At 42.4% G+C, this 114,602-nt stretch overlaps 2 protein-coding genes and 1 non-coding gene across 6 annotated transcripts; 2 read left to right on the top strand and 1 right to left on the bottom strand.

The window, feature by feature from the left end:
* Window positions 1–51,803: 51,803 nt before the first annotated feature.
* Window positions 51,804–79,694, top strand: Khdrbs1 (KH RNA binding domain containing, signal transduction associated 1). The gene is made up of 9 exons (XM_020163100.2): window positions 51,804–52,340; window positions 66,112–66,236; window positions 67,641–67,757; window positions 69,064–69,210; window positions 73,381–73,514; window positions 73,974–74,175; window positions 74,625–74,692; window positions 76,029–76,087; window positions 78,347–79,694. The coding sequence occupies exons 1-9, from the start codon at window positions 51,959–51,961 to the stop codon at window positions 78,442–78,444; spliced, it is 1,332 nt and encodes a 443-aa protein (XP_020018689.1). The 5' UTR covers window positions 51,804–51,958; the 3' UTR covers window positions 78,445–79,694.
* A 15,441-nt stretch (window positions 79,695–95,135) lies between these two features.
* Tmem39b (transmembrane protein 39B) lies at window positions 95,136–114,325 on the top strand. Of its 4 annotated transcripts, XM_020163104.2 has the most exons (9): window positions 95,136–95,521; window positions 97,754–97,880; window positions 98,379–98,598; window positions 99,198–99,281; window positions 99,602–99,756; window positions 107,326–107,662; window positions 108,649–108,836; window positions 112,163–112,283; window positions 113,860–114,325. In XM_020163104.2, exons 1-9 carry the CDS (start codon window positions 95,518–95,520, stop codon window positions 114,100–114,102), a joined length of 1,479 nt encoding a protein of 492 aa, XP_020018693.2. In that variant the 5' UTR covers window positions 95,136–95,517; the 3' UTR covers window positions 114,103–114,325. The 4 variants fall into 4 exon arrangements, with proteins under 4 accessions (XP_020018693.2, XP_073936795.1, XP_073936797.1 ...); XM_074080694.1 differs by lacking the exons at window positions 95,136–95,521; window positions 97,754–97,880 and adding an exon at window positions 98,996–99,078 and having other exon boundaries at window positions 98,582–98,598; XM_074080696.1 differs by lacking the exons at window positions 95,136–95,521; window positions 97,754–97,880; window positions 98,379–98,598 and adding an exon at window positions 98,638–99,040.
* On the bottom strand, window positions 100,636–100,739 carry LOC141425213 (U6 spliceosomal RNA). Its single transcript, XR_012450301.1, has one exon. It is a non-coding gene; the product is annotated as a U6 spliceosomal RNA (small nuclear RNA).
* Window positions 114,326–114,602: the final 277 nt, after the last annotated feature.

Genomic DNA, 114,602 nt, shown 5'->3' with positions numbered 1-114,602 from the left:
GCAAAGAAACTCGGGTGTTGGGGTTGGGCCAGAGTTCCCAGTCTACAGTTTCATCTGGCATCCTTGCACTATCATGTACTTGCTGTGTAACCTTGGCAAGTGACTTCATCTGAGTATCAACTTCCCCTCTATAAAATGGAAAAGGTAACACTACTCACAACATTGTTTGAACCTTGAGGAGTTAATGTACATAACTCATGAAGCACTCTACTAGACACACAGTAAATGTTCAATTAATGTTAACTAATATAATTATTAGAATGATACTTAGTAGTATGGAATAAATGAATGGAATGAGCCCTGATACTATTGGCTTTGTAGAGTTTATTTTAAAATTGGAGGCTATACCCAGGTATAGTAGAGCCTGTAGTCCCAGCTAATTAGAAGGCTGAGGCAGGAAGATTACTTGAGCCCAGGAGATCGGGGCCTACCAGGACAACATAACAACACCCTATCTCTAGACAAAATTAAATAAAGCCAGATGTGATGGCACACACTTATAATCCCAGCACTCAAGCACTCAAGGGGCTGAGGCAGGAGGATATCAAATTCAATATACCTGGCATATCTAATGAGCTCCTGTCTCAATATTTTTTTAAATAAAATTACAGTTTTTTGTTTTTTTTTTTGCAGTATTGGGGTTTGAACTCAGGGCCTCATGCTTGCTAGGCAGGTGCTCTACCATTTGAGCCACTCTGCAAACCTTGCTTTGTGTTGGGTATTTTCAAGATAGGGTCTCTCAAACTAATTCTTTGGGCTGGCTTTGAACCTGGATCTTTCTGATCTCTGCCTCCTGAGTACCTAGGATTACAGGTTCTGCTACTCACTATAAGCTTTGTGACCTTGGACAGATGTCTTTGTGAGTGAACCTCTGTCCTCATCTACCACATGGAAAGATAGCTCTGAAATGAAGCATTTGAAAGTGCTGTAAACTGTCAAGCACTGTGAAGACATTAGCTGTGGTTTCAGAAAGAGCATAGGCTTAGTAATACATTTGTACTGAAATATCAGCTCTGTAAGTTAAAATTCCTGACCTCTAGTTTCCTCTTCTGTAATATGGGAATGGTGATCAGACCTATTGCATGGTAGGGTTGCAAAAACCAAATGATTAAAGATAATAGGTTTAAAGTTGCTGGCACAGTGGCCCATAAATGTTACTTCCCTACCTTCTTACAAACAAGTCTTGACATTGAGCCTAAAGTAAAGGAAGTGGCAGGGTGTGGTGGGAAATTTATGCAACCAACAGAGCTCAGGTTATTCCTGGGTCTGCCACTGTGTAACCTTGGGAAAGTTACGTGTCTTTAAGCTTTCATATTCCTTAACCTGTAACACTACGGTTTTTAGGAAGAGGAACCGACACTACCTCTCAGTGGGGTCTGCTCAATAAATCAGAGCTGCTAACAAACGCACAGGCAGGCCTAGGAAGAACTCATGGACGGGACCCAGTTGGAAGCAACTAAGATTCCCCTGCCTTGAAAGCAAATGGGGTCAGGAGCTGCAAAAGAAGCGACCCGGACTCCACAAGAGTTCCGATGAGCATGGGAGTTTCCCGCCTAGCATTGCGTGGTCGTCTGGACCCTGCCAGTGGACCCGTCAGAAGGAGGCCATGAGAGGGCCCAACCCTCTCCGAAGAGTGATAACCGAGGAGGAGGAGGCAGGGGGAGGAAGGAATGTACTGATTCACCGCCCCACCCATCCCCTGCCTCTAATCTCTCTTCCGGAATTTGACAGCCCTCTTTTACTGGGGGGGACGGAGCAGGCAGGGCGCGGGTTCCTGCCGGCTGCAGAGCCCTCCTCGCCCCCACCCGCGCCTCGGAGAGCTAGCAAGCGCAGGAAGCCTGGGGAAGGCCCCGCAGCGTGCTCCCAGCGGCGGTGTGCGTGTGGGGGAGCCCAGCGGGGAGGAAGAGGAGCTGTGGATTGCGGGACAGGCCGTGGGTCCGTGTGGTCCCCCCTTACCCCCGCGAAGAGTTGGCGCTCCTGGTGTCAGTGGGAGCTGGAAGGCTTCGGTAGAAGCTGGTCTTGGGCCTGATAGGACTGGAAGGTTCTGGCCTCCTTCGGGATCCTTCCCAATCAGGAGAAGAAAACGACTTCGGGAACTGGCAAGGCGGGGAGAGGGAGAGTTGAGAAACAAGGCTCCAGCCTCTTTGTTTTAACTTACAGAAGGAGAGAACGGAGAGCTGGCCAAGACAGAACTGAGAATCAATAGTGGCCTCGAATCCCGTACTTGAACCTGCCTCGGGTTCAGTTCACAGCATTCCTTTTATTTTATTTTGTTTTCCAGTACTGGGACTTGAACTCAGGGCCTACACCTTGAGCCACTCCACCAGCCCTTTTTTTGTGATGGGTTTTTTCAAGATAGGATCTTGCCAACTATTTGCCCTGGCTGGCTTGGAACCATGATCCTCCTGATCTCTGCCTCCTCAGTACCTAGGATTACAGGCATGAGCCACATGCGCCTAGCTCACAGAATCCCTTGATACCTTGTGACTCAGTTTCCAAATTTGGTGGTAGGAAAATATCAAACAATCTATTAAAAACTGAAATTAGAACTGTTGGAAGTGAAACAGCAAATCTCCCTACATGAGGGGATTAGGAAGTAATCACAGTGCTCACAACTAATACTTACTAAGCACTTACTATGTGCCAGAGACTGTTCTATACACTTTATATGTGTTAACTGATTTTCACAACCCTAGGAGGTGGGTCATATTTTACATTGGTATCCATATTCTCACTTCTTTATCCTCACCTTAAGAACTGAGATGAATTAACAACAAAGCCACTTTATCAAGGTCACCCAGCTAGTATATGATAGACACAAGAGGATTTGAATTCAAGAAGTTGTTTTTGGTGTGTTTTTTTTCAGGAGGATTTAAACCAGTGAGTATTTTTCCATGACCCCACTCCTTAACCACTACATGGTTACAATCTACCTACATTCGAGGCACAGGTTTAACTGTGTAAATGCTCTTTATTATAGCAACTTTTTTCAGAGTGACTATAGATTATCTGTGCCTGTATAAATGTTTAATATATGCTCTCTGACCAGATAATGTTTCTACACACTGAGACCTCAAAGCACCAGGTTAAATGGGGCATTCAAGGTTACATTGTGAAATTGAGACCACTCCTTCCACCAACGATGCAGAGCTTTTTGAATTCTTTCAGATGCTAGGGCCAGAATCTTGACCTTTCCCGAAACAGTGGGTCCCATTTTACACTATTAGTGGTAATCTGCCACATCAGTAGTCCTAACTTGACCTACTGATGTGTTTTCAAGGATGCTGAAAAGGTTGGACTGTTTCCCTCCATCCTCAACATAACCCTACCTTGTCCTCAGTTTATATGCATGGAAACTGCACAATTGAAGGTCTCCTTGGTTGAAAGGCAAGCTGGCAATTTGCCTTTTCTTGAAGTGAAAACTTCACAAAAGAGAAAAATAAACTGGGCCCTACTGGCCATTTTCATATTATAAGAATTAGACTGCCAGATCTTTCCTCCCTAAACACAGGTTTTGGTAGGTGAGAAACCAAAACTACCAACTCTTGGGAAATCAGGTCTGAAAAAAACCTGAGAGGTCATCTACTGCAAGCCCCCCTTTTAAAGGACCAGGTAAAGAAAAGGAGGTCTCCAGGTCACTCAGAGATATTGAGGGCCTGAGAGGGGACTAGGAGGGAAGAGCAGGCAAAGGGACCAGAGATTAGGTTAGCCTCAAATGTCAAAGCTTTTCTAAGCCAAGAATGGTGGTGCACACCTGCAATCGCATCACCCAGGAGGCTGATGCAAGCCTGGGCTATGCAGAGACCCTGCTCCAAAACTTAAAGGAAGGACCTTTTCTTCTATTTATATTTTTCTGGTGTTTTGTTCTTGTTTATTTTGGCACTGGGGTTTTAACTCACGGCCTCATGTTTGCTAGGCAGGTGCTCTACCACTTGAGCCACTCCACCAGACTTTTTTTATTTGTGACGGGATTTTCGAGATAGGGTCTCAAGAACTTTTTGCCCGGGGCTGGCTTTGAACCACAATCTCTGCCTCCTGAATAGCTAGGATTACAGGCATGCACCACTGGTGCCAGGCTTGTTTTGTTTTTTGGGAGGGTCTGCCTATGTTGCCCAGGCTGGCCTTGAGTTTAAACTTGTGATCCTCCTGCCTCAGCCTCCCAGGTAGCTGAGGCTACCACACTTTGACAAGCCATCCTTCTTAAACTTTTTAAAGTTTTTTTGTTTTGGTGCTACTGTTTTTTTTGTTTGTTTTTTTCGATACTGGGGTTTGAGCTCAGGATCTACCCCTTGAGCCACTCTACTAGCCCATTTTTGTGATGGACTTTTTCGAAATAGGGTCTTAAGAACTATTTGCCTGGGGTGGCTTCGAACTTTGATCCTCCTGATCTTTGCCTCCTGAGAAGCTAGGATTACAGATGTGAGCCACCAGCACTTGGCTGACACTGGAGTTTGAACTCAAGGCCTTGCACTTGTTAGGCAGCTACTCTACCACTTGAGACACTCCACCAACCCAACTGTTTTTGTTTTTTTTTAAGTTACAAAGATGGATGCTTTATAAAATAAAGTCTCTTGCAAATCTACCCCAAGAAAGAACCATTATTAACAGTTTTTTCCTCTACGTTCATTTTTTTCCTCTGTGTGTGTGTGTGTGTGTGTGTGTGTGTGTGTGTGTGTGTGTGACAGAAATAGGATTGTTTTCTTTAACGAGTGTCTTGGACAGTGCTCTATGTCAGTATATTTAGATGTAACTTGTTCTTTTTAAAGGCTGTCTAATGGTATGGGGCTGAACAATAATTTATTTAACAGGCTCCCTATTGATAAGTTTTTGGGTAATTTCCAATTTTTTGCTGTTAAAAGCAAGCAGTTCTGCAGTAGACATTTCTGCACATATATCCTGGAGTACTTTTAAGGGAACTCTGTAGGATAAATCCCCAAAGAAACTTTCTTAAAACAGCATGCTTTGCCAAAGGCTCGGCTTAAGTGGTGCAGCACCTGCCTAGTATGTGTGAAGCCCTGAGTTCAAACCCCAGTACTATCAAAAAAAATGACATGATTCCTATGACTAAAATAGCATGCTTGGAGGGGGGGTGCGAGGGGAGGTGGCACAAACAATGTATACACATGTAAGTAAATGTAAAAACAATAAAGGAGAAAAGAAAAAAAAAATGGCATGCTTCAGAATGGCAGGAATGGCTCAAGTGGTAGAGCACCTGTTTTGCAAGCCCGAAGCCATGAATTCAAATCCTAGTCCCACCAAAAATAAAGGAAAAAAAAGATCAATTTTTTATTAAAAAAAAAAAAACCAGCATGCTTTAAGAAAATAAAATAAATATAGGCTAGATGATAGCTCAGTGGTAGAGAGCTTACCTACCACTGAGGGATGCATGAGGCCCTGGTTTCCATCCCCAGCACCAAGAAATGAAAAAGAAAACAACATGCTTCATAAATTATAATTTTCATTTTATTCCAAAGGCCCTGATATAAAAAGCCTGTTCCAGATCAAAATCCCATAAAATGCTTACATGTTTCATGTAAGTACATTTGTTTCATTGTTTCATGATATCATTTGGATAAAAACTTCATTCCTTTGGTCAACAACAGTTATGAGCTCGATCATGTGGTAGGCCTCAGAATCCAATAGTAAACAGACAGTAGACCCTGCCCTCTTTTTTTGGGGGGGTGCTGGGATTGAACCCAGGGCCTCACCCATGCTAGGCAAGCACTACCACTGTGCTACATCCCAGCCCTTGACCCTGCCCTCAAGGAGTTGGCATTGATGTTGTGTCAGCAGGCAGTTACAACACCCTGAGATGAATACACAAAAGTGGGAACTCCAGGAGAGAGAAGAAAGTACATCCAACCTGCCTGAAGAAGGGCAGGCAAAGAAAAGGCTAAGAGTAATAACAGTTTGAATCATCCAAAGAGGAAAGGTGGTAAGCACCCCAGCTTGCAGACATATATAAGCAGAAGCTAAGACATAATCGCCAAGAAAGACTGGGAAGATCATTAACCAGATCAGTAGTTCTCTGCTAGTGGAGTGACTCAGGCAGTAGAGTGCCTGCCTAGCAAGCATGAGGCCTTGAGTTCAAACCCCAGTTCTACAAAAAAAGTAAATAAATACATAAAAAAATTTTTTAAACCTCTGTTAAGCAGATCAGTAGCTCTCAAATGTCTACCCTCAGACTAGTCCTAGTGCATGGAGATAGGGGAAAAATAAGGATAAAATGATGAATTTTTATGTGCTAAGCTTATTTGGTTTAAAAGACAGTCTTTTTATTCAGAGAGTATATCCCTAGTTTTTTGGAATTAAAATGTGAAGCAGTCTCAGGTTCATAAGACAGTTGCGTTTCTTTAATGTTTTCAGTTGTCCAAACCAAAAGCTAGCAACTGTATTTCCGTCTCCCTCCTTATTTTTGAAACTTTTAACTATTGATATTATCTCAGAGTTGGAAGACCTCTGAGCCAAATGACTTGTAAGGTTCTTTCCATTTTTGTGATTATAAGATTCTGTGCTCAACAGTGATTAAGGCCTGAAGCTAAATTGAGTTTAGAATCTGTGAGCCAAATCCTTTCAACAGACCCATGGTGAATTTAAATCTGTAAGTGCATGAGTTAAGGAAGAGAAACAAGAATTCCATACCCTCTAAAACCCTCTTCATTTTTTGGTTCTCAAACCACAGAGTACCTCAGGTTTCCATATAGACTTGCTCCCCTGCTCCAAGGAACACAGCAATGAAGAAGAGAGACCACAGAAATAACAGATAAAAGTGATACTGGAAAAATCAATTTGGTGCCGTTTTCACAAACCTTTAAAATAGAGCAATTTAAGTGATGATGGGGTTTCATGACCAGCGGCGACAGCTTCTGAAGGGAATGCTTGTGTGTTCTGGCATTTCTCTGAGTGAACGGGAAGGGAAGGAAAATTATTTTTTCCCTCTCTGCCCACTTATAAGAAAATGTAGGCAATGAAAAGGAAAAGTCTTCCATAATGTCCCATTAAGGAGAACAAATGAAATGCCACTCCCTGAAGCCAGAAAGCACAAGCCCTCAGCACTGGGTAGCCTCCCCCGGGATGCTACAGAAACTAAGTGCTCACCAACACACCTGGCACTGCTGTTACCATGGTGACTCCTCACCTTTTGCATTCCTGAACTTGGGGGTTGAGGCTGGTGCAGGGCACAGTTGAGTTTTCGTATTTCTCCTTGGCTTCTGGAAAAGGGGAGGACAGAGGAAGGACTCTAAAGCAGTTTGCCTGCTGTCTTGGCTTTTTGTTTTTCAACTGTGTTCTAGGCATCACTAGGCAAGGGGTCCTATAACAGTGGGAGGGTGTGGAAATGGCTCTGATGGAGCCCAATAGTTCAAATCTCAGCTTGTCAAGGAATCCATTTTTTCATTCAAAGACACACAAAGCTGAGAGAGTAGGAAGAGTAGGCCCATAGAGAGCTGGCAGTCTAGAGGGAGCAGATGAGCGAAAAGCACTTTGGCAGGTGCTGGTTCTATTACCTCATGAGGAAAGGGAACCATGTGAAACCCAAACCCAACTGAGACAGACTCTTGGGAAGAGTCCAGCCCTTAGGGACACTTGGGTCCACAAGAATTCAGCCTGAGGGCATCAATAAAATTAAGGGTGTAAAGTGGGGCCAGGCATGGTGGCACATGCATTTAATCCCAGACCTCAGGAGGCTAAGGCAGGAGGATCACGAGTTTGAGACCAACCTGAGCCATATACTGAAACCCTGTCTCAAAAAAAAAAAAAAAAAAAGTGTGTGTGGGAGGGGTAAGACTTACACTCTAATTTCTGGCAGGTCAATTTACTTTCCTGAGCCTCAGTTTCTTCAGCTATAAGCCAAGACTAATAATAGCTACTTTACTGTTGAGAAAATTACATTAATTAATACATAAGAATGAAGCAAAGAACAGGTAGACCCAAACCTGGACTCTCCAATCCTCAACTGTGTGACCTTGGATAATTCTGAACTGTAACCCCTCAGTTTCCTCACTCAGAAAAGGCTATCATAATCACACTAGCTTGTGAGGGTGTTGCTGGAATGCAGTAAGATAAGGCACGTGACCCACATGGGGTCAGCATACAATGAAAAGTAGCTGCTTCTAGCTTCAGAAGCAGAACTCCTGATCAAGAACTGGATGGGTCATAAATCAGATATCATGGTCATTATTATTGTTACATGAGTAGAGAGCCTGGCACCCGGCTGACCCTCCGAAAACATTACAAATCCCAATCTTTTTGGACTCTTTCCTTAGGCTACTCCACCTTTGCCCTCTCTCCAGCTTTTAAGTGTATCAACTAGTTACCTTCCTGGTCAAGCAGGGTATAACTGGAAACTGCATCCCCTCCCCAACATCCTTCTCCTCACCCCAGCCTTAGCCTCTCCACTAGCCTGGCCCATGGCCTGGCTGCACAGGGTTTCTCCAGAGGGAGCCTAAGGTGGGGGAAAAGGCTGGGAGTGTGTCAACCCTCCCTTGGCCCACTTCCTCCTCTTTGAGTGTTTACTGGAGCCTGCCTGAATTCCACAGGAACCTTTGGAAGTGTGCACTGACAACAAGGGCAGGAAGAAAATGATACTGTGCCTGCCTGGGCCTCATGTGCCCTGGGCTCTGGGACACAGGAAAGAAATAGCAGGTAGTAGGTTGAATCCAGAGGAAGGAGCAAGGAAGGCAGGCTGGGAAAGGGAAGCCATGGCTGGGGACAAGCTTCTGGCTAATGCCTGGCTTAGTTTCCAGAATCAACTCAGGAGGCCAATGAATGGGCCCTTTATCTCTAAGCTGGGTGGAGGGGGCCACAAAAGGGGGTTTCAGGTGATGAAAGCCTCAGAACCAGCTGAGAGATTCTCATCCCTTCCTTTACAGCGAAACCCTAGCAACTTGAGAGAAGTCCTTGGAAGGCTCTTGTTTTCTAGCCATTTGCCCAGGACCCTCATCTGGGAGGCCCTTCCTCAACCACAGGAGACCTCCTGAGAAGAGCAAAATCCACCATAGTTAAGGACATGGGCTTTTGGCAGCCAATTCTCAGCTGTCCAGTTACTGGCTGGATGCCCCGAGTCATTTTACCTTACTCTCAACTTCCTCCTTGCAAAATAGAATCGTAAGAGTCTCACCTCACAGATAAGGGCTCAAGGCCTGCAGAACATTGCCTGGTAATGGTTAAAGCCCTCAATAACTGTTAGATGTTAAAGACTTGAGCCAATGGCTCACGCCTGTAATCCTAGCAATTTAGGAAGCAGAGCCCAGGAAAATAGTTCATAAGACCCTATCTCAAAAACACCCATTACAAAAAAAAAGGTCTGGTGGAGTGGCTCAAGGTGTAGGCCCTGAGTTCAAGCCCCAGTACTGCAAAAAAAAAAAAAAAGGCTTGAAGAGCCTTTTTCTGAAGCTAGGCTCCAACTGTCCTCCTTCTGTGAATAAATAATGACTATTTCCCAGTTATCAGGAAAGGATCAGACTTCCCCTCCCCCACAGCTGTGAAACCCAGTAGCAAAGCTTGCTCAAGCTCCTGAGTCATTCAGCAAAACCAGCCCAAGATAATCAGGGGATCAAGGAAACTAGATGCAGAATGGGGAAAACCCCAGCCACACAGCTGGGGCCTTCTCTCTGGGCACCCCTGATGAGCTTTTACTGTAGGTGCCACCAACAAGATAGCACCTGGCACCTGAATGGCCCTCCTTTCCCCAGAATAAGATGTCAGCCTCAGCTGACAGGCCTTGCCCTGGAATCTTGTTGGACACAAACTCTTTGTCTTTGGACAAACGCTTTCTACCCTCCACACCCGGTGCTGGGGGACCTGACAACTGTCTCTCATCCTTACTGCCCCCTCATTTCTGCTCAGCCACTCCACTGACTTTCATCACACTCATCCTGATCTCTTCATTGCCAAATCCAAAAGACTGCCTGAAGGCATTTCCTTCTCTCTGTTGTGTTGTAGTTTTTTGAGACAGGGTCTTCCTTAAACTCACAATCCTTCTGACTTAGCCTCCTGGGTCCTGGGATTATAGGCCTGCACCATCATACACAGCTTTCCTTCGGGCTTTCTCTGAACACTTTGGTACTGCTGATCACTCTTCCTTTAAACTATCCCTTCTGGGCTTCTCAAAGGGCTGGCAGAGTGGTAGAGTACCTGCCTGGCAAGTGTGAGGTCCTGAGTTCAAAACCCCAGTACCACAAAAGAAAAAAAAAAAAAACCATGATGTTTTGTGCTGGGAAAGGAAAAATCCTTCTGGCTTAGGTATCAGGGTAAATAGTAATGTCGATTCACCAAGATTGGGAACACAAGCCGGGCACTGGTGGATCACAATTATAATATCCTAGCTACTCAGCTGACAGAGATCAAGAGGATCAAAGTTCAAAGCCAGCCTGGGCAAATAGTTTTCGAGATCCTATCTCAAAAAAACCATCACAGAAAAGGGTTGGCAGAGTGGCCCAAGGTGTAGACCCTGAGTTCAAACCCCCATAATGCAAAAAAAAAAAAAGATTGAGAACACAGGAGAGGAGTAGGCTTGTGGGAAGACAGAGGTGGCTTTCCAGGGACATAACTGTTGAAGACACAGGCTAAATCTGGGAGGGAGCAGGAGGAGTAGGAAGGGAAGAGGGTTATAGCAGAACCATGAGGAGCGAAGATTAAGCCAGGAAAGCAGCCAGAACGACTGGTTGACTTTTTTTTTTTCTTGACCATACCAGGGCCTCACACTTGCTAGGCAGACACTCTTATCACCTGAGCCACTCCACGAGCCCTTTTTCATGCTGGGTCTTTTTTAGATAGGGTCTCAATTTGCCTGGTGCTGTCTTCAAACCAAGATTCTCCTGATCTCTGCCTCCTGAGTAGCTAGGATTACAGGCATGAGCCACCAGTGTCCAGTCAAGCAGCCATGTTCTTAACACTGTATTATAAATCTTCCCCTCTCCCCTCCATACCCACTGTTTTCACTTCAGTAGAGGCCTCACTGTGACCTGAAGCCTGGATTATTAAGTCTTGTGTAATAGTAAGTGGGCTCTAGGCCTTAATTTCCTCGACTTTGTACTAAACTCCTCTTGGAGTGTGTGCCCAACTCCAGTCCTGTTTCTGAGAACCCACTGTGGCCCACAGGCCTTGCCCGAGAGGTGCCCTTGGACCCCTCATTGACCTCACTGAAGCATGCATGGCTGTGGCCACAGAGCTCAAAACCAAAGTTGCACATTTGACCTAAGCTGGGCAGAATTCTGTCTCCAGGGGCCCTGAAACTGGGACATAGTGACTCTAGTTCAAATGCTCTCAAGGGTTACAACAGTAATGAAAACAAGTGAAGCAGACCAACGAGGGACAATGGGGACAGACAGCAGTTGTGGCCATGGAAAGTGTGTGCCTCAGCTACAAGCAGCAGCTGCTACTCCACTCTAGCAGATGGTTGCCATGGAAATACAGACCCAGAGCTGTCAGATATCCTGATTTTCTAGTCTCTTATGTGAAGTTTCCCAATTTTTGAATTTTGGGCACCAATTCATTCTTCTAAATACCACAGGCTAAACATTTTTTTTTTTCATCACATTTGGCTTATAGGGCTGACAATTGACAACTGGTGCCAGGGAGTTGGGGTTAGGCACTGGACTCCAAGCTTGAGACAGCCTCTTCCTGTTGTATGTATAGAGAAGCAGAGAAAGCCCTCTGCATGAAAGAAAGATCTTGAGGCTATTGGTAGCTGACTTCTTGCTCCCCAGATATGCCACATTGCCTGGCCCTACTCCTCTTGTCCTTCCCAGAGCTCAGGACTATGTAACAGCTAAACATCATGGGCTCTGAAGTTAGACAGACTTGTGTTCGTGCTGACTCTGACTCCCTGGCTGTGTGTTCTCAAGCAAGTCATGTCACCTCTCTGAGCCTTAATACCTTCCTCTAGAAAATGAGCTACTTTCCTCATAGGGTTGTTATTAGGATTAAAGAAAGTATTGCTCACAAAACTCTGTGCTTGGCACCCAATGAGCACCCAGGGTGGTTAATAGCCCCTATTACTATTATTTGACAGCCCTTGCTCCCAGAGCACTTGCCTGTTTGTATAATTCGCTGAACAATTACCATTTGCTCTTATTACTTATCACTATTTTATCTGCCTTGGTATGTTACAAATTTTCTTTTCTTCTTTTTTTTGTTTTGCATTGCTGGAGTCAAACCCAGGGCCTCACTGTGCATGCTGGGCAAGCACTCTACCACTGAGCTGCATCTCCAGCCCTTATTGTAAACTTTTATCTCTCTTCATATGGGGTAGGGGCAGAGAAAGGATTGGAACAGTGTTTTGTACACAGTAGTTGTTCCACAGACATGTTGGTCCACTACTTGGAATTTAAGCTTCCTGGGAGAGGGACCTCCTGTATCTGATTCCCTTTTGTATTCTTGGAGCACATTGCTGAACACATACAGAACGATCAATAAATGTATAGAAACAAAAACATGAAAGGCTTCTCCTCAGCCTCACCAGCTTTCTTTAATGTACCCTAGGAAGTTCTTGGTGCAAGTCTCAATGCACTGTTTCTAAATAACCTCAGGAATCTCTGTTAATAACACCCTACTTTTTGGGGAAATTCCTTCCCCTGCACAATGTGACAGACCTACCTTTGCTCTGGAACAGCATGTGACCCTGGGCTAGTGTATCACAGACAGCTGCCACAGGAATTGCTGCAGAATGGGCTTCATCAAAGACAATCAGAACTGAAACTATAAGAAAGGGGAAATTTGCATTCCTCCCTGAGGAAGCTAAGTCATGAGAACATGAGATTGAGCCACTAGTGACCCGATCACCACCACAGGAACGTTCCAATGAAGAACACACAGAGAAAGGTCTGAGAAATGGAAATACATAGATTCCTGGCAGTGTCCTTGAGCAAGTGGCTCCAGCTGTGCCTGAGACCAAGTCCTTGACTTTTCTGTTAGAGATCACAAATTCCTTATGTTTGCTTGTAGCTTGAGTTGGGTTTCTGTCACTTATATTCAAAAGAATCCTGATTAATATTCTGATTTTCCAGACTGGAAGTCATAGTAAATATATACCTACACCTTTATAGGACTCTGCCAGCCACAATGATATCCCTTCTGTAAGAACTGCCCCCTACTCACAGACTAGACTAACCAGCTGCGTGTGCTACCCAGCCATGCCTCCCCAAGTCACAACTGGTTGGACCAGAAGTAGTCACATATCTCGGGTAATCAGATCAGATTCTCTGTCCTGGAGATCTGAGTTTAGGATGAGAGGTCCTAGTCCAGTCTGGCTGCAGGCTTCAACTAAGGGATGTAAAATTGGAAGCAGAGAGGTCACATTCATGGTGCAGCAGAGAAACAGTTTGCTGAATGAGAAGAATGATGCAGACGCATTTAGACAAACAAGCTGGAGGCCATGATTTCCCAGGGAGAAAGAAACAGAAAGTGAGCTAGAGAGCGCTACTTCCTCATCACTCATGAGATTAACTACTTCTCTTGGGCTCCATGAGACCTTCCTGTGCTCCCCCAATTCCCTCCCTCCATCATTACCCCTCTTTTTTTTTTTTTAACTTAAAATAGCTATAGTATTGTTTTGACTTGTAACTGAAAAATTTTTAGGCAACTTTCCTAGGAACAAGTGTCTAGTAAAACTGTCCTGTTCACTAAGCTGACAAGGACCCTGGCTGGCTCAATTGAGACACCCAACACTGGGTAACCCTGGCCAGAACATCTGGATTCACAAGACTGGCTTTCTCCTCTGTAAAATGAAAATAATAATGCCTACCTTACTCGGTTGTTGGGAAGATTGAATGAAATAAGGTAGAAATAAGAGCTGAGCACAGGGCTGGGCACAGAAACTGTGCAACCACTGTGTGTGAATGCAGAAAAAGGGTTAGGACCAAACCTAGAGCCACCCTTCCCTGGTAGGTCTCACAGCCAGGACTAGGAAAAAAAAAAAGAAGTCTAAAGAGAGCTCTTCTCACTATCAGCACCTTTTCCTCTCATCTGCAAAAATTTTTCAAGAGTGTCAAGGGGCAAGGGGAGCCAGGTGCTGGTGGCTCATGTCTAAAATCCTAGCTACTCAGGAGGCAGAGATCAGGAGGATACAGTTCAAGGACAGCCACAGGCAAATAGTTCGAGAGACCCCCCCCATCTCAAAAAAGAAAAAAAATCACACACACACACACACAAAAGGGCTGGCAAAGTGGCTCAAGGTGTAGGCCCTGAGTTCAAACCTCAGTACCACAAAAAACAAAACAAACAAACAAAAAGGAGCGTATAATTTTTAAAGTGCTATAATTTTTATATTTTTTACCTGTAATTTTTAAAGTGCCCATTCTGGAACTCTATTCTAATGGTATAATCAGACAAGAGAAATCACACAGACATAAGAGCACTCGCTACAATAGTGTTCATATTAGAGGAAAACTGGATATGGCTTTAGTGTCCAACACCGTGCCTTGCTTATTAGATGCACACAGTCGAATGTTATGAAGATGTGGAGAGAAAAACAACATTTTAAACAAAAACAAACATGGAGTAGAGTGCAAAATGCTATGTGGTATAACATAAAACTTGTCTGGATTTTTAAGGTAAAAAGCCCAATGCAACAAAGAAATTTCTCCTGTTCTCTTACATTCCAGCCCCACACAGTCTCACACACCACCTGCCTGGTAAGCCTTCAAATTCTCTGCCTTTGGGGCTAGTTGGATAGAAAAATTTATGAAGAATTTATGTAAGTTCAAGTCCTGAGGTCTCCAACCTTAACAGTATGACAAGGATTCATGGCATTCTCTGTGAAGGTTTCAAAAATGTGAATACTGACTATCTCAGGCCATGGGATTTCAGGTGATCTTTTTCTGTCCTTTGTACTTTTCAATATATTATTAGAAGCCTTTATAATGGGCATATATGAAAAAATACAAAAAAGCTATTTTCAAGGAAGGTGGTCTGCCTTGATTTTACTTTCTCATACATTGTCCTCGAATCGTGTTCAACTAGAGACTCTATTGACTCTACCTGGCTGCCCAGTCCTCTGGGAAACTGCTCTAGTCAGGAGCATAATGTACAGAGATGAGGGCCTTCCATGAACCTGGCACAGATGCTAGACAGCTCACCACTGTCCTCGTGTGGTTAGAACATGTCAGCACCTGCTGCAGTTAAACGGCTTGCTCAGTGCATCACGACAGCCAAGGTCATCCCTAGAGGCTGACTTCTGGCTACCCCTGCAGTCAGGGTGCTGTACCCAGCATCAGTAGCTCAGCACCCCACTCCCAAACATGCCATGACCTTGGCTTAAACAGACTGAACTCAAGGACTGCAAATCCATCTGGGCAATACTATCTACTCCAACTGCTAGAACAGGTGGAGAGCTTTCCTGTCCACTAGAAAGCAGTGATGGTCAGGACTAGGCTTGGAGATGGTAGAAAGGAATGTTGCCAGAAGACAACTGAACTCTTACCCTTGTATGCTTCCCTTTGCTTCTCAAAGTATTTCCCAAGGCAGCTGACATGAACAGTAAATTTATATAAAGATGTTTGCTGCAGAATTGTTGGTAACAGAAAAGAGTATCCCTTAGTGGAAGAGCATTTTGCTAAAGTGGAAGAGTATGCAGCTGTTAAAGAAGAATGAGTTAAGCGAGGCGCTGGTGGCTTACCCCTGCAATCCTAACTATTCAGGAGTCAGAAATCAGGAGGATTGCGGGTTCAAGGCCAGACCTGGCAAATAGTTCATGAGACCCTATCTCAAAAAAACCCAATACAAAAAAAGGGCTGGCAGAAAGGCTCAAGTGGTAGAGTGCCTGCCTAGCAAGTATGAGGCCCCAGTACTACCAAAAAAAAAAAAAAGTGGGGTGTATTTTTTTTAGCATATATTAGTTGTATAGAGGGGGTTTCATTGTGACCTCTACATATGTGTACAATCTATGTTAATGAGATTCACCCCCTCCATCATTCTTCCTCATCTCTTCCCACCTTCTTAGAACAATTTCAGCAAGTTTCATTGCTGTATTGTCATAAATATGTACAAAGTACAACAACTATATTTTCCCTCCTTCACCCTCTCCATTTATCTTGTCCCCTCCCATGGTACCCACCTGCTTTGAGTATGTTTTTTTCTTCTTCTTCTTCTTCAAACTCCAAGACTGGAGTTTGAACACTTGATAGGCAGGCACTGTACCACTTGAGCCGCTCTACCAGCCCTTTTTCAGTTGAGTATTTTTTGAGACAGGGGCTCTTGAACCATTTGCCTGGGCTGGCTTTAAAATGCGATCTTCTTGATCTCTGCCTCCTAAGTAGTTAAGATTATAGGCACTGGCACCCAGTTTTGAATGTATGTTTTAAATAAGGATGTTTGTAACTATAGATATATTTAGACACTAGAAAGTTTTAATTGGCTGGGCACTGGTGGCTCATGCCTGTAATCCTAGCTACTCAGGAGGCAGAGATAAGGAGGATCGAAGTTCGAAGCCAGCCTGGGTAAATAGTTTGGGAGACCTTATCTCGAAAATACCTAACACTAAAAAAGGGCTGGTAGCATGGCTCAAGGGGTAGGCCCTGAGTTCAAGCCCCGGTACTGAATAATGTCTCTTGGTGTGGAGCATAGCAGGAAGAAGAACTAGTTTCACAGTATAATCTCTCATACTGATAAATTTATTTATTTATTTATTTTGCAGGGCTGGGCCTTGAACCTAGGGCATGCTAGGCAACTGAGCTACATCTCCACTCTTGCTCCTGTTAAATTATTTATCATGCTTAAATAATATTTTTAAAAGATGGTTAGATATAGCTGGGCACCAATGGCTCATGCCTGTACTAGTTACTCAGGAGGCAGAAATCAGTAGGATCATGGTTCAAAGCCAGCCCCAGACAACTAGTTCTTGAGACCCTATCTCGAAAAAAACCCATCACAAAAAAGGGCTGGTGGAGTGGTTCAAGATGTAGGCCCTGAGTTCAAACCCCAGTACCAAACACACACACAAAAAGATAGATATAGATAAATATAGATGGATGGATGGATAGATGGTCTATATTTGGGTTCAAATATAGATTCTGAGACTCACCAATTATATGACCTTAAGTAAATCACTAATTTACTTTAAGCTCAAATTTTCTCATCCCCAAAATAGAATTATTAATGTCAATCTCATATTTGTAAGGGTTAAAGATAAGCCTTGTTTAAAGTTCAAGACGACCTCATTTCACACCTGCAGGGGGCGCTATTCACATTGTCTTCTGTAGGACTGGCACCCTCTGAAGTTGAGCCTTACCATGACCCTGTTGCTTCAGAGTCTAGCACATAATAGATACAGAGAAGAAAGATTCTATTTCTCATGTCTATTATCTCATTTTAATTTCTCATTTCTTCAGACAATTTTGTACCTGAAGAAACAGGAAGGAATCAGGGCCAAACTTGACTTGGAGCATAAGTCTCAGAAAATTGAAAGCAGAACAATAGGAAGAAGGCTGGTGGAGGGGCTCAAGTGGTAGAATGCCTACCTAGCAAGCATGAGGCCCTGAGTTAAACCCCACCACTGCCAAAAAAAGAACACTAGGAAGATTAGTCTAGAGGATATATGTGAGAACCTGAAAGACAGGATAAGAATTGGGGATCACAGTATCCAGAGGAAAGGAAGAAGTAAAACTATCTCTATTTGTAGATGACATGATCTTGAATATAGAAAACTCTAAATAATCCACCAAAAAAGCTATTAGAACTAATGAGTTCAGTAAGGTTAGAGGACACAAACTTGATACACAAAAATCAGTTGAACTTCTAAACACTAGAAATGAACTATGTGAACTGAAATTGAGAAAATGATTTTATTTATAATAGCACCAAGATGAATAGACTTGAAAGTAATTTTTTTTTCAGTGCTCGGGTTTGAACTCAGGGCCTACACCCTGACCACTCCATCAGCCCTTTTTTGTAATGGATTTTTTTCGAAATAGGGTCTCGCAAATTATTTGCTCAGGCTGACTTCGAACTGAGATCCTCCTGATCTCTGCCTCCTGAGTAGCTAGGATTACAGGCATGAGCCACCGGTGCCTGGCTGAACTTGGAAGTAAACTTAACAAAAGAAGTACAAGACACTGAAAACTACAAAACATTGTTGAAAGATATAAAACAAGACTTAAATAAATGCCAAGACATCCCATGAACAAATGGCATTCTGGGGAGTCAGGTAGCAATACTCCCCAAACTAAGCTACAGTTTCAATGCAATTGACGTCTGTAGCTCAGTGGTTGAGTGCTTGCCTAGCATGCATGAGGCCCTACGTCACATCCTAGGACCAAAAACTTTTTTTTCATGTGTCTTTTTTTTTTTTTTTTTTTTTGGTGGAGGGCAGTAAGTAATTGTAATTTTAGGTGATCCTAAAATTCATATGAAAATGCAAGGTACAGTTGGGCATGGTGATAAATGCCTGTAATCTCAGCACCTAGGAGGCTGAGGCAGAAGGATCATGAGTTCGAGGTCAGCCAGAGCTACATAGTGAGACCCTGTCTTTAAAAAAAAAGAAAAAAACAAGAAACATAGAACAGTCAAAACCATCTTGAAAAAAGAAAGAACAGATTCAGGACTTACTTCTCCATGTCAGAACTTATTATGTAAAGTAATAAAGACAATGTGCTATTGGCATACAAGTAAACATATGAATTAATGGAATAGAAATCACAGTCGAAAAATAAACCCTAGCTAGGCGTGGTGATCCACACCTGTAACCCCAGCCCTAGGGAGACTAAGGCAGAAGAATCATAAGTTCAAAGCCAGCCTGGGCTACATAGCAAATTTGAGACTAGCCTGTACTGTATGGCAATATCCTGCCTCAAAAAAAGAAGAAGGAAGGAAAGAAAGAGAGAGGGAGAGGGAGGGAGCAAGGAAGGAAGGATAGAGGAAAGGAGGGAGAGAGGGAAGAAGGAAGGAGAAAGAAAAAAGGTAAAGAAACAAATCCTTACATATATATATATATATATATATATAGTCAATTTTTTACAAGAATGTGACCACAACTGGACACTTACAAGCAAAAGAATGCAACTGGACCCCTATTCACACCACACAAACAATTTAATTCAAAATGTATCATAGATCTAAATGTAAGAACTAAACAACCATAAAACTCTTAGAAAACATGGGAGTAAATCTTCATGACATTACATTAGGCAATAATTTCTCATATATGACACCAAAAGCATAAGCAACAAGAGAATATAGATAAAATTGACTTTGTAAACGTTAAAGCTTCTGTGTTTCAAAGAACACCATGAAAAGACAACCCAGAGAATAGGAGAAAATGTTTGCAAATCATATACTGTGTCAGAAAAGGGGCTTGTATCTAAGAATATACAACCCCAAAATAAAAAGATAAATTATTCAGTTGAAAAATTAGCAGTTGAAAAATGGGTATAGCTCATGGTAAAGCAAGTGCTTATGGCATGTGCACAGCCCCAGGTTCAATTTCCAGCATTATGCACGCACACAAAAAAAATGAGCAAAGAATTTAAAAAGACATTTGCCCAAAGAATACATACAAATGGCCATTAAACACCTGAGTGCTATTTCTGGACTACTCCCCAAGAACCCCAGTGGCTGTAGGACCTGGCAAGAGTATCACCCAAAAAGCTACAGGTGTAATTACAGAAAAATTAAGCTTGGGCAAGTAGCATAGAGCAATTGGCTGAGACAGTAGGCCTCATTACTCTTTCTAAATGCATCTATTTATTCAACAAATGTTTATCAAGCACCAAATAGGTGCCAGACATTATTAAAGGAGCTGGAGACTCAGAGATGAACAAAATTGATCAAAATCCTGTCATAATGGTGTATACACTTTGGTGAGAAGACTGATAATAATCCAGGATATATAGCATCTTAGATGATATTAAATCCTAGGGAAGGAAAACAGAAAATGTCTGTGGAGGATGTGAAATTTTGGCTAGGGTATCCAGGAAAAGCTCACCAAGATGGCATCACAATAAAGACCTGAAAGATGCTCAACCAAGTCACGGGTATCATGGAATTATTAGAGATCTCCAGGCAGAGTAAATAGAGTATACAAAGATTCCAAATATGAGTGGAACAGAGTGAGGGAGAGTGGGAGACTGGAAAATCAAACAGGAAAGGTTTCTGGAATCAGCACTGAGAAGGCTGAGGCAGGAGGATTGTGAGTTCAGGCCAGCCTAGCGCTTCATAGTAAGATCTTATCTTTAAAAAAAAAAAATTTAAAGGGGCTGGCAGAATGGCTAAGTGGTAGAGTACTTGCTTAGCAAGCATGAGGCACTGAGTTCAAACTCCAGTACCGCAGAAAAAAATTAAAAAAAAAAAGGACCTGGAAGCATGGTTCAAGTGGTAAAGAGTCTGCTAGCCACTCAAGGCCCTGAGTTAAAGCCCCAGTATCACCACAGAGAGAAGAGAGAGAGAACACCTTATAGCTCAGAGTAAGAATTGTGGCTCTTACTAATCAATTTACCCATTGAAGTGTTTCAGGCAGAGAAGTAACATGTCTGATTTTCTTTAAAACAAATTAAAGAACTAAATGGAAAATCTTGGACACCAGTGATGAGGTTACTACAACCACTGAGCTTGGACCAGAATTGAACAGTGGATAGAGTAAGGAGTCAGTTCTGGAAGCATTTTGAAGTAGACCTGATCAAGTGTGTTCATGGATTGAAACTAAGGTGAATTTAGAAGGAGAGATGCTAAGGGTTCAAGGGTTTTGGCCTAAGTAACTGAAAGATGGATTTGCAGTTAATGAATAGGTTAGAGGGGAGTTGATACCAGGAACTCAATCTTTGAGATATCCATTGGACATTCAAGTGGATATGCCAAATAGGCAGTTGGACATGCACTGGTGCCTCATACCTGTAATCATAGCTACTAAGGAGGCACAGATCAGGAAGACTGCAGTTTGAAGCCAGCCCAGGCAACCCCATCTCGAAAAAACCCTTCACCCAAAAGGGTTGGTGGAGTGGCTCAATGTGTAGGCCCTGAGTTCAAGCCCCAGTACTGCAAAAATAAATAAATAAATAGTAACGAGAGATCCAAACGGCTTACTAGCTTTCTATTGAGCCATTTCCTAGCCTTGTGACCTTACACAAGTCATACTTTCTTCTTCTGATAAATAGAGAAAAACAGTTAGCTAGTCCCCCAAGGTTGTTGGGAGGATTAAACTTGATTAATAAACTAACTGGTTCATGGGAGGCTCTGCATAAATTATTGCTACTATTAAGTTCATCTAAACATGCATATAGTTACTGGAAATATAAAATTGAAACACAGACCCTACCTTCAATCTCAATGAAAAAAACTTAGTCAAAGCTTTCAACAATCATTTGTGAAAAATCAGCAAGTCCTGGCACCTGATTGGGCAAAGAGAATAGTCAAAAACAATGGAAGCAATCTAGGGGATTGCAGGGCAAACCAGAATGCATGCCTGCTCCTCACACCAGCTTACTGTAGCCTTGGACTCATAAACCCTCCACCACTCATTTTACCAGGAGGGTAAACTCTAGTTCCCTGGAGATATAAAGGTGTCCAAAGTTGCTCAGGGGAAAACCACTAGATGTTGTGATGTTAATCACATCACTTGCCCATGCCTGTTTTCCCACCTGCTCTCTTCTTGATTGAGCTCTTTAGGACTTTGCCAGTCCCAAGGGCCCTGAGTCTAATTCAGCTTATAGACAGCAGGAGAAATAGCTCAGAGACCTTGTATGACACTGAAGAATGGCAAACATGACTGGGGAGATGTAGCTCAGTGGTAGAGTCTAGCATGGGCAAGTCTAGCTTGTCTACCATGGGCAAGGACCTATGTTTGATCCCTAGCACCAAAGTTGGTGGCGGGGTGGACACTAGGGAAATCCCTAAACCATCACGAAGAAAAAGTCAGGGAGCATAAAAGAAGAGCAGCTACCATCAATTCTTTACTGGACCAGGGGCTGTGAGAGATGTTTTTAAGAATGAGAGTGTTGCAACAATGGGATTGGACATTGAGCACATGATAAAAACGAGAGCACACAAGGGAGGGGTGAGGATAGGTAAGACACCTAAAAAATTAGCTATCATTTGTTGCCCTCAATGCAGAGAAACTAAAGCAGATACCTTAAAGCAACTGAGGCCAATAGGAAAAGGGGACCAGGAACTAGAGAAAAGGTTACATCAAAAAGAATTAACCTAGAAGGTAACACACACGCACAGGAAATTAATGTGAGTCAATGCCCTGTATAGCTATCCTTATCTCAACCAGCAAAAACCCTTGTTCCTTCCTATTATTGCTTATACTCTCTCTACAACAAAATTAGAAATAAGGGCAAAATAGTTTCTGCTGGTTATGGAGGGGGTGGGGGGGAGAGGGAGGGGGTGGAGTGGGTGGTAAGGGAGGGGGTGGGGGCAGGGGGGAGAAATGAACCAAGCCTTGTATGCACATATGAATAATAAAAGAAAAATAAAAAAGAACGAGTGTTGTGAGGATTAACTATGCAGCCGCACAGCACATCTGCCTCAGGATCTGAATTCACAAGTGCACAAAGAATACAATAAATGTTGACTGTCATTTGTGTGACATCTCTTTTAATACAGCTGCAAGATGGGCTCCAACTGAGGCAGCCTGGTTCAGTAGTATGTGCTCTTATGTCACACAAATCTGAGTTCAAATGCTAACTCTGCCACATCTGGGCTTTTTTGACCCTAGGAGAGGCTCTTTACTCTCTGTTTGTTCATCTGTAAAGTGGGGAAAATAATGGTACCAACCAAGCAAAGATTCATCTAAAACCCTTAGTGTAGGGTCTGGGACAAAGCAGTTGCTCAATAATCATTGGTCTAGTACTATGATACTGATAAGAATGGGACAGAGAAGTTCCAATGGTTGGATCACAGATCCCAGCTCCACAGTCAAGTAGAATAGACTCATATTTTGGGCCTACTCAGCATCCTTCTTCTGGCTGAAATACCTTAATTTTCTTTTGGGAATCACCATCCCTTATTCTCTGGCCATTTAATTTAGGTGGAGTTAATAGCTCTCTTCCAAGCTCTGGAAGCAAGTATGTGACACAGGTTCAGCCAAATGTTTACTCTGTTCCTCTGGTCACCTTGATTGAGAGTAGACTTGTAACTCCTGATGAGTCAATTGAAGAATGCTGAAAGTTTTGATGAGCCCATTGGGAAAGAGAAGAACCCTTCTTTGACACCGGGAGATAAAGTTTGGAGCTGCTAGGGACTGCTAGGGAGAGAGAGTGCCTGAGTGTGAAGCAAATCCAGAGGAACTAGAACTCAAGGATGCACAGAGACTACAGCTTGCAAGCTGAGCTCTTGCCTCAACTTCTGAACAGACTTGTCTAAAGCCTATGCCTCAAGTTTCAAGTACGTAGGCAATAGTGAGGTAATAAAATACATCCTCTCTCTCCTCTCTTCCCTTCCCCTTCCTTCCCCTCCGCTACCCCCACCCCCCTTTCCTTAAGACAACCAAGAGAATCCTCATTTGGTGAATGTATCAGTCAGGGTCCCAACTGAAAACAGATGGCACACTGAAATTAGTATAATTTGAAGAGGGTTTATTTACAGCAATGTGGGAGGGTGTAGAGGAACCACAAGGGACAGTGTGGCAACCTGGGCTAGAAACGACTGAAGAACTGTCAGCACCATAAGGCCTAAAGGGATGGAGGAGATAGTTACCTGAACCCAAAGGAAAGGAGTTTTGGAAAAGAAGCCTGCTTAAGAAAAGCAGTGGCTGTCAATCAAGGCACCTGCCAACCTGTGGCAGGAACAAGGGAATAAACCCCAGCCCTCTCTCTTCTCCTGCTTCAGCCACCTCCCCACACCCCCACAGGCTGAGCCCAGCAAGAAGCCAGAAGGTAAAGGAGCCTGCTCATGTGTCCAGACCAGTCAGATCCAGAATTGGGCCAAGAAGGGTGAAGTGTAGATCTGCAGGGCAGACAGCAGGTGACTAACCCATCTAAAAAGTGACAGCCTGGTTTAGCGATTTCTCACAGTCCCACAACGACCATTTGAAGGCACCTCACAAAAATTCTTTTACTTTTAATTTATGTACTATTTTGCAGAGCTGGAGGGTTGGTAGAACAATAACGCTGCCATTTTATAAATCAGCGGCCAGTTTATCCTCAGGTCCCACCTCTTGGAAGATGAAGCCATTCCCAATAAACAGCCCCGCCCTTTAACAAGATTTCCCTCGCTGGCAGACAAGGTCCACCCAAACTCCACCCCCATCAGGACCCACCCCTGCGCATGTGCCAACCAAGCTCCATCTCCATCAGGGACCCGTGCACATGTGCCAATCTCTTACCCTCCGTCTTCCGTAAAAGGCCATGCCTGGCCCGTACTCACTCACTCTCTTTCCCTGCGCCATTAAACCCTGCTCTTGGACGTGAGTTCTTCTCCTGAGCTTCCTTGGTGAGCGGCGTCAGCGTTTTTCCTAACAGGGTTGAATCCAGGGCCTCGTACATTTTAAGCACACACTTTATCATTGAGCCACATCCCCAGCCCCATTCCAGAATTTTGAAACTGGTGTCGTTCCCTTTGGTCTTTCCTCCCTAGAGAAGAGCACATTGGATGGCATATGGGAGGCTAGGAATCTGAGTATCTAGGAAGAAGTCACTGCTCCAGCCCTGCTGGATTTGCAGGGAGAAAGAAGCCTATAGCCTAGTTTCCGTCATGGCCAGAGAGACTTGGGCTTCCCTCAGGCCCTTGCCCTGCCAGCTCCTTTCCCTCCCTCCACAGAAATCTGCCTGCTGGCCAATGTGGCACCACTCACTAAGCATTACCAGACAGTAGCTCAGTGACTTCCCTTTCTCTCTGCAGGAGATGTCTGCTTCCTTCTGCAGCCAAGCCAGAGAAGCTTCTGGGATTCCCCACTACTGGCAGGTGCCCAACAATGTCCTGAGGAAGGAATGAGCTGCATCCAAGTATCTCATTTTGGCCACACTGACACTTGTTCCCTCTTCTTTCTTCCTGAAACCGTCATCCTCATCTTTGCCAAGATGGACTCCTTCTCACTTCTCAAATCCAGCTTAGACCTTAGTGTCTCCTCAGGTCTTCCTCCAAACTCTCCTACCTCTACCCTTTCCTGCTACCCCTACTGAGTGCTTTCTAGCTGCCCATTACTGTGCTGGTTGCCTTCTGGAAACCAACTCAGTGAATCCTCATAGCAGTTTTTAACGTATGTGCTATCACACATACATTAAATCTTTTGGGATTGGAACCTCCTGCACTGTGCCGTGAGGCAACCTTGGGGGTGATTACTTTATTCACTTCAACAAATGAGACAACTGAGGCTCAGAAAGAATACATTACTTGCTTAAGTCACACAAGCAAGCAAAAGGCAGAGACAACCCCCAAAGCCAGGACTTACCAACCCAGAAGAAAATGTGTTTGGAAGGTCATTGTTTTGCTGTGTCCCAGGTATGCACAGAGTTACGGAGTAACTGGAGTTCTGAGTAACACAGTCAGTCAGTGAACCTGATTCATTACATAAATGAAGTGAATACTCTGTATAGCAATGCTATGATGAAGTTTCTGCAGCAAACACCACCATTGTCCTTTTGCAGTTAAATTCATGTGGCTACCACTCTGGCTCTTGAACCACAGTGAGATGCCAAATACTTAAGAATTCCATGGGTGATATCAGTGTGAGATTAAGAATTTAAGACAAGCCAGGCGCTGGTGGCTTACACCTGTAATCCTAGCTACTCAAGAGGCAGAGATCAGGAAGATCTTCGTTTGAAGCTAGCATGGGGCAAATAGTTCACAAGACCCTATTTCCAAAAAAAAAATCCATCACAAAAAAGGGCTGGTGGAGTGGCTCAAGGTGTAGGCCCTGAGTTCAAGCCCCAGTACCACAAAAAAAAAAAAAAAAAAGAAGAAGAACAGGACAGATGAAATAGAGAAAACAAAGAAAGTCACTGAAAGTTTCTGGTAAGATGCTCAGGCTATTGTCCTGCTGCAATCTCTGCTGCCAACAAAACTATCTTTAGCCACTTAGAAACATGGCCCTGCTGTCACTTCCTCTGTGAAATGTCTCATGTGATATTTTTCCCCAGTATAAACAAGTCTTTTTTTTTTTTCTCCATCTTAAACTGTATGTAAATCCCTCAAAAAATGAATGCTTTTGGCCAGGCATCAGTGTCTCACACCTGTAATCCTAGCTACTTAGAAGGCTGAGATGGGAAGGAAAGAGGTTTGAGGCCAGCCCAGGCAAATACTGATCTCCATAAGTAACCAGAGAAAAATGGACTAGAAGTGTGGCTCACGAGATGCAGCTCCTGCCTAGCAAGTACAAAGCCCTGAGTTCAAACCCAGCACCACCAAAAAAAAAAGAATGCTTCCTTCCCATTTGTTCCAGCAAAATCCTAAAATTGACTCTGATTAACTGCCTTGGTTCCATGCTTAACACTGACCCAGTTATGGGGCTAAAAGATGGAGTATGCTGACCAGCCAGGCTGGGGCGATAAGACCCTGCTACACCAAAACCACACAGAGTGAGAAGAAAGGGATGGTTCTAAGGGAAAACTGGAGGACTGAAAAGAGGAGAATGAACGCTGAGTAGGTAAAATGACAGATGTCTGGTGCAGGGATTCAAGCAATGATACTGGTAATTATAACTCAGTCTGATAAATGACAATTTGGAAGGAACTGGCACTAGACGAATGCACAGGAGAAACCTAACCCAGAAGAAGTAGCAGGTAAGCTGAGATCTCAGGAGGAAGTACCCAAGGCAAGGAGGGTTTGTGCAGGGGAAGTTCTTGAAATATGTGAGCTATTGGCCTGAACATTCACAGGAGCAGTGAGAAAGAAGGCGATGGAGCAGATTGGGTGCCTTGAAGTGCACATAGCAGAAAGGAAGGAAGATGGATTTGGAGTAGAAGAGATGAAGATTTCAGTTTGGGATATTGATCTTGAGAGGCATGAAGTCCATCCTATCATAGATATCAAAGAGTTGGCTATGTGGGTATGGAGTTTAGAAACCAGAGGTCTGGATGTGATCAAGGCAAGAGTGGCCTTTGACCATCAGTGAGTGGTCACTAAAAAGTTATTGAGCATAGGAGAGAGAGACCTGGCTGAGAAGGCTAAGAGCACAGGCTCTTTAAAAAGGACATTCAGGGCTGGAGGTGTAGCTCAGTGCTAGAGTGCTTGCCTAGCATGCATGAGGCCAAGGGTTAGATCCCAGCCTTGGGGATTGGGTTGGAGGCAGACATCCAAATGGCCAATAAACACATTAGAAAGCACATGAGTAGATCATTACTTACCATTGTGTGGGTAGACACACTGAAACTATGAGATAAGCCAGACATGATGGCATATGCTTACAATCCCAACACTTGGTAGGCTGAGGCAAGAGGATCATGAGTTGGAGGCCAGCCTGGCCTACCCTATCTCAAAACAACAACCACCACAAAAAAGAAAGGAGAAGAAGAAAAACTGAAAAGAAAGACACAGAGAGGGAGTGAGATAGCACTACACATCAACCAGAGTGGCTGAAATTTGAAATTAAAAGGACTGATAATATCAAGGATTGGCAAAGATATGTAACACCTGGAACTTCCATAGCCATATGTAAGACAGTAAACTGGGACAATCACCTTGGAAAACTGGCAGTATTTACTAGAGCTAAACATAAGTATCCCTCTTGAGTTAGCAATTCCCCTCAAATATACAACCAAGAGAAGTTAAGTGTTAAGTCTACCAAAAAGATGTGAAAGAGAATGTCCAGAACTGTATTGCTCAGCATAGCCAAAAGCTGGAGACAGACCATATGTCCACTGTTACTCATGTGTTTGCTTGGTTTCAGAAAACGATACTCCAAAATGTGCCTGCCATTTGGACTTCACTCTGAGAACCCCTGGGGAGCAGTGCATGCTGGGAAGGCTTTCTCTGGAGTTTCCCTGTCTACAGGGAAAATTCCTTCAGGCAGGATCCTCTAGGAGACTTTGCATTGTTGTGAATCCCTTCCTCAGATACTCAGCAATGCAAAGAAGACTAGCATGGATGTCACACTCAGAGCCCAACAAACTCTGTTCCTGGCAATTGTCTGTTCTTGAGCCTCACTTACCTCCCCTAAAAATCATTTGCTTTTCCTCTAAAATTGTTTATCTCTTCCATGTCCCTCTCCCTATGAAGAGGGTATATAAAATTCTAAATCACATATAATTATTGGGCACTCACTTTCCTGTGATGCCCCTGTGCATATAATAAACTCATAAGCCTGTTCTGTTAATGTCTAGTGTCCATCTATTTTAGCAGACTGTTACTGAAACTTCAGAAAGCATGTCTCCCTACATGTTTATTCAATAGAACACTACCCACTCACCCATCCCCAACACACAAAAAAACTAAGTACTGACATGGATGAATCTTACAGGCATAATGTTTAGTGAAAGAAGCCTGATCAAAAATCATACACGCCGCGTAAAAAGCTCAAAAACAGGTAGATAGTTGATGAAAATGAAGATCAGAAATAGTTTCCATGCTGTGAACAAAAGGAACTTTTTGGAGTGCAGAAAATGTTCTGATTCTTGATCTGGGTGGTGGTTAGAGAGGTGCAGACACATATTAAAATTTATCAAGTTGTCCATTTAAAATTGTGTACAAGCTGGGCATGGTGGTATGCATCTATAATCTCAGCACTTGGGAAGCTAAGGCAGGAAGATCACAAGTTTGAGACCAGCCTGGGCTACGTAGAAAGGCCCTGTCTCAAAAAACAAAAACAGGGCTGGTGGAGTGGCTCATGTGGTAGAGTGCCTCCCCAGCAAGCATGAAGCCCTGAGTTCAAACCCCAGTTTGGCAAAAAAAAAAAAAAAAAAAATCTGTATATGGGTCAATATATATATATATATATATATATTATATATATATATATATTATATATATATATATATATATATAATGTATATATACAGTGCTTGTCTAGCATTTAGGAGGCTCTGGGTTTGTATACCACCAGAAAAAAAAAAGTGCACATTACTGTGCGTATTTTATAACTATGGGAGTTTATCCCATTTCTCCAAAGATAGCACTGATCTAGGAACTACGGGTATTTTATTTATTTATTTATTTTGGTACTGGGGTTTGAGCTTAGGCTCTACACCTTGAGCTGCTCCACCAGCCTTTTTTTGTGATGGGGTTTTTCTTTGAGATGGAGTCTCTATTTTGCCTAGGCTGGATTTGAACTGTGATCCTCCTGAGTAACTAGGATTACAAGTGTGAGACACTGGTGCCCTGCCCTTCTTTTGATTTCATCTCTACTCCACCAAGCCTCACCTCTGTGCCAAGTTCCTGTGCTAAGAGCTGGGAATACAAATAAGACATTACCACTGCACATTAAAAGGTACCTAGCAATTGCCAGGCACTGGTGGCTTAGGCCTGTAATCCTCACTACTCAGGAGGCAGAGATCAGGAGGATCTCAGTTTGAGACCAACCTGGGCAAATAGTTTGTGAGACCCTATCTCAAAAAGACCCATCATAGAAAAGGGCTGGTGGAGTGGCTCAAGGTGTAGTCCCTGAGTTCAAACCCCAGTACAGCAAAATAAAATTAAAAAGCTGCCTAGCAAGAGATTGGTGCCACCGGGGCTGAGCTCAATGGTAGAGCATGTAAAATGTGCCATTCCTTGGGTTCAATCCCCAACACCAAAAACACCCTTTTCTTTTCCTCTTTGTTTTGTTTTTGTAGTGATGGGTATTGACTCCCGGACCCTGAGTATACAAGGCAGGAACTTTAGAGATACATTCCCTGTCCTTGGTTTTTGAGACACTATCTCTGTAGGTATCTCAGGCTGATCTTGAATTCTCCATCCTCCTGCCTCTGCCTCTGATTACCATGTCAAGCAGGTGTCCTTTTTGAGGTTCCCCAAGGATGGCAGAAAGGTCATTGCAGCAGCCAACTCATCCATCAACACATGTAAAATAATAATAGTCACAAGCAACCACCCTTTATGAATTGCCAGGTGCTTTATGTATGTAACATTTAAAAAAAATACCTATTTAAAACCACAACTGCCTGGAGCTACTTTTGTCTGTTCAGGGAGTGGCATAATTTTTCTCTGGGTAGATGGCTCTTTGTTTAGGAAAAACTTAATAATTTGCTTTGGCATGAAGAATGAAGCTCCCCAGGGTTAGGGCAAGACAAAGAGAGCTGCTTTGCTTTGCAAATTACAGCAGGAAAAATATGGCTGCAGTGAGAGGGAGAGGGGCTGAATACAGGAGGGGAGATTAGGAGGCACGGTGCATTTAGGGAGATCTCGGATGTTTTTGTTTTCCCAGTCTCCTTGGGCTAGAGAATTACCCCTTTGCCTTGCTAATCCCCCTCATTCTTGAGATTTCACCTTTAAAAAATCACTTCCTCTTATCATACAGCCTTCTGAAAGAATGAGGAAAAGCTGTCTATTGACATGGAAGAAGGCACTGAATATATCGTGAAGCCGGCGGGGGTGGGGGGGTGCTGCGGAGAGCCAGCAACTGGAAGTCTAGGTGCATTATACAATCCCATATGTGACCACAACTTGAATACACTATAGAAAATTCCTAGAAAAGTTCCTAACACTACATCAACAGCTGTTACCCTGTGTGTGTGTTTGGAGGGGGCGGGGAGGGAGGATAATTAGGAGCTTCTATTTTCAATTTACACTTTTTACTTTTAAACATTTATCATGAGATTTTATCCTTTCTAAAAGACTTTTCTTCCAGTTAGCCTTCCTTGACTTCTGTGGTAGATCAGGTCCTGGTGGCATCCTGTGCTCTTCCTTTGTGACATTCAACATCTTTGTAATGACCTGTTCACTGATGTCCCTGCCCCTCCACCTCTGCACTCATTCTGCTCCCCTCAGTTCCAAGATCACAGAGACCAGGAGTTCCTAACAAAGTGCTTGCCATATTGACCAAATGAATGATTTCTTTCACCTTTCAAGTTTTCTCTTGCTTGTCCTTGAATATTCCAGAGAAAGGAGAAAGCAGCTCAGTCCCACCTGTATATGTGTGCTGCTCAGACCTAGCTCACAGTGTTTCTGCCAATTCCCTACCCAGGCCTGGGTGAGATGCCCTCTTTCTCATTCTGGAAAGAAGCAAAAAAGCAGCTGCTCCTGCCCTCTTCACTGCCTCAGCCCTGAGGGACACCAACAACCTGGGAGATGTGTGAGCAGGTGGCGAGCCAATTACTAGAACAGGCTGGGGCACCCTGGCTGACCTTGGCAGAAGCAGGGACTGCTTCCTTTCCATCTTTCTTTTCTTTTAGCAGCCAGGGGAGGAAAGAATGAAGGCCTAATTGCTTTCACCTTGAGAAAAATCTGCTGCTGACCATGTGCAGAGAGAATCACTCAGTTATACAGCAGGGGGCTCGAAATTTTATCAGATTGAGATGGCAGATATTTTCCCTGAGGCTCTCTGACTAACAACCCAAGAGAAGAGAAGAACTTGGCCTCACACCCCTCCTTGCTCTGCCCTACCAATCACACAGTGTCAGCTGAGCTAACTCTCTTTTTCTGTCCAGAACCCCACAGGGAACTCTGCACGCATGCCTCCTCCCCACCCAGGCCGCTGTCACTAAGATCATGCCTTCACTAGGTCTTGCCCAGTCCACAACTAAGGCTGCTGGGAGAGAACTAGAGTTGCCACACAGGCCTCCAACTGCCAGGGTGGACGCCTCTACAGCCTCAACCAGCCTCTCCCTGCAGAGTTCAGACAGGAAAAGTGATGTGAGTCAGGAAGGGACACTAACCAGCCATGTGTGCCTGATTCTGCCTGGACACTTCTGACAATTAAGGCAGAGGATGAACTCTCTTGCTTTCTCCATCCCTGATGAAAAGCAAGTTCAAAAGCCACACTGTCCCCATTCCCTGGAGTGAAGCCAGGACTGTGACAAAGAGGAAGAACTGTAACTCAATAGAGAGGTCTTGAGTGATACTGATGCTGTACAGAAAGTCTGCCACCAGAAGCTCAGTACTAGAGCCACTGAGAACCACCCAGGGAGCATGAGGCACTGGCTTTAAATGATTAATGATTATAAAGCTTCAGGGCACTCTCTGGTCAACTGACTGGATCCCAAATAGAAATTTCCTTTAAGAAATCCTCAGTGGGGAGAGGGGAGATGACCCAAACAATGTATATACATGTGAGTAAATGTAAACAAATATAAATAAATAAACTGGTAGAATTGAGAAAAACCAAAAAAAAAGAAAGAAATCCTGGGGTGGTGGTCTGGTGGAGTGGCTCAAGTGGTAGAATACCTGTGTCAAAAGTTCAAGGCCCTGAGTTCAAGCACCAGTACTGCAAAAAGAAAGGAAGGAAGGAAGGAAAAAAGGAAGGAAGGAAGGAAGGAAGGAAGAAAGAAGGCCCTATGGAGGCAATAGAAGTCCACAGCTTCATATATAGACCACTTCAACCATTTTCTAGCTATGTGATTTTAGTCATGTCAGTTAACCTCTCTGAGCTTCAATTTCCCCATCTGTAAAATGAAATTAATCATAATACCAATTTCAAAGGATTGGCATAAGAATGATATTAATATATATGAAGTATTTAGTACAACACAATGCTAGGAAGTGCTCACTAAGCAGTAGCTATTTGCATTGTTATTATGGAGCTGTCAGTACACACTCCACCACAGACACCAAGGAGAGATGGAATGTGCTGGGGCCTTTAAGACCCACCTGGTTTGAAATCCTGATTCTTTCCCTTCCCATTTATGTGGCCTTGGGAGAATTAAATTCTTTGAGCTTCAGACTCCCTCTGTAAGAAGACATCAATAACACATACCTTGTCAACAAGATAGAGTCCAGTTGTCACCCAGACCAAACATGGAGAAGGTGCTCAAGAAATATTAGCTGCCATCAGCACAGAATCATCACCCTCTTTCTAACATCCTTCACCTTTCTTGTTTGGTAGTTTTTACTGAGAGATGAGGGTCTGCTCAAAGTAACTGACTTTGGCAAACATACTGATTTTCACAAAGCCAGTTGTTTCTTGCCTGTCCTGATCCTTTATGCTGTCTCTGCTATTTGATCCTGGTAGCCACCTCTGACTTTTTGGAGCCCTCCTCTCCTTTTGTTTTCTTGACTCTTTGATTCTCTGATATTTGTCCCTCTCCTTTCTCGCTTCTTCCTAGGCTCTTCATTTTCCCTGATTTATTCTGCTGTCCTCAGACACCTACATTCTGCCTGCTCTTCCCCAAAGAAAGGCCTCATGATCACCAAAAACAAGCTCAAACTGTCCTTAATCCTTATTTCTTTCAAAAGCATTCAGCTTCTTGTTTTTCTTTGCTCTCTTTCCAAATCCAGTCAATTGCCAAACATCTCTGAATTTTCCTTCAAAACATTTCTCACATCTACCTTCTTTTCCATTTTTCTTCTTGTCACGTGAGACCAATATCAGCTCAGGTCTGATCTAGTTTCAAGTGCTGATTCCAATCCATATTAAATATTGCAGGCTTCCTAAAGAGATCACATTAAGCATGCAGATATTCTTCCTCCATCCTTTCATCTCCACTCTAAATCTTTTTAAGCCCTTTCCTTCCTACAGTAGACTTGGGCATTCAAGACCTTCCATATCTGATTACCTAGATTTGACTTTCCATCAAGGCCCCATCCAGATTCTCCATTCTATATATGCCTTCTCCATGTCCAATTTCTCTCCTTTGCATTTGTAGGCTCTTCAGCTTGGGGTACCCCTTTCCATTTCTTCTCCTATTCACTTTCAACCCATCCTTGACCTAGCTCAAAACTCAACTCCCTCCTGAAGCCTTCTCTGACTACTCCAATTGACAACAATCACTTCCTCTGAGTTCCCTTTGATGATGTTGGGAGGGTGGGGAGGGAGGGATGAAGAACTGTCTGTCTGAGGAATTGGCCAATATCTGCTGGCATACCTGCCTGGGCCTTCTACTTATACAGGAGGGCAAAGATGCTACTTTCCACACCCTCTTGCATGGTAGAGCATTATGTTTTAAAGAGGAACAAACTTGTGTTCAAATTCTAGACTGTTACTTTCCCCCAGGTTGTAAGCCTTAGCAAATGACCCAACTTTTCTAAATTTCTTATTTCTCATCTGGAAAATAGGAGTCATAAGGCTTCATAGACTGGTGAAGATTAAATGATAACATATGCAACTACATTCAATAAAAGGTAAAGATTATTATAGTTCCTGGCACCCTGCGGTCTAAACATTACTCATGCAGTCCTACTCATCTGTATAGCCAAACAGTAATGTACACAGACTGTGATATTTCACTATAGGTATATCTGCTTCCAAAACAGCTCTCTTTTTCCAACTCTCCATTTTTATAAATGGCACCACTGTTCCAAGGCTCCCAGGCTCAAACCTTGGCAATGTACTCAGTTTTTTCTGTTGTTTCATGGGCCAAAACCCATTGGCGCTTAACCATGGTCTGTCTCTAACTGTTCTGAGAATGTCTTAACTCCCCATTGGGATTGTAAATGCATTGAGAAGAGGAACTTAACACAGATTTTGTGTCTATTACACTGGCATAAAGCAGGGACTTAGTACATATTTGTTTTCTGAAAAGATTACATCAGCAAATTAATTTGCAGGGCAAGTGTGAAGGAGATATGACAATCTGAAAAAAGGATAAGATATTCTGTGATTATGTTGTATCCCTTCTGTTTCATGAATTCATGAATTCCTCCTACTCATTTGTTAATCTTCTTCTCTGAAGTGTACTATAAGCATTGTTCCTTTTTTTCTTTCATTTATGCTACATATCTAATTACATAGGGATTTTACCAAAATTTTTCAGTTTTTTTTGTTTTTGGTGGTGCTGTCACCAAAAGATTTCAAGCTTGCTAGGCAGGTACCCTACCCTTGAGTCACATCACCAGCCCCAAAAGAAGCAAGACCCCACTGGGCTTTTTCAATTTTTAATTGAAAATAATACAAAAATGAATAAATGGATGATAAAACTTTCCCCTTTACTCCCACTTCTCAAAGATAACAACTAGGAACATTTTGCTGGGTTTCCCTCCGGCACTTTTTCTGTTACACTGGGAATTAATATCATATACTAAAACAGAATATGAAAATAATCTTTTAAAAATAATTGTTTCTCTTAGATTTTATGTGCCCCAAAATGGCCACTGGAGGAAGGGACTAAAATAAATCCAAGATGTGAAATAAGTGAGTAAACTTCAAATCTGTTCCTCAGCACTTTGATACAGCACTACTAAAGAGTACTTACCACACTGTGCAGTATGTATATGTGTCTCCCAGCTACCTTAGACACTAGGCAGCAATTGCGATTAATTTTTATATTCCAAGTACCTAATTTGCACATAAACAAGTATATTGAGTAAAGAATGACTTAACTTGGACTGAAGGTGTGGCTTAAACTGTAGAGCACCTGCCTAGCAACTGTGAAGCCCTGAGTTCAAACCCCAGTACTGCCAAAACAATTTTAAAATTTTGTCTATTCGTCAGTGTCTCAGCAGGAGACTTAACTAAACTGAGATAATTCTAGAAACTTTAATCAAAGGACTATTCAAGAGGTATCAGGGCTGGCAGAGAGTCCCAAGTGGTAGAGTACCTACCTAGCAAATATGAGGCCCTGAGTTCAAATCCCTGTACCACCAATATAAAAAGAGGCCAGAGGCTAGCAATAGTAAGAAGGCATTACCATGCCTGATTGAAAAGGCAAGGGTAGTAAATGTTGTTTCCTGAGCCATGGAAAGGGGCCACCAACAGAAGCTGTTGTCTTGGAAAGAAGTAGCCACTGCAAGAAAATTTAAATATAGCCCAGAACAGGGAAAACCCCTAAACTCTCTCTTCTCCTGGATACCAATCTCCTAGTGCCTCCCATTGACTAAACTCAAGTGACAGAGAGGCCAGAGAATATGATCTTTGGAGTTTAGCCTCCCGGGACATAAGGCATACAAGGTCAGAGAGTGAATGGGAGGTGGTAACACATGGAAGTCCCAGTTACTAACTTCATCAAAGCCAAGTGATTTCAGTACAGTTTTTTTCCATCTGGAATCTAAGTAGTAAAAATAGCCACCACTCATGTTCTTCATGTCAGATATGAATGGAAGTTGGAGAGGAAGAGAAATAATCAACAAAGGTAAGATATCCCCAGAGCTGTAGACCCTGCCTCAGTAGGTAGCCATCAGGCTAAGCTGGTTCTTATAGCTGCCTTCTTCCATTATTTTAGTCCATGTTCCCAGACCCTTTGCCAGCACTTTGGCTAGAGGTGATTCTTTGCTTGGTAGGATGACCCAACCATTCATTTCCACAGGACTCACGCTGTTCATGGCCCTGTCTTTATTGCCTTGCTACAGCTTTACACCAGCAGTTATTAGGTATGGGAGCGCTAACAGGAATGTTGTTGAATCCATTGGAAATAGACATAGATCTCCTTGCCACTGTTGGTAGTAGCAACCTGATTTCCACTTGATGATCTGGATCAATCCCCTAGCCAATATTATAAACCCCTTTTCTGCCATTGACTCAATAGCATGAATATCCCAAAATGACCAGGGGGAAGATTAACTTCCAAATAGAAGCAATTTAATGTCTGTTGTTCCTGGAGAAAGCATTCCTCCCTTGGGAAATAGGACTTCCAAACCCAATGAACCTAAAATTGTAGGGATAAAAAAGCAAAATTTCTATAAATGAAAAATTAAGTATAAATGTGAAAAGGATCACTCCAATTTCCACCCTAGGACCTCGTATTCTGGCTGTGGAAAAGAGGGCACTCTATACCAGTGACTGGTTTAAGACATGTACCATATACCAAAGGCATTTACCTTTGACATCACTCCAACCTTGCTGTCTATTAGATACATCTCCAGGAAGCAGGGGTCTGTGATTTACTAAGTCATTCCTATGTCACCCGGAATTTGCCCTAAAAGTGTGATATCTAAATTAAAAAAATTCCTGGTGACCTTACCACCTCTCTGTGAAAGTGTTCAAAAGACATTTTGGTTATTTGAAAAAATACCTTGCATTTTCATCATCCAAAACAAACAAAACCATGAATATCCTAAATTCTGTCATTCTGTAATTTTCTTTGTAGATTATGTGGGCAGTTTCCATCCAGGGTACTTGGTTTTTGAGAACTTTTTTTTTTTTTTTTTTGGTGGTGCTGGGGTTTGAACTCAGGACCTCACACTTGCTAGGCAGGTACTCTACCACTTGAGCCACTCCACGAGCCCAAGAGTACTGGGTTTTTACCACACTATTTGGTGACTAGTCATCATTAATATCTCTCTTCTCACCCAATACAGTACAGAATGTTTCTACTACATTCATTTCAGTAGTTTTACAGATGTGCCTTAAATCTGCTAGTAAGAACAATTGCTAATTATGACCTGGTTGTTGTTTTGTGGCATTCATAAAATGTGCTATGCTCTGTAATGCATCAACAAAGCATCAAGTGGGTCCGGTGTTGAAAGTTAAGAAACAGGGCATGGTGGAATACGCCTAAAATTCCAGCCCTTGGGAGGCAAAGGCAGGAACATTGTAAATCTGAGTCCAGACTAGGCTACATAGGAGTTCTTCAAGATGAAAAGATAGTGGCCCAGGTGCCAATAACTCTCACCTGTAATCCTGGCTACTCGGGAGACAGGTATCCGGAGGATCAGGCTGTAGCTGAGCCCTGACAAAAGTTCCTGAGACCCCATCTCAATAGAAAAAAGCTGTGAGTAGGTAGCACGAGCCTGACATTCCAACTAGGAAGGAAGCCTAAAATAGGAGAATCATAGTCCAGGCTGGCCTGGGCAAAAAGTGAGACCCTATCTCAAAAATAACCAGAGCAAAAAGGGCTGGAGACATGGCTCAAATGGTAAGAACAAAGTCCTGAGTTCAAACCCCAGTACTGCCAAAAAACCTAGTATCTCAAGCAGAGCAACAGAGCTGAGTTTGTTACAAAACTTATGTGACCCAATAGAGACCTATTAAGAAATCCTGCCTCAATCAAGAACTGAAGCCTTTGGAGAGTAGTAGCATGGACTCCAGAATAAACGTGAACTATGGAGTGCCAAATTTACTCTGGCCAAGATCCATGATGTTGTGCCCAGGAGTTGCTGGCCCATGAAGGCAAACAGATGCTTCGGTGACTTGTCCTCATCACAGTGCTGGAGGAAGGCAAGGTGAAGCAGGATTACATCCTGAGCCTGAAGATGGAGGATTTCTAGGCCACAAAAAGAGGAAACACAAAGAAGGGCCAGGGTCCCCAGAAGGAGAGGTTTAAGCCCAGCCCTCCCCTCCTTGGCTGGTAGATTAACTAGTTTTTCAACCCGATAATAAAATAGAATCAACACTTTGGAGACAAACAGAAGTATCTCAGAATGACAAGTGCCCTAGTGAGCTCATCTCATCGCATAGACAGTGAGTCACTAACCCAAGAACTGTAGATCAATTTTGCTGGTAAGTGATTCCTTTTATGCACATCTTCCCTGAAGGTTAGCGATAAACCCAGTGAGTCACTTTACTGGGGCACAGACTGATGCCATCTTTTGATAAATTGGATTTTCTGAAAGTCCACTTAAAAAGTTTAGCCAGGGGCTGGTTTAAGTGGTAGAGTGCCTGCTTAGCAATCGTGAGGACCTGAGTTCAAAATCCAGTACTGCCCACCCCCCCAAAAAAGACTAAAGCTAAAAAGTTTAAGCAGGCCCCCCTTCTGTTTCCCACACCTTACCCTGGAGTTGTGGCCTCAGAACAAGCAGCTCTTGAAAGTCTCAGGCAGGTCTGGGCAGGCCTTTTCCACTACTCAGAGAACAGTAACATTTTGATTTTTCCCTCCCGTGTTCCTGTTCTTCACGTTAGGAGAGAACAGAGGTGTTCAAACAGTGTGTTTTGCTCTTTTCCACATGGAAGCTCAAAGTTTCAGCTGATGGATGATTATTAAGACTGACTGAGAAGATTAGGGAGAGGCACCTGAGACTTGTGCAGGCCCTGATCCATGTTATTCTACTGCTGAAAAACTTTCAATGACTTTCCTATGCAACTCAAGAGGTTTATACAAGTAAAGTTAAACTCATTTTTTTTTATTTAAGCAGGCTAGATGCCTCTATGATCCAGACACACCATACTACTTGTGGGTCCTCAGATTCACCAGATTCTGTTTTTATTTCTTCTTGTTTTTGAGACAGGGTCTATGAAGCCCAGGTAGGCCTTGAACTTGTGATCTTTCTGCCTCAGCCTCTGGAGTGCTGGGATTACAGTTGTAATCTGGGAGCCTGCTCTTGATGACTTCATGCTCTTCTCCAATCCTTCACTGTAACTCCCAAGGGTCTTCACATTCAGCTCGGACACAATTCCTCCAGGAAGCATTCTTAACCCCGAAGACCGTGTTAGGTGACACTCCTCTGTACTACGATGATACTTAGGCTAGCATTTACCACAGACTTATCTGTCTTCCCCACTGACATCAGCAGCCTGAGCATATTCACCATTATATCTGTAGCATTTTAGCATCATAGATGATCAAAAATGTTTTGAGTACTTATCGAAATAGCCTCCTTCTTGGTCTTCAAGCTTCTATTCTTCTCCTATTTTCTATACAACAGCCAAAGAAAATTCCTTAGCACAGCCTACATAGCCATGAAGGATTCTGACTCTGCCTGCCTCACCCCATTCACTTCTATCACTACTCCCCCTGTCCTGCTCACTGTATTATCCAGCCATATGTTCTTTCATTCCTGTTATTCATTCAACCAGTTCCTGCCTCAGGGCCTCTGCACATGCTGTTCCTTATATGCCCTTGCTATGGCTGGCTTCCTCTCCATCTGAACCCTTCAAAAAGGTATCCAACCCCACCTGTTCTCAATCATTCTATCACAGTATCTTGTTCTATTGTTTTTCTAAAACTTATTTTTACTTTGTTTGCTTGGTATTTTTCTGTCTCCCCTACACAGAAAATTGCAAAAACACCAGTGATCCTGTCTATTTTGTTCACTGCTTACTGTAACACCCAGAACAATGACTGGCATCTGTTGGGGAAGTATTTAATAAATATTTGTTGAATGAATGCATGCATGCTACATGAAGAAAACAAGTGCCATCTTGAAATAGTTGCCTTGGGTGGGTGTGGCCCTTCATGTTCTGACAACACCATCGTTGCTCAAAAGTATTTTGGAATCTCATCTTTTATGATTGACTTTCAGGTCTCTTTAAAAGTTACATAAGAAAAATCAGACTCACTACTCTGCAGTCACACCAAATTTTTTACTCAACATCTTTCTCCCAAGCTTGATTTCTACCTTACTCACTCACTTTGGCTTTGAATGATCTGTTTTCCAAAATCCAATTTATACTCAAGAATAAAAATGTGTCATCTGTGGTAACAGACTAAAGAATGGACACTGGGCTCTGATGGGAATTTGAAAAGAGGAATTCAAAAACACACGAATACTTACACATCTCATTCTGATGTGTAAGTTTGGGAATGTTGTATTGGTTTAAAAAAATTACCTTATTTTACAGTGAAACCTTAGATGCTGGGATGACCGTGTTTTCACTCTTGTATTAGTTTCTCACTTTAGTTATTTTTTAAGTATTTCCACTTTAGAGAACTCAATTTCTAGAAAAGAAAAATCCAATAGGTTAATAGGCAACTCAAGATCTAAACGACTTACTTCCTTCTCTTCTATAAAAATCACTCAGATACAAAATTCATGCAAGTATATCACTCAGTCTCACCAGTTTGTTCCCCTCTTCTAGTACTTTCCTCTGACAGTATGGACCTTCTAACTCTTTTTTTTTTTTTTTTCTCTTTTGTGATACTGAGCTTTGAACTTAGTGCTTCAGGCATGCTTGCTAGGGAAGCAATCTAGCACTTGAGCCATGCCTCCAGCCCAACCTATCTTTTAACACATCCCCTAGAAAAATTTTATTCTTCCTTCTAGGCACAACAGGTCAACCATTAGTCTTTCAGAGCTCTCACCCTAGATAAACCTCCTTCAGAATTAATTCCAATCTCCTTGATCGCCTAACACATAGGTGTCAGCTTGACTTTTGAAGCCAGTCTCAGTGAGGGTAAGGTGCTGCATTCTTCAGTCTTTTTCATGGCTGTATCCCCAGTATTTAGTGAGTATCTGGTACATGGTAGTGACCAAAACGTATATGTGTTGAAGAAGAATGAATGAATGTTTTTCTGTTCTCTTATCTTGCTTATACTACCGAGTTATTTAAATGTCTTCCTCCCCCTTCTAGGTGTGGTGTGTCAGCACTTGGGAGTCTGAGGCAGGAAGATCATGAGTTAGAAGACCATATACTAAGACCCTGTCTCAAAAAAGCCAATAAATAAATAAATGACCCCCCCTTCCCACCGTCCATTTCCTATATAAAGAGGACCTTGGCCTCATTCATTTTTTCCTTTTTTTAATATTTTTCTGAGGCATGATGAGGAGTCAGGGGGCTTTAGGTCCAGAAGGTAGCATTTATTTCATTATTAAAATTCCAAAGTTTGCTCTCAGATTAGCCAGCATTAGTGGAGTTCCTGTTTTGCTTTTCTTCTCTCAGAGCCCAAACAAAACTGATGTTAGAAAATGGGTCCTAGGTTCTGAGGATTGTCCCCTTCCTTGACCTGAAATCTGCTAACTATGCCCCGACTGACTGTGTCCATATGTCATGTCCCTTAAGTCTAGAATGTGAGTTCCTTTCTTTCCCTACACGCCTCTGGCTGCCATTGCTTTCCACCATCCTGCTTTAGTCTCTTCTCTGATAATGATCCCTCTAGAACAGGGTCACTACCTCAGATGCTTAAAGAGCCAGGCTGATAGCATGAATGCATGGGGAGTTGGAGGCAGTGCCATCTAAAGGCAGAAGCTAATCATTGCTTGGAGGAGTCCAAGCTCAGGGTTCCACATGTGAAATTTCAAGAAAAATTAGAGGAGACTAGGGATGTAGCTCAGTGGCACATTTGCCTAACATGTGCAAAGTTCTGGGTTCGAGTGTCTAGCATATTGAATTTTAGGCTAAGGAACCAGCCTATGTGTGGTCAGGAATCTGGTTTATTTGAGGAACTGAAAAAAATTAAAAAGTCAGGACTGCTGAGCACAGAATCTTCAGAGACTGGCATAAGATGAGGTAAGAAAATCAGGCAGGACCAACCATGCAGGCAGAGCCAGGTGAGACATGTCAAAGAAAATTCTGGTCTTTATCCCTAGGGTGATAGAAATCCACTGAAAATGTTAAACAAGGGTGTGTGTGTGTGTGTGTAAGAGAAAACAAAGGAGACAGATGAGCATGGTCAAATTTGAATTTTGAAAATAGTATGCTGAGAATAGTAAAGGGGTGCAGGAGTGGAAGGAAGGGACCAGTTCAGATTCAGGTGAGGCATGATGTCACCATGTCACCTCAGATGGAGGCAGAGGCAGTGGAGACAGAGAAATGTAGATGAGATTTGTGATACTTATGGGGTAAACAACAGGATTTAAGAATATTGCAGGGTCGGGGAGACTGGAGGTCTGGCTTAAGCTGTAGACCACCTGCTTTGCAAGCGTGAAGCCCTGAGTTCAAATCCCAGACCCACAAAAAAGAAAGAAAATTAAAAAACAATATAGCAGGGATAGAAGCAGTGGAGAGAAGTTAGGACAACTCAGATTTCCGCCTTGTACAGTGAATTGGAGGAGCCGTTCTCCCAAGATAGGAGACTCTGAGGGGGAGCAGGTCAGTAGTGAAGGCAAGGGCAGAATGGCAGTTTAATTACTTTGCAGGTATTTATTCTATCAACAGGCATTTATGGAGTATCTGCTTTGTCCCAGCCTCTGTTTATAAAAAAAAAAAATGGTTCCTGCCCACAAGCAGCTCATGTTTGGTTAGCAGGACGGGTGCAAAAATGATAGTAATTCAGATATCACACGGGCCTCAGGATTTATATGTTCAAACAAAGCCGTATGAGCATTAATCACCCTAATTCCTGTTCATACCTCTACAAAGTCCCCTTCAAGTATTTCTGGGATGCTTCTAGGAACTTTTCACATGTGGTTGTCAGACTAGATAGTAGGACCACAGCCACTTGCCAAACTGCCCCTTACCAAAGGTGCCTACCTTGGAAATGTTAAGGGCAGTATGGGCACTAGAGTGAGACAGGCAAGGAGCAGGACCTTGACGTTTAGTTGGCCTTATGGTCCTTGGGTGAGGCACTGGAACAGGCCTGGAAACAGGAGAGGCTCCATGAAAAAGGAGCTACTTTAAAGTTTCTGGGCCTTGGAGTAGCACAGCTAGTATCTGTGGTTTGAGTTTTACTGGGGACATACTAAGTTTGCAGGGCCTCTGAGAGGAAGGTGCATGGAATTGTCTGTCTAGATTTGGAACACAGAAGTTTGACCTAGAGATCTAAATTCCAGAGTTGTGAATTCTAGGACATACTGAGTTGAGCCCATCCTCTGCTGGAGTCCCAGCATGGAAGCACCCTGACCCCACTCCACCTGGCAATTTTCCAAACACTCCACACTTTGCCAACTCATGGTTGGAGGTTGGGGATTGGTCAGTCACTCCTTTCTGTGCATTTCCACAGCTTTTATTTTCTTTCAAGACTGGGGTTCGAACTTAGGGCTTCATGCTTGTGAGGCAAGCACTCTAGAACTTAAGTCACACCTCTAGCCTTTTTTGCTCTCATGGCATTTTTGTGTGTATGTGGTACTGAAATTTGAACTCAGGGCTAGACAGCATTCTACCACTTGAGCCACTCTGTCAGCCCCCTTTTTGCTCTCATTATTTTGAAGATAGGGTCTCACTTTTTTTTTTCCCTCCAGGTGGACCTGACCTTGATCCTGCTACTTTAGGATATTTTATGCACTTCAGGTGACAATGGGAAGATAGGCTTGCACCGCCACATCCCGTTATTGATTAAGAGAGGACTCACAGACTTTTTGCCTAGGCTGGTCTTGATGAGTAGCTAGGATTGCAGGTGTGAACCACCAGCATCTGACTACCACTGCTCTTTTTTTTTTTTTTTTTTCAGTACTGAGGCTTGAACTCAGGCCCTACACCTTGAGTCACCCTACCAGTCTTTTTGTGATGGGCATTTTTGAGATAGGGTCTCAAGAACTATTTTCCCTGGTTGACTTTGAACTGTGATCCTCCTGATCTTTGCCTCTTGAGTAGCTAGGATTATAGATGTAAGCCACTGGTGCCGGCCAAGGGAGCCCTTTCTATCCCAGGAACTGGCTGCGATACAGAGGATGTAGACAGGCTTTCAGATGCTGGCTTCAGGAAAATCAGGCAGCTACACTTGAACAGCATTCCTTCCAGGCACTACTGTAGGGACTCTGAGTGAAAGTGACAATCTGCCGGCAGGCACTTGATAATGTTCAGAGTAATAATAACAGTGGCCTCTATGCTAGTCAAGCACCTACTAATTGCCAGCCCTGGGTGTAAGTGCTTTATAGCTGCTTATCTTTTTTAACCCTAATAGCCCTGAGGTAGATATTGTCATAAACTCAGCTTTATCAAAGGGGAAGAAGCTGAGCAAAGTCAAATCATGTGCTCTGTCACCCGAAAGGGAAAGATAGGCAGCAGGCCCTAAAATGCCCTCACAATCACCATGCTCTCAATTGCGTTGCACCACACTTTAGAAACTGGATTAAGGAAGGAAATAGGGTAGGAGAACTAGGGAGGAAGGAAAAAAGGAAGGTAGGGTGGAACTACCCAACTCCAAAACAGAGTATAACTAAAAGTCAGTGAAAAGGATACAGATTCAGACCCACAGACAAATGAACAGATTCAGACAAAAAAAAAAAAAAAAGACAACCAGTGGGTAATAGGTTGTGACCCCACCTGTTTGGGTGTGGTGAAGTCTCCACAGCCAACAGAAGTCACCCCCAAATATTCATTAGGCACTAAGTCATAAAAATCACGATCATTCCTGTTTATAAGCCATATTGTCAGGAGGTTTACACTGCTATTTAATATTTGTTAATGTTCACAACAAGTATGCAAGGTAGATGTCTTGACCTCCACTTTATAGAAGAGGAAACTAAGGTTTGAGAGGTTGTGATTTTCCTAATAACACAAGCAAGGACAAGGCATTAGTGGGTTTAAAATGGACTGCCTTGCTCCAAAGTCAGTCTGTTCACAGGCTGTTAATCCTCAGGTAAATCAGGCCAGCATACTGTGGTCAGTGCAAAATGAACAGATCTACAGGCTTTCAGGGCAGGAATTACTCTTCTCTGCCCCCTGGAAGTCCCCTACCTCTACTCCAACCCCAACAGAAGGCTGCTGTATCACTTGAGTGAGGCCTCAGATATTATCTTTTGGGTTCTCACCAGGAACAAGAGTTCATGGAGAAAGCAAGTAAAGGTCTGGCAGAAATGTGGAAAAAGACTTTTTTTCCTTTCTTAGTTTTTCTTTTCATTGTATATATTTAAGGTGTGCAGCATATTTTGATATCCACATGCAATGACTATTGATGCCAGTGTAGCAAATCCACTACCCAGCTCCTTCTCAGACACATCTGTATCAAAGTTTTATTAGCCTTAGTAGTTCAAGGTACCTTTATCTAGGCATCTCATTACAGAGCAAGGACACATCAGTCATTTGTAACACCACCACCACCCAAGCAAGATTTTCAAGGATAGTGGCAGAAATGAATTGCAAGGGAGCTGCAAATCCTCCATGCCCCCTTTCCCCTCCTCAGGAAGATGGCTTTTTCAACTTCCTATTCCTTCACAGTCTTTCCGTGAAAGCATCTCTCACATTTTCATCTCTGCTCATTTATTCACACTTTCTCTTGCCTGGAACTCATTCTCTCCTGGTTAAAATCTATCTTCTACTTTGAACTCCAGTTGCACTTAATTTTCACTTATCTTTTGGCACTTATCACATTACATTCTTCATTATAATTATCAAAAATATTCTTTAAGGAGAAACCTCATTCTATTTTATGAAATGAAGTATTGGCCTGATTCTAGAATCACAAATAAAAGTCACTTAAGATTTTTAAACTAAATTTGATATTTACTTGTCTTTTAACAGTTCTGGCAACCAACAAAGGAACCTGAAGTATTTATTGCTAATGACTCCTGAGACCCCTTGAGGAATACAGAAGAAGCACCACAGTCCCTGTCTTCTTCATGGAGTCACAGCCACTGGTTGTAAGTTAAGTTCCTTTTGGATGAGACTCTGCTCATTTTGCATTGAGCCCCCTGAATATTTTTGACTTTTAAATATTTTTAGTTTGTGCTGTGAGAGCCTTTTGGGGTTTGCAGTGGCTGAGGAGTTACTGGCAAGAGTAAAAGTCAAGACAGAAACAGGACAGAGAACAATAGGAAGACATGTAGGTGTCTGACTGGATAGCAACTGATGAACAGGGTGTGAATTTTGGCTTTCGAAAATTCACAGGATTGGTGTTTTTTCCTGTTGGTTTCATTTTCTTAGGGGAAATCATTGGCTCAGTTGGTCAATAGGATGTCAGAGCCAACATCACAATTTGACTGGTGAACAGGGAATCAGGTGTGTAAGATAGGGTAGTTGACATTAGGTCACCCACCAGCCTTAAGAAGACAGGTAATGAGGCACACTGTGCTATAAGACCTAACTTTTGTTTGGTGTGGTGTTTCTCTTAGGCTTTTTTCCCCTCCTGCGGGACTGTTTTTTATTTTTATTTTTTAAACTCAGGACTTCGAGTTTACAAAGCAGGCGCTCTACTGCTTGAGCCACACCTCCAGTCCATTTTGTTCTCGTTATTTTTGGAGATAGGGGTCTCATGAATTATTTGCCTGGGCTGGCCTTGGACCATGTTCCTTCTGATCTCAGCCTCCCAAGTAGCTAGGATTAGAGGCATGAGCCACCAATGCCTGGCACAACACTAGGTATTGAACTCAGGGACTCCTGCTTGCAAGGCACTTGAGTCACACCATGCCAGCCATGCCTCCAGTCCCCCATAGGCTTTGATCTTGGCGCTGAGATTCCTTAGATCTAAAATATAAGTGGTTTACAGCAATAATCATGCAGGACAATCAAGAAAAGAACAAGGGTTCCTTGACTTGATGTCCTGCTGTAATGGTGTAGTGGTCAGAGGATGGAGATATTCTCAGAGTAAATGATTCTAGAGAAGGATAAGTGGGCTCTTAAGAAGAGTGGTAGCTGGGCATGGTGGTTCCTGTCTGTAATTCCCACTACTCAAGAGGCAGAGACACGAGGATCATGAGTTCCAGGCCAGACCAGTCCAAGCAAAGTTATCCATACCTGTCTCAAAAACAAAATAAAAAGCCAGAAAGGACTGGGACACAACTCAAGTGGTAGAGTGCTCAAGTGGTAAACATAGTGTGAAGCTCTGAATTCCATACCCACTACCAGAAAAAAGAAAAGACAACCAGTGGATAATAAACTCAGACCCCACCTGTCTGAGTGTGGTGAAGTTTCTACTTTTGTGATAAAATTTAATCTCTACTTGTTACTGGAACACCCTGGGAAGAGGACTGAGGACAGGTGAGTTCATATTGAAGGCTCTGTCTTTGGACAAATAGGGGAATTTAGAAAGTCTTGCCCTGCTTGCTTATTGGCAATCAACATATTAACACAACATATTTAAGGGTGGCATTTCCTGAACGCTTGCAAAGGCTAGCTTTAATGAGCATTTCAAGCATAATTTTTTTTGTGTGTGTGGTAATCAGGGCCTTCACTTTGAGCCACTCCATCAGTCCTGTTTTTGAGAAGGGTTTTTCAAGATAGGGTCTTGCAGAACTATTTGCCTGGACTGGCTTTGAATAGCGATCCTCTTGATCTCTGCCTCTTGAGTAGCTAGGATTACAGGAGTGAGCCACTGGTGCCCCATCCATAATTGTTAGGGATGAATAAACTAGCTGAATGTGAGATGGGAGTTTATATATTGAACTTATCATAGTTTTAGAAGTCTTTTTAAGTAACTTGAAATTTTAAAGCCATACCATGTTAAATTAATATTCGTAAAATGTTTGAATTATTTTTATGTAAGTTAAAATACTGAAACATTAATTGCTGAGCATAAGTTTAAAGTACATATACTGTGATATCTTATTTATTTGGTGGTATTAGAGGTTGAGCTCAGGACCTTGTGCTTGCTAGGCAGGAACTCTGCCACACCCCAACCCTGGTGTCTTTGTTTATTTGCGATGCTGGGGTTTGAGCTCAGGGTCTACACCTTGAGCCACTCCACCAGCTCTTTTTTGTGTTGAGTTTTTTCGAGATAGGGTCTCATAAACTATTTGCCCGGGCTGGCTTTAAACGGTGATCCTTCTGATGTCTGCCTCCTGAGTAGCTAGGATTACAGGTGTGAGACACCAGAGCACAGCTGGTATCTTTATATGGTATAGAGAAGCTAAATAGATTTGGGCCTGTTAATAAACAAAAAATTATTTTACAAGGATAAAATGTTTCTAAAAAATACGAAATGGTGGTCATCTACAAAATGCTGATACAAAAGTTTAAAATTGCTTACTTCCTAGGTTTTCCCTAGAAGTTGAGGTTACTAAGAATTAAAATTTCTAACTAATATATATGATCATTAAAACCAGAATAAGTCAACTCCTTGTATGAGGAAAGTAAGAAAAAAAGAATGAGTGGTTGTTCCAAAACAAGAAAAAAGTATAAGACAAAAACTGAGTGGATAAACTTGTAGAAGTTTTGTGGAAGATAAATTTTTTTTTTTGGTTCTGGAATCGAACCCAGGGCCTTACCCATATTAAGTACCACTGAACTGTACTTCTAGTCCAGAAAATCAATCTTGTGGAAAAAACATTTTGTGTGATCAAACTGGTTAAAATTGCAAGAAAATGATAAATTTCTCTAAAGTAAGCAGGATTACATTAATGCGAAAGTAAGATATGAGTCAGACTCAGTGGCCCATGTCTGTAATCCTAGCTACTTGGGAGGTGGTGATGGGGAGGATTAAAGTTAGCAAGGCTCCCTCTTAACAGAAAAAACTGGGTGTGATGGTTCGAGCTTATTATCCCAGCAAAAATAGGAGGATGGAGATCCTATCTTGAAAATATCCAGAGCAGGGTTGGAGGTGTGGCTCACAAGTGACAAACCGTGAGTTCAAACCCTAGACTGCCAAACTGCCTCCTCCCCCCAAAAAACAAACTACAATAAAACAAACAAAACCCTAGAATGAATGTGCTCTTCTGTTAAAAATAATAGTTTCTCAAAGTACTGATCTGTTCTTAAAAGAAAATAGTTCAAAGTTGGTGTGGTTTGGTTTTTTTTTTTGCTGCGGTACTGGGGTTTGAACTCAGGGTCTACACCTTCACCAGCCCTATTTTTGTGATGGATTTTTTTCGAGATAGGGTTTTGAACTGACGACTGGCTTCTAATGGAGATCTTCCTGACCTCTGCCTCCTGAGTGCTAGGATTACAATTGTGCGCCACCAGTGCCCAGCTTCAAGAAAACTTCTTGTGGTTTTTTGGTTTTGTTTTTTAAATTAGGACTTTGATTACTTAAGTATCTTCTCATATTGAAAGAGCTAATTTTTTTTGGGGGGGTGGTACTGGGGTTTGAAGTCAGCGCCTAATGCTTGCTAGGCAGGTGTTCTACCACTTGAGCCACTTCCCAGCCCAAGAGCTGGGGGTTTTTTTTGTTTTGTTTTGTTTTGAGGTATCGGGGCTTGAACTCAGGCCCTTCACCTTGAGCCACTCCACCAGCTCTATTTTTGTGAAGACTTTTTCCAGATAAGGTCTCCTGGAACTATTTCCCTGGGCTGGCTTGAGACCATGATACTCCTGATCTCTGCCTCCTGAGTAGCTAGGATCGCAGGGTGAGCCACCAGCACCTGGCTAGAGCTAAGTTTTTATTGACAGTTATGCAACCTATATTTATCTTATTATTTTTATGGTGCTAGGATTGAACTCAGAGTCTTGTGCATGCTCAGCAAGTGCTCTACCATTGAACTACAACTCCCAAGCTCTGTATTTTCAAGTCTTTTAATTATTAATCTGGCTAAATGAATGACTATTATTTATTTCAGAGCTGTGATCTCATTACTTATTTACATTTTTATTAACATATATTAGTTGTACAGGGGAGTTTCACCATGACATTTACACATGTGCTTACAATGTATCTTAATTAGATCCACCCCCTCCATCATTCTCCCATCTCTCCCCCCTTCACCCTTTATTTTGATCAAGTGTTTTAAAACTGTTGACTTTTTTTTTTTTTACAAAGTTCCCCAGATCAAATTCTAAATTAAGTCTTTTTTATCTCAAATTAACTTTAAGATTTTCCTGTTGGGCTCCTGGATATGTCATCATATTTTGGTTGTTAAAATGCTGCATGCCACAGAAATAAAACGTTTTCCACTTGAATATAAACTAGCTAAGGATAAGGGTCACTTATGAATGCTGTCCACTTAAAAGTACTGTACCAGACACTGGAAATTATATACATCTATATATTTTTATATAATACATCATATAATGTATTATATAGTATATTATGTAATATATTATATAGTATATTATGTAATAATACTAATAATATCTAATACACATCATGTGTAGAGATACTTTTGTTTTCATTTCTGTAAGTAACTTGGTATTTTCTCTACCTTACCCCCAAGAGGGTAGTAGCCAGGCCTGTATAGTCCCAAGTTAAAGGGACCCAGACAAGGATTTCCAGAAATGCCTTTGCAAAGTATGGGTTCAGAGGGAAACTGATCCAGAAGGAAAAGGAAGGAAGCCAGAACTTTGAATAGAGGAAACAATCTGTGGAGTTTAAGGGAGAGTTAGAGAGAAGGCACCAGGTCTTAACTGGGAAGTAGAGACCTAGGTTGCATGTGGAAATGGCACCCCAGGACGAGAATACCTTGGGTGGGTGTCTATGCCTTGGGCTTTAGAGTCTCTTTGAGCACAGTTGGCATGATCCATTGTGAAAGGTCCAGCAGAGGTGGGAGGAGCCATTCTAATGATGCAGCCAGTACAGATTAAAGATCTGGCCGCGAATCCACCATTTTGCAGAAGACACAAGTCAGTAGAAGGCAGTAGTGTCTGTAAAACAGCTGAAATGCTTTTTTGTGTTTGTTTGGTGCGACAGGAGCTCGCTACGTCGGCTGGGCTCGAACTCGTGATCATTCTGCTCACAGGCTCTTGCCATCGCGCTGGACTAAAATGATTCCTTTAAGATTTCTCTGATCAACAATGGCTCATGTTTTAGAACCTACTACATTGAAAACCTTGGGCTTCGATGTCTTGGATTCCCAGTTTTGAAGCTGTAACCTTTTTTTTGTGCAGACTTCAGATTTATCTCCCCTTTGCGCTTAATTCAAGCTCTAAGTAGGTTTCAGTCTTCCCACCTTGCCAACCTTCCTACATTTCTCTCTGCAGGCTTTCCTTTCCCATCCTTGTCACTCAGCCCAGCCTGAGTCTCCTAAGCGTTCCCTTCTTCGTCCCACTCCCTATTTGGGCGGTCTCTCCCTCCTTTTCTCCAGCCTCAGACGGCCCCATTTCTCTTTTCCCTCCCGGGTGCCCACAACGCTCTTCTCTCATTTCCCTGCTTAGGTGGCGGCCCCGGACTCCTATTACGCTGCTCTCCTCGCTCCGCAGCGCAGCTCCTCACGCGTCCTCTCCGCCCAGCCGTTGGAGGGGGCGTGGCCGCAAGTAACAGGTCTTCCGCCCCACACTCCGCGGGCCCGCGCGCAGACAAAGACATTCCACAGCCCCCGCCCCCTCCGCACACTCGGCCAGAAGGGGGAGGAGACACGTGTACCGCTAGCTGCGAATCACGTGGAAAAGAAAACGAACGAAGCCCGCGGCCGTCCACGCATGCGCACCAAGCTCTGGCCAGGCGGGCTCTAAGGGAAAAACGAAGCAGGGAAGAGACATCTTCTGGCGCCGCGGAGGTGCGCATGCGCCCTGGCCTGACTGGGGACTTTGTTCTCCGCGGAGAAACCCAAGGGCGGTGCCGGAGAACGGCTGCGCACGCGCGTCTTCTCATTTCCGGTGCTCTCTCTCTCTCTGGGTCGCTCGGGTCGGCTTCGGTCGCTGTTGCTCCCGCTCTCCCACCCCCGCCAACCGCCGTCGGGCCTCTGCCGCCGTCGCCGCGTCGCTTCCTCGCTAGTTCGCGGTACATCTTTCGCGATGCAGCGCCGGGACGACCCAGCCGCCCGCATGACCCGGTCCTCGGGCCGCAGTGGTTCCATGGACCCCTCAGGTGCCCACCCCTCGGTGCGTCAGCCACCGTCTCGGCAGCCGCCGCTGCCTCACCGGTCCCGGGGAGGCGGAGGGGGACCTCGGGGGGGCGCCCGGGCCTCTCCCGCCACGCAGCCGCCGCCACTACTGCCGCCCTCGGCCACGGGTCCCGACGCGACAGTGGGCGGTCCAGCGCCGACCCCGCTGCTGCCCCCTTCGGCCACAGCCTCGGTCAAGATGGAACCGGAGAACAAGTACCTGCCCGAACTCATGGCCGAGAAGGACTCTCTGGACCCGTCTTTCACTCACGCCATGCAGTTGCTGACGGCAGGTAAACGGGCCTCGGGGTCCCTCCGGGCCGTCCGGCCACCGAGACCATGGGTGGCCAAGGCTTTGTTCCTTTGCTCCCGCCCCCCCACCCCGGGAGGGGGGGACCGGGCATCGCGAGCTCCTTTCTGGTCCCCACTTTGGGGAGACCGACTTGGGATGCGAGGGAGGATTTTTGGGCCGCCGTGGAGGCCGGAGGACGCCTCGCGATCTCCGAGCGCGAAGAGCTTGATGGATAGTGCGGGGCTCTCGTCCCCTTCCCGACCCTGCTTCCTCCACCCCGTCTTGCAGCTGCCCCGCGCCAGGGCTCAGATCCTTCTAGAAGTGAGCCTCTAACTCCCGGCTTCCCCCGGAGCGAGAGCCTTGTCGATCACGGGTGGCGGGGAGCGCCTCTGCCGGGGGTGTAGGAGGTGGAGGGAGAGCCTGAGCGAGGTGGGGGGCCGCAGCGCCCGGTCCAGCGCGCCGCTGTTCGCCGGGGCCGACTGGCCGGGCTTAGCTGTAACTAGCTGAAGTCCCGAGGGTCTTGGGGGCATCTGAGCTTTGGATTTCCGAATCCCCTTTACGATTTCGGCCGATCAAATGAGAATTGCCGAGGAGGAAGGTTGTTCACCTTCTGTTCACAACATGTGTTCGCCATCATTCAAGACAGTAAAAGAGGGACGACTGAGGGAGATCAGGGACTCCAGGTTGCTTGACGTTCTCTAATGAGGTGCACAAAAACTAAGAGAAGTCGCAAAGTGCTTGCACCTAAAAGGCTTGATCTTCCTGTTGTTTTAGTTTCTGCTTGAGTAGTGAAATAGATTAGGAATGGTAGCCTTTGTTCTCTGTAGACTAACGAGCTGTCTTTCCCTGATCAACACTTGCCACTTAGGCGCACTGATTTCTCCCTCAAGCAACTGACTCTTGCTTCTAGTTATTTTAATAAGCATTTTTTACAATGCCTAAACTTTATTTAGGTCCTCAACACTGAATGATGGCAAGATTGATAAAGTGGACAGTTTATTAGAAAATAACTATTTTCTTCCCTTTGTTCTTTATTTCCCAACATTGATAAGGGATCATATAAGCACAACAAACAAAACACGTGGTCAAAAGTAAAAACATACAGATTAACTGCTTACATTTTCAACTTAGTGCTTTGCTGTCTGTAATACATTCAGATTTAGATTGTGATTTTTTTTTTTTTTTGGTACTGAATCTTGAACTGGGCCTACTCCCTGAGCCAGTCCACTAGCCTTTTTTGTGAAGGCTCCCGTCAGTTCCAAGCGGTGTCATTAGACCGACATCAGAAACTAGTGAAGGGTTTTTTCGAGATAGGGTCTCGAGAACTGTTTCCCCGGGCCGGCTTCGAACCACGATCCTACTGATTTCTGCCTCCTGAATAGCTAGGATTACAGGCGTGAGCCCCCAGCGCCTGCCTCTGTTGTATTCTGATGAGCTTTTTCTTTTTTTTGCGCTACTGGGGTTTGAACTCAGGTCCTCACGAAACACCGCTCTCCCATTTGAGCCACGCCCCTAACCCTTTTTTGACTTAGTTATTTTTGAAACAGGGTCTTTTATTTTTGGAATAAGTCCGTTTTTTGCCTGGGCCAGCCTGGAGAACAACCCTCCTATTTAAGATTCCCCAAACCACCACCACCACCACCAAGCCCAGCTTTATTGGTTGAGGTTGGGGGTGGGGGGTGGGGATCTTCAGTCTTTTTGCCCTGGCTGGCCTCGAACCATGATTCTCCTGATCTCTGCCTCACAAGTAGTTGGGAATACACTGCACTCAGCTAAGGATTGTTTTATGTTTTTCAAATTGGCTTGTAAATAGCAAATTCGAGTGTTTCTTTGATTGTGGAAGCATGTGCCTGCAGACTCAGGCATGCTCCTGTGTGGTAAAGGTTGACTTGGTGGTCTTTTTTTTCCCCTCAAATCTTTAATCAGATTAAATGCAGGAGAATAAAATAACTATAAGGTCTTAAGGTGTAGGGTTGGAAACTGACCTTTAACTAGTTAACCTGATCTTGGAAAACACTCCCAACCTCATCTGTAAGGATAGTGAGTGCAATTTCCATTGATTGATAATCTTTTTTTTTTTTTTTTTTTTTTTTTTTTTTTTTTTGCAGTACTAGGGTTTGAACTCAGGGCCTCATGCTTGCTAGGCAGGCACTCTACTACTTCAGCCACTCCGCCAGCCCTGATCTATAATCTTTAAATACAAGTTTCTTACCACAATTTTTTTCTAATTATGAATCTATGGTACTGAAAAAGTATGAAAACAAGATATATTTTGCCTTTCTAGCCACAAATGCCTGTGATATTCATCTTTTAAAAGATGGTTTCTAGCTGGTGGTTCATGCCTGTAGTCAATCCTAGCTGCTTGGGAAGCCAGCCGAGGCAAATAGTTTATGAAACCCTATCTCCAAAATAACCAGAGCAAAATTAACTGGAGGTGTGACTCAAGTGGTAGAGCACCTGCAGGAAAAAAGCCTGAATTCAAACCCCAGTCCCACCAAGGAGTTATGGGGGGGGGGGGGAGTAGGACAATGATGGCTTTTTAGATTAACCACAAAAAGCTGTTGAGCTGGCAGAATGGTAGAGCACCTGCCTAGCAAGCATGAGGCCCTGAGTTCAAACAATACTACCAACCCTCTCCCCTCCCTCAAAAAGCTGTTGAGCCTTCAAACGTTGTGATTTTTACTCTCCTCACAGCTTAACTTTTGTTACCAAGAGAGTACTAAGTTTTTTCTCACTTAGGCTTTTTGAAGACTTTTTAACTAAATTGATACTTTCATTGGAAAAATGGGATTGAGGTAGTGTTAACTCACTGACACATGACATATGTGGAGATGTTGGAGACTTCCTTACCACAAATGAATCTTGGTATTTTTTGGTGGTACAGGGGTTTGAAGTCAGGGCCATTAACTTGTGAAGAAGGTGGTCTACCACTTGAGCCACTCTCCAGCCCTGTTCTATGTTGGGTGTTTCAAAGATAGGGTCTTGAGAATTATTTGCCTGGACTGGCTTCGAACTTCAGTCCTCCTGATCTCAGCCTCTTAAGTAGCTAGGATTATAGGCATGAGCCACCAGTGTCTGGCATAAATGAATCTTGATGTATGTCGAACTTGGCTTTTTTAAGGTGGTATTGTTTTGTTTTTTGAGACAATGTCTTACTGTATAGCCTAGTTTGGCTTGACCTCCAGAATGCTGGGATTATAGATATGTACCACCATGCTGGTTTAAGGTATTTTTGAATAATATGGATTACAGTAAAGTCACAACTAAAAATGTGAGGAGGTGAGACTTGGAGAAGATAGTATTCAAACTCTGATAATAAGAACACATGTAAGAAAAATTTAGCTAACATTTATTGTACCAGGCCTAGGATTGAGCACTTTACATTAAGTATTCAATTTCCATGATGAGAAGTTATTCTTAACCACTTTTACAAACGAGGGAAGCCAAGCCACGCTGAGATTGATAATTGGCTAAGATAACAAAAGTAAGCAACATTACCAGGGTTTGAATTCAGTCTGTATCTGGATATACACATTTGACACCTCTCTCTCCTCCAACAAAAGTTTTCACCACTATAGTGCCTACTATAGATTGTAGTTTTTAAAAGTAAGGTTTAAAAGCCTGGCATGGTGGTACATACCTTTAGTCCCAGTGCTTGGGAGGATCTTGAGTTCAAGGCCACCTTAGGCTACATAGTTCCAGGTAAGCTGGCTACTACTATTAAGACCCTGTCTCAAAAATACAAAACAGCTGGGCACTGGTGACTTATGCCAGTAATTCTAGCTAACTCAGGAGGTTTGAGGTTTGAAGGCAGCCCTGGAAAATAGCTCACGAGACCCTGTCTCAAAAATACCCAACATTAAAAAAAAAGTGCTGGTGGAGTGGCTCAAGGTATATGCCCTGAGTTCAAACCTCAGTACCGCAAAAAAAAAGTAAGCTCTAATTGGACAAAATGTTCTAAGAAAATCTGTGGGAAAGTATCAGAGTATTAAAAGGGCAGTGAAGATGAAGCAGATAAGCAGAGGTACAGAAGGAGGAAAGCAGAGAGCAGAGCCTAGCTGTAGATCTGTGACTTGAGTTTCACGGTAACGTGAGGAATGGGGAGAAGTGCCAGTGAGATCCAGAACACCCTTCCTACACCACCCACACAGCTCTCCTGACCCTTTCCCTCAGTTTATTTTGCACTAACTAGCATTTAGTATACTATACTGTCCTTCAAGGCTAGACTGAGCTCCACCAGGGTAAAGATCTTTCATCTACTTTATTCACCACTGACCTCTGCCTTAAAGAGTGCTGTTTAAATGGCCTCACCCTAAATATTTTATAAATGAATATTCATCTTCATTATATGTTGGGAAAATAGTTGATACAGTTCTGAGGAAAGTAGATACTGACTATAGACTTCTATTGGCCAAATTGATATTCAGCTGTGATGACAATTAGATTTATTTACAGACATCAAGGACTCAACCACCCATGACTATTTTCTGAAAGGAAAATTAGTTTTTAATTGTGCTAATTTATATAATTATAAATTATATAAATATAAATTATATATTTATATAATGAACAAAATGGTATTATATATGTTGGTTCATTTTCTACTTTCTATAAATAGGAAAATAGACAAGACTCAGAAATAAGTATACATTTGAATAGATTGTAACAATCACCAACAGATCTTGCTTTGAATCAATAGAGAAATATGGTATATCCTTGGAGGGGTGGGGATACTAAAGGTATAGAGGACGATACTTTTTAATGAACCTGTTGATTTTTTTGTATTTTCCAAATGAATTCCAACTGAATTTATTTTTCCAACTTAAGTTGAATATAAGGTTGCAAAAAAAAAAAAATGCAGGTAAGTGAGTAAAACATGTTTTTAGAGCTCGGCATGGTGGCTCACTCTCGTAAGCTACTCTGGAGGCAGAGATGGGGAGAATTATGGTCCCAGTCTGGTTCTGGGCAAAAAGTAAGACCCTATCTGAAAAACAACCTAAAGGAAAAAGAACTGGAAGCATGGCTCACATTGTAGAGCATTTGCCTAGCAAGCATGAGGCCCAGAGTTCAAACCCCAGTACCGCCAAAAAAGTTTTATAGAACACAAATACTAACAAGATAAAGCAACCTATCTGCGATAAAGCAGGGTGTTTTACTTGCTTTGTTTTTCAGTACTAAGCATGTTTACCATAGGACTTGGGTCTTGTTATTCTAGAGAAATTAAAACTCAGGTTCAGAGCTGGATGTAATCCCAGCTACAAAGGAGGCAGAGGTAGGAGGATTGAGATTCAAGCTGGCCCTGAACAAAAACTTGAGACCCTATCTGAAAAATAAACTACCAGTAAGCCCACCACGTTTGCAAATTGCTTGTATTTTGTTTTTTTGGTGGGACTGGGGTTTAAACTTCACATTTGCAAAGCAGGTGCTTTGCTGCTTGAGCCACGCCGCCAGTCCATTTTGCTCTGGTTATTTTGGAGATGGGGGTATCCTGAACTGTTTGGCCGGACTAGCTTTGAACCATGACACTCCCAGTCTCAGCCTCCCAAGCAACTAGGATTACAGGTGTGAGCTACTGGTGCCCAGCTTTGCATGCAGTTTTGACCAAGCATAGCTTAAAAAAATTGTTTTGTGATCAAAAGGAACTTCAAACTCAAAGTTTAAATTCCTGTGTGTGCGTTATTTAGCGCAGTTGATTCGGAGAATCAGCCAGTCCTGTGTTAAAGTCAGAAGTGTTTAAATCGGTGTATGATCTGCTGAGTGTTCCCCGCCCTTAATTTTGCAAAAATGAGCTTCTCAAAAAGCAAGGTAAAAGTTCTGGGAATCTTCCCAGTCCAGAAAGAACACATAATGTGCTTAATTTAAAGTGAAAAGGTTAGGTTTGCTGAAAAATAGCATGTCTTCATTGGAAGTTGTGCAGCATTATGAGGAAAACTAATCAGGTATCCACAGTATTCGAAATAAAGAGCATGAAATAAGATCTGGTTTTTGGTGAACAACATTGATGTGTACAACAGTAATTTTTGTGACAGTAATGTAGCACACTATGCAGTTTCAAGTTATGGATGTTCAGGTAAGGGGGGAGAGGGAGGGGGTGGGGGGGACAAGGGGGGAGAAATGACCCAAACGTTGCATGCACATATGAGTAAAAGAAAAAAAAAGTTATGGATGTTCAGACCCACTGTATGTGTGGTATAGGTAAATTTTAGTAATTTTTGAAGTACTGAACTATATACCCTGAGCATTTGCTGCTTTTCCTCAGTGGTCTCCTTGAAACCTTGTATCTGTAGATACCAAGGGTCTGCTCTAAAACAAAAGGGACTGGGGGCATGGCTCTAGTCTCTTGAGTGCAAACCCCAGTACTGCCAAGAAAAAAAAAAAGCCAGGCGCTGGTTGCTCACACTGGAGCAAGTCATTAGCAAGACTCTCAAAAATATCCAACACAAAATATCCTAGTGGAGTGGCTCAAGCGGGAGAGCACCTGCATAACAAGCAAGCATGAAGCCCTGAGTTCAAATCCCAATACTGGGGGAAAAAAAAAAAAGAACAGTAAGACAGAATTGTGAGTGTAGCTAGGCTCTTAACCTGTAATTTCAGCTATTCTGGAGGATCATGAGCATCCTGGACAAAATCAGTGAGATGATATCTCAAAAAAAAAAAAATAAATAATTCAGACTGGAGGTGTGACTCAAGTGGTAGAATGCCTGCTTTGTAAGCAGGAAGCTCTGAGTTCAAACCTCAGTCTCCCACTGTGCTAGGATTATAAGAACACATCACCTTGCCTGGTATAATGTAATATTTCTGGGAAAAAAATGGAGATGAAGAACAGATCAGTGGTTGCCAGTGGTGAAGGAAGGAAGTGATCGTGGCTATATAAGGGTAGCATGAGTGATCTCTGTGATAGAACTGTTCTGTATCTTAGTGACTGTTGTTTTTGTGTGTATGTTCTCTTTTCTACTTTATTTTGTTTATTTTATTTCAGTGGTACTGGAGTCTGAACTCAGGGCCTACCTTGAGCCACTCCACTAGCCCTTTTTTGTGATGGTTGGTTTTTTTTTGAGAGAGTTTTGTGAACTATTTGCTCTGGGCTGATTTTGTTCCATGATCTCCCATCTCTGTCTCCTGAGTAGTTAAGATTACGGGTATTCATGGTGCTGGGAATAGAACCCAAAGTCTTGGGCATGTTCGGCAAGTGCTCTATCACTGAGCTAAGTCTCTTAGCCCCCTCTTCTTTTTGTATCATGAGTGTGATTAAATAGTGTTAACTTATAAACATGCATTCAAATAACTGAGATCTGAATAAAGCCATTAACATTGCATTATTTTATAGCTGGGCGCTGGTGGCTCATCCCTGTAATCCTAGCTACCCAGGAGGTAGAGATCAGGATTGCAGTTCAAAGCTAGCCTGGGCAAACAGTTGGTGAGACCCTATCTTGAAAATACTCATCACAAAAAAGAGCTGGTGGAGTGACTCATGGTATAGGCCTTGAGTTCAAGCCCCAGTACCACCAAAAAAAAAAAAATTATTACATTATGTAATTTTTTATTTTTGGCTGTACTGGAGTTTGAACTCAGGGCTTTACACGTGTTAGCAGGTACTCTACAGTTTGAGCCATGCCTCCAGTGCAGCATTATATTAGTGTAAATTTGGGATTGCAGTATTATGGATATGCATGGTGTTATCATGGAGAAAACTGGTGAAGGGCATATAGGTCTTTTCTGTATTATTTCTTAAAATGGCATATAAATCTTTTTTTTTTTCCCATTTTTCTTTTATTATTCATATGTGCATACAAGGCTTGGTTCATTTCTCCTGGCATATAAATCTGTTATCTCAGAAGTTTTGAAAGTTTTTAAAAAGAAAAATCTTTAAGCTCTAAATTGTGCCCTAAGGAAAGGATTTGGGAGAACTGTGATCAATATGCCATAAGGTTTGCCACTGTCTGGTAATTTGTGAATGGAGCCACCTATAAAAGGGCTGTAAACTCAGACTTGGGGGAAATTTTTGGAATCAATAACCCACCCCTTAGCCTATATTGTATTTAACATTGTGAGTTTGTATCTTTTTCTGGGGAACTAGTCTGTAACTATCTTTCTCTCAAAGAGGCCTATAACCCCTCTTCCACAGAGATTAAAAACCTGTTGCTCTAAATGCTCTGCTTAAACACTATTTTCTTTTCTTTATTTATATAGGTAGTACTGGGGCTTGAACTCAGGGCCTCACAATTGGTAGGATTTGCTAGGCAGACACTCTGTCATTTGAGCCACTCCACCAGCCCTTTTTTGTGATGGGTTTTTTAAAGGTAGTCTCACAAACTATTTGCCTCGGGCTAGCTTTGAACCTCGATCCTCCTAATCTCTAGGATTACAAGTGTATGCCACTGATGCCTGGCTGTTTTCTTTTTTCCTTCTCTCTTCTCTTCTCTTCTCTTCTCTTCTCTTCTCTTCTCTTCTCTTCTCTTCTCTTCTCTTCTCTTCTCTTCTCTTCTCTTCTCTTCTCTTCTTTCTCTTCTCTTCTTTCTCTTCTCTTCTTTCTCTTCTCTTCTCTTCTTTTTTTCTTTCTTGTACTGGGGTTTGAACTCAGGGCTTTCACTTTGAGCCACTCCACCAGCCCTGTTTTTGTGAATGGTTTTTCAAGATACAGTCTCTTGAACTATTTCCCTGGGCTGGCTTTGAACCACGATCCTCCTGATCTCTGCTTCCTGAGTAGCTAGGATTACAGGCGTGAGCCACCAGTGCCCAGCTATTTTTAAATTATTTTTTAACAGTAATTTGATAAATAAAATGTATGGGTTTTTTTTTTGTCCATAGATTACCAGACTTGTGATTCAAAAAAGATTATACTAACAGAAAAACTATAAGGGATTGATTTAGTCATAAGAATTGTTAAGAGAAGTTGTGGGCATTAATGGCTCATTTCTTTCATTCAGTAAGTGATTACAGATGCCAGTTGTACATTAGGCATTGTACAAGAATTGCAGGTACTCAGTTTAGTGGTTGTAAGAGTCCAGAAATTGTTGACGAGAAGAGGGGATGCAGTGATTAGAAGAACCAAGTGCACTGGGTGTGTAGAGGATAATGTGATACCTGACCTTTTGGAGTAGATTGACTGTGAATCTTTCCCTCCTAGAAACACTATCTCTGTATGCCTTAGTTAGAAAATCTGGACCATTGACTAGTTCTTATGCACCCCTTATCAAATGTGAGTTAGTGAATTAGACACAGTAGCCTGTTTTTAGTTAGGCCAGTCCTATTGGTAAAGTTTGTATATAATTTTTTTTAAACATACATGGTATTACTATTTCTATGTACTTTGTTTCTTTTTATTTTTCTTATTATCCCTCTTTTTAAAGTAAGATCACACTTTAAGTATGTAGTAGAGCCAGGACTCAAACCCAACTCTCAAACCTGGTTTTGTCTAGTTTCAAAACTTAGGTTTGTCATGGTGCACATCTGTAAGCCCAACTCTCCAAAAGCCGAGGCTGGAGGATTGCAAGTTCAAGGCCAGCCTGGGGTACATTGTGAGACCTTGTGTCAACAACAGCAACAAAAAAATCCCCCAAAACTCATGTTCCTTCCTCTGAGATAAATTAAACAGTCCTAATACTTGGGAGTTTACAGTGATAAGACTTCAAGGGGAAAGTTTAAATTACAGTAAAATAGTAAAAGAAATGGCAGAAGGTTAGTTGAATTTACTCTGACTAGTATAACAAGTAACTTGGGTTTAACTGTCCAGTCACTAGTTTTGTGATCTTGCATGTTACATAATTTTCCTGAACCAAGGGTTTCTTTCCTGTTAAATGGAGTTAGTACTGGTTATAAAGAAGCCATTGGGTAAGATGATTAATTATAAGTACCTGGCCAGGAAACAAATGGGTCACCTCTTTGTGTTGTTTACACCTAAGCTTTTCTTTCTTTGGCTCTTGGGATATCCATCCAAGGTTTCCAGAGGCCCAAGCAACGATCACTTTAAGGAATCAGTTTCAGAAATGTTGTCTAGAAAGTACTTTTGCCTGAAGATAAGCCATTTTTAGGAAGTTTCTCTCTCTCTCCTTTTTTTTAATTTCATGCTTTTCATAATAGGCTATTCCAGCTCCCCCAGAAAAGTCAGGCCAAAGAGAGAGATACAGAATTGAAAACAAAAAAGAGAGAAAGATCATAACCAACTGAACTTCTTTCATCCCACTCTTTCTCTATCCCATCCAATATTCATTACCTTTAGACTGCATTACAGTGTCTAAGGGTATAAATTGTACTTCCTAAAATTTTATAAAATCAGCTCTTTGCTTAGAGTCCTCTCATTCCCCTAATTTAAGAAGCAAGCTGGTGCCAGTGGCTCATACCTGTAATCCTAGCTACTCAGGAGGCAGAGATCAGGAGAATCATGATTCAAAACCAGTCCAGGCAAATAGAAATAGTTCTAGAGATCCTATCTTGAAAAAACCCTTCACAGAAAAAGGACTAGTAGAGTGGCTCAAAGTGTAGGCCAGGGGGGGAAAAAAAAGCAACAGGAAAAGCTAAGGTTTGACACTAGACAAAAGCCTGGGTTTTACTATTTGTTCTGGTACTTTTAACAATTTTATGATTATTTAACCTCTTTTGAGTTTCCATTTCCTCATTTATAAAATGGGGATATACCAGCTACTTCACTGAGTTATTTTTAAGGATAAATGAGGTACTGGTTGTATGGTATTTGGTAAGTAGGCATTGAATAAATTTTCAGTTCCTCCACTTCCAAATACAGAAGATAACCCTATTGAAGACTCAGGTTGCTTCTTACATAGTTGTTTAGGCTTAACTATGATTCTTTTATCTTTGCAACTTGAATTCAGGGTTTTGAGCTGGCAAAACAGTGCTTGAGTCACACCTCCAGTCCATTTTGCTCTGGTCATTTTAGAGATGGGGTCTTGAGAACTGTTTGCTTGGACTGGCTCCAAACCTCAATCCTCCTGATCTTAACCTCCCAAGGAGCTGGGATTAGAGGTGTGAGCCACCAGTGTCCGACTAAGTAGTTATTTAAAAAACTGATAAGGGTATAAATTTACAGAATATGTTTGTAGTAGAGTATCTTTATACAGTAAACCAGTGGTCCCTACACCAGCAATAGCAGTATCGCTTGGTAACTTGTTAGAAATGGAAATTCCTAGCACAAATCCCAGACTGGGGTTGGGGCTCACCAGTTTAGTTTAACAAGCCCAGGTTTAATGCCCTGCCTTAAAATTTTAGAAGGTAGAAGCATAGTATGAAAATATTATAAGGAGAACATTTTGTATTTTTTAGAATGTTTTACTGATTTTTTGGGAGTTTAAATTTCCTTTTATCACTATTAGTGGGCCATATAAACTTTCAGGTACTTCTCATTCCTTGGGCACTCTGTACCATCTCTGTTAGAATTCCTGTCATTGTATTTAACTGTACTAAATTGCGACCCCAATAGAGTGAGAATTACAGTATGTAAACAGTTAATCATAACGGGAACCATAGTTGACTTGCTCTGTGTCTCCTGCCTTTAGTAAGTCTCCCATGATGGCTTAGTGATCATACTATTGTGTAACCCATCATCTACCTTTTAGGAAGCACTCAAATACTTGCAGTCACTCAGTGAATAAATGAAGTTTCTTTGTCTGCAAAGGTTCTGATGAAACTTTTTTTTTTCCTGTTGGTATTGGGGTTTGAACTCAGGGCTTCACATTTGCTTGGCAGGCACTCACTCTACCACTTGAGCCACACCCTCATCCCCTTTCCCCCACATACACTTTAGTTATTTTCAGGTAGGGTCTTGTGTTTTTGCCTGGGCAGGCATCAGACTGTAGTTTTTCCACCTATGGGCTCCTGGGTAACTTGGATAACCCACTTGAGCCACCTTGCCTGACTTACTGATTGAGATATGGGATCTCCCTAACTTTTTGCCCAGGCTGGACATGAACCTTGATCCTCCCAGGGATTAGCCACCATTTCTGGCTTGTTTTTTTGTTTTTGAGACAGGGTCTTGCTGTGTTGCCCAGACTGGCCTCAAAAGTTAAGATTTCCTCCCTCAGCTTTCTGAGTGCTGGGATTATAGGCATGTGCCTTCACATCTGGCTTGATAAACTGTCTTAACCTGCAAATTCAGAGTACCTTGGTGCTGATGAATGTGCCTGTGGTCTCAATGGTAGTGATGGTTTCACTGGTGTATATTTATCCCCAGCCTCATCAGTAAATATGTGCATCTTTTGGTACATCAGACATACCTCAATAGAATAGCTTAAAAAATAATACTTTCTTTGCATTTTCTTCTTTAGGGCATTGATTGAATCTGGGCTAGATAATGGTGACTAAAATACTTTCTAAGAAATGAAGTTTGGGCCAGGCACCAGTAGCTCATGCCTCCTGCCTGTAATCCTAGCTACCCAGGAGGCAGAGATCAGGAGGATAGAGGTTCAAAGCCAGCCCCAGGAAAATAATTCTTTAGTCTCTTATCTTGAAAATACTCAACACAAAACTGGGCTGCTAGAGTGGCTCAAGTGGTAGAGCACCTGCCTAGCAAGTGTGAGGCCCTGAGTTCAGACTCCAGCAGCACTTAAAAAAAGAAAGGAGCTTTAATTGGTAATTCATACATATGTTATTTTATTCTGTCTTTATAGCAACTTCAAGGTAGATATTACCTTTGTTTTATAAATGAGGAAAATAGCAATACAATTAACTTGTCTAAGTTCATACAACTAATGAGTGGCAAAGTAAGATCCAGCACTTTAACCAGACTAAAGTGGCTCACGCCTGTAATCCTAGCTACCTGGGAGGCTGAGATTGGGAGGATTGAGGTTTGAGGCCAGCCCAGGAAATAGTTCCAGAGACCACATCTCCAAAATAGCCAGAGAAAAGTAGACTGGTAGACTGGAGATGTGGCTCAAATGGTAGAGGCGCTTGCTTTGCCAGCACAAAGCTCTGAGTTCAACCCCTCAGTCTCACCCCCCTAAAAACCAAAACCAAAACCGTGTCTTTCACACTTATTCAGAAGCACTATTGCCACAGTGAAATTTTAATGGAGCTAATTTAAATTATTGATTTTTGTTTCTTCATCAAGATACAGCTTTGTACTTTTTTGGTGTTTTGAGACAGGTTCTTTCTATGTAGCTCAGGCTGGCTTCGGCTTGCTGTGTAACTGAGGCTGGCCCCTAACTTTACAATCCTTATGCCTTTGCCTCTTGAGTGCTGGGATTATAGGTGTGTACCACCTGGTCCTTTATATTTTTTCTTGATGAAGATTTTGATTTGCTTAAATTCCTTTATCCCCCTTTCCCTATCTAACCCCATTAGTTATGTTAAATCCATTTACTGTTAAGTCAGGAAGCATTTGAATGACTTTGTAAAGGCTTCCGATTAGGGTGAGAACCAACTTACTATTACTAGAAAAGCAGGTTTTGGATTTTCTAGTCAGCCTCATACAGCTTTGGTGCCTTCAGCCATTCTATCTAAAAGTAGTACATGCATCTGAACTATTTGGTTTTATTATACAATACTCTATGTTACTGCTCTAAGCCGTCTTGGTAATTTGATTTGTTATTTACTTATTTTGTGGTACTGGCTTAGAACTCAAACTTGCTAGGCAGGTGCTCTACCACTTGAGCCACACTTCCAAAATTGTTTGCTTTAGTTATTATTCACATAGTGTCTCAAGTTTTTGCCCAGCTGGCCTCCTAAGTAGCTGGGATTGCAGGCTTAAGCCACCATGCCCAGCCACACAGTCTGCCTTTTTTTTTCCAGAGCAGAAATAAATTCTGTTTTTTCCTATTCAGAAATTGAGAAGATTCAGAAAGGAGATTCAAAAAAGGATGACGAGGAGAATTACTTGGACTTATTTTCTCATAAGAACATGAAGCTGAAAGAACGGGTACTGATTCCTGTCAAGCAGTATCCAAAGGTAAGGCAAAAAAAGTGCCTCCCTTCTAAGTTAATGTAGGTAGGACAGTCATTGGCTGTGATAAAGTCTTTTGGGAATTGCAGTGCATCAGACCCAAAGCCTGTGAAATTTTCCATATTTTTTTTGTGGTACTGGTGTTTGAACTCAGGGCCTCACACTTGCTAGGCAGGTGTTCTACCACTTGAGCCACTCCACGAGCCTTTTTGTGAGTGTGTGTGTGTGTTGGGTATTTTCAAAGTAGGGTCTCTTGAACTATTTGCCTGAGCTGGCTTCGAACCTCAGTCCTCCTGATCTCTGCCTCCTGAGTAGCTAGGATTATAGACGTGAGCCACTGGTGCTAGACAGTTCCATGTTTTAGCTACCTGTTTCTGGAAGTTGAAACATCAAAGCACATAGTTATTGTCAGGAAGCATGCTTTCTCAAGTGTCCAGTCCAAGGGCAAAAAAGAGAGAGAGAGAGAGAGAGAGAGAGAGAGAGAGGAAAAAAAAAAAAAGCCCTGAAAAGTTGTTCTCTGTCAGTAGATTGACCTGAAATTTAAATTTTAAAAATATAACAAATCCTTTACTGGATGAAGTTAATTTTGTTTCTACTCATTTTTGTTTGTTTGTTTTTTGATATAAGGTCTTGCTATGTAGTGGAGGCTGGCATATAACTTGTCCAGACTGGCCTTAAATTTTCCATCCTCTCGCCTTAGACCCTCCATGCTGGGATTAAAGGTGTGAATTACCACACCAGGCTTCAAATTCAAAATTTACCTTTTAAGGAAGTGTTTTCTTCTTTTTTGCAGTACTGGGGTTTGAACTCAGAGCCTCACATTTGCTAGACAGGCACTCTACCACTTGAGCCAATCCAAAAGCCCTTTTTTGTGTTGGGTATTTTCAAGATAGGGTCTTGCAAACTCTTTGCCTGGGCTGGCTTCAAACCAGTACGTGGCTCTTTATTTTTAAGGAAAGTAGCTAGTTTAGTTTACCAAATATGCTACCAAGTGGTACAATACTGTTTGTTCTTTTCTGAGATCACTGTCTTAAAAACGTTTATATATAGGGCTCAGGATTCACTTAGTGATAGAGCACTTTCTTAGAATGTACAAGGCCCTGGGTTCAATCTCTAGCACCAGCAAAAAGAAAGAAACAGTTTATGTTAAAATGTTGATTTATGTTGAAGTATTAGGGTTGCATTATATTATGGAATGAGCACCAGACTATTATCAGAAAATCTAAATTCAGGTGTAGGAACTGTCACTTACTAGTTGTGTAAACTTAAACCTCAGTATATCCTTCAGTAAAATGGGCACAGTAATATTCTACCTATTTTACAGGATTGTTGGAGATCAAATGAGATAATATATTGAAAATTTTTTAGGAGCATGTGTATTTAGAAATCTGGTTATTTGTTTTCTGTCAGTTCAATTTTGTGGGGAAGATTCTTGGACCACAAGGGAATACAATCAAAAGACTACAGGAAGAGACTGGTGCAAAGATCTCTGTGCTGGGAAAGGGCTCAATGAGAGACAAAGCCAAGGTAAGCTCATAGTAGTGTGGCAAAAGAACACCCTGATGCCTTCCAGTTGCCCAGTGTCCAGTATGGATACCTTATGAAGCAAGCATTTTGTATATGTACAAAATAAGAATTACTGATTGATTGATTGATTGATTGATTAGTGGGGCTGGGGTTTCAACTCAGGGCTTCATTGCTGGCAAATTAGGCACGCTAGCACTTGAGCCACACCTCCAGTCCAAAATAACACTTCTTTAAGCTTTTATTGAACGCAAGAGATACAAACCCAGATTCATGTACTTTTGCTTGATAATGGTGGAATAGCCTACTTGCACCCTGGTGATTATTTTCTTTGTGACTTTTGTCTGCATAGTAATAGAAATAGTAGTATTTTGGGCACTGATAACTTTTCTGTGAAAATTTGAAATGGGAGTTGGGTATGCTAAAACTTACCCATATTAAAGATAACAAAATGTGAACTGTACATCCCTTTCCAGTAACATGAAAAGTGAGAGCAATAGTGTTGTGAGTTCAGATGAGTTTGTGGATTAGATGGTTTGTTTTCTAGCCAGCTGGAATGTTATCTACTAAAAGAGTATGTTCCAAAGGGAACCAACCATGAGTAATCCTGACATTAGAACCTACCTAATGCTTCTTTTCCATGCCATAACCCTGTACCCTGTGTACTCTTCGTAAGTACCAGGAAACTCCCCCCTACCACATGTCTTAGCCTTAAAGGGCCAGCTTTTTAGATGAGGCATATCTGCTAAAGTCTTAAAAACTTGCTCTTTCAGGCCTCCTTTTCTACAGCTTAATTGACAAATGTTTTCTCAGACTTTTTTGTCCATTAACTTTTCTCACTATATGCATACAGTTAGGTTGAATCACGGTCAATGAGATTTAAGTGAGTTTTTCTTAGGTCTTTCCTCCCTTGGCACTCCCTAGACCATATAAGCAGATAAGCAGAGCTGGTAGTGATTAACAGCGCTACCTGGGATTTAAAAAAAAATGCTTGGCCATTAATACGTACATACTTGCATGCAAATAAATGCTTGACAAACAGCTACTATCTGAATAGAAACTAGAACTAAATCTTTTTATTTTATGCCGTCTAATAAGAGTTCCAAGTGAATTCTCCATTGATTTAACATTGTTAACCAAGTATACATTTGACAGGTTACTATTAAGTTACTATCTTCCAGAGATTTTACTGTCTTCTTAAAGTGCACTGTTCTCCTTAGACGTTGAGGTTATTTCTTGCTGTTTATTTGGTTTAGAGGTAAAAGTTTTTTCTCATTGCGATTTGATGTTTCTCTGTACTTTTCCACAGGAGGAAGAGCTTCGCAAAGGTGGAGACCCCAAATATGCCCATTTGAATATGGATCTGCATGTCTTCATTGAAGTCTTTGGACCCCCATGTGAGGCTTATGCTCTTATGGCCCATGCCATGGAGGAAGTCAAGAAGTTTCTAGTACCAGTAAGGAAATCCGTATTCTTTACCTTCTGAGCAAAGGAGACCTAGGGTCATGTACTGGGATTTTGTTTTTGTTTTGTGTGTGTAGTACTGGGGAATGATCATAGGACCTTGTGCTTGCTAGGCCAGTGCTCTACAACTTAAGCTATGCCTGGAGCACTTTTGTGATCCTCTTACCTCCACCTCCTGTGTAGCTGGGAGTACAGGCATGTGCTACCATACCCACCTCAATAATATACTATTGTAAATATACAGGGGTTCTTAATCAGGGTCTCTGCTTGACCTGAAATTATAGTCCAAATTCTGGATCTATGTTTTTCTTTTCTTTTTTTTTTTTTTTCCCAGTATTGGGGTTTGAACCCTAGGTTTCATGCTTGCTAAAAAAAGTGCTCTACGATTTGAGCCACTCTGCCATTCCTTTTTTGGGTTGGGTATTTTTTGAGATAGGGTCTCACAAACTGTTTACCCCAGCTGGCTTTGAACCTCGATCCTCCTGAGTAACTAGGGTTACAGGTGTGAACCACTGGTGCTCGGCTGTATTGGGTATTTTTGAGATAGGGTCTCACCAACTATTTGCCTAGACTGGCTTCGAACCTCAATCATCCTGATGTCTGTCTTCTGAGTAGCTAGGATTACAGGCATGAGCCTGGCTGCATTTATGTTCCTTGTCTGAGGTTTTCTACTATTTGTACCCAGTTTTCAATGCACTATTCCTCAAGGCTAATGTGGTTTTCATTGTGTACTGGGTGTCATCAACACCTTGGGTTCATAGTGTGTCTGCATGCTAGTATCTGTTAGCAAAGATGTAATTAAGTCTTCAGCACACTCGGTGTTCTGGTACATTGATACAGTTAAAGAGGCTGATGTGAGGTTTCTTCAGACTGTAACCAAGCCTCAGCAAAAACGTGGGACAGACCAGGGTTTCTGTTTGGTGCCACCTAGTCAGGTTATAAATTGATATTCCTTTATCTGAGTGTTCCAGATTTGGGATTTTAATGGAACCCTAGTCTAGACAAATAACAAGAATTTACATTTCATAAACTCCTTATACATAACCTAACTATGATTTTGTTTTATTTATTATTTTTATTATTATAATTATTGGGTTTTTGGTGCTGAGGATTGAACCTGGGACTTTGGATATAATAGGCAAGTACTCTTATAACTGAGCTATATTCTTAGCCCTGATGATCATCATATATAATATTTTTAATGTGGCTGTATTTTGATTGTGACCCATTACATTGAGGTCAGGCGTGGAATTTTCCACTTACAACATCATGACAGTGTTTCAGCGTCTTGTATTTTCAGATTAGGGATGCTCAACCATATTACTATTGAACAAGTAGAAAATGGTACTGTTTTTGCCTTTTAGCAAGGCTTGATGGTTGTCAGAGCTAATAGAGTTGAATAATTAATGCCAATCATGAATCTTGATCTTTGAGGATTTGGAATACTATTCACCTAAAATTGAGTAAGTGCCATGCTTTCATCACTAAAACTATGAGGTGAAGTACAGTCTTTGGCTTTCTGTAATGTAAAATGAGGGCATTAGAACTAAATGTGGTGTGCAGAGGATGAATTCATACGCAGTGTGTACCCATAATGGTGAAATCTCAGGATTTTAATAGTGTCTGAGATGTCTCAACAGCTGCCTAGCTTTCAGTTACCTCATCTTCATTAGAACTAGATTGTTGAACATCAAATAGCCAATTTGAAATATTCTAGTGCCTTTAAGTGTGAGGCTCTTGAGTTCAACCTCCAACACTGCCAAAATAAAATATTCTTCTGTAATTCCAACTACTCAGGAAGCTGAGGCAAGGAGGATCACATATTTGAGGAAAGCTGGGGCAACTTAGGGAGACACTGTCTCAAAAACTGGGCACCAGTGGCTCACGCCTGTAATCCTAGCTACTTAGGAGGCTGAGAGCAGGAGGATCATGTTTTGAGGCCAGCCCTGACAAAAAGTTTGCAAGACCCTATATTGACAAGTTGCTGAGAGTGATGCCTGTCTTCCCAGTGGTGGGAAGCTTAAAACAGGAAGATTTCAGTCCAGGCCAGCCTGAGCAAAGAACAAGACCTTGTCTCAAATAATCAGAGCAAAAAGGTCTTGGAAGTATGGAACAAGCGCGAAGCTTGTTTCAGACCCCCAACACCACCAAAAAAAACAAACAAAAATCCAAAATATCCTAGAGAAAAACTCACAGCTGGTTAATTTTTCCTCGAGGGAATTCTTTTTCTCTTTGAGGTTTTCTATGGAAACATCCTGAGCTGCCCAAATTTCTGAAGGACTGCAAAGAGAACACCCATTTCCTCTTTGTTGGTCTCTAGCCTATTTCTCCGACAAGACAGGTTAGTTTACAGAGCTTCCATGTAGATGAATCTTTGGAAAAGATTCCTGCCAGGAAGATCTGGCTTTTCTCAGTGTTGGTACGGCACTTGGTGGAATCTGAGCAATGTTCTGGCATTGGTACTTGATTCTCCAATGTGAGTCTCAAGCAGTAGTGATACGAAAGTTACGGGGGGCATTTCTCTAGTAACTAAAATGTTCTATTCTTGAAGTTGTATCCACCTAAGATACACAACAGTGCATGCAGAATTAAGAGGGAATGGCTCTCAACAGGAAATGTGTAAAAAGATTTGCAAATGGCCTTGATTCAGTGAGCCTACTTTTGCTCCCATCACTTGAGCCCTCTGTTTTCCAGGGAGGCTTCAGAGTAAAGCAGGAAAAGGACTATGATGGGAGCTTTCTCTGAGTCTTCTTGGATAAGTTGTCATTTTACTTTCCTGAGGTTCAGTTTCCTTTTTTTTTTTTTTTTTGTCAGTACTGGGGTTTGAACGCAGGGCCTATACCTTCAGCCACTCCACCAGCCCTTTTTTATATGGGTTTTTCGAGATCAAGTCTCATGAATTATTTTCCCAGGGTAGCTTCAAACCACAATCCTCCTGATCTCTGTCTCTTGAGTGGCTAGGGTTACAGGTTTCTTGTTCATCCTAAACATTTGTTAAATGTCTGATAGATGGCTAACACTGTGTTTGGGATAAAATTATAAAAAATGGCTCCTGCTGAAGAGCTCCTAATTTGAAAAAAAAAAAAAACAGACAAAACTATTCTAAAATGATGTGACAAGTACCTGGATAGTGAATACTACAAGGGTGCCTTTGGAAAAGGGGAGGCGTGGGGTGACATCAACAGAAAGTTATTTAAGAAGTTTTATGGATGGGGGTATACCTCAAGTGTTATAGTGTGTTTGCCTAGCAAGCATGAGACACTGAGTTGAAACCCCAGTTCTGCCAAAAAGAAAAAAAAAAAAAGGAAAAGAAAAATTCTATTTCAGGTAAGTCTTGTAAGGGTAGAGTTCCTCAGGTGGATGAAAAAATGTGATATAGCCTGTTAATTCAAAGCCTAGATGTTAGAGACAGGAAATTCTGAATTTAGTCTTGGGTCTACCACTTACTAGCTGTGTCTTTGGACTGGTTGAGTCATACTCCCTGAATCTTTTTTTTTTTTTTTGCAACTGTAAAATAGGAAGATCTGCCTGGAGTCGTTTTGAAGATTAAACTGAGAAAATCTATTGAAAGCTTATTATGTAGTACTCAATTCATAGAGCTTCATTAATGGTAGTGGCTTCTATTATCCCAAGAAAGGGAAACTTTGTAGAGAAAGAATGTGTGAGAGTATGCAGGTTCTAAACTACAAGTTGTCAGCATAGCTTGAGAGGAGGTTGTATATAGACAGGATGGAAGTGATCTGGAGAGCCAGGCAGGGACCACATCCTGCAGAGCTCCATCTGAATAATGAGGGGGGTCAAGACTTTCTCAAAGAAGTGACATGCAAAGCCATGGGCCAGTGACTCACACATGTAATCCTAGCTACTCAGGAGGTAGAGATCAGGAGGACTGAGGTTCGAAGCTAGCCTGGGAAAATAGCTCGTGAGCCCCTATCTCGAAAATACCCATCACTAAAAGGGCTGGCTGAGTGGCTCAGGGTGAAGGCCTTGAGTTCAAGCCCCAGTACCACAAAAAAAAAAAAGAAATGACATGTAGGGTGTAATATGACTCAAGGCTTCATATGGGCCTTGAAAATTGTTCTTAGCCTCCAAGGCTTACATGGACCAGATGATTTTTCAGGAGAAGACAGAGATGTTATACAATGTTATCTTTTATTCTTAGGATATGATGGATGATATCTGCCAGGAACAATTTCTAGAGCTGTCATACTTGAATGGAGTACCTGAGCCTTCTCGTGGGCGTGGGGTGCCAGTAAGAGGTCGGGGAGCTGCACCTCCCCCTCCACCTGTTCCCAGGTAATGATAAAAGTAGATAGTCAAAATGGGATGCAGATTTGATTGCTTGAACCATCTCTCTCTTTGTAGCTTTAATCACTAACTTAAGAGGGCTCTGTGGATTTGTGTGTTTCATTAACTATGGAATTCTACATCTTGGGCACTTTAACAATAGTCAAGTGCTGCAGTCCTGCTGAAACTTTGGGGTTTTAGGCTTTGGACAATTGTAGTTTTTTTTTTTTAATGGTCTGGCTTCAGACTTTTACTTGGGACTGACAAGCTGGATTATTCAGACCGTCCAAACCTGTGTAAGGTGCACCTGTATACTATGAGACTTGAGAAGCTCTCAGTGTGGGTCCCTTATCCACAGGCACCATTCCTCTGTGCTTTCATGTAGTCTGGTTAAGGCATCATAAAGAATTTACAAATCCGAACATGAATGTGGCCTATTTATTAAAAGTTCCATCTGTGTTTTTGTAGGGGCCGTGGTGTTGGACCACCTCGGGGGGCTTTGGTGCGTGGTACCCCTGTGAGAGGTGCCATCACTAGAGGTGCCACTGTGACTCGAGGAGTGCCACCCCCACCTACTGTGAGGGGTGCTCCAGCACCAAGAGCTCGAACAGCAGGCATCCAGAGAATACCTTTGCCCCCACCTCCTGCACCAGAAACATATGAAGAATATGTAAGAATATTTTTAACAATGTACCTTTTCCCAGTATCTAGAAGATTGCTAAAGAAAGCTGAATGACAGCCTCTTGGTCCTTTATAGGTAACAGGGACACCTATAAGATCTGGAATCTGTCCTCTTCTTGCACAGTAAAATGTAAATGTTGGGAAGATTTTTCCATTTTAGGCATGGTTTACTATCTGTGTAGATTAAATGGGAAATAAGCTGTGCTTTTTGATACTAAAGCTGAATTTTGTACTTTACTTCCTACCCACACTTGTCCTGTGGCATACTTGTTAGGGTTTGGTTTCTTTTTAGTAACTCTTTCTTAACTGTTCTACAGTGGGTATTAATATTTTGGAGGAAAATTTCATGTCTTATTAACCCAGAAGCCTGTCATAGCCCCCTGGACATTCCCTGCTGTCTGGGATTCTGACTTTCAATTTCTTTTTATTTGTTCCCAGGGATATGATGATACATATGCAGAACAGAGTTATGAAGGATACGAAGGCTATTACAGCCAGAGCCAAGGGTGAGTCAGGCACTAGAAGTACTGTTGTGTATCTTAGGGAGTTGGAGTAACTGATTTACTGATTTAGACAACACAAACCTAAGGAGCAGTATCTCTTATATTTTAAAGGTATCTCCTCTGCTTTTTGTTTGTGTTTTTTGTTTTGTTTTGTTTTGTTGTTCTGGGGTTTGAACTCAGATCCTACAGTTTAAGCCATTCCTCAGGCCCTTTTTTGTGAAACGTTTTTTTGAGATAGGGTCTCACAAACTTATTTACCCAGGCTGACTTTGAACCTCGATCTTCTGATCTCTGCCTCCTGAGTAGCTAAGATTACACGTGTGAGCCACCAGCACCTGGCTTGTTTGTAGTTTTTTGAGATCAGGTCTCACTGTGTAGCCCAGGCTGGCTTTGAACTTGCTATGTAGCCTAGGCTAGCTGCAAACTCTCAGCCTCCTGAGTGCTGGGATTACAGAAGTGCATCACCATCCCCAGCTCTGTCCTTTGCTTTTGTCATCTGTGAGGCACACATTTGGATCAGCAAATTTGGATAACTATGAATTTTATATTAAAATTTAGAATCTGGGAATAGCAGATTTAAAATTCTTAAGGTGTGACCACATGGAAACAGAGAAAATATCTTTAAATTTTTGGTTTATTAAGAAATGCTACAAAAGAAAAAAAAAGAAAGAAATGCTACAGCCACATCAGAGTTCCTAAAATTTTAAGAGGAAGCTAGAATCCTACTATAATCTAGGTGTGTTTTTGTTTGTTGGCTTTTTAAAATGCGTTTCTTTTAAACATCATATTTTAAAATTTTGTTGAAGAGAGAGTATAAGCAATAATAGGAAGGAACAAGGGTTTTTGCTAGTTGAGATTAAACATCATTTTAAGTGTGTATATGTACCTTACCTATAATTGAAAAAGAGTCTTAGGATTCTATACTAAAGAACAGCTCTTTCCTTACTTGTTTAATCTCTTCAGGTGAGCCCTATGAATACATGATTATTACACTGTGATTAAGACTTAATTTAGGATTGTGTGGATTGTATTTTTTTATTTTAAATTATGTGACATCCATTTTTCCTTGCTATAGTTTTCAATTTTCTTAAAAAAGACATTTTAGTAGCATCTATTAGTTGTATAGGATGGTTTCATTGTGACATTCCCATATATGCTTACAACAGACATTTTTTGTGAGTACATATACTAGTACATATATACATAGTTTTTTAAAAATATTTTTAGAGTTTAGAAATGGGAGCATTTGCCTATATTTTACACACAGTATAATGACTGAGATTTAGAAGCTGAAACAGTCACTCTATAGCTTCTTAACACTCTTATGTTTGGTTTGCAGGGACTCAGAATATTATGACTATGGACATGGGGAGGTTCAAGATTCTTATGAAGCTTATGGTATGTCTTTATTTCTGTGATGGGGTAAAATAAGTAAGTGCCTGGGAGAATACTGGTTGACTAGGTCCTTGGGAGCCAGACAGTCACACATCTGAGGAAAAACTTTTAGAAGACCACTGTGTTGGTAGATGTTACATTAGGAGTCCTAATTTTATGGTGTGCATATCTTAAAATAGGACTCAGACCCAGCTTGGCCAGGTTGGAATAGTAGACTTTTTAGCTAATGTTGATTGTTTCTACTTTCAGCTGGGGATGGCTAGACCTGGGTTATGTTTCTGGCCTTTGCTGTTTATACCTAGGCCATGTTGGTAGATAGTAAGAGCTTAATAATATATAGCTCTACTCATTTCTGAAGACATTTTGGATCTCACTAAAAAACATCTCAGTGCAGAGATACCAGCTAAAAGGGATTTAGATGACAAACAGCTCACCAGAACAGGTTAGGGGCAAGAATAGTTCTGTTAGAGGCTGCAAGGATAGAGCCAAGTCAGGGTAGTACTGGCACCAAGCTCCTTACTGGTTTGGAGACATCTCAGCTCAGTCCTGATCCCATGAGAGTAATGGAGGCTGGAACACAGCAGGACCTTCTCTTAAGGTTTGGTTGAAAACAGATTGCTCAAGTATATTCTCAAGAGCCAATTATGGCCTCATGTTAATGGGCCGCTCAGGGGGTGCCATGTTACAATAGATGCAGAGATCTGCCTTTTAAATGTGAGGTATTTTCAGTATACCTGAGGGACTTTCAGAGAATCCTTGGCAAAGAGCAAAGAGATTGTAAACCAGTTGCTTCCCTACCTCTAGCTAAAACAGGAGTATTATAGGCCCTCCCAAACAACAACAGGCTGAGCTCAACCACTTGGCATGATATGGAGTAACTGGAATCAGTTGTTTGGCCAGGGAAACTTTTTTTTTTAAGCACCAGTTTTAGCTAAATAGCTCTGGACAGTTGCCATTAGTAGCACTGCATTACTCTGCTCTTGTGCCACTGTTAAGAGGGCAGATGAAGGGTGATGGAGTGGCTCAAGTGGTAGAGTTATCTGCCAAGGAAGTGTGAGGCTCTGAGTTTAAACCCCAGTGCTGCCAAAAAATAAAAGGGGGAAAAAAAACCCGAAGGACAGATGATTGTACTTAGGTACTTACCTTCATCATCAGGCAGTACAACAGGGTATGTGTTTGACTAAAACTGCGTTTCTGTTTTGCTGGAGAAAAGACATAACTAAAGATGCAGACTGCTCTTTGTGCTCCTGGTATGATGCTGCCACAGTTAATTGGTTCTGGTCTCTACCATTATAAGCAGAATTACAAAATAAACTGTTTTGTTGGTACCCAAAAGTCTCTTGGAAAATGATGGACAAATGTATTATACTAGGGATATAAGTAGGGTTCTATGTGACTTTGGATCTGTGTAGAAGTTTAAGACCTGTGGTGATGGCAACAGGTGAATGCAGGCATCTGGAGATATACTTAAGGAATGGATCGGCATGGTGAAGGTATGAGAATGAGTGCAAAGAATAAGCTTGAACACAATTTTAAGAGGTCAGCTATATAAAAAAAAAAAAAGTCAGCTATAGAAAGGAGTAAGTGATCCTATCTCTTAGGCTTTTTACTGCCACAATGGAGAACCATTTGAGTGTGTCACCCATGTTGTCTGGCTTGTCTGGACTGTTGATACAAGAAACGAGATAAGGAATTCTTTCAAACAGTTCTATAAATGTAGCAGTTAATTGTTCTTCCATTCCCCAGAGCAGTGATTGCTAGCTCTGCTGGTGGAGAGCCTCCTTTAATGTGGACTTTGCTTGCTTCCCCAAGAGAAACTTCTCCATATGGAAACTTGACTTGCTATTGCCTGGAAAGGGGGCTTCTTGCTTCCAATCTGAAAGGCTTCCCAAGTTTTGTTACCTTACTGATGCTGCCTGCCATACTGCTTTGGGAATAGGAAAGACCCATTGCAGACCCCAAGATTAATGACTCCCCTACTATCTCAAACAAGGTGTTGGGTTTATTCAGGTTTGGGGACTGGTATATCGATCATGATGCCCATGGAGAACCTTGTTGCTGGAGTACTACAGAGTAAATGCCAGGCTTTTCTGAGTTGTTCATTTCTGTCTCTACTCAAAACTGGGAAATTGTGCAGGCTTACTCAGGAGGTCCAGAGTAGACAGTAAGGACCACCAGGGAGGTATCAAGACACTAGAAGAAAAGTAGTATTGTTGTGATCCAACCCCAAATACCATTAAACTGTTTTTGCTTACCCCACAGGCCAAGATGACTGGAATGGGACCAGGCCGTCACTGAAGGCCCCTCCAGCTAGGCCAGTGAAGGGAGCATACAGAGAGCACCCATATGGACGTTATTAAAAACAAACAGGAGGGGAAAAGCTTATCAGTTATGAGCAAAGTTGTTACTGATTTCTTGTATCTCCCAGGATTCCTGTTGCTTTACCCACAACAGACAAGTAATTGTCTAAGTGTTTTTCTTCGTGGTCCCCTTCTTCCCACCTTCCTCCATTCTTAACTCTGCATTCTGGCTTCTGTATGTAGTATTTTAAAATGAGTTAAAATAGATTTAGGAATATCGAATTAATTTTTTAAGTGTGTAGATGCTTTTTTTCTTTGTTGTTTAAATATAAACAGAAGTGTACCTTTTATAATAAAAAAAATAAGTTGAGTTAAAAAAAAAACCAACAAACCTGTTAGTTTCAAAAGTGACATTGCTTGCTTAAAGGTTCTGAAATAAAGGCTTGTTAACTTTCTCTTAGTTTTGATTTGAGGCATCCCGTAAAGTTGTAGTTGCAGAATCCCAAACTAGGCTACATTTCAAAATTCAGGGCTGTTTTAAGATTTAAAATCACAAACTTTAACGGCAGTAGGTGCCACCATGTAAAAGTAAGCTCAGACGAATCTAAAAACATTTCCTTTAAAAGCACATGGCGGTTGAATCTTAAGGTTAAATTTTAATATGAAAGATCCTCATGAATTAAATAGTTGATGCATTTTTTAACATTAATTGACTTAAAAAACAACAACAAAATTAGGTTTGTAAAACTGACTTTTTCATTATGTGGGTTTTGAAATCTAGCCCCAGACATACAGTGTTGAGAGATACTTAAGGGGAGGAGTAGGTTTTTGAAGAAGTTGATTGGGGAGGAGGAGCTGGCCACTTAATTGAATTTGATGCAAAGCTTTTTAAAATCACAATCATTATAGTACTAATAATTAAAAGTTCAGTATTTAAAAAGACAAAGTATTTTGTCCATCTGAGATTCTGCACTCCATGAAAAGCTCATTTGGACACCAGGAAGCCAAAAACCTATGATTTTCATGAAGTTGATGGTTGTCAATATTGAACTGTTCCCAAGATAGTTAGTCAAGTATGTCTCAACACTAGCATGATATAAAAAGGGACACTGCAGCTGAATGAAAAAGGAATCAAAATCCACTTTGTACATAAGTTAAAGTCCTAATTGGATTTGTACTGTCCTCCCATTTTGTTCTTGGAAGATTAAATGCTACATGTGTAAGTCTGCCTAAATAGGTAGCTTAAACTTATGTCAAAATGTCTGCAGCAGTTTGTCAATAAAGTTTAGTCCTTTTTTAATCAAAGTAAATGTGATGAATTGTCATTTTTTTGGGTGGACAATAAAATAGTTTTCTCTTTCAAATAAACTTAAATTAACTCTAAAGTTAATGGGCTTGTTAAAAGTTGGAGACATTCTTAAAAGTGGTTGGGGGGAATTATTTTAAGTTTACCAAAAAAAGTTTATTGAGTTGTTAAGTTTTAGTTAAAAAATAACCAAAGCTTTTTCACCCCCTGGAAGTTGTTGAAAGCAGTTTCATCCAGTCTTGTCAAAAGTTCTAATTTCTGGAAAGAAAAACCCAACTGACCAAAACTTGGATTGTTTTCATACATAGCCATCATATTTAATATAAATGCCAACCACCCTAGTTTGTACTTTCTGTACAGCCCCTAGGTGGCCCTAAAGAATGGATCAAATCTCTGATCTGAGAAGGGGATAGCACCTGATTTTAGATATGATAATTTAGCAAACCCTGGGTGCCCTTAAGGGATTCCCTTCCAATCCTAGAAATGCTGTTAATTCACTTGGCCTGGGGTGGGATCTGGCATGATAGGCTGGCCCTGAACTCTCATCTATGAGATGAAGAGAGGAAATGATGGAATTGGTTGGCCCCATTTCCACTCCTGTTAACTATCAGGGTTCTCATGCCTTCCCTAACAGAGCCACCTAAACTGCTCGGGGGTGAAAAATCCTCTTGTATGAAGTGCCAAGCTGCCTGCAGCAGTGCATGATGGACATTTTTTTTCTTTTTAAAACACACCAACAAAAAATGTATTTATAGATTGTGATAAAGTGTAAATAACTGAATTTTCAACCATGGTTTGAAGTCAGCTTTCAGGGCATTATGTCTTGTTTTGATGAAAAGAGATCACTCTATACCCCCCTTTTTAAAGGAAAATTATCGCAAGAGAATCAGGATGTGTAAAGCTAACATGCATCGCAAAAAACCAAAGGTAACCTAAATGTCTGATTTTAATAGCACATATTTCTCTTTTATAATAAACTGTGACAGCAACTTGCATAAACAGTTCTTTAGCTGTTAATTTTAATGTTAAAACTTTGCAAAACTTGTTTAATAAAAATAGCTGTAAAAAGAAAAAAACATGCTGCCACATAAATTAGCCATAACTCTTAATAATCCTGCCCATCACAAGTGAACTGTAATGTAACCTGGGCACAAAGTCTGACATCTTAAATGACACATTGTAAAATTTCAATGATTGTAGAATAGACCTCCTGCTGCACCCCAAAGAAGGCTTTCTGTTCAGCTATTTTAAAATGTACAAGGATGAGCCCTACAGGATCCCATATTTATATTCACAGTGAAATATTACTTAAAATTTCTTAAAAGTTGCATGTTTCTTTCCTGTAATGTGTAAACTGCATGCAGGATCTCTATCTTTTATTTTGTGTGTCTTTAAATTTTCCTCTTCAAAAGATTGATATCTTATTTCTCAATTTTCAGGTGATTGAAAATTCTTGAAGCATTTCCTGGAATAGAATGGGTAGTGAAGACCCATGCCAGGTATGTTAAGGTAACTTTCTGGTAAGGACAGTAGGCCTTTTATCGTAACTATAGACCAGTAATGCTAGGAAGTGACCTGCAAGATGGTCGGTTTTTCTATGGTCATTTGTACCATAGTCATAATTTGCTCAAAAGTGAGTTTTCAGTCCCATAATGAGTTTACTTCTGATGGTTAAGAAGACCTGATTAGACCTGATAGTGTCAACTTACACATCCATTGAATTCTACTCTATTCTGTTAACCTGCCAAAACGATGTTTCATTTGGAGTTTATTGATTGCAAGCATCAAAGTGGCTAATTGAATAAAAGGAAATTTATTGGAAAGATATTAGGGACTCTGATTTAGTGCAAAGACTAGAAAATATGGCTTGGGAACCATAGCAGCTCGAAAGAAGTGGGATAGCAGTGGTAGACCACAGGAAATGATCTTGGAACAGGAACTGGATGCTTGGGCACTATTACTAGAATTTGCTTTCTTTCTCCTTCGATTCAGTATTCAGGTTTTAGGGTAGGAACATCAGACTGGATTAGCCTGAGTCCAGTCTTCAGTAAGAGAATAATTCCTCAAAAGGAAGTTGAGTGTTACTGTGAGAGGGAAATGGATGCCATGGAGCCAAAATACAAACGTACGATAATATATATTTTACAGAAGTAACAGAGACTTAATGAGGATAAGTGACTTCCCAGGTCACATATAGCATGGCACAAGTTAATGAGTTCCCAGAATGTATCATCTTAACCATGTAGTATGTAGGAAAGGGATATTACTTAAACTCAGAAGACCTTATTGTGGTGTAGTAAATGGGATATAGAGCCTGACAAGCCTAGAGTTGAATTCTGTAAGCTGTTTTTTGCTTAGTGACCCAAAACAAATATTTTTTCCTATATCTGGGGAAGGAAGATGGTGATAATGTATACCTCATGGTGACTGGTGAACTGAGAAGGAATTCTAAAAATACATAGGCTGAGGGTATAGCTCAGTGGTAGAGCACTTGTTTATTATGTGTACAGCCCTGGATTCACAAAATGCATAAAGCCAACCAATTCAGTGCTATATATATATGTATATATACTAAATATTACTGTTCTTTTCCTAAGAATCCTTTGACTCCAGTTTAATTCCATGGTTTGCATAGTTGGAGGTTTTTACAGCAGTGAGCCTTCCTGCTCCTAGAAACTACTGAGGAACTAACTGGCTGGTTTCTCCCTCTGCCACTGAGTGAGGTGGTAGGGTTAGGATGGCGCTGAGGAAAAAGACTCTGAACTAGATAAGCCAAAGGCACTTACAGCTTTTGAGAGTGAAATGGGACTCTCTTGGAGCTCATTTCTTCCAAACCTACCTCTCAGCTGGGAGCTTCTGAGATCTGGAGGCTATAAGGAGCCTTACTACACATGTGTAGTAAGCACACTAAGGAAATCTTATGTTTGATGTTGGTCACATGAATATCTAGGGAATTTAGGTGGGAAATACCCTTAATTTGAAAAATTTAGTCTCAGCTCTTCCTAGGGTAAACTTTTCCAAACATAAATGTTTTTTGTGTATATTTAACTTAATATATTAGATAATATATTAATAATATAAATAGAGATTATAAAAACCTTAGTGAAGCAAATGAACATATCCATCATCTCAGTTACCCTTTTTGTGTGTGTGGCAAGAGCAGCTAAGATTTGGCATGAACTCCATATACAGAGTAATTTAAATACCTATAAATCCTCATAGATCTCTAGATTTGATCATACATACAATACATTGTATTTTTTTACCTACATCTTCATTTCCTCATTTCTTCCTCCTGTCCTATTCTAGGATAGTCATAAGAGCAGAAATGGGGTGGAGGGATATAGCTCAATGGTAGAGAGCTTGCGTAACACTGAAATAAAAACAGGAGAACTGGGAAACTCCTTTTTTTTTTTTTTCATTTGGTCTGTGATTTATGCTTAGGTGGGTTCCATTGTTTGGAGACCCAGGCTTGCCAGTGTATATTTTAGTCATTTGATCTGAGTGTCTTCTGTAGCTCTCACTACCTGTGAACTTTCACTATAGTTCTGTCAGCTTTGTAGGCAAGCAAGAGTATTTGTCATGGTTCTGCCTCATTTTAGCCTTTGTCACTTTAGACAAAAATAAATGCTAAATAACCTCTCTTCATGTCTCTTTCTTTGTCATTAAATGAAGTTGATAACAATATCTAACATTTATCTCCATCAAAATATCCTAAGCAGTTAAAAAATTTTGTCTCCTCTGATCCTTTTTGCTTTTTTGAGATTAAATTCATATAACATAAAATGTATCATTTCAACTGCGATTTTTAGTATATTCACAATACTCTGTGTAAACATCACTATTTAATTCTAGAACTTTTTTTTTTTTTTTTTTGAGATAGGATATTCTAAGTGTGTCTCAGCCATTCAAATGCTACAATGCCTGGTATAATTACAGAACCTTTTTGTCCGCCCAAAGGGAATCTAGTCCCTATTAGTATTCACTCCCTCTTCAGCCAGCAGGGACCTTTTCGCCCAAGCCAGCCTAGACCATTGATCCTTTTTTATGCCTCCCACATAGTTAGAATGACAGGCACGTGCCACCATGCCCAGGTTGAGATGGGGCCTTGCTAATTTGTTGCCCAGGCTGGCTTCAAACTTCAGTCTTCTTTTTGCCTCATAAGCAGCTAGAATTATACACCTGCTCCTGGCTTATGTTCAGTCTTAAAGGATAAATAAGAATTTGCCATGCTGAAACAAATAGATGGCCTTTTTTTTTGCGGTACTTGGATTTGAACTCACAGCCTATGACTTGAGCCACTCACTCCACCAGCTCTATATTCGTGATGGGTTTTTTCAAGATAGGGTCTTCTGAACTATTTGCCTGGGCTGGCTTCAAACCTCAATCCTCCTGATCTCTGCCTCCTGAGTAGCTAGGATTACAGGCTTGAGCCACCTGCGCCTGGCATAGATGGCTTTGAGCAGAAGAATTTTAAATTCTGCCACCTCTAAAGCTAGTTATTAGAACTTCAAGTGAGTTATCCTGTCCAAGTCTGTTTTATCATCTGTAAAATAGAAATATCATTTACGTCACAGCATTTTGTGAAGAGTGAGTGAGCTAATGCATTTAAACATTCAATTTGTGCTGGGAATGTTGCTCATAAAGCACGTCTTAGCATGTATGAGACCCTGGGTTCAATCCCCAGTACCACCAAAAAAAAAAAAAACCAAATAAATTTAACATGATATGTAGTATGCATTTAATAAACATTATAAGCAGATGTTAGAAGACTAGGTAGTGCTGGTTTTGAAAAGCTAGTTTAGGGAGGTATTTAAAGCTTCAAGCATGAGAGTGACATGAATCATACGTGTTTGCCACTGTTCTGGCAAAGTATAGAAAAATTTAGGGAAGCAAAAGGCAAAAGCTTCCCATAAAGCTCTCCACTTTTTTGCCAGGGAGGGGTATGGATCTTCTCCCTCCCTCCCTTGTTGTCTTCCTCTTGCCTGGAGGCCTTTTGCCTCTTTTACAAAAAGGAGAGTCCTGCCAGGTATTTGGGCTGTTTCCGACAGCCATATGTTAATTGGAATCTTTTCATATCTTATGTTTTTCACTCTCCCGTAATAAGAATTTTTCTCTTAAGGGATTGTTAAGCAAGGCTTTGCTTCACCACTTTGTTCTGGTCCTAAATGGATAAGGTCTCTGCCTCCATTTTAAGTTCAATTGTATGCTCACTCTGTACTAGGAGCATCATACAGCATCAACCACTGTATATAGAGTGGGAAACTAATGTGTAGAGGTTAGAAGGATCACAGGGTCAGAAAGCTGGAGTTGAGACCCAAGTCTTTCTGTGCTTACTTTGCTGCCTCCTGATATCTTCTCTGTAAGTAGCATAGCCAGGAGATCAGCTTACACTGAAAGCAGTTCCTAAACTTGGTGTATAGAACGGGTGCCCCTTGCTTGATTTCCAGATTCCTAAAGGGAAAGACTTAGATCTTTATAAGTCCTTACTTTCTTTCTGGACCTATGCATACCTCCTGATTAATAGTCACTGCATGTTTAAAGGTAGCAGTGATGAATATTTAATCACATAGAGCAGACAGACTGGAAACAGCTGTCTGAGACAGCAGCTGTTGGGGGGAGGGGAGGAAGTACATTATGCTTCCCAACTACTCATTCTTTTGTTTCTTGGCCTAGAAAATAGACCTGTCCCTTAGATCCCTTAGGAATAAAGACACATGGTAGACCATGAGCCATAGACCTATTGCCTGGTTGCTGCCCTGGGCTCCCAAGGATGCTATCCTCAAGCAGCAGATTGAACCTTTTTGTTGGGAAATGGGAAGCAGAAATGTTCACTGACATCTCCAATTGATTCTCCTATTCCTGGGCTGGAGTCTTCTACACTATTGTCTGTTCTGGGACTGTGGAGCTAATATACATTCTCATCTAGTGTTCTAAATCCATCTCTTCTAAAATGAAGGAGAAAGTCTGGGCATAGATTGGTGCATGTCTGTGATCCTAGTGCTCTGGATGCTGAAGCTGGAGAATGGCATTCAAGGCTAGCTAGGACTACATAGCAAGACCCTGCAAATACACTATATGTATGGAAAGGATTTGAATTTCATGACATAATGGCTGAGCCTGAGCTTCTTAGCATTTCTGGACCACAGATGCAGTAGCCTCTCATCAGTGAGTGTCTTCCTCATTCCCTGTCTATGCTGTGGTGGTTGTCTTTGTTTACATCTCAGACAGGGTGAAAGCGGATGCACAGCTAGCCCTGTGCCTTTCTCCACCTAGAAACAGGGAGTATCTACCAGTCTCCCTGGGCGCCATGGTATGTATGAGAAGAGACAGAAGGGTTTGGGATCTGAAAAAGGGCAGACTTTTCTGGGGTCTTCTCACTCCAGGAGCTTTAAATGTAAGTTGGGTGCGCCCCATCTCTCAGCTCTTCGCGGGAAACAAACCTTGCATCTAAAATAAGGGCTGTAGGTGTACCCCAGTGGTATAGTGCTTGCCTCACATACAAGAGGTCCGGGGTTCCATCCCCAGCATTGTGTGAGAGAGTTCTCTAATAGGATACTTCATACACTTCTTTCCAGAAATTAGTACGAATAACCCATTTCATTCTTTTTTTGTACATTGACTGTTAGAAATTGGAACACCTACCATGTGCTAGACACTGGAGATTCAGAGACGTATGAGCAATGCCAAGTAGTCACTGGCTTCATGGAGCTTGCAGGACATTTGGAAAGACAGACATTACACAGATAACTCATTAGCTACATAAATAATTTTAATTTTGATAAGTTCCATAAGATCGGAGGGCTTTGAGGTGACAAAGGAGGACTTGGCAGAGGGCTTGGGAGATGGTTTGGGGAATGCACATGGAGCACATTCTAGGTAGAAGGTAAGACTGAGGCAGGTTCAAGGTAAAGTAGGAAAATGGACCTTATTCTGTGAGTATCACTGAAGACCAGATAGGGGATAGCAAAGAATGACATTATTAGATTTCTGATGTTTATTTTCAGTGCTGGGAATCAAACCCAGGGCCTTAACTAGGCAAGCATTCTACCAGAGCCACACTCCCAGCCCAGATTTCTGATTTTAAAACTTCACCTGCCGATAAGTGGAGAATGATAATGGGAACCTGTTAGAAAATTCTGATAGTCTAAGAAGAAATGAGAAAGACCTATAGTAGGGCTGGGGGGGTGTAACTCAGTGGTACCCTGTCGTAGGGCAGTATCACTGGAAATAATAGAGTAATACACAGATTCAGAAGCATTTAGGAGGGCTGCAGGCATTGGCTCAAGTGACCTAGTAAGCACAAAATTCTGAGTACAAACCTCAGTACCATGCACACATACACAAAGCAGCTTTTAGGAGATGAAATAAACATAATTTGGTGATCAATTAGATGTGGGAGGAGAATATAATAAGGTTCTTACTGGGTGGAACAACTGGGTTGGGGGACAAAAGAGAAATACTGCTACAGGCTTTAGCATGAGATACCCAGAATTGAGTTACTAATAACATCAATGAGAAGATGAATTTCTTTCAAAAGCTTTAAAGCTGTTTGTTGATATTTTTCACATCTCAAGAGACCACAAAGTATTTTCCTACATATAAAGCTGAAGACCCCAAAACTTGTATTAGTAATACCCCAGAGGTTTAGTTCATTTTCCCCCAGATCACTTAGATCAGACATGGCCAAGGTGAGAGGCATGGGGTTTGAGGATCATATTTCAATATCTGACTGACAGCAAGATGAGAACTCATACATAGGGTGTAGCCTTATTTGAACTCAGGACTTCATGCTTGCTAGGCAGCTACTCTACCACTTGAGCTACAACTTCAACCCTGGACTTCTGTTTTTTACCCATCTGCGTACCTAGAAACCTTTGTACTGAGTGATACAACTGGAGTTGTGCTGTGGAATGAGGAGATTGTAAGGGAGACAGCCTGGCCATATGGGAAGCTAGGAGACCACCCCCTCACACCCCCAAGGCAGTTTTATGTTTCTTAATTTTCCATTTTGTGTCTTTGCAGCTGTCAGAGGACTCTGGAAACCAGGAGGCTACCTGCTGCATAAAGGCTGGCCTGAAGGCAGTTGCCTAGCACAGAGAAATCCAAGAGAGGAGATCAACAGTTTTGTTTCACCCTACTTCTTGATCTGTCTGATTTACTCACAGAAAGCCAGCCAGGATCATCCTCTTAAGTCTTTAGGCCCAGAATGGAGTCCTTAGGAATGCAGGGGATTGTGAGGCTAATATTCAACCTGCTCAAGACTTAAAGAGTTGAAGGTGTCTAACAGTACTTGTAGTGTGACCCTCTAGATCAGAATATACTGGCAGCTCTTACTGTGCCATTCCCAGTCTGTCTGCTTCCCCTTAGCCTCCCTCAGAACTGGTTGGAACACCTCTACTACCACTTCCTATTCTTCCCCATGACACCTGTGTTGTGAACATTAACCTGGACACTTCTAGAGGGCTTTCTGAGAGGGTAATCACCCTCTCTGTAACAGGCTAAGGAAAGCCAAAGTTTATTTACTTTGAGTTATTTAACCTGAGCCTGTTTTTCTCTTCATTGTTTACTTGTCTTAAAAGCTCTTACAGGGTAGGGCTTTTCCTGTTTCATTTCTGTACTATATTCCTCTACAAGTATCCGCCCCTGCCTAAGGAGCTCAATAAAGGTTTGGTCAAGTGATGAATGTTCCCACTCTGGTGGCTTCTGTCAGCTTTGGGGAGAGAGCTCTCCTGTCTAGCTTCCATATTCCCTGTAGCTCTTACAGGGCCAGCATTTGTCCTAACATTTTTCTCTTGAAGGACTGGGAAATTAGCCTTTGACAGGCTTCTGGTTTCCTATGGCCAGTGCTTAGCAGATTTACACTGAGCTTCCTGAGAGTCCTTATTGCCTTGTTTGTCCAAAGGAAGCAAGGGGAAGGACTCGGTTTAGGGAGGGAGCCTGTCTGCATTTTAACTGTGCCTAGGGCAGTCTAATGTGCTTGGCTTCATGCAGGAACAGAGAGAGATGTAATGGAAAGGGGTGAAATCAGTTGATTACATTGGGCAAGCTATTTAACCCCTGAACCTGCTTTTGTCTTCATTGTTGATGACTATAAATAGTAGCTAATAATTTAATGATTGCTTAGTATGTACCAGGTACTACATCAAGCATTTATATACGCTGTCATTAATCCTCCAAATCCATTATGCTTTATTATAGATGAGGAAAAACTCAGGCTTGAAGATAAATTTAACTTGCTATAGTTTAGAAAAATGTATTATCAAACCCAGCTTGGTGGTGCACCTCTGTAATCCCAGTGCTGGAGAAGCTGAGGAGGAACATGAGTTCAAGCTTGAGCTACATAGGGAGATACTTAAAAAAAAAAAAAAAAAAGGTTACCAGACAGCCACAAAGTGCTTTAAACGGCAAATTTTTGGGGATGTGGGACTTACAGGGCTAAACCTGAGGAGGTCCCAGGCAAACTTAAAATGAATTTGTTATTGTGCATCGGAGGCTCAGTCCAGGGCCTGCCATAAAGGCTGCTTCTTGGTCATCTAAGTTTCCCTCTTGTGGCCACAGTCCCTTCAATTAGCATTTGAGGACCTGCTTTAGTTCACCAGACAAGGGATACATTCCGGTGGAGATTAAGGAAACCAGATAACATCCAGTCACAGATAAATGGAGGCACAGCAACTGGGTCCTTGTCTGAGGAGCCAGCATTAAGTCAGGATCCTGGACAGATACACCCATAACCACTAGGTATAGGATATTTATTTAGGAGCCACAGAATTCTACAGGAAAACTAAGGTCTGAAACCAAACATGAATTCAAATCTCAGCTCATCACTTGTATATTTTTCAGGGCCTGTTAATTCCATAAAAGGGATAATAATACCCCCCACCCTGTTGAAAGGGATCTGAGAAATAAATGTATTTGAAATGCCTAGCACCGGGTATAGATGTAATATTGCCCAACATTTTTTTCCTTCCTCTTACTGCAGGCTGTGGATCTTATCAGTCAACTATCACTACCTTCCTCCCATTAGAGTCCCAGAGACCTTCCTTTGAGAGTTCTGATCTAGGAGCCAGGGCCACCACTCAGCTGCCCTGCATGGCAGTCACTTAACAAGCTGAGATGGATGGCCTCCAGCCTTGCCTGAGCTACTGTTTTGAACCATAAATATTTTAGAAGGGCCTTTTCTCTGGCTGTTGCCAGGGTGTGATGGGCTCTCAGGGGACTGGGGTGGGAGTATGGAGGTAGGGCCGACAGCCCAGGGCCTAGCAGCAGAGCTAGCCCTAGAAGGGTGGATATGAGGCCTGGCCAGAAGCCAGTGTTCACAGCTCTGAAAGCTGTTGCTCTGCCTGCCTGGCTTCCCTTTCTTGGGCCCCTCTGAGCTGTCACAATTGCTTTCAGGCCCAGCTTGGCTCTGGTGTGCTATTTGGTCTTGGGTCTTCATATTAACATCAGTAATAGAAAATATCCCTGCCTATCTCAGCACAGGTAAGTGGAAAAGACACTTTGTGTGAAGCTTTGTGTGAAAAGCTAAGCTAGTAAGCCATGATTTGATAAGCCACTATACGCCATTGCCTTTCCAATAGACCTGGAAACTGGGGCTCCTAATGCCATGTGGATATTACCTTAAAGACTGACTCTCAGTTACGACACTTCTCTTTCCTCACACTGCCCCCGGTGCCTTCTAAGACTCTCAGGCCTGGCTAGACTATTGGGCCTGGCACAAAGTATCCCAGCTGCACCTAGTAGCTTAGCAGAGTTGATGAGTTTCTGGTTTGACATGTAGAAACCCAGCCTTACAAGTGTGTCCTCCCCCTTCCTTCCTAGACAAGGTAACATCTGACTGACTGTCAAATGCTAGGTTGTACAGCATGCCCCATCCCCTCTTCTTTGCCTGGGTCTAAGAAGGAAAGGGAGGACTAGAGAGGGGGTGCCAACCAAGATCAGTACCCAACTCTATTTTCCTGTTGCTTTGAAAGCTCTGATTTCTTTGTATCGGGTGCCCTCTGGGGGTTGTGATGTGTACTGCAACGTGGTAAGATAAATGTGAGACTGAAGTTCAGGCATGAAACGGCTTGTGCTATACCAAGGACAAGGATTGCTCTACTTCCTGATGAAAGGCACTCCCCTTCTCATACAGTGGAGTGATGTATGTGTCTGATACATACTCTCCATCATTAATCTCCACAATGAGTGAGAATTAGCCTACTTTCACAGGTAAGACAGACTTAAAAGATGAGAAATCAAATCCAAATACCTTACTATGTTAGCATTCAGGATCTCCAAGTGATCTGAACTGGAACTGTTTTTCCAACTTCAGTTCTCAAGGTTTGCTCTTCTGGAACATAACCTACTTCTGGACCTTTGATTATGCTGTTTCATTACTTCCCCACTTCCAAATTATCAAAAAAAATGAAAAATTTTAAAAAGGACAAAAGAAAAAAAGTATATTACCTATCAAAACTACATTTAAGTGGGTGCCAGTGGCTCAGGACTGTAATCGTAGCTACTCAGGAGGCAGCGATCAGGAGGATCAGGGTTTGAAGCCAGCCTGGACAAGTACTTCAGGAGAGAGACCCTATCTCGAAAAAACCCAAGAACAAAAAAGGGCTGGTGGAATGGCTCAAAGTGTAGGCCTTAAGTTCAAATCCCAGTACTGCAGAAAAAAAACTACATTAAAAAACAAAAGTCTAAAGACTAAATAAATGCAGTTTTCCAGGTTTTCTAAAGTTTACATACATTTTCTTTGTAATATGAGAAGATAAAATGAGAATAGGTTGGTGGGTGGCTCTGAGGTGTAAGGTGTTGGGTGGCCCTGGAAATTAGGACATGAAGACCCTGGACCTTGCTGTAGGTTTTTGTATTGAAATTCATGTAAGTATTCCTGCTAGCATGTGAAAGCCAGAGCAAATCCTTGGGGGTCTGGATAGCTGCAGGTGACATTTCGTCAAAGCTTTCAATCTTAAAATCATATTTGTTTACTTTGTATTTCATAATTATCTTTTAATAATAATAGCAAATGTTTAAGTAGTACTTATGCACCAGGGATTATTCTCTGCACTTGACACAAACTTGATTCTCACCATAATCCCAAAAGGCAGATACTAATACTGTCTTCCCTTTGAGGAAACAGGCAGAGAGGTTAAATAACTTATTTTAGTATTGGTACTAGGCATAGTGGTACATGCCTATAATCCCAAAACTCAGGAAGCTGACACAGAAGGATTGCAAGTTAGAAGCCAGCCTACCCTATAGTAAGACTCTACCAAAAAAAAAAAAAAAAAAAACCTGGAAATACTGTCTTCTATTTCTTTGAATAAAACAGACACTCCAGAAAGTTGCTTTGTGTTTTATCTGTGGTTTCAGTACGTCTATTACCAAAGGTCTACATAATCTAGAGTCAAATCTGTTATCTAGAGGACAGGCTTGCCAGCTTTGGGCCTTTGCCCCAGAATACCATGAGTAAGGAAGAGATCTTAACTCCTGACCTCCTGTGACAGGGTTGGGCTACAGCCAGTGGCATTTTCTCCAAAACTGACTCCTGAAGAGTCAAGTTACTCAGGAAATGAGGGCTCAGAAAGGGGAAGTGAGAGCTTGGAAGGTCACAGATGTGAAGAGCGAGAGCCTAACCAACATTCTGGTAACATGATTACTTCCTTTAGAGAGCCTATAGGAAGCAGATGTGAAAGGCCCAAATCCCTAGATGTTTCTGTTAGAGAGAACTGGAATAGAAATATATATCCTAGATTATTTCAGTTGGAGTTGTCAGATACCAACCATAACAGAAAAGTCCATAAAGGATTCAGGTTTGCCTGGATCCAGGAGTTCAAATGATGCCACAAGAGATTTCTTGATAATGTTTTTATTACCAAGAAAACAACTATTTCATTGTCAGCTAAGTTTTCCCCAAAAGGTGACAAGATAACCACTAACACCTCCAAGTGTATGTCCTACTTGGTTAGCCATCCCAGGGGGAATAATCAAAAAAGTAATGAATATTGGGCAGACAAGGTTAATAGTGAACCTGTACAAGGTGGGCTGGAACCATAGGTAATGGATGAATCACATGCATGATATAGTGCCTGTGAGTGGCCTTATCCTGTTAAAGAGTTGTATGCAAGCCCATCAATTCAGTAAACCTTTCCTGAAAATTTATTATGTGCAAGGTCTAGCACTTGCCTAATATGTATACAGAAAGACATTTCTCTGCCATTGCTTCCTTTCTATAGAAGTACAATAAACTGTGTGTGTTTTTTTGCTGGGGATAAAACCCAGGGCCTCATGCACACCAGGCAAGCACTCTACCACTGAGCTATACCAAACTCCTATTCATTTCCCAGAAATCAGCTCTGATGTCATCTGCCATGAAGCTTTCTCTTCCACTGGTCACCCTCTGCCTACCTCTGAACTTGGTACATTATGTCCCTAATGAATTGATTATTCTGTCTTCCCACTAATGAGTGGCAACTTGCCACTCATTCATCTCTGTATTCTTAGGACATAGAAGTTGCTAAAAGGTGCTGACCTGAATTAAAATGTATTCCCAGGCTGGATGCTGGTGGCTCATGCCTGTAATCCCAGCTACTCAGGAAGCAGAGATTAGGAGGATTCGAGGTTCAAAGCCAGCCCCAGGCAAATAGTTCAAGCAACCCTATCTCCAAAATACCGAACACCAAATAGAGCTGGTAAAGTGGCTCAAGAGGTAAGAGTGCCTTCCTAGCAAGCCTGAGGCCCTGAGTTCAAACCCCCAGTACTGCCATAAATAAATAAATTTCTTCCCAGGTTTCTTCCTGCTCAGTTTTTCTTTCAAGAGCTGGTTTGCCACTACCTTGGTTCAACTGAATTAATACATACTGGATAGTGTTAGACTGGGGGTTGAGAAGATACATTTCAAATTCAGCATTCTCTAAAGACTCCAGTACTATCAGAATCTTATTGACTGAAAAAAAGCTCACTCCTAGAATCTACTCTGTTTACATCCCTCCTGACTGGAAGCCAGAGAGAGAGAATGTGTGTGTTGTTGGGGATTGAACCCAGTACCTCAAATATGCTATGAAAGTGCTCCACCACTGAGTTACGTCTCCAGAGTGACAAGAGCACATTTATGTTGAATTGGACTCCAGATTTCCATTTGTCCAGGCTTGGACACTATTCTGTCTTTCATACTCTCTGATACTGTTAACAAATCCTGTTGACTTTACCTTTAAATCCAGAATCCAACCATGTTTTACCCAGACCATGGCCATGGCTTCCTGTCTCATTTTCCTGCTTCCAGCCCTACATTTGATCCCCAACACTGGGCAGAGGAAAGTTCAAAGCCTCAGTGTCCCCTGTCTCATTAATAGTAAAAGCCACAGAACTCTACATGAACCATCCCTTCTGTTTTCATCTCATGTCTGCTCCACCTAAGCCATACTGGCCTCCTTGTTACTGTTCCTGAAGGTGTAGCCCAGACTAGCCAATCCTCCTGCCTCATTCTCTTCAGTTCCCTAATTACCAGCATGTGCTACCATGCCCGCTTCTTTGTTATTCCTCAAACACACCAGACACACTTGTGCCTGAGGGCCCTTGCACTGACACTTTCCCTGGAATCCCACTCTCTAGATATCTGTGTGACTGACTCATTCTCAGTGAAGCCTACTCTGCCCACCCTATTTAAAATTGCAACCCCAACCCTCCTTTCCTGTTTTTCTTCCACACCATTCTGTTCTAAATTTTGTTATATCTATCTCCTCCCACCTGACTGTAAGCTCTGTACATATCTGTTAATTATGTAACTCACTCAATTAATATTGATGTCTACTATGCACCAAGCACTGTATGAAGCAATGGAGCCACAGGTGATTAAAGTTGCTTATAAGTTTTGTGAGGAAAGAAATGCTGACAATAGTAGTGCTCATTTATAGAATCCTGTTTGAGGGCTGGCAGAGTGGCTCAAGTGATAAGAGTGCTTGTCTAGCAAGCATGAGGCCCTGAGTTCAAACCCCGTTACCTATGTACCCCCCCAAAAAAAAGACTGCTTCCTGAGTTGGGTGCTTGCAAAACATAACAATGATGGCCACATTGATTAAAATAGTTTTACATACATTATCTCATTTAATTCTCACCAAGACTTACGGGTGAATGTTACTAAGACCCAAGAAATGGGGGGGGTGTGTGTGTGTGTTACTGAGGTTTGACTCTATCACTTTGATTCATACCCCCACCCCTAAGAAACAGGATGTCAAAACTCAGAAATATCAGAATCAAGATCTGAACTAAGATAGTGAAAGTCAAATATGAGAAATACTTAGAACTTTGGGTCAGCAAGACTAAGTCAAAGATTGGATATGGGGGCTGAGGAAAAGGGGAAGTGACTCCCAGGATTTGACTGAGGTGGACCAAAGTACTAGAAAGCCCAAGGGAAAGATGAAAACCCGGGGATGCATTGAGTTGGACGTGCGTGAGGGCTGCAGATAAACGGATACAGATCATCCCTCCAGCAGGTTCCGGCCTCTCCCCCGAGCCTGAGATGCTGGGAGAAGGTTCGCACGCACGGGAAGAACAGGAGGTCGGGTCCGCCTACCTCTCGGGTCTCTTCAGCAGCTGCTGCGGCAAGGGCGTGGAGGCCCGCGAGACAAAGAGCGCTCAGGCACCGCCTTTATCTGGGTGGCCCCTTTAAGAAGCGCGCTCCCGGCTCCTTGTATGCAAATTTCGCGGCGAGGCCGGCGAGCGCGCGCGACGGATACCCGGAGCCTGGGCTGCGGCTGTTAGTCCTCTCCCGGCCGCCGTCGCCTCCGACATATTGCCCGCAGGAGCTGCGGCGGCGAAGCGGAGAGCGCCGGGAGAAGGAGATGGGTGAGCAATGCGTACCGGGCTCCTCCCGGGAACCAGCGGACGCGGGGCCCAGGGTGCGGAGCTGCTTATCGCGGCTCCACGCGGACTGGGTCCGCAGAGGGAAAGGGGAGGGGGAGGGGATGCGGGCGCAGGCGGGACCCCGCCCCCTCCTGTAGTTTAGCGGGGTGGGACATCTGTTGTGGGGAGGAGGGAGAGGGACATTGGGTGGTGGGCGGGGCTTCCGCAATGTGGAGTGTTTGTGGGGGCTTCGGTTTTGGTGAGGACCCACTGGTCCTGCTAGAAATGGGGGCGAAACTCGCTGATGGGCATGGCTTCACGCTAAGGGAGGAGCTTCTGGACTGCAGGCGCCGGTGCGGGGGCAAACTTTCTGAGGTTGTATGGGATTATACTGGAGGTGAGAAGGAGACCTTCCTCCAGACCAAGGGAACCCATTCTTTTGAGCAGGGCTTTTGGGCTTTGGGGACTTTTCTGGGTGTGTGCGCGGGTTTTCTGCGATGACAGTTGTGTGTAGGCGGGGCTTCTGGGCTGAGGGGCTCTTATGTAGGTGCAGAGCTTCAAGAGAGTGGGTGTGGGCAGAGCTTTTGAGCTGAGAAAGTTTGTGTGAGGTTTTCCAAGCCAAGTCTAACAGCATACGAACAGAGCTTCTGGTCTGGGGGTTTGTTGAGGGCAAAGCTCCTGAATGAGCACTTTTTGGAGATGTGGGAGAACCTTGTGAGCTGAGGAGGCATGGGCTGTATGTGAGTGGAGGCTGCTGTTGTCATGAGTGTGGGCAAGTTATAACTTCGATTAAGTGCTTTGTGCAGGATGGTACCTTTAATCTTGAGCTGGACTGCTAAACCTAGGGATATAGGTTGTAAATCCGAGGTTTGGGTCCACAACTACAGCTTATCCCTATCCCTGAACTCAGGCCTTTGGTCATGAGACACCAGGGTCATGAGAAACCTGTATCCACATGGGGCCCCATGCAAACCAGAGCTGAGAGCTCAGAACTCAGACCCTTACACTGCCTCTGATGCAGTGAGAGCTCCGTTTCCTAATCCAAAAGTCCTATCTTGCTGAGCTCATTCACTCATCAACTTATACTTACTGGGCATTTTGGTTGGGATAGGAAAAACATCAGGGAAAAAGACAGATAAGGACTTGGTGTGGTGATACATGCCTGTAATCCCAGTACTTGGGAGGCTGAGGCAAGAGGGTTGTTGAGTTTGAGGCCAGCCTGAGCTACATAGCAAGACGCTGTCATTTAAAAACAGAAACATAAGGTTTCTGGGCAGTAGTGGCTCAGGCCTGTAATCCTAGCTACTCAGGAGGCAGAGATCAGGAGGATTGAGGTTTGAAGCTAGCTCGGGCAAATAGCTTGTGAGAGAGACCCTGTCTTGAAAAAAAGAACATCACAGAAAAGGGCTGGTGGAGTGGCTCAAGGTGTAGGCCCTGAGTTCACACCCAGTACAAAAAACAAAACAAAAAAACAGATAAGTTATTGACTTAACTGGCCTTCCATTTTAGTAGGAAAGATAGATAATAAACATGTTCAGAAATTAATATGATAATTTCAAAGAGCAAACTGTGAAAAAAAATACAAATAGGATAGTGAATGATGGGGCATCTCCTTCAAAAGTGGCAGTAAGGGCTGATGGTGTAGCTTAGTGTACCGCACATGCTTAGCATTCATAAGGTCCTGGTTTGATACCCCAAACTGCAAAAAAAAAAAAAAATGTAAAAGAGCTGGGTATGGTGGCACACATCTTTAATCCCAGTTACCCAGGAGGCAGAGATAGGAGGACCATGGTCCAAGGCCAGGCAAAAATGCATGACCCTATCTGAAAAACAAACTAAAAGAAAAAGTACCATGGGCTTGGCTCAAGTAGGTCCTAAGTTCAATTTGCAGTAACACACACACACACACAAAATGTAAATAGATAGAAATTTTAAAAAGAAGAAAATAAAATGATAAATATGTCAGCCAGAGAAGGGCTCTCCAGACAGAGGATACAGCAAATGCAAGAGGTGATAATAAGCTTGGCTTGCTAAGGAAAGAAAGGCCAAGGTAGCTGGAGCATGGGGTGGAGTGGGAGGTGAGGCAGAAAATGGTAGGAGATGAGGCTGAAGAGGTAGGCAAGGGCCACAACATAGGTCCCCATAAGGATTATCAGGTAACTGTTAGCTAGTGTCATTGCTGATATCCTTGTATGCCCTCTTCCTTGAGCATCTACTTTATGTTGAGCCCTACAGGAGGACGAAGAGGTCCCAACAGGACATCTTACTGTCGAAATCCACTCTGTGAGCCAGGATCCTCAGGGAGTTCCGGTGGAAGCCACACTTCCAGTGCATCAGTGACCAGTGTCCGTTCCCGTACCAGGTAAGCTACCTCTGCCTCTCACCTTGCACTGTGCCAGCATAGGCCAGGATCTCCAGACTGGACTCTAGGCTATGATGTCCTAGATGCTAGGTGAGGGCTAAAAGGGGAGTGAGTAGCAGAAAAGGTCCAGAGGGAGCTCAATCAAGCATGGTCACTTGGACAGATAACAGTGGGACATGGTAGAATAAGCCTAAAGGCCTTGATTACAATTACATTTCTGCTCCTGATTGGCAGGTGGTTTGGACAAATTGCCTTCTTTGAGTGGGCTTCCTTTTCCTCATCTGTAAAATAGACCTAATAACTCCTTCCTGGGAGATGGTGGAAAACCTGAATGAAATTAGGGAAAGAAAAGACTTTGTTAGCTCCTTTACCTGCCAGGCAAGATTAGGACAACTTCATCCTTGTTGTGAACTGCTTTTGTGATCTAACCCCACAAACTCCACAGTCTTGTTAAGGTTCTCTGATTGGCTTCTGATGTTACTCCCTTTCCACCCCCAGGAGCAGTTCTGGGACAGGCCTCTCAAGCCCTCCACTGGCCACCCAGACAGTTGTGCCTCTGCAGCACTGCAAGATTCCTGAGCTCCCAGTCCAGGCCAGCATTCTGTTTGAGTTGCAGCTCTTCTTCTGCCAGCTCATAGCCCTCTTTGTACACTACATCAACATCTACAAGACAGTGTGGTGGTATCCACCCTCCCACCCACCCTCCCACACCTCCCTGGTAAGTGCTCAGCCAGGGCCAGCTCTGTGTGTGTGTGTGTGTGTGTGTGTGTGTGTGTGTGTGTGTGTTTCTTGGTTTCAGTTTAGCATAGCCTACCAAGCACCACTGGTCATGTGGCCCCATGCTGGGCATGGTGGGCGTAAAGGAACAGGAAACTGATGACTCTTTAACACTCCTAGTGTGCTCAGGACCACACTGGCATTGTAAGAGTAGCAGAGTGGAATCTGGCACAGACTTTGCCTCAAGGAGCTCAGAGTCTTAAGTCCTGTCCAGGAGATGAGCCACAGGAACACAGGGGTTCACAGGATAGAAAGAGCCCTGGGCAGAAGAAGAGGTATAGGGACAGGGCATGGATATGGAGAGCGAGAGGGCTCACACACCATTCTCTTATTCCCAGGGACTGTCCCACTTCCCTTCTCTGGGTCCTGTTCTACTCCTCTAGGTAATTTCCTGGCCTGACTCAGCTGGAGGCCAATGAAGGTCAGAGAATGGGGACAGTCTCTGTGGAAAGGACTGGGCAGAGGGAGGTGGTGGGTATGAGAAAAGCCCATGTATGGACAAGGGGCCCACGTGACCCCCAGGCCTCTGCCCCCTGACAGAACTTCCACCTGATCGACTTCAACTTGCTGATGGTGACCACCATTGTTCTGGGCCGCCGCTTCATTGGGTCCATCGTGAAGGAGGTGATTGGGTCCTAGAGGATGCCAGAGTCTTTGGGACTCCCTTTTCCCCCTGGGAGTGCCAAGGAGACACACCCAACCCTTTAACCCTGAGGCATTTCTTTGGGGCTCCCTTTGGACTTGTTTGAAGAATATTAGTCACGTCCCATTTGCTCTCAGAATTTACTGGGCATCAAAGAGAAGGATTCACCTTGCCAAGTTCTGCCCAGCCTGCTGCACAACTTTCCCTGGGTGGGATCACAGGTCATGCTGGGTGGGATTTGGGGATAGCTCCTGTGGCCTCCATCCAAGGCCCTATTCCATCCTATCTCATCCTGACCCAGGCTTCTCAGAGGGGGAAAGTTTCCCTCTTTCGCTCCATCCTGCTGTTCCTCACCCGCTTCACCGTTCTCACGGCAACAGGCTGGAGTCTGTGCCGATCCCTCATCCACCTCTTCAGGACCTACTCCTTCCTGAACCTCCTGTTCCTCTGCTATCCGTGAGTACCCCTCGCTTTACCCCTCACTGCCTAGCACTGGCCTCTAACCTCTTCCCTTGATGTGGCTGGGTTATCAGGCACCCCGGGCTGGCAGCTATTATAATAACCTCTCACATGGTCTGATGACATCCCCTGAGATCAGGATGATTAGTTTCTTTTGTATAAGAATCTGAGGCAGCATAATTTACTAAAGCTCCCACTGGATGGAGTTTAGAATGGGACTCAGTTTGTGCCAAAGGGATGTTCCCAAAGGGAAATGCATGAGCTTTGTCTCCCTCTGTCTTCCTTTTCTCTCTCTCTGGTTCCTTTCTCTTTCTTTCTTTGTGTGTGTATCTAAGTGTTTGTGTAATCTCTGGTGCCTCCCCTAGTCTGTGTGCTGGCAAGCACCTGCATGTTTGCATTCTCTAGGTGTCTGTGCATGAAACACACCTGTGTATGTGTGTCTTGCTGTTTGTTAACTCACTCACTCCTTCTATTTAACAGAACCTAGATTGTTGACAATGGAGAGAGTGTCTGGGAAGATCCCAGGACTGCCCGTTTCTGGCCTAGAATCAAGGAGGGCTTGAGCGAACTGTCTGATTTGACTGCCTGAGGCAGGCTCCTGGTTGCCTCAGCATTACAGTCATTTCCCCAACCATGGCCTTTCTGGTTAATGAACTTTCTCAAGTTGGGCAAACCTAAGTTCCTAGGAAGCGTTAGAGCAAGGTAGTCCTCCCCTCTACTCTGCATGACTAAGAAAGTTCTGGCATAGGAATTCCATCACAATTATATCTATTTTCTTTCTTTTTTTTTTTTTTTGTGATTCTGGGGTTTTGAACTTGGGACCTCATGCTTGCTAGGCAGGTGCTCTAACACTTGAGCCACTTTACCAGCCCTTTTTTTCAAATGAAACACTTCATGAATTTGCATGTCATCCTTGCACAAAGGCTATACTAATCTCTGTATCATTCCAATTTTAGTATATGTGCTGCTGAAGTGAGCACAGTTTACATCTAGTTTTTAATTGTATGAGTGACATGGGTCTTATAAAAACATAAAACTGTACAGAAGCTTTTCTCTTTTCATTGTACTGGGGATTGAACTCAGGGTCTTGCACTTGTCAGGTAAGTGCTCTATCACTTGAGTCACGCCACAAGTCCCAGAACCTTTAAAATAGAAAATGAAAAGCCCCACATAAACTCAATCCCCAGAAGTCCACTCATCATTTGCAGCATATTCCAAGTTTTTTCTATGCAAGTACATACACATAGACTTTTTTTTTTTTTTTTTTTTTGCAGTCCTGGGGTTTGAACTTAGGGTTTAAGTGCTTGCAATGCAGGTAGTCTACCACTTGAACCACACCTTCAACCACAGATTTTTAAAATAATTTGGACTGGTAGAATGGCTCAAGTAGTAGAGTGCCTGCATAGCAAGTATGAGGATCTTACTTCAAGTCCCAGTACTGCCACAAAAAAAAAAAAAGACAATTTAATAATGTGTGATGTTATATAATTTAGTATATTTCTTACATAATCATATAATTTGGATATATTTCCATAGCAATACATACAGGATTGGACTTATACTGTTCCACTGCATAGAATTTTTACAATTTGATCTATTTGTCTTCTATTGGCAGACTTTTAAGTTGTTCCTAGCTTTTCTTTATTTATAATGAGAAACATACATCTTTGTACACTTCTACAATATTATTGCACATTAGATTCCCAGAACTAGAATCACTGTAAAAGATATGTCTATTTATATTTGTTATGGATATTAACAAATTGCACTTCAAAAGTGTTGTACTGCTTAAAACTGTCAATAGTTGATTTGATACTTTATGGTTACTACTTGTGAATCTGTTCTCCTTGGATACAGACATCACCTATGTCCATATTTTGCTTTATGTTTCTTAAAATTTCATCAACAAAATGCATCATAAAACAATCAAATCTAGTGCTAAAAAGCTTATAATAAAAGGCAGTAGCCTTCAATTCTACCTTCCAGACTTTTGGTTCTCACTCTTCAAGAGCAATCTCTTTCATTTTCTAGTTTAAGTATTTCTTTAGTTACCTCCTTTTTTTTTTTTTTTTCTCCTCCACTTCCACCATCTCCTTCTGTGAACCCAACCTCCATCATGATGCTTTTTGTTTATTAAACAAATTTTATTTAATTTTATTTAAGTTTTATTTAGTAGGAGGCATGGCAAGGCCCTAAGTTCAAACCCTAGTACCACCAAAAAATTTAGTTCATATAATTAGTAAATTTACATAATTAAATTTCAAAAAGTTTAAGAGGATAGAGTGAAAAAGACTCCCCTTGACTGCTGCTTCCCAGGTATCCAGTTTCCCTTCCAAGAGGTAGTCACAAGTGTTTCTGGTTTCCTGTAGATCCTGGGTAAATGTTCAGTGCATATACAGGCATACCACACACAACACATGTGCAAGCACATTGATTCCCTTATAATGACACTTGATAATTTAGTTCACCCTCTACAAATGCCGTCCACAGTATTTAATAGCTGTTAATATTTTTTAGTTTTCTATCAGTTGTCTTTGTCAATAATAAAAGAATCCTAAGGGTTAAGGATGTAGCTCAGTGGTAGAGTACTTGCCTAGCATCTGCAAGACCCTGAGCTCCATCTCAAACATCACACAAAAAATATTTTTATTCCATCAACAATAGTGTTTTGAATCACTTTTATGCCAGGGCTCACGTCTATAATCCTAGCTTCTTGGGAGACAGAGATCAGGAGGATCACTGATTTGCCAGCCTGGGCAAATAGTTTGAGAGACCCTATCTTGAAAATACCTAACACAGAAAAGGGCTGGTGGGGCTCAAGTGGCAGAGCGCCTGCCTAATAAACATGTGGCCCTAAGTTCAAACCCCAGTACAGCCAAAAAAAAAAAGAAAGAATATTAGCAACTTAATCTCTACCTCCACATTTCCTCCTCTTACTTCCTGGCAGCTGTACTCGTGTTTTTATATTGTCAAGGTCATATTCACATTCTATATAACTGTTTACATTTTTCATCTAAGGCTAATTCTAAAAATTAAACACCAGTAAGTAGCCCTAATATAACTACATTTATGAAAATATCATCCATGTACATAAATGACATTCCTTCTTTGTAGTTATGGAGTTACGTTCTTGGGCCTCTTGAAAAAGATGTTCCTAGTATCAAAATCAAATGGTTTTTCTTTCTTATATTCCATCAACTGCTTAAAATCATGTCATATTTTAGTTTGCTTCATATTTAGATTGTAATTTTATTATATAGCTTTTTATTTTTCTTGAAGTTCTCATTACCTTTCTTTTTTCTTGTTGACAAAATATTGATGGGCCTTCAACATATCCTCAAGTTTATACAGCCTTTCAAACACGCTACCTGTTGCCTAGAGTCCATTTCTCCCCCCTTGTCCCCGCAAAGACATTCCTCCTGGAGGCCTCCATCCTCCTGCTTCAGTCTGGAGTCATTGTTCTTTAGACCTGACGTACAGCTCTCAGCCTGGGAATTCCCTTCACTAGCCTCTGGGGTTGGATCCCTATTTCCTGGATCTCATGTCTTCCTCTTTCTTGGTTTTCTTCCTTATTTTGTTGGCATGCATTATCAGATAATTTCCTTAACAGTGGATATTTGGGAGGCATTTTGAGTCCTTGCATGTCTAAAAATGTCTTTATTCTGCTTTTATACTTGATGGTTCAACTGAATGTAGATTTCTAAGTTCAAATTCATATTTTCCCAGTTTTGAAGATATTCTTCAATTGTCTCAAAAATCCAGTGTTGTTAGTGAGAAGTTTGATTCCAGTTCCTTTGTTGGTGACTTGGTTTTCTTTCTTTCTTTTTTTTTTTTTTCCTAAAAGCTTTTCAAAATAGTCTGTTTCTCTTTTGATTATTTCAGGTTTCACAAGGATGTGTCTAGTGTAAAACTTTTGTCATTTAGCCTATCAGTATTCTAGGACTTCTTTAACCTGGAGATTTGGGTACTTCTTCAGCTCAGGGAATTTTCTTCTATTATTTCTTTTATACCATCTTTCTCTCCATTTTCTTCCTGTTCTCTCTGGAACTTCTGTTCATTAGATGGGAGACCTCATAGGTTGATCATCTGTTTTCCTTATTTTTTCCCTTATATTTTCCTTTTTTCTGTCTTTCCCTTTCCTTCCTTTCTCTTCTTCTCACTCCATTTTTTCCTGTCTTCAGAGAGATTTCTTCAACTTTGCCACTGTTTTTTTGGAGGGGAAGGCTTTGAACTCAGGGCTTCATGCTTGCTAGGCAGGCTCTTGATTCATGCCCATTAGCAGTCTGGCAACTTTTTTATTGAAATTTTTTTTGAGCAGTCTTGCTTTTGTTGTTGTTGTTTAATGGATTAGGTTTTGTTTTGTTTTGTTTTTTGGGAGTGTCTGGGTATGTAACTCAGGCTGGCCTTCAACTTGAAATCCTCCTGCCTCAGCCTCTGAAGTGCTGGGGTTGCAGGTGTGCACCATCATAACCACTTTTCATACTTTTCAGCTCTAAGGCCTCTGTCTTGTGCAAGTAAAACATGTCATTAGTAAATGTTTTTTTCCTCATAGCATCCTGTTCTTATTTTAAAAATCTCTTTTGTTCCCTCAATTTATCTTTCCATAGGGGATCAATTTTTCTGTTTCATGCTGATAGTTTTCCACATATAGGTGGTTTCTTTGGTTATTTACTTATATTTAAGAATGAAAGACTGAGTAACAAGAGTGTGTTTTCCCTCTGCCATTGTTTCGGGGGGTAGGTTTGACTGGGAGTTGTAAGTACGTGGCCTGGGCATACTGGCAGGCTTTGCGTGAGGTGCCAGTTATCAGGCTGTTGACCCCATAGGTCAGAAAGTGGGGGTAGGGATATTGTTTGGAGATGCTCCCATTTCAGACCTCATTCTTCTCACCCAGAATATTCCATTCCTTTTATGAAGAGTCCTTCAGGATGGATTGTGTGAGGTGAATGGGGGAATAAAAGTACTGACTCTTATAAATAAATATGGATCTTTCTTTAATCCTGTTCAGCCTTGCTTCTCACTTTTACACTATGACAAATGTGTGCATTTCAAGCCAGAATCTCTCATGAGTCACTCTGGGAAGATTGCTCCCACCCCTAAGGCATCTCATAACATATTCTGGACCACTGCCTGTGGTTACTGAGCACTTAAATAGGGTACTCCGAATTGCAATGTGCTATCTAAGTACGAAGTGCCCAGATTCTGAAAATGTACTGCAAGTAAAGTAAAATATCTAATTAGTAAATTTCATTATATGTTGAAATAATATTTTCCATGTACTGGATAACGTAAAATAAAATATTAAAAATAATAATCTCTTAATGTGGCTACTAGAAATTTTTTAATTACCTGTGTTTCTCTCATATTTCTGTTGGAAAGCTCTGCTCTAGATGATGGCTTTCTTTTCATCTGTCAATATCTCCATCTACTTTCTAAATTTGTCACAATCATTTGTGTACTGTTGACTCCACTCACTTTTTTTTTTTTTTTTGCTAATATAGATTTATTTTCTACTTTTATACTGTAATGTATTGGATGGAAAGGAATCTGCCATCTTGCATATGAAGATGCTTCTAACTTCCGATCTGTCAGAGCAATCACTTACTGTCACCAAATAATGTAATTGATCACAGAAGCTGTCTGCATTCCTTCTTAGAGGCAAAGCCATGGAGCTTCTTAAGTACTTTCCTGTAAGATTGAATCTAAGTCCCTCCTAGTCTCATGTATGTTTCCCTTCATTTGCACAGGTATCCTGAAGAGTATCTGGAGATTCCATTTCAGCCCTCTTTCATGTCCTCACAGAATCACAGGCAACTTTCTTCTCTAAACAAAATTATATTGATCTTCTATTCTTACCCAGGCAATATGCAAGAACTTGTAAAAACACTAGTTTAATGCCTACCCAAGAAAAGAGACTCAATACAAGCAAAGGAAACTGAGGCTTGTAGAAGTTAAGTAACTTGTCCTAAATCACAGATTTCATAAGTGCTGGGATTTTAATTCAGGTCTCTTTGATCCAAAAGAGGCTTTTTTTTTTTTTTTTTGTGGTAGTGGGGTTTGAAATCAGGGTCTACATCTTGAGCCAGTCCACCAGCCTTTTTTTGTGAAGGGTATTTTCGAAATAGGGTCTCGAAAACTATTTGCCCAGGCTGGCTTCAAACTGAGATCCTATTGATCTCTGCCTCCAGAGTAGCTAGGATTACAGGTGTGTGAACCACTGGCTCCTGACAAGGCTTTTCTTTTCTTTTTCTCTTTCTCTTTTTCTTTCTCAAGAACTATTTCCTTGGGCTGGCTCAAACTGAAATCCTGATCTCTGCCTCCTGAGTAGCTAGGATTACAGGCGTGAGCCACCAGCACCCCAGTACTGCCAAAAAAATATAAATAACTAAGCCTAACTATATAGTACATATCAGCAACAATGTAACTTTCTTTTCATGATGTTTTTAATCCATGGTTGGTCAAACTTGCAGATGCAGAATTCACAGATACAGAATATAGGCTAACTATTCTTTCTGGCTATGGGTCCATCTTGTTTTCTCTTCATATGGCACCAACCACATATTCAAAATACCCTAACTAATTAGTCCTATCCCTGCATGAAGGATGCTGCTTGAGGGTGGGGGGACTTGCACTGTTTTTTTTTTCTTTTTTGGTAGAACTGGGGTTTAAACTCAGGGCTTTATGCTTGCAGAAGAAGCACTCTACTGCTTGTGCCACACCTCCAGTTGATTTTGCTTTAGTTATTTTGGAGATGAGCCTTGTGAACTATTTGCCTGGGCTGGCCTCAAACTATAATCCTTCTGATTTTAGCCTCCCCAATAGCTAGGATTACAGGCATGAACCACCAGTGCCCAGTGATTTGCACTGTTTCAAGGGTCCATTTGAGTGCCTGGCACATAATAAGCTCAAAATAATTATTTGTTCCTGAGCTGCCATCTTCTACAAACTTAAAGGCTGCCTCTCATGTATGCATCCAATTATACAACTTTTGCCTCTTTTTTGTGCACTGTCAGTTCTTTAAATTAACTAATTACTGGTAGTGTTTTTTGTTTTGTTTTGTTTTAAATATCTGTCTTGATCTGTCTTGATCTGGGCTTGATCTGTCTGAAGCCCAGACAGAATTGCTTGAGCCCTGGCTCTGTTTCTTCCTTTGAGAATTTACTACACTGCACTGCACAGCTTCCTTCACTGAAAAGGGGGCAAAATAACAGTACCTAATGGATATTGTTCTTAGAAGAAAGAAAGAAGAGAATGCATATAAAGGAGTACAGTGCCTAGAACATAGATTCTGTCCAGTGAATGTGGGGGTGTCAAATTATATCACTAGGCTGTTGGGGCAGGGCTCCCTACTGTATTTTCAGTATTCAGCATGCACTCAGTACTAAGACATGTATTGAATGACTGGCCATTGGATGGAAGGCTGGATGTCTGGGAAGATGGGTAAATTCTACTCTCAGCATCCAGGAGGGTGAAGGCCCAGAGGGGAAAACAGAGTCTCCTCTAGGGCTGAGCACTGGGATCCTGGCCCATGGGCAGACCTGCCCTCATCACTGTCTTCCCCAGCAGGTTTGGGATGTACATTCCGTTTCTGCAGCTGAACTGTGATCTTCGCAAGACAAACCTCTTTAATCACATGGCCTCCATGGGGCCCCGGGATGCTGTCAGCGGCCTGGCAAGGAGTCGGGATTACTTGCTGACACTTCGGGAGACATGGAAGCAGCACACTCGACAGCTGTATGGCCCAGAAGCCATGCCCACCCATGCCTGTTGCCTGTCACCCAGCCTCATTCGTAGTGAGGTGGAGTTCCTTAAGATGGACTTCAATTGGCGGATGAAGGAAGTGTTGGTCAGCTCCATGCTGAGTGCCTATTATGTGGCCTTTGTGCCTGTCTGGTTTGTGAAGGTATGTAGTTCAGTGCAAGGAGAGAGGGTCTGGTTAGGACCTTACCTTACTGCCTGCCCTCTTGTTTGCATAAATAACTGCTGGCTTTTTGGGCAGTACTGGGGTTTGAACTCTAGGCCTTACACTTGCTAGGCAGGCACTCTACGACTTGAGCCATTCTACCAGCCCAATAACTGCTGTTTTTGATGGGATTTCTTATTTGTGCTTCGAAGACCTGAAGTAACTACTGTCTCCATTTTAGAGTGCAGAGAACAAGGCTCCCCAAAAGGAACTGACCTGCCCAAGGTCACCCAGTCAATAGGGAGACATGGTGTTGTTACTCATAATACTTGATAATAAAGAACAATAACTTTTTTATTTCAGTGGCTGTTTTGACACTAAGTCAGTGTCCAGCATGTGACAGTGTCCTGCTTTGCATTAAGTCGGGAAGCCAGGAGTTATCCAGATCTGAAAGACTTCAAAAGCTTGTACTCACTCTGTCTTACTTAAAGTAGCCTCCTGGGAAGGTACCTCAGCTGTAGTAGACTCAAAACATTATCCCAGGATGCACTTTACCTAAAGATTTAAGGTTGAGAGGACTAATGTCTGTTGAGCGCGTACAACATTCCAGGAACTTTCATGTGTATTATAATTCTCGTAATGTCTCTCGGAGGTGGTTGATAGTTCCTCTTATCCTCATTTAACAGATGAAACTAAAGCACAGACAAGTTAAATGACTTGTCACATGGTTAATATGCACCCAGGTCAAGATTGGAATCCACGTCTCTTGGATTCCAGGGCCTGCTCTGGCTAAGAGAAAGAAAATTTTCTTTGTAGGAAATTGACTGATGGGCACAGGATCTAAGCTGCCTTTGTTGGGTGTTTGAGTCTTGGTTTCAGACTATCTTGAGGTCTCCCCAGAACTGTCCTAACTTGTGAAGTGGGTAGATCAGGGAATGAGGCCATTATGGGCATCCCAAGCCTGACCCACTTCCTGCTGTCCCCAGAACACACATTACTATGACAAGCGTTGGTCCTGTGAACTCTTCCTACTGGTGTCCATCAGCACCTCAGTGATTCTCATGCAGCATCTGCTGCCTGCCAGCTACTGCGACCTACTGCACAAGGCCGCTGCCCATCTGGGCTGTTGGCAGAAGGTGGACCCAGCTCTGTGCTCCAACGTGCTGCAGCACCCGTGAGTTGCCCTACCCTGATTTGCCCAACCAACCTCTGCCCTTCTTTGCCCTCTTTCTCATTAACTCATTCATCCAGCTACTGAATAGCTACGGGAGCTTGCATCCAGAGTAGGATGTGATGGGGCCCAAGACAGACCTGTTCTCTGTCCTTGAGTTAGCTTGCAGTAAATTGGAGATAGGAGGAAGAAAGGTGGTAATACATGGACTCATTGACTCCCTCATTCACTGACTCATGTATTTATTCACTCATTGACCGATTTGCTCATGCATGCATTTATTTATTCATTCACTGCTTTATTCCTCTGTCACCTGCTCACTCATACACTCAATCATTAGGTTACCTGCTCTTTCAGTAGATATTTACTTCTGTTTAATCCATACCAGGCCTGGTGCTATATATCAGACAAAGGAACTGGCACTTTTACCTATAGGGAAGCATACCATCCCAAGGTGTGCTTCAGAAATACCACTTTGTGACAGAATATGGTGCTCTGTTAGCTGATAGTATATCCTGGTTAGGGAAGGAGGGCCACAGGGAAGAAATGATAGATGAGATCCTTAACAAGTTCACAGACTGGTGAGGCAGATACCCATGTACACAAATAGTTAGGATGAGTGAGGCAAAAGTGTCCTGGCTGTAGTTTAGCACTATACCAGGGCAGAGGCAGATGTCACTGTGCTCAGGAGCCCTGAGATCCTGTGCTATCCTTCCTTTAGCCTGAATCATTCTTCATTAGTGTCTAATATTTCTGCAGCCCTTTATCAAAGTACTTTTTGGCACAGGTTATACTAATTTTCCTTGCATTCCCCCATTAGACTGGAAGCTCCTTAAGGCCAGGACCGCCTCTGAATCACATTTGAGTCTTGGGCCAGGACAAGACCTGGCAAAGAGGAGGTCACTATGTCAGGTTTATAGAGATAATGTCCACCAAGGAACAAAAACGCAATAGGAAGCCACAGAAGCTTCGCCTCCTGTGTTGGCCCTCCATGCCAATCAGGGTCCCTTTCATGCTCTGCAAATGACTGGCATTGCTGAATGGGCCAAAAAGGGGCTTGGCTTAGCCTCAGTTTCCCCCATCCAAGTACTAACCAGGCCTGACCCTGCTTAGCTTCCAAGATCAGATGAGATTGGACACGTTTGGGTGGTATGGCTATAGACTTAGCCTCAGTTTCTGAAGGGAGTGGGGAGTAGAAAGAACGTTGCTGAATATGAGGAGTAACCTGCTTGCCTGTGGCTCACTGAAGTCTTCAGATAAGATCCAGGTTCCTTTGCATGGTTTCCCATCCACGAACTAAGTCCTGCCAGCCTTTTCTGCCTCGTCTCTTCCTGTGTCCCAGCTCATACTCTGCCCTAGCCACAACAAACCTCTTTGGGTCCTCACATGTTTTATACAATCTGCATCCAAATTTTTACCATGATATGTCTTTTGGTTGGATGCCCTTTCTTGCCTCCTTTTCTTGGCTAACACTTACCCTCTTTTAGCACTCTGCTGCCTCTAGGAGTACTTTCCTGACCACCCAGAGTGGGTTTAATACCATCCCCTATGAGGGGCCTCTCTTCAGTGCCCCATAATACCATATTCACTATACTTGATGCTTTCTGCTGTGTTAACTTAGCTTCCTGACTGCCATTCCAGGACTAAAAGCTCTGAAGGTCAGGGCTTTCACCTATCTAGCACTCAGCTGCCTCCTCTGTCTCACCAAAATGCCTGGCTTATAACAGGTACACTGCAATTTCTTTGTGGTTTTGTATACAGTTTTATTATTATTATTATTATTTTTTTTTTTTTTGGTGGTACTTGGGTTTGAATTTAGGGCCCATGCTTGCTAAGCAAGTGCTCTACCACTTGAGCCACACCTCCAGCTTTTTTTTTTTCTTTTTTGCTGTACTGGGGTTTGAACTCAGGGCCTACACCTTGAGGCCACTCTGCCAACCCTTTTTTGAGATGGGTTTTTTTCCAAGATAGGATCTCAAGAACTATTTGCTGGCTTTGAACCATGATCCTCCTAATCTCTGCCTGCTGAGTAGGTAGGATTACAGGCGTGAGCCACCAGTGCCCGGCTCCAGCTCTTTTTTTCAAGTAAAATTTACATAGAGTAAAATGTACAAATTGCAAAGTATACAATTCTTTTAGTTTTGATAAAGGCATATATATCATGTAACCTGCCCCCATAAAGATACCGGACATTTCTAGCCTCGTAGAAAATTTCCTCATGGTCCTTCTCAGTGACCTTCCTCTTCTCAAAACAACCACTCTTCTGCTTTCTTTCACCACAGATTAGTTCTGCCTATTCTAGGAGTTAATATAAATGAATATAAATGAAACCATAAGTAGATACTTCAGCTTCTTTCATTCAGCATGTTATCTGTGTGGTTTATCCTTGTGGTTGTATACAACACAATAACTAGTTTTCAAGCAAATGAACTAATAAGGCAGGAGTGTGAGTTAGGAGGGAGCTGCTTGTAGGCTGTGGTTCTCAGTCTCATGGGAGATCTCACAAGATACTGGAAGAAAGTTCACTGATGTCACCATCCCATTTGGCCTCTCAGTGCCAGGCTTTGTGGTATGCTGTGAGGACACAGGCTTGAATTGGATACTGTCCCCCCTCCTTAAAGGGTTCTCAATCTAGTGAGGATACAGACAGGTAAATAAATAAGTGACAAACACTAGGGAACGTGGACCAGTAGCAAGAGATTCCAGAAACAGTAAAAGTAGGCTCAGCTCTGGGGGTTTGAGAAAGGCTTTCAGGAAGGGCCTGGGTTTTGAAAGATGATGAGCTTGTCCAGGGATAAGTCATCAGGAAGATCAGTCTAGTTGGAGAAGGCAGCTTATGCAGGACAGGAGCAGTGCAGTGTGCTGGAGGAACTGGAAGAGCATGAGCTGTGTGGTGGGAGTCATGGGAAGCCACACAGGGTCTCAGAGACCATGTCAAATCAGGGGGTTGCTGGGAAGCCTTTAGTGCATTTTAAGCAGAGCATGGTCAGACTCAGCCTGGAATTTTATGGAGACCATCCAGGCTGCTGTATGATAGACCCATTAGATGCCAGAGGTAATATCAGATGAAACAAATGCACCCAGAGAGGAAAAAGGGTTTTCTTGACAATTCCTCAGCCTTAGACCTGCTGATTCCCAGTGCAGTGAATTTCTCATGGTTCTTTGCCCATTGTACAGAAGAGGCAGCTGAAACCCAGAAAAGAAAGTCACTGTGTTTTAAGCAATATAAATGGTAGTAGGACCCTGGTGGTCACCCTGTGCCCAAACATCTGGTATGCCCTTTTGTGGGTGAGTTGGGGATAAGAAGTACTTTTGGACTGTACCTCCAGGTGGACTGAAGAATGCATGTGGCCGCAGGGTGTGCTGGTGAAGCACAGCAAGAATGTCTACAAAGCAGTGGGCCACTACAACGTGGCCATCCCCTCTGATGTCTCCCACTTCCGGTTCCATGTGAGTCTCCTTTCCTGGAAAAGAGGGCGGGGCCTGATCTAGAAGGCAGGGGGCAGAGAGGATCAGCTGGGAGAAAGATGATATCACAACAAGAGAAAGCTATTTTCAGTATTTTCCAAACCCAAAGGAAAGCACATACAGCAGCACGAGGACAGCCACGCAGGTTATCACTTCATAACTGTGGCTCACTTAGTAGTGGATCTTTCAGAGCATTGTATGGAAGGGAAGAAGATCCTACAATAAAAGAAAGCGCTCTTGTCAGTGAAAATAATGATCATTCTTTGCTATGTGCCAGGTATTATGCTATGGACTTCTGGCACACCATTGTGTGTGAGAGAAACACCAAGGCTGTCCCTATTTTCAGATACGATACTGAAATTGGCTTAAAGAGATTAACTTACTCAAGGGTGCCTTTCTGGGAAACATGGAAACTAATGGTAATGACACATGACTCAGCACTATGGAAAAGGGCTGCTCAAAATCAAGTAGGCTACTGGTCTCCATTTTATTTATTTTACTGTCAGAATCCCTGTTTTCAACACAGAGACCAAAGTCCAGTTTTTGGGTTTCATGGCACTGCTCTATTTGGAGAGGTTGAAACTCCCCTTCACTTCCCTCTCAGCTCTGCTGAAGCTCCTAAGAGACCATGTGAAACTCGTGGCTCTAAGGATTATAGTTTGAGAAATTACTGATCTGGGATGTTGCCTTCATTTTGCAGTTGAGAAATCTGAGGCCCAGAGAGGGAAAGGACTTGTCTAGACTCTTGTAGTCTGTCAGTGCAGAGCTGAGCCTAGCATCTTGGTCTCTTGAATTCCCGTTTCCTGCCACCTCTGCTCCTGTTCTGTAAGCACCTCTTGAGGTTAGTTAACTTGGTCTCTGCAGAATTGAGATTCCATAGATATTGAGCCCTCGTTTGAACTTAGCAGAAAAAAATTTTTTTGAGTCCTACATTCTACCTTGCTCTGAAACACCAGTTAAGAGTAAGGTGTTGCCATGCACCCTGGAAGTTTACAGCCTAGCTAGGGATCCTACCCAGGAATAAGCAGGTACTCAGGCTGTAGAGTTTATAGTAATTTTCCATGCTTTTGATCTCCGGCACCTCAAAATGAATAATTTTTTCCATGACGATGCCATAAGATTCTAAATTGTGCAGGGTATAGCTCAGTGGTATAGCAGCATTTATCTTGTATATGCAAGGCCCTGGGTTCAATCCCCACCATTGCAAGAAAATAGCAAAAAAGAGATTCTAACTTGTTCAGGCCCAGTGATTCCCAAGAGTATGACATATAAAAAGTTGATTTTAGGCCAGAAAAAGTTTGAAAGCAGGCAACACCTCTGAAGAAAGGCTTTCTGAAAGAAGTAGAAGTTGAACAGTATATTAGTCTATGTGGAAGCAGCACCTCTGTTAGGAGGAATACAGAAAGCAAAAATATAAGGTGGCAAAGTGCACACCCAAGTCTGCATGGGCCACAAGAGCTTTTCCCCTCCACTGGCCTACCCAAACCCCCCTTCTCCCATCCAGGAGGCAGTTTTCTGGAACATACCTTCTGATCCATACCTACCCTTTCCTGGGTAGTTCTTTTTCAGCAAACCCCTGCGGATCCTCAACATCCTGCTACTGCTGGAGGGTGCTGTCATTGTCTATCAACTGTACTCTTTAATGTCCTCTGAAAAGTGGCACCAGACCATCTCACTGGCCCTGATACTCTTCAGCAACTACTATGCCTTCTTCAAGCTGCTGCGGGACCGCCTGGTATTGGGCAAAGCCTACTCGTACTCTGCCAATCCCCAGAGGGATCTGGACCACCGGTTCTCCTGAGCCCCGGGGTGATCCCAGAGACAGCATCCAAGCTTCAGCCAGGGGCTCCCTGGCAAGGGGCTATTGGGAATGGTTGGGTGGGGGACAGAAAAAAAAAACAGACAAAAAAAATCCACCAGAGCTTTGTATTTTTGTTACGTACTGTTTTTTTCTTTGATAATTGATGTGATAAGAGGAAAAAAGTCCTATTTTTATACTCCCAACAAGCCTGTGTCCTGTGGTTCTTTCCCTGTCTTGCCTGTCAGTTAGAGAGCCAAAGATTTGGGATTCTGGGCTGGGATGTTCCACATGTGGCTACTGGAGCCTCGGTGGGCTCTGCCTTCTCAAATGGACAGGAAATGAGACACCAGAGGCCATGGTACTGTGGATTCTGCTGCCAATTGAGTGCTCACTTTGATTCAGATGCTGTTTGGTGTGTATTTTAGGCCTTGTAAATCTAACTTTTATGACAACCTTAGGAGTTGTGTGCTGACACTCCTGCAGATGAACTGGAGATTGGA

This window comes from Castor canadensis, chromosome 7 (genome assembly GCF_047511655.1).
Source record: "Castor canadensis chromosome 7, mCasCan1.hap1v2, whole genome shotgun sequence".
NCBI classification, from domain to species: Eukaryota; Metazoa; Chordata; class Mammalia; order Rodentia; family Castoridae; genus Castor; species Castor canadensis.
Note: the sequence above shows the minus strand (reverse complement) of the source record. Positions and strands in the feature narration are given on the sequence as shown.

Excerpts from the sequence above, each read along its gene's own strand:
- Tmem39b (XM_020163104.2), top strand. Across the intron at positions 97,881-98,378 it reads AGTGTCCGTTCCCGTACCAG|GAGCAGTTCTGGGACAGGCC; the intron begins GTAAGCTACCTC and ends TTCCACCCCCAG. Across the intron at positions 107,663-108,648 it reads TGCCTGTCTGGTTTGTGAAG|AACACACATTACTATGACAA; the intron begins GTATGTAGTTCA and ends TGCTGTCCCCAG.
- Khdrbs1 (XM_020163100.2), top strand. The coding sequence starts at position 51,959 with ATGCAGCGCCGGGACGACCCAGCCGCCCGCATGACCCGGTCCTCGGGC. Across the intron at positions 67,758-69,063 it reads CAATGAGAGACAAAGCCAAG|GAGGAAGAGCTTCGCAAAGG; the intron begins GTAAGCTCATAG and ends ACTTTTCCACAG. Across the intron at positions 74,176-74,624 it reads CAGAAACATATGAAGAATAT|GGATATGATGATACATATGC; the intron begins GTAAGAATATTT and ends ATTTGTTCCCAG.